This window comes from Sceloporus occidentalis, unplaced genomic scaffold, assembly GCF_023333645.1.
Source record: "Sceloporus occidentalis isolate IW3139 unplaced genomic scaffold, rSceOcc1.0.p SCAF_8, whole genome shotgun sequence".
NCBI classification, from domain to species: Eukaryota; Metazoa; Chordata; class Lepidosauria; order Squamata; family Phrynosomatidae; genus Sceloporus; species Sceloporus occidentalis.
Genome location: NW_028316988.1, coordinates 41,598,322 through 41,720,217, shown reverse-complemented (window position 1 = coordinate 41,720,217; position 121,896 = coordinate 41,598,322). Strand labels below are relative to the sequence as shown.

The window sequence follows — 121,896 nt, the reverse complement described above, 5'->3', positions numbered from 1 at the left end:
AACTGGATATCTGTGGGACTTTGGGTGTTGCAGTCCAAAGAAAAGAGAGTAATATTTGGGAGCTTTCCCAATTAGCGGTTGAATTTGTGGGTCGATTTAGAGGATTATCTTGCTTTCCCTTCAATATCCATAAAAGGATGTCCATACCAAGATTCCAGTACGATGCAGATTTATTTTTGATGCAACAAACGTGTCGCTCAGTGAAAGAGATGACTAAGTATCTAGAAATTCCTTCAGCAGCTAGGATTAATCCTTGGATAAATCATGTGGGAGCATGATGTGCAAAGAGGGAAAGCAACAGTGATAATAAAAGTTTGAGCAGCCCTTGAGGACTCTGTAGATATTTAGGAACTTTGAGGTTTGCGGTGGGAAAATGCCACCGAAGCAACTCCGTGTGTCTTGCAGGGGATCGAGAAATGTTTTTTGGGGGGAACCCCACAGATACAGTAAAAAGGTTTCATCATCCCCTGCACATATACATTGGTCCCAATGCGGGTTGAAACTAGCATGCCCATTTTGTGAATAGCAATAAAAAGAGACCCTAAGCAGCATACAGTATGAAAAGCGGAAAGGAAAGGAGGGGAATGTAGGTAAAAATAAGGAGGTATTTAATGCATGGAGCCAGTGTGGCATACTGTTTTGAGTGTTGGACTATGACTTTAGAGACCAGGGTTCGATTCCCAGCTTGACCATGAAACCCATTGGTCACCTTTGGCAGGTCACACTCTCTCAGCCTCAGAAAGCAGCAATGGCAAAGCTGCTCTGAACAAATCTTGCTAAGAAAGCCCCAGGAGAGAGTTGCTGGAAGTCAGAAACAACTTGAACAACACACATTTAATGCATTGCTCCCAGTTGCCGCCTTTAAAATTGCATTTAAGAGTCAAGAGCGCCCTCTGCTGGTAAAAGGTGGTCTGGCCATATTGACACACTTCATTTAGACCAGTGGTTCCCAACCTTCCTAATGCCGTGACCCCTTAATACAGTTCCTCATGTTGTGGTGACCCAAACCCATGAAATTATTTTCATTGCTACTTCATAACTGTAATTAAATAGGTGCTTTCCAATGGTCTTAGGTGATCCCCATGAAAGGGTCATTCGACCCCCCCAAGGGGTCCTGACCCACAGGTTGGGAACCACTGTTTTAGGAGAAGTAAGGGAAAGCCAATTATGTGGTTTATAAATCAGAGTATAGAATCAAATAGAGTTGGAAGGGACCCCAAAGGCCATCCAATCCAACCCATTTCTGCCATTCAAGAACCCACAATTCCTGAGGAAATCCCATGGCCCTCCAGAGTAACAATGTGCAGTTAATGCCTAGTTTGATGTATGGTTAGTCAAAAGAGAGGCAGGTGTAGTCTCCACTTTTGTGTGGCAGAAGGACAACAGAGCTATAGGTCTTGCAGAAGGATAACAAAATGACCAAAGCTTGGAAAAGCAACATTTTCAAGCTCTAAAACTAACAACTATTTAATTTGCTATTGTTATGTTTTTTTTCTACAGAGTTTATCGAACCATTTCCTGTATTGCTATGTACTGTATATGCATTATCCTACTTGAGAGTATGTATTTTCCCTGGATGAAGATTAACCTTCCATTTTGAAGCCAAGCCCTCCCTCCAGTCCATCTGCCTTGGTCCAGGCCTCAGAGGTAGAGAGGAATTGCTGGACCTCTTACCCTTTCCCGCCACCACTCTCTTCTCCTTCTGTGTCATGTCTTTTTAGATTGTAAGCCCGAGGGCAGGGAACCCTCTAACTAAAAAGATTGCATGTACAGCGCTGTGTAAATTTACAGCGCTTCATAAATAAAGGTTAATAATAATAATAATAATAATAATAATGCCGCTTGCAGGATTTTCTGCTTTGTGATAGCTTGGCCGATATGGGGACAGAGTGCACCTTCCCAAGGGTATGTGTTAATATTTATTGTCTTATGTCAGTTAGCAAAAAGACTACTGGGAGGAGGTGGCATACATAGTTGCATAAGGGGCGCAGCACAGAAAGGGCTTTATGGATTCCCTTTGGTTTCAAGCAAGAAGGGATCAGTTGCAAGAGCAAAGGGAATAACCAAAGGTCTCTTTCCCCCAATATGAGCCCATGAGGGATTTTTCCAGGACTGGGCCATGAGCAAAAGGTGTCTGTGCTGGAGGCAGGAGATGGGAGTCAAGAAACCAGGAGCCAGAAGCCAGATATTGGAGAAGCCACCTGGTGTAGACAGATTTAATCTGGATTCAGTCCAGGGTTCCAGTTGGTTCCACGAGGCTTCCTTTAAGGATGTCCCTTCCAAAGAACAACCCATGGTTCACCAGGTCTGCATTTTGAAGCCACCCATGATCCTCTGGATCTTTTGGTTTTTCTGATCCTGCAGCAAAGAAAAGCGAAATGTGTTTTGGTTCGGTAGCGCATTGTTGTTACACACTGACAACATGATGCTCAATTCAAGGAAAGGGCGGCAGGACAGAGGCGCCCATTGCTCAGAGTGGGAAGAGAGCATCTCCCTCCATCATGCTGTCCAAAGAAGCTTCTGCAAAGGGGAGTCCAAACCTTTTGGAAGTGTCCTTCCACTCCCCGGTGACCCCAAAGAAGCACACATGTGCTCAGGCTGCCTGTCTCTTCATGCTTTTCCTCTTCTCCTTGGCCATGGCAGCTTCGTAAAAGCCCTTGAACTTGACTAGCAAGATGGCGGTCAGGATGATGACAGTGAGCACACCAGTGATGGCTGCACAGGCTCCAACCACTTGGCCGAACTTGGTGACGGGGTACATGTCTCCGTAGCCCACTGTGGTCAGTGTGATTGTTGCCCACCAAAGGCCAGAGGTAACGTCATCCATGTGCGTGTCGGCTTCCTTTATCTCTGCGTAGTAACAGAGGGAGCCGAAGAAGAGGACTTCGAAGACGAAAACCACCACGAAGAGGAAGATCTCCTTCAAGATGGCCTTGGCCATGTAGGGCAGGACCCTCAGCATCAGAGGCGTCTCCACCAGACGGAAGACCCTCAGGAGTTTGAGGACGTAGACGGCGCGGAAGAGGCCCAGCCACAAGACGATGGCCTGGTCTTTGGACGGATGTCCGGCTGAGAAAAGTTCAATGAAAATTGGAAAGAGGGAGAGGAAGTCGATGGCGTTCAGAGGTCTCCAGAGGAATTTGTTCTTGTTGGGGCAGATGGCGAGTCGGAGGAAGAATTCACACGCGAACAAGAGGATGAAGAAAAGCTCCAGGTAGAGGAGGTGAGGAACCCTCTTGTGCAGAAAGGCCCAGCGGTGTCCGTAATGGTGAAAGCCGTCCTCGACGGTGTCGTTGGAAACCAAAAAGTGGGTCGTAGAGTTCACATTAGTCAGGATGACAAGGCCGATGTTGAGCAGCAGAGAAAGGATGGCCAGAGCCTATATACACAGAGAGGGAAAGCAATTGTAAGGAGTGGTGAACATCAAGACATATCCCAAGACCCTGGCTCTTTGCCATCTAGGCATGTGGTCCATTAACCAAGCCTCTGATATCCACCCACCATCCTTTTTCTCTTTGCTTTTTGTCTAGCTGGAAGTTTTTTTAGCAGCATCAGCATTGGGAGGATTGTGGAAGAAGGCTGGAGAAACACAGGGAAATGAGCAAAGTTTGAGAGCCAGCGTGGTGCCATAGTTTGAGCATTTGCTTCTAAAACCTGTCATCCATTGAATTCCTCACCTCTGTATTTTGGACCGGATCCAAGGACAGAAGTCACCGAAAGAGCAAATCCTACAATTGCACTGAGCTGGTTGGTCATTTCCAAGGCTATGCAGCCCTATTCGGCCATATTGGTATGTTTTGGAAAAGGACATTGGAAATTAAAAGGGAGATACAGCATTTCCAAACATTCCTAAAAGGCCGCTCTTAAAGTAACATGAAATACTAACACAGGGCTTTTTAAACTTTGTGGGGAGAGTTACAGCGTTATAGCACAAGAGTGCCATTTATCTGACGCATTATAGTACTATAATTCTAAAAAGAAAGAAGAAAGTAAGTAAGTAAGTAGAAGATTAGACAATATATAGTTCTGATAGTCCCCCGATTTAAGAAGAAACCCACTTGAAAGTAGGAATCAAGTGTTTTAGCTGGGACCAGGAATAGCCAGAATATACTGAAATAACAGAAATATTGTCTGTCTGTCTGTCTGTCTGTCTGTCTGTCTGTCTGTCTATCTTTACATCCCAAGAACTACAGCAACAAATTCCACAAATGCCCCATACAACTGCTCCACGTGGAGGAGTCCTTACTCCATCCTGGGCTCTGGCCATCCCTTCCCCACCTCCATCCCCTTTGGAGACATTTTGGGAGATGGAAGAGGCATGTTCCTTACCGTCGCCCATAGAGAAGAGTAGGGCTTTTCCAAGAGGGTCCATACTCGGAGCTTCCAATGCATCCAGCGATGGCCGTTCCTTCTCTCCTCTTGGCTCAGGAGACCCTGGTTGTCGTCTGACTCCTCGGTGTTCCCAAAGGCATCGCATTCTTCTGCCTGGTCCTCCATCTTGCTAAGCTTTGTCCAGCAACAGGGGGGCAGTTGGGAGACCCTAATCTCCCAGAAGGCCAGTTCCTCCTCCAAGGCAGACCTGCAGACGTCTGCAGGGCAATGGAGATGTCTGGTCCGGAAGTAGCTCAGCACTTGCTGGAAGAGCCGGGGGCTTCGGTCAAAGAAGAACTCTTTGGCATCGGGGTCATAGTCAAAGGCCATGGAGGCCTCGGGTTCGGTGAGGCTGTGCAGCTTGGTTCCTGGGAAAGCCCTGAGCGTGCTGCAATAGGTTTCATAGTGCATCCCTCCGACGTTCAGGACAATCTTTTCTGTAGACTCCACCATTTTGCCGTGGGACTGGCGTCCTCAAATCACCCAGAAATGCCACAACAGAGACAACCTGTCAAGCGATTCAATCACTGTCAATGCCATATTGAACACAATAAGTGTGCATGGAGTGGAGAAAGCACCATCTGTGGGTCATGTTGTTGTTGCTGTGTGCCTTCAAGTTGTTTCTGACTTTAAGGTGTCCCTAAGGTGAAGCTATCATGGGGTTTTCTCTGCAGGATTTGTTCACTGGGGGTTTGCCATGGCCTTTCCCTCAGGCTGAGAGTAGTGACTTGCCTAGGGTCACCCAGTGGGGTTTTATGGCCCAGTGGGGATTTTAACTCTGGTTTCCCAGATTCCTAGTCTAGCACTCAAACCATTGCACCACAATCGCAACCAGCCAAAACCTTAATGGGTTACAAAAACCAATGGTCTGTAAAATCTCTATGCCTCTGAAAGAAGTTCTAGAGGATTCAGTTTACTCTCCGAATACTGTTGCTTTCAATGGGATTTGAGCCGTTCAGTCAGTGGGAACAATGCACCAATTGAGTTGGGCTGCTCTAGTTCTTCAGGTAGGGTTTCTGATTCTATGGTTTGCCATGGCTTTCCTCTGAGAATGAGAGAGTGTGACTTTCCCAGTGTCACCCAGTGGGTTTCCATGGGTGAGCAGGGATTCGGTCAAAGTCCTAACCCAATGCTCCCACCATTCAGGCTCTCTCTACTGCATATATATATGTACATGCAGTGGGGGAAACTCCCAATATGCCATACTGATGCAAAACAGTTGCCCCCATCCTTCTGAAGCAGTCTCCAGGAAAGGCAGTCTCTGCAAAGGTGGTTTCTGTACCTCAAGCTCTCTCTGTGTCTGCCCTTCCTTCCCTCTCTCTGACCCTCTTCCAAACCATCTCCCCTGTCTTTGCACCTCCTCTGCTCACCTTCCCAGGGCGGTTCAGTGCTCCATTGCTGGTGGGTGGGAAACCTCTGTGAAGAAGAAGCAGAGTCCCAGGGCTATGTTTCCCAGTCCTTACTTGTGAACTCCTCTGCAGCCAGTGAGGCAGCAGCTTTGGGTGGCCAGAGAGGGAGAAAGGGCAGAAGAAAGAGCAGACAAACAAGGGATGAAGCAAGTTACAGGAAAACAGGATGTTCGGTGGCCCAGCTCCAAGCTTGGAGTTGTGGGATGCCAGAAAACAAAGCCAGCCAACCCAAGAAGAAAGCCATTGAAGTCGCGCACACACACACTCCCTCCTAGCACTGACTTCCTCTTTCCCCCTTTCCTGAACTTTCCTATCAGCAGCCTCTTGCTCTTCTTCAGGGGAACATTTCTTTTCCTTTTCAAAAGCAAGTCGACCAACGCCTCTCTCCTCGATCCACAGCGGGGTCTCTTTGCCCCCCATGGCTCCTCCAAGAGACCCAATTGCTTTGGATGTGCAGCAGAGTCCAAACTCTCTTGGCTCCTTTTGGAAGAGAACTGTTGCATAACAAGGACTGGGGGGGGGGGCACATAAAACCAAGAACAAATTCTTTCTTTCTTTCTTTCTTCCTTCCTTTCTTCCTTTCTTTCTTTTTGCTCTATTCTGCTCAAGCCAAAGCATTTCTCTGATTTCCCTCCCTCTTCTGGTAAAAATGATTAATTCCACCCACCTCAGCGCTTGCTTTCTATCTAAAGAGGACAGGCAAATGGGACCAAATCCTGTTGATTAGCCCCAGTTGGGGTAGATTGACAACAGTTGATTGAATGGATCTACATCAGCTGGGAGTTACAATCCTATTACTAGCCCCAACAAGAGTTGATTCCATTGAATCAATGGGATTTGGCACCATGTTGACTGACCAGTCAGCAGTTGATTCAGTGAGTCTACATCAGCTGGGAATTACAGTCCTATTACTAACCCCAGCTAGAGTTGATCCCATTGAGTCAATGGGATTTGCACCCGTGTCAGCAGTTGACTGAATGGGTCTACTTTAGCTGAGAACTGCAAACCCCATGTAAGCTCCAAATAGACTAGATGCATTGAATCCATGGGGTATTAACCCAGTGAACAACGGATTGAATGGGTCTACTCTGGGTCTTTCTGGAGGGGTTTCTGCTGGGAAAGGTAGAAGGAGAGGCAGTAGAAAGAGAGGGAGGCCACATGCCAAATGGATGGACTCAGTTGAGGAGGTCATGGTCCTGAATTTGCAGGACCTAAGCGGAGCAGTGGAGGACAGTCAACCGTGGATTGAATGAGTCTTGGAGGCGTTTCATCCACAGGGCCACCATGAATCGAGGATGACTCAAGGGCAGCTAAGAACACCAACAATTCATGTAGTCGAAACTTGGACAACAGTTGCATTTGCACAACTGACTGTGACATCTGGGTTGGCCCTGAGAGACAGTGATGCAAAGCAGACAGCAATTGTAGACATTTGCAAGGGACAATAAAATTTATTTATTTCAAGAAAGTGCAACCCAGGAGTACAGGCATAGAATGTGCAATAAAGTGCGGCATGACAGCAAAATATGACACGTATGATATAATTTAATTGCATTATAAAACCGCAATCCACATCCCTCCTGCTCCAACTTCCAAACGCCTTTTCTCGGAAATGGTAAAACTTTGCAAGCGGAGACCCCTGCTCTTTTCAGAAGTGTCTAAGTGTTCATTGTGTTCTTTTTCTGGTGTTGCATGGCTCTGAGGTTGGACTGCCTGTAAAGCAGTCCCTCCCAGTTGCTTCTGCCTCCTCACTTGCTGCCCTCATCCTGGCCAATGCGTTCCTAATGACACATGGCCAATTCACGTGTCCAATTTATTGCTGCATGAATCAGGAGAGAAGAATTCAAACAAGCAAGATGGTGCAAGGCAAAATGAAGACGTGTGTATGTGTACCAGAGGTTAGAAAACACTTTGTTGGGCTTTCAAATCCAAGGATACCCCAGGTGTCATGGTCCAAAAAGTGACTTCCCAGCTGGGACATTCTAAACACAACTGAAAAAAGTGGGACAATGGAAGATTGACTGGGACTGTCATTGTCAAACTGAGGTTGTTGGAGGATATGGGTTTGCAATCTCTATCTCAGAAGACTATGGATTTTTCACTGCTTCTTTCTTTCCTCCCAGTTTCATGTCACCGAAAGAAAGTTCTGGAGAACGGGAAAACTTACCACATGTGTGACATTTTAGGTTTCTTTACATAGTGATTGCAGCACCCTGGATGGTGTTTTGATGCATGAGCTATCCAGCTATTTTGGGGTATCATTGCTACGTAAAGCCAGGGAAGCTATGTTGGCCCACTGGTAGAAACCCATAATCCACAGCAAGGCAATATCTTATTAGGACCCACTCAAACATCTCATATATGTGTGTGATAAGATGTTTCCATAGTCAGAGTGCCCAAAGCGGCAAGTAAAGCTCAGAGACTATGGGTGTTAATGGGGGCAGTGATGTTACAGGCTTCTATGATGAGAGCCATCAGTTCATGGTCTCATGCAGATCCTAAAGTGTTGCTCTACAAAAACAAGCACAGGAGCATGAATTGGCATGATAATAACAACTTGCACAATGGAGTAAGTGGAAGCGTCTAAAATGGGAGCATGTTATCTCCACTGAAACAGATGGACCTGGAGGTGCTCTGGAGCTTTCAGGAGGACAGCAACGCCGGTGTTTTCTTCATCCGTTTCATCCTCTCCTTGACCAAGGCAGCATCATAATAGCCCTTGAACTTGATGTAAAAGAGAGGGATGGGGACAACGATGGTGAGGATGCCGCTGAGAGCTACACAGGCCCCGATCGCTTGGCTGTAAGTTGAGAGAGGGACCACATCTCCGTAGCCCACAGTGGTCAAGGTGATCGCGGCCCACCAGAAAGAAGACACAAGGCTGCCAAAGTGCGTTTCGTGCTCCTTGTGCAGCAAGTCCGCGTAGTAAACGAGGACCCCGAAGAAAACAATTTCGAAGGTGAAAATGAGCAAGAGGATGAGGGCTTCCCTCAGGAGGCTGCTGGAAGTGTGTGACAGGACCCTGAAGACCAAGGTGGGCTCCACAACCTTCACTACCTTGAGTAGTTTGAGGAAATAGGCCAAGCGGAAGAAGCCCAGCCAATACACTGGATGGTTGCCTGCTCCGGCTAAGAAGAGTTCGACGTAAACTGGGAACAAGGAGAGGAAATCAGCCAGGTTTAGAGTGCTCCTCAGGAATTTCTTCTTGTCTGGGCAGAAGGTAAGTCTCGCAATGAACTCAAATGTGAACCAGAGGACAAAGAAAAGCTCCAGATGGAGGAAGAGAGGCAACTTTTCCTGAGATGAATATTCATCTGGAGGGAATTCCCCGGATCTATTGCCATAGTGATGAAGGATGCCACGCGTGGCATACTGATGAAGGATGCCACGCATGTCATAGGTCTTCCACAGAAAAAGGATGCAAATGCCAATGTTGAAGAGCATGGAAAAAGCAGCCAGGCACTGTAGGGAGAGAGGAAGCACAGCCATTAGCATCAGTTTACTCTTGTACCAATGCGTTGGGGTGGAATCCCATTGCTACACTGGCCATACACTAGTTCCCTCCTCCCATAAGCAATTGCCCCAGCTGTCATCCTTGTGTGCTTCATCCACAGAAGGCTCTGGAGATAACTGGTCTTAAGGATTGGGACTCTGTGGATGCGCTGTGCAAGTATGTGGTTTGGTTTTTAGAATGGGACTTAAAAATCATGAAAGTCCAAGGATGCTGGTTGGTGAACCATCTTGAACCCAGTTTGTGGAAGAGGAATGGAAGAACATCCAGTAGTGGATGAAGTGTTGGGGTGTGGGAGATGAGTGTCATCATCATCACCACCATCACCACTGTCGTCATCATCACCACTGCCACCACTACTGTTGTCGTCATCATCATCATTCTACCCTGCCTTTCCTTCCAAATGAGGACTATCTGGCTGGAATCTTGTTGGATAGTCCCAGCAACTAAACCCATCGAATCTGTTGTTGAATGGTGTGCCAATGCATAGGTAAATCCCATTGAATCAATGGTTCTCATAGAGTCGGGACTCACAATAACAATATTTGTGTTCTAAAGAGTTTCTCTTCTTTGCTTCTCTGATACAACAGAATCAGAGGAAACTATGCAGAAGAGGCCAGGGCCTGAGGAAGAGCGGCTGTTTGATGCCCACTTCATTACCATCATCATCACCAATGTATACAGCTCAAAAAACAGATAGAAACCCAGCAGCAAAGAATGCCAAGTCTCTAGCAACTGTGGACTCTTTCCCATTACACAGATATAACACTTTAATACCACTCTACCTGCTATGGAATCCTAGTTTGGTGAGGCACCAGAGGTCTCTGCCGGAGAATTATGAATCCCTCCCCAAACTACAAATCCCAGGATTCTATAGGACGGAACCATGACCAACTCAATGTCACAACCATTCATGTGACATCGATTTCTTATAACTGTCTAGACTAGTGAAAGAGGCCCGAGAATCCCATTGCACTTGAAAAACACCCAGCACAGCAATGCAATGACCTTCCTGACTATCGACACAACACTTGTGGAAGTAATATCTTGTGTGCCTTCTTCAAGCTCCCTGGCCCTCCTTTGCCTGATTTAAAGAAATTCTTGGAGTGCGTTACCTTGGCGCTTAGACTGGAATGGGGTTTTTCAAAGAGAGCCCAGACCTTGGGTTGCCACCGGACCCTCCAGCTGCTCCTGCGCCCTTCTGCTTGGTCCAAGAGTGCCTGGGTGTCCTCCTCATCCCAGACCTTGCACTCTTCCTCTTGCATCTCTGCCTTCCTCACTTTCTGCCAACAGCAGGGAGCCAGGAGGGCCTCTTGGATCCCCCAAAAGGCTAACTCTTCCTCCAGGACCGATTTGCAGACCTCTTTGGGGCAATGGAGACGTTTGGTCCGGTAATAGTTCAAGACCTCGTCAAAGAGGTTGGCGTTTCGGTCAAAGAAGAACTCTTTGAGGCGCGGGTTGTAGTCCAAGGAGGCACAAGCCTGGGGCTCCGTCAAGCAGCAGAGTCTGGTGCCAGGAAAGGCCTGGAGGGTCCTGGGGTAGGTCTCAAAGCGGACGCCCCCGATGTTCAGGGTGATCTTCTCCTCCATGGGCTTCATCTCCCAGGTCTCTTGCAGGAGGCTGGAAAGAGAAAAAGGCATGCAAAATTAGGACCTCACATATTCTGCAGACGTTTATGGCACAGCACAGTAAAATAAGTGATTCAAGCTAGCTGACAATTCCCCACTTTGCAACAACAATCCTAACTTTAGAAGCAGCCCAGAAAACATGCTGTGAAAACATTATTGCTTGAGTTGTGGCATATGTGAAACAAACAAACCAGTCCTGCCAGGAGCCACAATGCCAAGCTCCTTACCTGAATTCTTCTTGGTGAGCAAACAACCTGGTTTCCCAGACCTGCAAAAAACAGAAATGGCATTCAGAGCGAGACCATCTTTTAAACTCCTGAGCCCATAAAGCAGCTCAGCATTGGCTTGAACGTTGGCACGCCTCTGCTCTGGCAATCTGGGACCATTTTCTGCCTCTCTCCCTTTTGCTATCCCGTTCCCAAACATCGTCTCTTTGAATCCTCATGCCTGCCTGACTCTTCTAGATGCTGTGTCCAGTCCAAACAACCCATCATCCACTTGGGAAGCCAAGGGTTGGATCCTTACCTTGGGTTTTGCAAGGCTGTTTGGTCAGCTCTGCTAGACTAGAAGGAGAAGCCACTGCTGGCAAGAGAGAAGGGGAGAAAGAGAGAGAGAGGAGAAACAGGATGTTCAGTGGCCAAAATCCAAGCCCATTGCTTGCGGATGCCAGAAAACAAAGCTAGCCTCTCAAACAGAAACGCCACAGGAATGCTGGATCTGGATCCTTCCTTCCCTGGACTGTCAGATCAACAACATCTATTTGGAGGGGAATTACATCTGGGCAGGACGGGGGGCATTGAACCAAAGCAAGGTCTGAACAGCATATTCTGTCCTTCTCTTTGTCCTGCTAACACCCTCAAAGGCCCGGTATGCTCTGGAAATGCATAGGATTCACATGTTCTTGGCAGAACGGAGCATTTTGGATTGCACAAAGAGATGGGGGGAAAACAAAGAAAGAAAGAAAGAATTGAGCTTGCTTCATCTTTGGCACGCAGAAACAAACAAACAAACAAACCCCAAAATACTACCCTTTGCTCTTCTTCTTCTTTCTTGTCCATTGCAAGAATCCTCTCTGGGAACATTTCTGTTGCAATCGCAACATTTTCTACATTGGGAATCCAATGAAAAGAAGCCTTGTTCACCGGAGTTGTGAAATATGTTGACGTGGGTGGCTTTGTGTTTTGTGGGGGGTCATGTAACACAACTCTGGACCTGTCACCCTTCCCAGAAAGAGCCAGCGTTGGCTGTCAGCAGTCAACAGGCTTTATTCTAATATGTGGCTGGACCTGTTTTTATCAGGCAGGGAAATACAATGCGTTGTAAAGGGTTTTTTTTTTTGGCACGATGGGCCATAATCAGAACAAGACGGGACCCAAGATTAACCCTCAACATGGACACATGTGAAAGGCTTTAGTTCACAAGTGACTCTGCTAGATGGCAGTTTGTCTCGGTTGCAGTTGCTGTCAATGGTGCCATTGCTGTTGTTGGTTTAATGGAAGCCGATTGTCTGGATAATGTGGGACATAATGGAAAGGAAACTGGGGTAGGAAGGGAAGGAAGCTAGGAATGTCTTTCAGAAAATTTAAAGAGGGGGAAAATTCACCTCCAGAAAGCGGTTCCAAACTTTGGGAAGGGTGCAAATCCAGAAAAAGCTACAAGCTGCCCCACAAAAGAGTGAAACAAGTGGACGCAGAGGCAACAACAACCAGCAAAACCCTGAAACCCAAGGGCTCTTTTGGGAGAAATCCTGCTTCTTTGGACCACTTTGGAAGAGTCCTGGCTCATTTATTTCTATAGGGGTTTTTGTGGGGTTTGGGGGCTCTGTGGCCATGTTCTAGAAGAGTTTATTCCCAATGTTTTGCCAGCATCTGTGGATGGCATCTTCAGAGAAGGCTGGCATGGGGGATATATATATATAATTTTTGCATGAGCTTTAGTAGTTAATCATCTTCTACTTGAAATGCTGTGATGGAGTCCAATATTGTATTGTTCTTTTTGACTCAGCAGAGGGCACTCTCCTAAAGGATTTGGGGGCTGGGAATATTTCTGGACTTTGGACATCATACCAGTCACTGATGGCTACTTAAACATTGTGTTTGGAAAGAATTACGCAGCACTCACAAATGGAAAAGCAGTCTAATCTGGGGATGAAGACGCTAGAGATGAGAAGTAGGGGTGCAACGCTTTGTTCTGTAATCTGTAAACCAACCTTCCAACGTTTCAGATGAAAACTCCTACAATCCTAAATTGTCCCAACATAAAATCCATGTGTGTTTCATATACATCTTAGATGCAGAGCCTAAAACATCCGCACAATAGTTTCAAAGTAATTTTGTGCATGAAACAAAGTTGGTCTGCAATGAACCATCAGGAAGCAAAAGGTGTCTCTATCTCAGCCGGCCGTGAAAAGCGTCTTGGATTTTGGGAATATTTCAGATTTTGGAATTCCAGGTAAAGGAGACTCAACCTGCAATTCTATAAATTGTTTATTTATTTATTTAGGTATTTCTATCCCGCCCTTCAGCCCTAATGGCTCTCAGGGCGGCTTTCAATATTATTTTTAATCAGACAGTTCCCTGCCCTCAGGCTTACAATCTAAAATTGTTGAACGGCTTTAAAAAACAAAACACCATTTTAAAAACCTGACATTTTTGTGTTGTTGTTTTTTTGTCCTGGTGTCAATAAGCTGTACTGTCAATATACTATACACAATATAAGTTGGAAATGACCTGAAGGCACACAACAACAGCAGCAACGACAATCTACTTGCAAGGCATCTTGAGTCCCAATGCTGAGGAAAAGGCTGGATAGGAATGAATGGTGAGAGCAATAAAGATGCTTCTTGGAACTTGGAAACAATTAGCCGCCTTGAACTTTAAACAGATCCGTTTCTTGACATTGCAAAGGCCCATAAGACTCCTCTTTCCCTTTCCTTTTTCTCCACTTGTGGAAAGAGGAAGCGAAAGGGCCGACATGACTCTCCTCTTGAAGGGTGTTTGGGTTGACAGCCCTGGACCTCCGCCAAACAGGATGCCGGCCAGACCTTTGCGCATGGCACAAAAGCATGGCCATCCGAGCAGAAGGGGCCTCGGCCGGGATCTTCCTTGCGCCAGTCCAGGGCCAGTCTGCGCCAACAGGGAAAGGGGTGAAGCCCAGAGGTGGCACAGTTTTGTTGTGGGTTTGGGGGGCTCTGTGGCCTTGTTCTGGAAGGGTTTGTTCCTGACGTTTCACCAGAGCCACCTTCAGAGAATGCATTCCACAGAGAAACGTCAGGAAGAAACTCTTCTAGAGCATGGCCACAGAGGCCCCCAAACCCACAAAAACGATGGCTGCTAGCCGTGAAAGCCTTTGACTTCTGAGGTGGCAGCTCTTGGGAGACCTTGGTACAGGAATTCAAGACTGGTGCATTGGAAAGGGAGAGCGAGATCCTGCAAAGCATACAATCCTATAGAGTTGGAAGAGACCCCCAGAAGGGCCCTGATTCAGTCCAAGGCCCTTTGTCTTCTGCCATGCAGGAACTCCCTGTGAGAGATGGCTATCCAGCCTCCGCTGAAAGACCTCCAAGGAAGGAGACGCCATGATTCCCCAAGGAGCATCTTCCACTGTCAAACAGCCCTTGCTCTCAGGAAGGTCCTCCGAATGTTTTTAGGTGGAACCTCTTTTCCTGGAGCTTGCCTCCATTGCTCCATTGTCTCCTATTCTCTGGGGCAGCAGAAAACAAGCTTTCTCCCTCCTCTCTCTGTGTGGCAGCCCTTCAACTACTTCCTCAGATGCATTTGGGCTTCTGTCTTTTGCAATGGGAAAGGTCAGGAAGGCCTGCTTTTGGTGATCCCATCATCATCCCCTGCTGGCTGCAAGCCCTGGCAGCCAAGGCCCTCCCACTTCTGGGGCAGCCTGACTCCAGCCCCAACTCCAACTCCCAGCCTGCCTTGCGCGCCAGAGGTGGAGGGAGGGAGGGAGGGAAGGGGCGTGTCCTTCCCGAGCAGCTGTTTGCAGCCTCGCCTCTGGAATGGTTTTCGGGAGGCGGCGTCGTCGTCACTCGCGGCGGCCCTCTGGCTGGGCTTTAACCCTTCCTTGGCCGAGGGAGGAGGGGAGGGGGCCCAAGCCCCTGGCAGCAAGAGAGGCTGCTTTCCCATCTCGACGTCTGGAGGCCCAGACCCTCCGCGTCTGGAGGGAGGGCGCCGGGGCTTAGCACTTGAGGAAGGGGGCTCCAAACTAAGTGCCCGCCTGCTCTTGGGCCTCGGGGGCAGCAGTCTAACGGAAGGGCCCCGTCTGCCGGGCGGCCTCCCTGCCTGCCTTGGTCCCGCTCGGAGCCCGCTTTGGGGAGAGCCCTCCCGGGGAGGGAGGCCCAGCCGCAGCCCCTTCTCTGGCCCCGGAGGGAGCAGGGCAGCTCCTCCGCTGGGCCTCGGCCTCTTTCCTGCTCCGGCGACCCCAAAGCCCAGCCGAGAGCGAGAGGGAGGCGGCTCTGGCCCTGCCCCGAAGGCCCCGGCGGCAGCCCCCAGGAGGAGGAGGAGGAGGGTCTTCCCGGCGGCCCCGACTCCAAAGCCGGCGCAGGAGGAGCCTTGAAGGCGGCAGGCGGCGGCGGAGGGGCAGGGGCAGGGTCAGGAGTCCGTCCTGTCTGCCGGGCCATGGGGCCCCCTGCGCTGGAGTTCAGCGACTGCTACCTGGACAGCCCCGGCTTCCGCGAGCGGCTGAAGGGCTACGAAGTGGAGCTGGAGCGGACGGCCAAGTTCCTCAAGGAGGTCATCCGCGACGGCAACGGCCTGATCGCCGCCCTCCGAGGTCAGAGCCCCTTCCTTCGGCCCTGGGCCCCCTCCCTCTTGGGAAGCCGCCTGGCCGGGAAAGAGCCTCTCAGCCTCCGCTGGGCTGGGAAGGCCATGGCAGGGCCCCCGGCCCCGGCGGAGAAGCCCCGGGAAGCTGGGACAGGGAGGGCATCACTACACTTAGCAGCAGGAGTAGTCTTACTCGGCGCTGCCGCCTCCTTGGGCGGCTTCCTCCCTTGTCTTTGGGCCCTGCTCCCTGGCCTCCTTGGCTTCCCTTTCCCGGGGCATCCCTCGGGGCTCTCCAGGGAGACTTCAGGCCTGGCTTCTTCCCAGATCCATGCCTGCTCGGCCTTTGGGGACTCCTGTCCCTGGGGCCCTGAAACCTGGCTCCTTAGACCTTCCAGCAGATTCCTTCAGCGGCTGCTTTCCATTCATCTCGAGGGTTTCCCAGAGGAGCCTTCGGTTCCAGGACCCTCTTGAAAGGCCCAAAGCCAGGGATGCTCAAGGCCCATGAAATACAAGGCAAGAGTCAAAGGGAGTCCCGGAAAGGAAAGGGCAAAATCCAGGATTGCCATTTGGGAATGGTGGAAGCCATGGAGCAAAAAGAGCCCTCAATATGGAGGGCCGACTATACCTAGTTTGATAGTATCTTCAGACTGCTTGAAGGCCTCTGAGCCAAATGCATCTCAGGAAGTAGACCTAAGTCTCCAAAAGCTCATGCCGCCAACTGCTTCCTCTCAGTTATACTCAGAGGTGCTACAAGATCTGTGTCCTTTTGTCCTGCAGTTATGCACCCCAGATCGATTTGCAATGTGAGCTGCCTCCATGAACATTTCCGCAGCCAATGGGTGCATTGCTTCTCACATGGGCAGGTGCTGCGGGTCAGTGGCAGAGGCTACACTTGGTTGCAGAAGATGCTAGATTTGACCCCTGGCACCTTCAAGAAAGAGCCATCTGGAACCCTTATGCTTTTTAAATCTGAGGAAAACAATGTGTAAAGTCTCAATGCGTAGGAGATATGGCTTTGCTAGAATTGTGTCTCTTGCTAAACAGTGATGAAAGGCAACACAGAGTTCCAAGAACACCATGTCCTTCTGTTGCCATCAAAGCTGCGCATGCCTTCTCAAGCTTTTGGAGGTGTCAGAGGGGAGCTTTTTTGGAATCCCTTTGCAAGAAAGGAGCCCAAATCTGTGTGCATTTGGGGGCATGCGAGAGTAATGCTATTACCAGGAGTGACGTTCCATCTGTTTACCATTTCAGACCCATAGGTTTATGCGCAAGGCGTCTCTGCGCCATCTGTCCAGACACATGGAAAGAGCTGCAAAGTTATAGTGTATTGTATAGTACATTGTCATTTGCAGCAGGCCTTTAAAAGACATTAGTGTAGGGTTTTTAAAATTTAAAACACAATTGTTTGGGAAGAACCTGTGATGGAATAGGTTCAGGGCACAGAGTTTGTCCATTTCGGCGGCGTCTTTTGAATAGGTTCAGTTGCTATGGCCCTCCAGCAAGGAGCCTTTTGGGGAATGCAGTGACAAGAGGCAAACCCAGATGGCAAAGCAGTCGGGTCCCTGGAACGGGTCCCAAACTCAACTTTTGTGGGGCTGGCTATGCACTGCGGTGGATCAGGCCGAGAGCAACCCTATTTAGGGCCACAACCACTTCTTTCAATCTGGTGGAAGGAGAAAGCCGTGTCCAAGATGGTGTGACCAAACTAAGGGTCTGAGCAGACAGGCCAAAATAAAGCTGCTTTGGGTCACTTTGGAGGTATGCTGTTTAAATGTCATGCACATCTTAAGAGGCCGGAAGCTGCGCCAAAGCTGTGCTCCAGTCCTTAGGATTGGAGCATGGCTTTGGTGCAGCTTCCAGCCTCTTAGGACACAAGCATCCTTTAAACTGCATACCTCCAAAGTGACCAGAAGCAGCTTTATTTTGGCCTGTCTGTTGGGGCCCTAAGTCTGCTGCCCAAATGTCTCCCCTCCTCCTTCCCTCATTCTGCAGCTGCTAACTGGGACCCAGTTAGACAATAAATGTTACCCATCTTTGGGGAAGGCAAGCGCAAGATGTCTATGACCCACAACTGGGCTTAATACACTGTGGGACGATGCAGGAGAGGGTCCTACTTCTCTTGTGGCACTCTGGTTGTGGAGCGCATTTTTGTTTTGGCTCTGTCTAGCACTAAGTAAAAGCATGGTGCTTTGGCCATGTCATGAGAAGATGCGACTCGCTAGAAAGAGGCAATGATGCTTGGAAAGGTGGAGGGCAATAGGAAGAGAGAAAGACCCCATTCCACACGGATGGACTAAACTACCTATCCCCAGATTCCATGGGTTGCACTTATGGCAATGGAAATGGGCTCATAGTGCTGTAATTCTGTCGTTTGAAAGGATCCAGGATGAAGCCAGAGAATGGGAACAAGGCCGTGGGAAGGAATGGGCGAGGCTGAGCCACATCTCCTGACGGCTATCTATCGCCTCCGTCTCCTCCATAACATTTCAGAGTCTTTTTGGCAGAATCTTCCCTTGTTGAAACAAGCCCAGTTTTTATCTGCCATTTCACTTGTTTGCTTTGGGAAATCACAGGAAAAGCCCCCCTCTCTCTCTCTCTCTTTCTGTGTTTACTTGACACTAAATCCCACTGAATTAAATGCTTTACAATCCCAGTTGCTTCACTTGATTCTGTCTTTAATTTCTTTTGGTTTGTAAAGAATAACTCTGGTTGGTTGCAATAGGTTTTGTCCTAAGGACTGGAGGAGAGCAGTGTGTTCTTCAAGGATGAGTTGTAGCAATTCATGACAATTTCATTTCCCTCCCAAATCTAGAAGTCCCCTACTTTGTTTCTGCAAAGAGTGCAAAGCATCTGCAGTGTCTGCAAAGTATCTGCATGACCAAAGTATCTCTGAAAACAGATTGTGTCACGTTTTGTCTGTTGATTAACAATTAATTAGGAAAGGGAGGCAACGATGCCTAGCAAGGTGAAAAGAACGAATTGTTGCACTGTGTACAGTATTACTTTGAGAGTATTGTTTTTCTTCCCTACAGAAAGAAAAGGAAGGGATTGATGTGTTGAATTTTCCTGGAAGGTCAAATGAGTTATTGGAACTCATTGATCGATTGTATGAAAACGTTGTTCGGTGCCAAGTTACGAATGGTTGCCACATTGTGTAAAACCAGTCTTATTTTATTTGGTGTTTAAGAGTAGTGTTTATCTGGTGTGTTTTCCAGGAGCGATAGGGTCTAAACATGTCTCTGCCATTTTGTTGTTTTGTCAGCTTAGCTTAAAGCCTGCATTTCTTCCCCTCCATTTGCATTTCTATTTCTAAAATTCTTTTTTTAAAGGGTATCTCTTTGCAAGATCCATCCGTTTCTGGGGGGAAAAACCCACATCCAGATCAGAAGAGACTCTCTTTTTGCTCCAGAGGAAAACTGCAGCTTGCTCCCACAAGATATGAAACGGAGAGGCATATTTAAAGCAAGCGCAGGAAAGAGTGGCAACCACAGGCCTGTGGTCAGCTTAAGATGAGGAGAAATGGCTCCTTGTCCTTGCCCCCCCCCCCACCATTCCCAAATTCTACATCAGAATGACTCAGATAGTGTGGGTTTTTTGTTTTTGGGTCCTTCCTGTGTGCTCTTTGCATGGTCTGTTGGCCATGATGTTTGCTGGGGATGCATTCATGCCACTTGAGCACAGGGCCAGACTACAGTGGTCCCTCCACATTTGCTGGGGTTGCAAATACAAAAACATTATGCTTTTTACCCCTCTAGGAATCTCCAGGTCCTCCAGGGCAACTCTGTGGTCAACATCTGCCAGACGTTGATCGCAGAATCATGCTGGAGGACCTACAAAGGCCCAGAACAATGTTTTCTCTAGGAACTTCTAAGTTCTCTAGCACAACTCTATGGTCAACTCCTGGCAGAGTTGCGCTGGAGGACCTAGAGATTCCTAGAGAGAACGCATTCATCAAAACCCCAAAATAATCAACTCCGGAAAAGTCAAATTCGCAAAGATGGCGGGACGATGGTTAACGGAGTAAGGGCCTGACAGTAGGTTTCTATTTTCTAACAAATGTTTGACCAGGGCTTATAAAATGACATTTGCCAACTTCTGTTGAATGGCTATAGGAACACTAATATTCGTAATAAGAAACCTGTGACAGCTAGTGTGTCATGGCGGTTGAGCGCTGGATTAGGAGGCCAGGGTTTGAATCCCAGCTTGGCCCTTTAAGCCCACTGGCTGACTTTAGGAAAGGCACACCCTCTCAGCCTCAGAGGATGGCAATGGCAAACTCCCTCTGGAGAAACTTGCCAAGGAAACTCCATGATAGGTTTGCCTTAGGTTAGCCATAAGTCAGAAACAACTTGAAGGTGCGCAACAACAGCATGAAAACTATTGTGTTCAGTTGTCAGAATACTTGGCCAAGGGTGTGTGTGTGTCTGAGGCTGAACCCAGTATATCCTATTTTGCTCCCTGTCCTACTGTCTTCATGAAGGTTAAGAGATGGTAAGACGCCTGTTCAGTAGATCGCAGTCTCCGTCTTCATTGGGGAAGTGATGTGAGCCTTTCCTTTCCTGGCTGATGGAAAATCCCAGGTTCTGGTTCTCTGCAAAAGGGAGAAAAGAGTATCAATGAGGCTTAATTCAGAGGGCCTTGGTATCCTCTGGGTTTTGGTGCCAGGACCCTCGGTGGATACCAAAACCCACAGATGCTCAAGTCCCATTAAATACAATGGTACTGTAAAATGGCGTCCCTTATACAAAATCATGGAACTCATTGCTGCCAGTGATTTAATGTTAGTGGGGGGCCGTGGGGGGTCTGGGTGTATGTGTCCATTTTCTACTCCCCAAATTCCTTTGCAGTTTTCCTAAGGTTTCTCAGTCTTTCCAGGTTCCACTTGTTTTGTGGTTTAGAGGCAGCACAACTGTTCTCAGCTGCGCAAGGAAATTAGTGCTGCCGGGTCTTGGATGTCGACAATCATCTTGGAAGACAGTGTCTTAAAATAACACAAAGACACCCTTTCCAGTAAACATCCTGACTCAGGAATAAGTGTTGTGGCATTTTGAGGGCAGCCTGAATCTCTCGCTTTCCATAAAAAGAAGGAAAGGAAGAGAGAGAAAGAGAGAGAGAGAGAAATGTGGCAGTACTTTTAAGACCAGCTATCACTTTACTTTAGCATCATCTTTCGTGGATATAAATCTACTTCTTCGGATGCAATACTGCGTAGCATCAAGGCCTCAGGTCTTAATGGGAGTGGGATATTATATGCTTATTTTTGGTTAAAATAGGGTATTTTATGTCCTGCTTTGCTCATGAATGGGTCCCATCAATACGGTTTCTTGTTTCTAGGGTCCATTTCTTCAGTTAGAATCTGAGCATCCAAAAACCAATAACTCAATATCTATAGTTATTACTATTATTATTATTTATATCTCACCTTCCTCCTGGTATAGGGACTTAAGTCGGCTCATAAAATGTAGCAAAACCTAGATTTTTGATCTAACACAGACGCAAAATAATAACATGATCAACCCTCTTTGGAACCTGAAAGCTCATTTTCCTTTGCGCTGCGCCATTTGAAACAAAAATAATCATCCATTTCCTTCCCGGTTGTTTATGAAACAGATCTGGGCTGGGCTTTCCTACTTCTCCTGTGCAAATTAGTAGTCTTATCTATTTCCCAGGATCTAAACAAGCTTTGAAAGCAGCTTATGAACAGATGCAATAAAACCACTTGGAAGTGCAGTGAACCAGCAATGGTCATCATCATCATCTCAGAAACTGCTGATCCGGAAAGGTCTCCAGTCTGCTGTCCGTGTCAAGGTGGAATAACTGGGTGCAGACCGGGTTTCTGTATCCACCCTCTTTGAGACACTGGGTGCGAATTGTGCAGCCCTGCAGAAGTGCTTGGGCTACATCTCCCAGCATGCCTTAGTATTGCTCTTACTGGCTTGGGCTGCTGGGAGCTGCAGTCCAAAAGCGTATGGAAGGCCACAGAGTTTTTGTGCTCCGTTCATCTTATTTTGTGGCCTCTCTGGATTGATGCGATCAAGTTTGTGAGAGCTATGAGAGCTGCCCCACCTCTGGCACCAACTAGGAAGAGCTCATCCTCTCCCAGAGCTATGGGCCCAAATGTGAGGACATTATGGATGTCTGCATGGGACCATTTCTTCCTCCAATCCCACCACTGAACATCACCAAGGGAAGGCAATGGCAAATCTCCCTTGAACAAATCTTGCCAAGAAAACCCCATGAAAGGTTTGCCTTAGGGTTGCCAAATGTCGGAAAATAACTTGAAGGCATGCAACAACAATAAGTGGCTCTGCTGGTTGGTGGATTCTGGGAAGTGTAGTCCAAGCAAGCAACTTTCCCTACACTCCATGTACCATATATGAACCTGATGTGTCCATTAGATGGTCAGCAACCGAAAGGCAATCAAATAGAAGGCTGTTGCTGTTGTGTGTCTACAAGTTGTTTCTGATTTATGGTGCCTCAGACTAAGGCCACCTTATCATGGGGGTTTCTTGGCAAGTGTCTTCAGAAGGGGTTTGCCGTTGCTTTCCCCTGAGGCTGAGAGAGTGTGACTTGCCAAAGGTCACCCATTGGGTTATACAGTGGACCCTTGTTATACGCTGGGGTTTGGTTCCAAGATCCCCCGTGTATAACAAAATCCGTGTATGCTCAAGTCCCATTAAATATAATGACAGAGCAAAATGGTGTCCCTAATAAAAAATGGAACATCAAGGTAAATTTATACGTTTTTGGAACATTTTCAAACCGTGTATGCTTGAATCCGTGTATAAAAAAATCCGTGTATAAGAAGGGCCAACTGTATGACCGAGTTGGGGATCGTGCCCTGGTCTCCAGAGTCATAACCCATCCCTCAAAACCACTGCAAAATGCTGGCTTTCAGTACGTAATAGTTTAATTCTATTTTAATGCTCACTTTGTTGTATGTTTTTAATTGTATTTTTCTTTTAAATTGGAGACAAATGGGATGATGATGATGACGATGACGATGATTTTACTGACTTCCTTCCTTCCCTCCCTCCCTCCCTCCCTCCCTCCCTCCCTCCCTCCCTCTCTTTGTATTGTTTGCTCTTTTCTGCATTTTACAACATGGAAACAAGAGAGCCGAGCCTTTGACACACTCATTCCAGCCACCTCCGAGTTACACCAGAGTTATGCCTTTTGCACATTGGTAGCATTTAGGACAGAGGATAGTAGAGGTTGTGGGTCTCTGTTTGGTCCCCCAGTTGTGTTGGGAAGATGTGCCTTCCTCTGCAGAGCTGATTTTTTCCTCCTTTCTTTCCCTTGCAAGGAGGGAGGGAAGGCTTTACTCAGGGGAAGGCTGCTCCGATTCTTCTTGGAGCTCGGCTCTGGTTTCCCCATTTGGCCCTTTGCAAGTGACTCATCTGGCTGCCTTCCTGGGTCACACTCTTCGGGGGAAATTCTGAAATCGCAGGCTTTCCAGAGTCTCAGAGAAAAGGAGTTGCTTTGCTCCAGAAAAAAAGGGCCTTGTACTTGACGTTTTCCAAACATCGCCTCTGCTTTGCAGGGGGAGATCTTCTTGGTTGTTGTGGGAAGAGTTTTGGTTTGGACCCTTCTGGTTGGAAAGTCACTTGCGGGGTGTGTAGTTTGCATTACTTGCCCCATGTTGCTTTAAAGCTCTGGGTCAAAATGTGAGCCAAATATCTTCCTCTTAGAGGAAGAGTGTCCAAAGTTCTCCAAGAGACATAGAATGCATTTACATTGTAGAAATGATGCAGTTTGACATTACTTTTCACTGATGCCTAAACTTTGGTCTTCTAGATGTTTTGGACTCCAGCTCCCAGGATTCCTGACAGTTGGCCAACCCAGCTGGGGCTTCTGGGAGCTGAAGTCCAAAACACCTGGAGGACCAAAGTTTGGGAACCACTGCATAACTTTTATGGCTCCATCCTACAGAATCCTGGGATTTGTAGTTTAGTGGGGCACCAGCAGTCTTTGGCAGAGAAGGCTAAAGACCTTGTAAAACTACAACTCCTAGGATCCCGTAGGATGGAGCAGCAGCACTTAAAGCGGTGTCAAAATGCATTATTTCTGCAGTGTAGTTGCACCCTAAATTTGAGGCCTGGGTTCACATTTTATCACTGGAGCAAGGAGGGTTAATCCAAGCTCAGTCGAAGCCTTTCCAGTTTCTTTACCGAAGAAATTTTGCACTTGTAGTCCCTGAATGCTTCTTTGCAAAGAAGCAGGTTTAGGAATGTCCCCGAAATATTCTGACATCCTCGAAGGGCAGAGTTCAGGAAACCTAAGGCATTTCGGTAGCCAAAAACGGCCTCTGCTTTGCTCTGCTGATTCTTTTTCCAGCTGGGAGAGATTACGTTGGATGGCATTCTTTTATCTTCATGCTGGCAGGGAACAAAAAATGGTCCAGTTGTGTTCGGAGGCATGTGTACGTTCCCATCAGCTATGCCTGGAATTTAGGGAGTTGTGAGGCTGTCTTTCTTTGCATGGAAACATGACTGTGTGTCTACTTTGTGCAGTTTTGCAACAGCTTCTGGGACTCATAGATGGCTGCGTACTATAGCATTAATAGTGCTTCCATTGACTGTCGGGTGCAATCTGGTTTGCAGATCTTGCCTTGCTGTATGTACAAAAGATTGGTTTATGACTACCGTAAACAAATGTGACAACTTGTCAGCATCAAGCAATGCAAAACCATTTCCTCATCCCAACGGGGCATTCGAGACGGAAGGTTGAAAAACAATCTACCAGGAACGTTTGGCAGTGATTGCTTTGCTCCAATGTAATCCTTAGGAGTAGATGAAGAGAAATAGAAGAGATGGAGAGCAGATGAAACCAAGAGTTATTGTTATCCTTTATAGGTTCATCAGTGGCGCTGCTTTTCAGATGTTGTGTTGAAGGCATAGTCTAAGGATCTCCCATGAATTTGAGTCCACAGCTGAGTCTCTTGCTTCAAGTCAGCACTTGAGAGCATGGCTTGGCCTCTTTTCTCTCTTTACTGTGTTGCGGTCTGTTCCGAAAGAGTCATGTGGAGAATGGGAAATACAGTTTCTGTCCCAGATGAAGGGAAGAAGAATGGGCCTTTTGTGAGAGCTTCCTACTACTCCAGCACTATCATAAGGAGAGCCTTTGTGAAGGAGGTTGACTGGCAGATGTTGCCGTCGTTGAGAGGCTGGCCTACTTTCGGCCATCCCTATTGGTTGGGGTCCAGATGGACGCCACGTCCGTCGCTGGATGGAAAGGCTCAGGCCCCTTGTCAGCAGGGCATGGCTTTGCCATGTGGCTTGTCTTGGGCATTTCCTTGTTTGGAGGACAATAGTCTGGTTGTCAGAAGATGGAAGATGGTCTTACTGCGGTGGTGCAGGGCAAGCTTATTCGCCATTGGGGTCATAGCTTGATAGTTGTCAGTGCTCTTGGAAATGGCTAGGGATGGATGGCATTCCTGAAAAGCCATCATCATCATCGTCATCATCATCCCTATCCCTGGGGAGAAACTCCTAGCTAGGCCTGGAATAAATGTAATACAGCCAGCCCTCCACATTTGTGGCTTTGGCTTTTGCAGATTTGATGGGAAGAATTCTGCGCAGATGAGTAGATTCTTCACCATTTGCGCAATTTTGTGCAAAATTTGCAGGTGGTTGTTTTGCAGAGAAAACAGCCTTTTTGTGCAAAACCTTGATATTTCTGTGCAGAAGATGCTGTGATGGAAGACTTATTCTACACAAAATTCACACTTTTTTTGCATGGAGGACTTTTTTGTTTTCTTTTTGCACCGGGAGCAGCATTTTCTGCACCGAACACCGTATTTGTGTGCACAAACCTTATTTTATGTACAGAAAATACCTTTTCCAGTGTGGCGATGATGATGGTGATGATGATTTTCTTGATGGTGCTCAACTCTCAGTAAAAAAAGACAAGGCCAAGTTGTAAGCTTGGAGCCCGGGCAGACTAGCACTTACTTGATGGCTGGCTGGCTTTCCGGTGTACAACCGGTGTAACAAGTTTTGTGACTCTGAGGTGGAGCGCTTGTGCTGGAAAAGTAGCTTTGTTGAGGCGGTGAAAACAGGTTGATGTAAGTGTACACCACGGAGAAGTAGCTCAGGACCTTCAGGACATACACCTGTTCTTCTCCGCCTTGTTTGGTGTAAGCTCTGTCCTAAAGCCTGGAAGATTCCTTGGTAGCTAAAGTCCTTTTGGATGTCTTCCTCCTCTTCCTTCATTGCCTGGTGTCTTCTTTTCCTTACTGAGAGATATATAGGATGTCTGCGAGTGAGAAGAGTCTGGTTCTGGGACCTCATTTGCAACTCTTGACCCATCCGGACTATGTACATGCTATGCTAAGTTATGGTTGGGGGTCACCACAACACGAGGAACTGGATTAAAGGGTCGCAGCATTAGGAAGGTTGAGAACCACTGTACAGTGCGCCCTTTTTTAATGCGGGGGATCCGTTCCAGACCCCCTCGCATAAAAAAAAGTGTATGCTCGAGCTCCATTGAAAATAATGGGGCTCATGCATGGTATGGTGGTGCAGCGGCGCACATGTGCCATGGACGCGGGCCCCATTACTCTTAATGGGACACGCCACCCCTTGTGCCCCATGCACTCCTGCAGGCTCCCTGCCAGCTTTACATGTTTGCAGAAAGCCATGTATGGTGCATCTGCGTATGACACAGGCGCACTGTACCGTAATAGCGAATACACTGGCTTTGACGATTCTAGCTTTTGTGCTCAGGTGACCTTGTTTTAATTCTGTGTATAGTGTGATTCTTTTTTTTAACGCTTCTCTTTAGTTGTTTTTAGCTTCACCGTTCTTGTTTTAACTTGTAAGCCACCAGGAGTGATGGTGGTGATGACAGCGAAGGAGGAGGTATCATGCAAAAGGCAGAAGAAGTGGGAAAGGCAGGTAAGGTGGGATGTAAGGCGGTGCTCAGTTTGGCACTGGATGTGCTTTAAGTATGATAAGGGTGCTAGGTTTCTGAGGAATCCTCTGAACAAGCTGCATGCAACATAGGCGCTTCATGCAACTATGGGTTGTTGGTAATAATAATAATAACCTCTGGTTGGGCCCTTGGCATTTGGTCAGGCTGCAAAGTGTGCCTGAATATGTAGGCAGTCAAAGAAAGTTGGAGACGCAGAGGCATTTTTTCCCGTGGAAAGAAGAGAAGGCAACTTAGTGTCAATTGAAGAAAAAGATAAGTTTGGAATGTGGCTTCCCAGAGGATGGCTTTCTCTTCCTACTGGTTGTAACCTCCTCTTGGTCCTGGCTTGCTTTTAGTACTGCTTGACCCCATGAATTTCCAGCCATGTACTCCAAGATTAGCGTCTTGTTTCTGACTTCTCCCCCTTCCGCTTGTCCTTGTTGTTGTGTGCCTTCAAATCATTTCTAATGAGACCCACCGTGGTGTTTTCTTGGCCATTGCTTTCCTTTCAGGCTGAGAGAGTGGCATGCCCAAAGTCACCCAATGGGTTTCTATGGCTGGACGGGGATTTGAACCTGGGCCCTAGTCCGACACTCAAAGCACAACACCAAACTCTGGATGCAGTGTGGCCAGTTCTTGTTGCTGTGTGCTTTCAAGTCATTAATTTCCATAAGGAAAGTTGCCATTCTGGCTGTGGCCTGCATCCCATCCCATCATTTTAAAATGGCGGTGATATAAGTTTGCACCTGGTTTGGTTCTCACTTTGTTGTAAGTGAGATGGAGAAAGACAAAGACTACAAGTTTCGCAGCTGGCTTCTCTTCTTCCAGAGCAAGACTGGAGTTTAGCTATTGGGCCTCTCCCAGAAAGGATTAACAATAAGCCAACAAGGTTTGTAACTGAGATGCCAAGCTTTGCATGGAATACTCATCATGGATATATTGCCATCGTTGCTGGAAATCCTTTGAAGTAAAATAGCCTTTTGGAACAGATGCGGCCATTATCGTCTCTTGATCCCAGTCCCTGGCATATTTCACTTTTGTGTTACACCAGATTGTCATATTATCTTGTACCTGGAAATGCTAAAATGTTTCCCCTCCCACATTGCCATTTGTCTGTTCAGAAGATAATTCTTTAAGATGCTATAGCAGCCAGCAGAAGAGAAGTGATAAATCCTTTCCTGGGCAGAGACTCAAAGTGATACGTTTGGTATCTAGCGAAGGAACAAAAGTGCTTTAAAAATGGGAAAGGCAGATGGAAACTAGAAGGTGAGGGGATCACCGGGCAAATCCACTTAATGGATAACTGGGCAAGACGCACCCTCTCAGATAAGGATATACAGAAAGAGATTTGATGCTTCGCATGACACTAATTCAAATAGTGGTAAGGGAAGCAAGCTCTGCAAAACAAAATTAATTGAACTTTTAGTTGTATTGGGATTTAGGATGATCGGTCGGGAACGTGGTGTTCCTTCACCTCTGAAAAATAAAGCCACGGAAAAATAAAGCCAGATGAAGCTGAGATGTCGGTGTTAACTCCATCGTGGCTGAGAAGAGTTTTCTAGGAGATAGCCGTTTTTTAGTCTGTTTGGGATAGAATGGAAAAGGGAATGGAGGAATCCAGAAGTAGCGTTGAGACTGATTTATTTTAGCATGTTATTTTGTGGATATCAATCCACCTCTTTGGATGCGCAGATGGATCTGGAAGTATAGCCACAGGTGTATTTGAGTGGCAAGGTTGTGGTGATTAGTGTAAGAATGTAATAGGGTACAGAAGCGTTGTCTGAGATGATGCAGATCAGTCAAGCCGCTGGTCTTACAAAGGTTTTGTGTGGTTTAAGTGATTGATCTTAACTGAGAATTAAGGATCTCATGCTAAAGATAGTTTTATCTTTTTCTCCAAGGTTGCTTGAGAGGTTCATGGCTCTTGAGTAACTTTCTCTCCCTGGGCTTGTTTGGAACTGACTTGGAAACTGTGTGTGTTTTGCCTCATCCTTAGCGGGAATTTTGGCACACATCCAGGCATCGTGGCGGTCGCACCCTCTTGGCTTTCGAAGGGCGAGGACTTTTCGTGCCGAAAGGCTTTCTCCTCCCGTTTCAGCGGAACTCTCTCTTTTGCAAAACAGTCTTTAATGTACAATTTGCATTATTTCAAAAGGGAGTCTTGGTTTGTTTATTTTCACACTGCCTGGATGGAGAGGTTAGGCCCAGAGGTGAGGATTTCCCTGGAGGCCACAGGAAACGTTCAACCAGGGCTGAGCAGAGGGCACAGATTCCTCTTGGCACGCTTGGCTGGTGTAACTGCAAGGAGTTGTAAGTAAGGCATCAACAACAGGGATGCCAAAGAGAGATGGCAGAGAACTAACAGATTTTACCTGTCTTCCTTCACTGCTACTACTAATGCTACTACTACTATAGCAGTAGCAGTAACATGTACATTTCTGTGGCGCTCATCAATGAACATAACACTCTCTTAGTGGTTGACTGTCTGTAAGCAAATTGCCCCCCAAAAGCTGGGTATTCATTGTACCAACTTATGGAAGACTGAGCCAACCTGGAGACCTCTGGGGCTGAACTCACAATGTTATGGCTGTAGTACTGGCATTTAACCACTGTGCCACCAGGGCTCCCTACTACTACTACTACTACTACTACCACTGAGGTGGAATTCACAATGGCAGTTGCAAATGTGTAACCTAGAATTAATGCATCTGTGACTGATTTGTATTCACAAGCCTTGATTAATAGCAATATGATTCCACTTTAACTGCCACAGAAACATCCTGTGGAATCCTGGGATTTGCAGTTGAGGGATTCTCTGCCACAGAGCTCTAGTTTCTCGTTGTTGTTGTTGTTGTTGTTGTTGTTGTTGTGTGCCTTTCTGACTTACGGTGACTTTTTCAAGGGTTTTCTTGGCACATTCCTTTAGAGATAGTTTGCCATTGCCATCCTCTGAGGCTGAGAGTGTGTGACTTGCCCATGGGTTTCCATGGCCGAGCTGGGATTCGAATCTTGGTCTTCAGAGTCATAGTCCAATGCTCAAACTATTACTGGCTGCTCACCAAATAAGTGAATGCACACACTAATAAAATAAATACACACACTAGTTCAGGACTGTGTAGGATGCAGCCATGAACCATAAGGACCCAGTGGCTCCTTTACTCACCATGATCCCCCCTACTTTCTGGTGTAGTGAAACCACTCTGTTGGAAGTGTTTCCAGGGTACAAGAGGGGCATCTGTTGAAGTCTGGGCCGTCTCTCCTCTCTCCCTTTTCTTAATCAGATTAACAGTCTGCTTATAAATCCCCAAACGGCTGGGCAGATGGATGCTGGACAATTCCTCTCTTTTTGGGGATGGGTGGGTGGGTGGGGGGTTTCTTTTCCATTGGTATTGCCAGGGACTCCATTCTCTTTCCCTTCCCTTCCCAGCCCCCACAATTCTGCAAACACAGATGGAAAGCAGGCAAGGCTCCTGCGAGTGGAAATTGGCAAAGGGGCCTTGGATCTGGGCGGGTGTGATGGATCGGAGTAATGATGCAACTGTGCAAGAAACCAAGTGGGAACAACATGCGGTCGGGCTATGCGCCCTCCCTCGACCGCCCCCAAACTGGTGTGTGTGTGTGTCTATGCGTAATGCATTTCCAACCCCGTGATTTCATATTGGATTAAAGCAGAAGTTTGTCAGTCAGACTTTCCTCTCTGTGTTGTGGGGAGACCAAAGCTCTCTCCTCTCCAACCGCTAGCAATTCCTGCAATTTACTTTGCTTTTATTTCACTTGGAAATCTCACATGTTTCGACGTGAAACGAACAGTCGAACACAATGTTAACCTTGCGTGGTTACATTGGTTCACTGAGACTTTATGGTGAAGATGGATGGGAATGTTGCCATGTTGCCATGTGTGCACGTGAGAAACACACACAACACAAGGTCTTGGGATAGTTCATTTCTGCTCTGTTCCAATGGAGAAACAAGAAATGAAATATTCGGAGGCTGCATGGGAGTATTGGCGAACTAGATCCTGTGCAATGCAGGCATACCTCACCTAACAAAGTCTCTGACAAAGAAGGTCCCTTCTATGTCTTTTTGCACCCCTGACCCATCTTTTCTTCCTTGTCCATTGGAAATTTTTAAGCAGCATCAACGTTGGGAGGACTGGAGAAACAGACTTTGGGTGTCAGATTGTAGCGGCGTGTCTATAGTAAACATTGGAAGAAAAGATCAAGAGAAAAGGATTCTGCTTTAGCAGGGCCTACTGTCAGTGGCATCACTGAAGGGGGTGCGAAGGGGTCCATTATTAACAATGGTTTGAAGCTGGCTTGCATCAACTAACAATGGACAGAGCCTTGTTGAGGTTGTACACAGGCATAGTATCACATTATGTCTTCATACATCTTTTAATAGGTGTGGAGGAGGGTTTCAGTGCTGGGCTGGGACCTGGGTTCAAATGTCCACTCAGCGATGGAAGCCTGCTAGGTAATCTTGACGAAGTCGCACCTACTCAGCCTCAGAGGAAGGCAGTCATGGGAAACCTCTTTTGAATAGATCTGGCCAAGAAACCCCATGATATGTTCACCTTTGGGCCACCATAAACTGAACATGACTTGAATAATGTCCATTGTGGATCGAGGTGTTCCAGATTGAGTCCCAAAGTTGAGGGGCAGCCACTGAGAAGCATTATGAGCCCACCAGCCATAGCTGTGAAGGTGATGGAGCTGAAGGAAAGGCCTCTCTTGAAAATGTCAGGGTCCAGGTGGGCTCATGCGGGGAGACAAGGTCCATCCCATAGCCTGGACCTGAGATGTATATGAGCTTATGGGATATGGGCTACAGATATGTTTGATAAGGACCAGGATTGACCCACTCCTCTCCTAAAGACAGAGAGAACTGGGTTGGAGTGCAGTTGGTCCTAATTGGTTCCATGCATGCCTTCGTCTTTTCGGAAACATCCTTCCTGAAGGGAAATGTGTTTCATAGCTCTTAACTCTCTCTCTCTAAATTGCTGGAAATTTTGGGAGCCTCTAATTTGCTTTCTTCTTTTCTTCAATCCCATCTTTTGCTCTGGAGCCAATGGGGAGAAGTACTTTGATCAGAGTTGAAGCTTGTCATGAGGCTCCAAACGCATGTCTTTGGTGATAAAGGGCCCGGTTTATCCAGACAGACTCATTCTGACCCCTTTCTTCCTTTGTTTGTCTGCCATGTTAATGAGAGACCAGACAACGGCAGCTGCTCTTCTTAGGTCTACACGTCATAAAAACCAACTTAGCAAGTGAATAATTGTTGCAGTTTGGCTTCTCAGAGGCTGCGTTGCGTAATGCTTTTGGGTGGGACTGACTTGATTTCAACCAGTTTGATTTAACTTGTGATTTCAGTTGCATATTCGAAGGACTCTGTTTTATTGATCTTAGATCACAGTCCAAGACAGTTGTGAGGAAGATTCTGGCTAGTAATATTTTTTCAAGGAAGAAGGTTATTGCTTAAGAGACCTTTAGTACATATTGAGAGATGGTAGGCTTCATGAGAAGCTGGGCAGACACTAAGCAATGACTGCTTTTCAGATTAATTTTCAGTTCATCAGAAAATGGGTTCCCTATCTAGACCTCTCCATTTTCACATTTACTCCATTCTCTCTTTATTGGTCTTCTCAGTCTTTTCATTTAGAAAGAGGAGAAGCCTAGAGAATCTTCAGTGCTGAGTTCTCCTTTGTTTTTAGGGGAAAGAAAGTTAAAATCTCCAAAGCATCATCTTCATTGAGAACTAATATAGAGCTTAAGTGGCCATTCTTGAGTTGCCATTGTTGAATATTTCTATCTCTTTGTGCCTTTCATAGGTTATTCCTCAGCCGTGCAGAAATTCGCTCAGACCCTTCAGTCCTTTCAGTTTGATTTTATCGGCGACACTCTGACCGACGATGAGATTAACATTGGTAAGTGCTTGTCAGGCTCCCATTTGCCACTCCCTAACAACAAGAGGCTGTGCTTGTAAAAAGTAACAGCTTTATTGAAAGGTAAAGGTATAGGCAACAGAAGTGACTTCTTTGTCAGGAATGAAGATACATAGTTACAGATGGGTTATATAGTCCCACGAGCAGACCCACCCCCATAAAGCAATAAAGTTAATTAATTGGATCAGTCTTTCCCACGCAGTGAGGAATCTCCACCCCGATGACGTAGTGTCCTCTCGTCCGGGCTCTCTGGCCTGTTCCCAAAACAATTAAGTTCTCACCAAGCGTTATCTCCTCCTCACACCTGTGGCCTTGAAACCCAAACATCCTTCACCACTAGACTAAGTAATATAAAACCTTAACAACCTATGAGTATATGTAAGAATGGTTATATATCCCATCATCCCACAACCCAACATACATGGCAGCATATAAAACATAACAACAACATATATTAACATCATGAACATATTACTATAACAGCCTATAAGTAGTAGCATTAACTCTTAAGGTTTAACTCCCCCTCCCAACACAAGAGCAGTCTCTGCCTGGCTGGGTAACTCCCTAACTTTGTAACATTCCAATCCTAATAAGCAAGCACAGAAGCTAGCCATCTATCTATCACCTTCTAGTACATTCTAACTAACCAATATATATCAAACCCATTATGTCCTTATTCAAATAATATCTAAACAAAACCCTAAACTAATAATCCCTCTGACAGAAACCCCAAATGAATATATAAATGACAAATGAATATATGAATGCAGGGGAGTCCTGACAGTGCTATCTTTGCCGTTGGTGGCTTGGGCTGCCATTGCTTGGAAAGGTTGCACCTTCTATGGATTTTTGTTTGTTTGTTCGTTCTTTGGCATCAAGTGGGCTTTGACTTGCGGTGGTCCTATGAGTGAGAGACCTCCAAGCCACCCTCTTATTAATGGCCAGGCTCAGGTCTTGCAGATTCAGGGCCATGGCTTCCTTGATTGACTCGATCCACCTTTCCCTAAATTTGCCTTTTTTGGGGGAAAATACATTGCAGCCATTCATCTACCTCTTGAGTTCACTGCCGCTGCTGTCCAAACCATGCATGGTTTGAAAAGTTGGAAACAGCTCTTGCGGTGACATTGGAGGCCCTTTGGTCCTGATGAAATGAGCTGGAAATTTTTAGCACCTTTGGAAATCTTGAGAGATGGGCAGAAGAGCCGGCTGACGTGAATCAGAGGGAAAGTGAATCAGATCACAGGCATGGTCCCAAAACAGCCCTGGTTTTCTGCTTCTTTTCGTTGCTTCAGCCTTGGAGATGCAAGTTGAGCCAGTAGAACCAGATGCTTCCTCCCTTCCTTCTAGCCATCTCAGCCTCAGAAGAGGGAAGACTAGCCATGGGTTTCGCAGTTTGTGTGGCCAATACTCTTTATTTCAACTGTTGATATGTCTTCATTTTCTTTCCTCTCCTTCGTAGCTGAATCCTTTAAGGAATTCGCAGAGCTGCTCCAGGAGGTGGAACTGGAGAGATCCATGATGGTAAGCCCCCTTCCCTCCCTTGATGGTCCCAGGGCTGTCAAGGGCTTCGTTTGGAGGACGTATTGTCAGCTGGGACATTCAAGACGTGGAGGATAACCTGGTCGGAGAGATGGAGCCATGGCAGGCCTCTGGAATGCTGGGTCTCCCTCCCGCCTTGCCAATCTCTGAGGATGATGATGATGATTTTATTCATTTATGTCCTGCCCCTTTCCCCAATAATGGGACTCAAGGTGGCTTCCAACATATTGAAAGCAATACAAGTTAAAACTACACAAAAACTTGAGTAGACATATAAACATAGACACTATTTAAAAGACAACTAAAAATGTGCACCTATTATAAAATAGCACAGCATGCTATTAAAAGCCAATTTCAATGAGTTTCCAAAAGCCTAACAGCATAAGACTTGTTGATGGAAGGAGAGCAAGGAAGGAGCCATCCTGTCCTCCCTGGGAAAAGGGTTAAAAGGCCTGGGAGAAGCCACCAAGGACTCCACCAAGAAGGTCCTTGTTCTCACCAAAGGAGCCTAGGAAGGTTTTCGGACAGAGAGAAGGGCCTCTTCAGAAGACCTGACAACTCCATTGGGCTCATAAAGATGTTGCTACATGCAGCATTTCCAAAGCTTCTGGCTGTGAACCAGTTGCCTGCTGTATGGTCCAAGTTAGTATGCTCACCCGAGATAAAGTCCTGGATGGTTACTACACCCAGCAGACTGAATACCCCCAATCCTGCCTTGCTTCAAAGCTAGCCAGCATGGACCTGGCTTGTACTTGGGTAGAAGACCATCATGGGTTAGGGCTAGGAAAGAAATTTGTCCAAAACCTGTCCAGAGAGCCATGGCTACTGGTCAGGAGTGGCACTGCTGGTCTAGCTGGAGCTTCAAGGGCCTGACACAGTATAAGGTCCCAAGTTCATTTCCTCTTGTGGAGGAGAAGCCCTGGACATCCACTCCTGCCAGTCAGAGATGGCCATACTGGGCTAGGTGGACCCTTCAAGGGTCTGCCTCAGCATGAAGCATTGAGTATTTACTTACGGTGGATGTTCCCCCCTTTGCAGACCTAGCACCATATGTCCAGATCATCAGGCTTGTTGCCAAGTCTCCTTCAACGCTCTCAGTTGGGTGGTTTAGTGGAGCAAGCCAGGGTTGTTCATCATGGTTTGAAGCACTAACCACAGTCTTGTCCTTGTGGTTGTGCTGGAGGAACAGAGGGCAAGGAATTCACATATACATACAAGTAGCACAAAAGTTGTGGTTGTCAACCAGGCCATTTCTCCCTCCTGAGCACAGCTTGGCCAGTAATTGAGGGAACTCCTCTTGTCCTAACAGCAAATGCCACCCTTTGGATGGACGGTTGGTCCAAAAATTGGGGACGGAGATGTTACCTTAAATGTCTTCAGACCGGCTCCATTGTGTGGTCTCCCGTTTTCATTCTGGAAGCCCTAATCCTGTTGACTCTTCCAACTTCATGCATTCCCAGTCTGAAAAACATGAGTTGATTAAAAGTGATTTTGGTGCGCCACTGGAGAGTTCACTGTTTGGATCTGAAAAGCTGCATCCAAGTTTATTAATATATTATTCCAGAACTGAATTATTCCTTACTAAATGGTTTTTTTGCAACTTTTCCCCTTAGGTGCAAAATGCGAGCGACCTATTGATCAAGCCACTGGAAAACTTCCGCAAGGAGCAAATTGGATTCACCAAAGTAAGTTTCCCCCCTTTATGTGCACTTACAAAAAGAAAGTTTCTGTTATACGTTGTTCTCATTGCGTGTCTTTCAGGTTGTTTCCAACATATTGTATTGTGTCACACTGTCCCCTTCTCTTATATGTTGAGGGTTTTGGAAAGTCAAGGCATAGCATTTCTGCTGGTCTTTATAGTGAAAATAACTAAAGGATCGCAGTGGCTTGTTCCAGCATGTGGGACAAACCACTATTAAATCACAGTTAGATCACTAAACCATGGTTTGTGTCATCTCTAGATGGAGCCCACATGATATGCAGCCGGTGCAGATGGCACCTTTCACAATAAATGGAAAGTTAATTTAAATGAACCATTCAAAGGTTTGCAATAAATACAAATAGTATATTTTTGCAAGCTGAGAAGCACTCCTTCGGACAAGCGGGGAAGTTTTGTTCTCTCCCTCGGCTGGTATCAAAAAGTCAAGGTTCTGCATGAGTCATGAGGCATTTCCAAAGCTCCTGGCTGTGAACCAGTTTTGAAATGGAGACCTCTTGGAGAAGGAAGGCTTGGGCTTGGATCCATCCCAGCGCATCTGGAGCCCTTGACATTTAAGCAAGACCGCAAGGCAGATGCCCACCCTCCGGCCCTCCTCTCCTGCGACACCCGAGCCATTCCCGTTTTCAAAATGCAGGCCATGATGCAAAACAAAACGGGAAAGGTAGAAAGCAAATGTTGTGCTCTGGCCTATTTGTTCCTCCGCCTGGGTTTGGAGATGCTCTTGGCTCTTTTTAAAGGCAGAAAACAAGCCTCCAGGCTCCACCTTGCGTGCAAATGTTTTCCTTTGCAGGGTTGCTTTTGCCTTTCTCATTAATCTGCAAAATGCATATCATTTAAGCAGCAGGGAGGGCAGACTCCATGTAATTCAGGGCCTCCCGTGGAGTGGAAAGGAAGGGGGTCTGGGCTTGTTACAGAGGAGGACTAACTAACAGGGACTTAGTTCTCTCTCTTCTCCTCCATCTCCTCCTCCTACTACACTTACTTTCCTTTTTCCTCCTTCTCCTCCTTTTCTTATTCCTCCTCCTCCTCCTCTTCCTCTTCTTCACTACCTTTCTTCCTCCTTTTCCTTTTTCTCTTCTCATTCTAGTCCTCCTCTTCCAATTACTTTCACTGTTTCAATTACTTTTGGATCAGTGAAAGGAGGCCTCCTCTGCATCTATCCCAGCCTCCCTCCCCTTTTCCAGATTGACTTTCCAGTCTTTCAGACCCAGCCTTGGATCGGTGCCACTTTCTAGGGAGGCACACTTTCCAGTGCCAACTTCCTCCAAAGCAGAGGATGCGCCAGGAAATGCTGGAGGGGAAGGGCTTTATCTGAGTTTTGGTTGCCAATGGGACTCCTAAACCAAACTGCTCCTCTTGTCTTCTCAGGCTTGCCTTGGGGTTTTGATTAAGACAAGATCAGGGCGGCTTTTCGGGGAGCATTCAAAGAGCTAACCCTCTTGTTTGGTGGCTTGTTCTCTTCATCCTTGCAATTTAAGCTCTAGTAAGTGGGTCTCTTTGGGAGGCGAGCAAGTGAAAGGGCATCTGCTGGTTACTGCAGGCAAACTGGTCAATGCTTCTGGGCATCGTTATGCAAAGGTATTTTGCAGCACCTTTGAGTCTGATGGAAAGATAGACGTTGGTAGCATGAGCTTGAGCCATAAAGGGCTTTATAGGTTGGACTCTAATTCCTCCCAGCCCCTGTTAGCATGGCCAATGGCCAGGAATGATGGAAGTCAGAGTGCAACAAGATCTGGAGGATTATATGAATCCCTGATGGTTGAATTCAGAGATATAGTTGTGTTAGCCTGGAAAACCAGTCTGCAAAGAGATCTTGCAGCACCTTTGAGAGAGAAATTGGTAGCATGAGCTTTGGTAGACTTGAGCCTACTTCATAGGCTTTGTAGCCTTAAGCCTGCTTCATAGGCTTACATCTACCAAAGCTCATGCTACCAACTTCTCTATTTTAGTTAGTCTCAAAGGTGCTGTAAGACTGACTTTCCAGACTAACATGGCTATGTCTCTGAATTCTACCATCGGGGATTCATATTGTCCCCCAGATCTTGTTGCACTCTAACACCCATCATTCCTGGCCATTGGCCATGCTAGCAGAGGCTGGGAGAAGTCCAACCTAAAGATCTCTGTGATCCAGGTCCATTTGGCAGACCGTATCTCCCTGTATGATCCGTCCCAAGCTCCGAAATCATCAGGAGAGGCCCTTCTTTAACCTTTTAATGTCTTCTTATGAATTGTTTTAACTGAAGTTTATCTTTTTAATTGCATTTTATTCTTTTCACTTGAGGCATGGACTGCTTTAATGCTGCAGATAGTTTTCATTCTATGTCGACATTCACTTTTTGTATGTTTCTGATCATATTGTTCTTTGAAATTGTGAGCCGCTTTGAGTCACAATCTTGGAAGGTAACGTAGGAAGCAAATAAATATAACAACAGCAACAACATCTGGAAGACAAGGTTGCAGAATGACATGTTTGTATATGTGCAGCCAGGCAATGCCTTTATTAGGGCCAAGCCAAAACAACGCAGAAGCCGAGATCCCGTTGGCGCATACTTTCTCCCTCCGTTTCTCCTCTGTTTTTCGGATTTGCTCAGCCCCATGCGCTGATCCCAGCCCTGTCAAAATGAAACAAATACCAGATGACGGCAGCATAAAGTTGGCTTTGGCGTTAATACATGTTGGCACATGTCTTTGGGACGGAATACTTTACATTTACTCCTCAGCGCCCAAAGTCAGTATACAAACCACTTAAAAAGGAGACTTTTTTTGCGGGGCAGATGGGTTCTTTCCCACTGGTTTCCAGTGGCTCTCAGGTGGCTCCAGTCCAAAACCTTGCGCTGTGTTTGGTTTGTGGATTAAGCCTGAATAAAATCCATTTGGCATGTTCTGGGTTGCCAATGCGCTGCAGCCACAGCTGCTCCAAAAGCCTTTTCAAGCCCTGAACAGGAGACAGCTTCCTTCTCTTGCCTCTCCCTTCCACCCTTTTTTTTCCCTAGTAAGCTCTTTAATTTCTTAGAAAGAGGCCCACCAGCGCATGGCAATTTAGCAGAGCAGATGGCATCCCATGCTTTGTATCCCCCCTTTTCCCTCCCTGTTGCAGTTATATGTTTGCTGGAGGCTCTTGGCCACCAAAGCAATTAATGCTCCAGTCAGCACAGATGCCTGCTTTGCAACAGCCAAGGAAGATGTCAACCATCCCAGGGCTGCTTCACAATGTAGTGTTGTGTGTGGGTGTGTTGTGGGTTTAAATGCTTCACCAATGAGAGAGAGAACACTCTGCAGATACAGAACATAAAATATCAGGGTGGAGTCTGCTAAGTGAGAGCCAGGCAGCTTTCAAGCACATATTATTATTGTTGTTGTTGTTGTGGTGGTTGTCTGGCTAGAATCCTCTGTTTATGTTATTTAACTTTATGTATACTTAGCTGTAGTGGTTTGAGTGTTAGATACTAGGAGTCCAGGGTTCGAATCCTGGATCTGCCATGTAAACCCACTGGGTGATACTGGGCAAGTTGCATCCACTCAGCCTCAAAAGGAGGCAATTGCAAACCTTCTTTGAAGAAACTTGCTAAGAAAACCCCATGATAGGTATCAGGGTCTCCATAAATTGGAAATGACTTGAAGGCATACAACAACACAACAAGAAAGCTAGGTAGTGGGGGCATTAAGAAGGACTGTTAGTGGATTGCAAATATTTATAATGTTGGCAAGTGTGTCCCATGGTGCATTGGGTTTTAATGATGTGCATTGGCACTTCCAAGCCTGTATCTTGATGCACAACAGGATCAATGCACCTCAGGGCCATTGTGCATCAGTGCCTTGGTCACTTTGCCAGTCCCCTTATGGACCCTTGCAAATCAGTCAATAAGTAATCAATGAATTTTCTGGGTCCCATGCTGGCTTACAACAAGCTAAAAAAAGGTACACTTGTTCCATTGACCATTTTCATTGCTACCTTCTGAATCTGGTCCAGCTTGCCTACACCCTTCTTTAAACACTACACCCAGAACTGGATATAGTTGTCCCAATGAGGAATAATGACGAATATAAGTCATTCCTTCCCATGACTTTAGAACCATAGGTGGTTCTATACATTTTCTATCAAATGCTTTGATTGTGAGTTCCTGCATGGCAAGGGGTTGGACTGGATGGTGGCCCTTGAGTCTCTTCCAACACTATGATTCTATGAAATACAGGCAAAAAATGGCATCAACCGTTTTTGCTGCAGCATCACACTGCTGACTTGCATTTCTGGTTAGGGCACACACGTCTGTATGTAAATATAAATACACCCACAGCGATGTAGTCTTTCCTGCATGTGTGCCCTCCTTCCCTTTTGTGGTTTCCGATTGTGGTTTGGCACCAGGCTCCGTTTCTAAGGCTTTGTTTTGCTTAGGATGGTTCTTCGGTGCCAGCGCTTCAGTTTTCTCGTTGCTGAGGGAAGCTAGTTCCACTTCAGCTCCACTTTATTTGGGAAACAACTTACTTCCTGTTTTTTGTCTGGCTGGTGCTTGCTGGGCATGCTTGGCGTTTTGTGTTTGCAAGGACGGTGTGGCTGTTGCTTTGCAGTGTGCAGATGGCTAATTTATAAACCTTTCCATTGTATGGCTCTGCATTTACATGCACTTCTACCTAAACCTTCAATTTTGTCTGTCTCCAGCATAAATTCCCCATTATCAAGTACTTCAATAAAATTTGGAGGGGAGGAGGGCAATGCATTGCATAGAGCAGGGATGGGAATCATGTGGCGCTCCGTTTGTTGCTGGACTCTACCACTTATCATCCTTCACCAAGGATGCTAGGACTTGCAGTCCAACAACATTTTGAAGGCAGCATGATTTCTAACCCTGGTATTGAGCTTTGGGTTGCGGTCTGGAGAACTTGGAGGTTGACCCAGGACTTGAGATTTTCAGGACCTTGGGATGGCATCTTGTGGTGTCACAGGCCTTGGTAATGCCACCAAAGGATGCTTTTGGTTGAGTCATTAAGCGCAAGACCTTAAGCATCAGCCACAGTGGCAGAGATTATGCTGATCAAAGGAATAACAAAAACCGAAGGCCTAACAAAGAGCCAGTGTGGTGCAGTAGTTAGAGCACTGGACTAGGGTTTGAATCCCTGTTCAGCCCCAGAAGCTTCCTGGGTGATCTACTCTCTGCAAAACCTCCTCTGAATAATAAATCTTGCCTAGATAGTCCTGTGATAAGTTCACCTTGGAGTCTGCCACAAGTCAGAAACCACTTGAAGGCAGACAACAGCAACTAACAAATGAGGATGTGTTTGTGTGTGTATAGATACTTTTCAAGGTGATGCTCTTGTCCTGAGATTCCTCCCCACGCGCTGTAGACCAGAGAAAAGGGTCAGACCCTGAGATTTGGCAAACCTTGCACTGAAGCTGGGCACCAATTTGGCGAAGGATCTTGGTCACCCAAAGAGAGACTAAAATATGACGTTTCTGATTTCTGTGGAGGATGAATAAGTGCAAAAAGAAGTGGGGAAATCCCTGAAGAAGAGCTTGGCTTTGGGCTTTATTTTTTGCATAGAGTGATGTGAGTCCCTTGAGCAAAGAGCGCCTGGCCTTCTTCTTGGCTTGGCTTTGCATCTTTGTGCTCTTGTTCCTTTCTGGGCAGCTCTCCTTTTGAAAACGGTAACAGCCACAGAATTAATTACCACACAAATTCTCCCTTTCTAGGAACGCAAGAAGAAGTTCGAGAAGGACGGAGAGAGGTTTTACTCCATGTTGGACCGCCATCTGAATTTATCCTCCAAGAAAAAAGAATCCCAGTTGCAAGAGGTAGGTCCTGAGGTCCTCCATCGGTAAAGACTGAGAAGCCCAGCGTCCTCTCGGTGGTACAGAGAGGACGCTCATGTCGAATTGGATTATGGCTTCCATAACTGTGGCATGAGCGTGTCCCGTGACATCTTTCATTTTAAACCTTTTCTCCCAGGCTGACTTGCAGGTGGACAAAGAGCAGCACAATTTCTTTGAATCCTCCCTGGAATATGTGTATCAGATCCAAGAAGTGCAGGAAAGCAAGAAGTTCAGTATCGTGGAGCCGGTAAGCATGGCCATTCCTTCCTCTGCCGTTCCTCTTCTCCCCCATAATCCCATTGCATTTGGATCTGGAGGTGTTGGTAGGAAAACACTACAGAAAATTGAGAGATGTGTAAGAAAGGTAGGGTTTGCAGGTCGACTCAAGTGCTGAGTTTTGAGGGCTAAAACCTGGGACTGAGTGATGGCTCCTTGCAATGGAGCAATCCCTGATGATATAATGAAGCCTGAGAAACAAAACACCATAAACCCATAACACCATAAAAAAGGACATAGTTACACCAAGTAACTATGTTACACCATTCAAATTGAAAGAAAAAACCAAGTCTAGGTAATGAGGAAACGACATGATTTCTCCCATCCTGACGGCACAAATCAACCTGACAAATTAACATTGCTTATGCTGCATTTGTATGTGAGAATGGCAGCATCTCCTGCATCTTTTGCTTGAAACGGTTAACTAACTAATGACTCGTCTTCCAACCATTAATTGCACGGATCATCTTCACGCTTTGTAAAACGTTCCATTCCACACCTTTTCTGCACTAAAAAGAAAAGTCCCCAGTGTTTTGCATGAGTCTTCCAAGATTAATCTGGTCAACATCAGTAATATTATGATAACCTTTTGTCGCTTTCTTAGCAACTCTGCGTGTCCATTTTGACCATAAAGTACAAAATGACAAATGCTAGCATGTGAGCCATTTCACAACCAGACCTAGAAATCAGAATACATAATCTTGACTTTAGCATTCAATGAGATACCTTTACATTTGAGGATCTTATCTGGTTCCCTCATAGTCACCCTTCCAAGTCGTCTCCATTTTGATTAATGTGACTGAGCCCAAGTATGGAAAGTCTTGGAACTATTGCATTGTCTCCTTCCTCCATTTTAAAGTGATGTAAATCAGTCATGGATATTATTTTTGTTTTCTTCTTATTCAGCTGCAACCCTTTCAACCGTATTTGGCAGTTCTCCGATTGCATTTCTTGCTCTTGGATTTGGCACAGGTTTGGCAAGGTGCTCTATGCTTGCAGTAGCTCTCCAAGTCACCTGTCCTCCGTTTCCTCCGCAGGTGTTGGCTTTTCTTCACAGCCTCTTCACCTACAACAACTTGACAGTCGAGTTGACGCAGGACTTTCTTCCATATAAGCAACAGCTTCAGCTCAGTTTGCAAAATGTGAGTTAGCTTGAACCTTTTCACTTCCTCTCTAGAAGTGCTTCTGAAATGGGTCTGTTGTTGCTGCAATTGATTTATACTCCATACACAGACGAGTCTGTGTAAAAAGAGAGTGGAAGGAAGGAAGGAAGGAAGGAAGGAAGGAAGGAAGGAGAAAGTAGATAGGAGGATAGTTTTGGGCTTCTTTCATAATACAAGAACCCAGGGTCATCGCTGAAGATGAGTGAATCAGTTCAAAAAGAAGAAGTCCTTCTTCACATTAACCATAGTTAAATTGTAGGATTCACTAACACAAGAGATGTTAGTTGCCAGTTTGTAAGGCTTTAAAAATTGATTGCATAATTTCCTGTAGGAAGATGGAGCCATAATATAATAATAATAATAATAATAATAATAATAATAATAATAATAATAATTGTGGCTTCTAGTCAAGATAGCCAAGCATTATCTCCAGTATCAAAGGACTGGGTCCCAGTTTTTGGGGACTGAGGTGGGAGATGCACTGGATTCATAGGCTACCCACAAAGGCACCTGGTGGTCCACTTGAGAGCAGAACACCAGACTAGATAACCTTTCCATCTGATCCAGCCTTAGGATTTTTCTAATGCCCCATGGACCTCCTTCTTCATCAGGAGCAGTCTGTCTCTTGGATGCTACTGTCATCTCCTTTCCAAGCTTCCCAGCGGAGAAGAACGCAAGACGGACATCTTGCTCTGGTCCAGCCAGGTGGCTCTTGAGTTGAAGAGTATATAACAGCTGATCCGTTGACTCCAGAGCTTTTTGTTCCACAAGATGTTTATGTTCAGATACAAACTCAGTCTTTCTCCCATTCAACAGACAAGGAACCATTTCATCAGTACGCGGGAAGAGTTGGAAGACCTCAAGAAACGGATGAAAGAAGCACCCCTCACCTGCAAGCTTCCTGGGAGGCCGACCATAGAGGGATATCTGTATTCCCAAGAGAAATGTAAGTGTCTGCCAAGCAGTGTGTTGCGTTGTGTTTTAATGGGATACTTCCACAACAGATCCTATTGTATGCTTTTTTTTTTTTTTACACCAAATGTCCTGAACAAGTATAGCTGGGTGAACATGCATGCAACCTCTGTTAAACATGTCCAATTCTTCGCTTGCTACAGGGGCCCTGGGCATCTCATGGGTCAAGTACTATTGCCAGTATGAGAAGGAGGCAAAGATGCTAAGGATGACCCCTATGGAGCAGAAACCGGGGGCCAAGCAAGTAAGTGGGATTTCTTTGGGAGCATGTCATGTACAGGCTAACTCCACCTGAGGAACATAACTAAGCCTCCATTAGATTCAGAAAAGGACTTTTCAGCAAGCTGAGTAAATCTTGGTACAGCGTTGTTGTTGGGACTGAGGAATTTTCCTGGCACCAGTATACTTAGAGTACAAACAATTCACCTGATAAAAAAAGCCTTTGCCACATTTGTCAGCAATTCAAAACATATTCTTTCCTAAGTTCTGGCCCCTCCGTATTTTCTCCCCATACCAAGCTATGGGTTCCCACAAGAGCAACCTTGGCCATTGGCAATTGGTACTCCTTCCCCACACATCTGCCCATTATCCCAGGCCATGCCAGATGCCCAGTCTCACCATTAAGGATAACATAACCTATCATCCCACATTTAGACACACATGTTCAAACACAGCAATAAACTTGGCAACAGTTAAGCATGACAGGAGCATGACTGGAGCGTGGGCCAGGTGAAACACATGCAATGGCTGGAATCCTCTTAGTGATGTATGTAGATGTAAGCATGTGTCTTTCTATGGTTGTTGCTAAGGGAGGCATTTGCTACTTCCCCCAAGCAACATCCCTCACCCCCAAGGCTCATTGTCCTCCCAAAAAACCTATTTAGTGGCTTCTTCCCAAGCAAGAGGCTCAAGGGACCTCCTTGTATCTTCATCTGAGTTTGTAAGGCTGCTGCTGAGATCAAACGTCCCCAGCATTTCCGCACTTCTGCTGACGGATGGGTTTGGTTTGATCCCAACTGCTTTACAAATGTCACATTGAGTGTGCTTTGCCTGCTTGTGTTTTCAAATGTTGTTGCTCTTCTTAGGGGACCTTACATTTCATGCTCAAGTCCTGTGTGAGGAGGAAGACCGACTCTATAGACAAAAGGTTTTGTTTCGACATCGAGACATTTGAAAGGTGAGCAGCAGCACTGGGCCACTTTAGTAGCGATTGCAATAGCGAGTACACTTCTATACCACTTATCAGTGCACTTAAGCACCCCCTAAGCAGTTTACAATGTGTAAACTAATTTCCCCCAACAAGCTAGGTACTTATTTTAATGAACTCTGAAGGATGCAAGCCTGAGTTGAGCTTGAGCCCTTGGCTGGTATTGAACCCGCAGCTTGCAGTTTAGTAGGTATTGAATCCATGAAAATAACATGGTGGCTTCATTGGCTCTTGGATTGACCGGCCTGGATTTGGTCTAGGAAGTCTGAGTAGGATACTGGGGGCTCTAAAAAGTACCTTATGGTCCATGTGTGTCCCCAATTGCTACACCAGTTGCAGTGTAGTAAAATGTGAAAATTCACTTGGTGGTCTGCCATCCCACACAATTGGTGCATTTTGCTTATCTTCAGTTTCTGCAAGTTTCCCCTATTAATGAAACTACATTAGAAGCAGCAGAGGTAATATTCCCAATGGGAGATGCTAAGAGTGTTGCCATTCGGATGTTTTATTTTTAGTATTGGAAGAAACATTATTCTAGATTCAGTTTCCCTTTGTTGCAACCAAGTTTCCTCTGTTTTTGCTCTCATGGGATTTCTTGCAGGCCTGGGCCCATCACTTTGCAGGCTCCGTCCGAAGCAAACCGGCGGCTCTGGATGGAGGCCATGGATGGGAAAGAGCCGGTATGTATTCCTAAAATGCAGGTTTCAAGGACCTGTAGGCCTGGGTTCACAATTGTCAGAGGCTGGAGGGGTGCATCAGTTGTGTGTGATATTGTGTGCCTTCGAGTCATTTCTGACCCTCAGGTGAACTTGTCATGGGTTTTCTTGGCAGGTTTCTTCAGAGGAGGGTTTGCTATTGCCATCCTCTGAGTCTGAGAGAGTGTGACTTGCGCTAGGTCACCCAATGAGTTTTATGGCAAGGCACTGTTGTGGGCCTACATCTCCCCAAATCCCACATCTATGCTAGATCTCAGATTCTTGGACCTCCTCTGAACAAATCTTGCCAAGAAAACCCCATGATCATTTCGACTTAGGGTCACCTAAGTTGGAAACAACTTGAAGGCACACAACACATACAGTCCCACAACAACAACAGAGTCCCAACTCCCCAGTCTTTGCACCCCCTCTTTCCCTTCCATTGTATCTCCTCTTTCTCCAGCCACTCTGTTCCTGTTTACGCGCATCACCTCTGATTTCGCTCCGCAGCCATCCTTGCCTAATTGATTTCCTTCCTTGAGGTCCGATCCCAGCGCTTCTTTCCCAGAATGTATCATGCGCAAGATAAGCGCAAAAGTCCAGGAGAGATTTATTACGGCTCTCAAAGTACAATTAAAGCCTTGGTGGAAAAAAATATATTTGCTTGGGCTTAAGCCCAGAGCTTCGCATGCTAGAATAACATCGGAAAGGAAGGGCGTAGTAGCATCTGAAGCCTCTGGGAAGGAGAGCAAAGGAAGAGTTTGTAGAGGAATAGTAAACAAGATGGAAGGGGACAAGAAAGCTGCTTGGTCTTAAAGAAAGGGATTTTGCTTTAGTTGGAGTTACTCTGCATAGACATCTAATTTTATGCTAGTGAGGAAGACTGGCAATGTGGCTGATGCTTGAATACTACTACTACTACTACTACTACTACTATTTATTTATATCTCACTTTCCTCTCAGTATAGGGACTCAAGGCAACTTGAAGATAGGATCTCATTTGGTGTTCTTCTGCCTTAAGCTTAAAAGAGCCAGCCTGGAGTAATGGTTTGAGCATTGGACTACAACTCTGGAGACCAGGGTTCAAATCCCTGCTCTTCCATGAAAACCCATTGGATGGCCATGAGCAAGTCACATTCTCTCAGCCTCGGAGGAAGGCAAACCTCCTCTGAACAAATCTTGCCAAGAAAACCCCATGATAGAGTCCGCTTTAGGGTCGCCATAAGTTGGAAACGACATGAAGGCACACAGCAACAAAGCCTTATGCTTCCTCAATTGCAGAATGCTGAACATTTACTTCTTTGCTTATGCATTAATGGAACACTTCTAGTCTTAGTGGCTTCAACTGATTTGCAGCATGTTGTGGTGGCCTTTGAAGGATGTGTTACTCCTACGGGGCAAAGAACTGGTTCTGTGCAAGTTTTGTATCCTAAATCCCACATGTAAGAAATGCTGTTAACTGGCAATTATTCCTAGGTTTGTTTCATATTGCCCAACACCACTTGCTGTGTGATCAGACGCCAAAGCTTAAGGCTATCCATTTGTTGCTGTGATGTGCTTTCAACGTCGACTTATGGTGACCCTCTCCTAAGATTTTCTTGGTGAGATTTCAGCCGAGGAATTATGGCTGAGCAGGGATTTGAACCTTGGTCTCCAGAGTCATAGTCCAACAGTCTAGTCTTTGTACATTGGTTCTGTACTACAGCCCAAAATACTGAGGGAGAGAGGAACCTGCAAGTTTAGTTTGTCTTGATTTTCTTTTAAATCCTTTTGAGTTATTTGGGTTCCTAAGTTACACATGACTTACAAGGCTGGTGGAAAATATCTTGGACTAGAATCAATATCCTCATTTCAGAGATAGTTTAATGGCTTCTGAGTATGAGGAAACTGGGGTCAAAGCAGTCCAATCCCAAGGCTTCCCTGCCTTGAAGCGATGGGTAGTTTTGTTCAAAAAAGATACTTTTGGGGCGTATGTGTGAGAAGCTTTGGCGAGTTTATGTTCTCCTGTGATAGATATTTGGGTCTTTAAAAAAGTCTTTTCCACCTGTCGTATTTTTATAACTGACCATTTGTTCTGCCCTTTCTATTTTTTCTCTAGATCTACCACAGTCCCATCACAAAGCAAGAAGAAAGTAAGTCACATTTTCTGTCTGTTGTAATTTATCCCTCTTGCGTGTTGTGATAAAGAGTGGTCCGCTCCTGCTCTCTCTTGGCCATAGCAGATATTGCAACGGTTCACAATTTTCCTTTCCTTTCAGTTAGTCAGCAGGAACATCATTCATTGCACACGCACATTCCCCACCTGTGTATTTATGTATTTACTATCCCAGCTGTCTTCCAATATGGGCCCCAAGGCACTCCACAATATTCATTGGTAGCTTTCGGTCCAAACACATCCACAAAAGGGTGACCAAGATGGCCAAAGTTCTGGAGACCAGGCATTACGAAGAATGACTTAGGGAGCTGGTTATGTTTACTTGGAGAAGAGAAGATGGAGTGGTGACACAAACTACCTTAGTCCCCAAAGAGTTTAATACAAAGCCATGTTTTGACCTGGCGCTAGAAAGAAAGCAAGGTTGGGGCCAGTCAGCCTCCCCAAAGGAAGAGCATGCTGCCACTGCAGTGCCACATCTGAGATTGGGGTGCCATCTCTTCCGCATCCCCCAATTTCATATTATCCTCACTGGAGGGACTTAGCAGAAGATGGATGTGACATCTACCTTTATAGTTATGCCAAAATTCACTAGGCAACTGTTGTAGGTTCAGTGTGCAAGGAGGTGGAAAACCCCCTTAACCATTCCTCTTCTGATCTTTCCTTGTCCTTGGAGCTGCATGTGGTTAATTTTTCCTTTCCATTTCTGCCTCCCAACAGTGGAGCTGAATGAAATTGGCTTCAGATTCGTCAGGAAATGCATTAACGCAGTGGAGACAAAAGGTAAGTCCTTTCTCACGGCATTTGCTGGAAACTGAAGGGGGGTTATTTAAATGTTCATGAATGGGGTCTGATAGCAGAGGTGTCATTAGAGGTGTGCAAGGAGAGTGGACCGCATTGGGTCAATGTCCAGAGGGGGTATGACCACTCTATGGGGCAGTTGCTTGCTGTCCATCTTAAACCTTGCCACCAGCCAAGGAACACATAAAGGGATGAAGGGGTGGACGAAGCAAAGTCTCTGCTACTGATTTTGGTGTCAGGGGTTGCTGTTCTCTGGTTGTGCAGCTGTTGTGCAGATGTGGAGTTTCATTGCACAGGTGTAACCAATAAATCTTTGCATGCAAGTAAAGTCCTCTTGGGGTTTGCACTTAATATAGACATGAATTGGTTTCAAGAAACCGAAACTGTGCCAGTTCCAGAGCCAAATTATTTATGGGTTGTACTGGACACCTGTGGCCTTCTCATCAGTGGTTTAAATCATACTGTAGTCTCTGGACTTAGATTCCCTTTTATCACACACTTTACTCTCATTGAGCTCCCATGGTTGGTATCATTTGAGAAGTATATTTCCCCTTCTGTTTTGAAAGGATGGCACCAGATGGCACTGTGGAACTTCCTGACCACGCAACACAAGGCTTTTTGGTTTGCTAGGAATAATCATTTTTTCTTCATTTGCTTCCTTTACCATTCAGGGATCGCAACCGAAGGCATGTATCGAACTGTTGGTAGCAACATCCAGGTCCAGAAGCTGTTGAATGCCTTCTTTGGTAAGGAAAACTAATTCCTTGTCATTTGCTTCTCGGTTCTGTGGAATATCCTGGAAAGGAAGGCAAAATGCATTGGGCACAGCAGCCTTCCATTCCTTCCTGGATTCCATGTCTATATTTCAAGGCCCTCCTTAGCAGTATATAACTGGTTATATACTACTCCCCTTTTCTGGTCGCCTTGAAGTGCTCCCAAATGTGCTCAGATGCCTGTTCCCAAGACATTTATGCTGCAACTGGGGGGACAAGTCAGGGCAGGAGAACGATGCCCCCCAGGTCAGTAGGGCAAGCAGTCCAGACCAGGTGTTAATCTGACATTTAAAGGAGCTATGCAAGATGCTGAGTTCATTTGGGGAGGCCAGTTAACATGGAATCCACTGGCTGCCAGTCGCTGGAGGTCAAGCAATGTGTAGATGGGGTCTTTTAAAATATAAGACCCAGAGACTCCAGATATGTCCAAAGTGGTCCTATTTTTTTGTGGGCTTTTCGGGCTAAGTGGATATGTTCCAGAAGAGTTTATTCCTGACGTTTTGCCAGCATCTGTGGCTGGCATCTTCAGAGAATGCTGGCATGGAAGAGAGTGGGGTATATATACTATCTATACCTCTATCTATCTATCTATCTATCATCTATCTATCTATCTATCTATCTTTTGATAGATATAGATATAGATGTGCTGTGTGACTCTAGGTTGGGAGGAGTGATTTCCATGTCAATCTGTGTCTTGTTCTGTTGTTGAATGGCAAGGCCTCCAGGTGGGAGGATATGCAAAAAGGGATTACGTCTATTTAATTAGTGGTCCATTGTCTGCTGGGAAACCCCTGACCCTGGCTGGTTTTCATTAGCTTCATTAATCCGTTCATTAGTTTCATTAACGTCAAGAATAAACTCTTCTAGAACTTGGCCACATAGCCCTAAACCCCACAAAAAACCATGGATGCCAGCCGTGAAAGCCTTCGACTTCACATTTCCACCTCTGTCTCGCAAAGCCAGTTCAAGCAACTGAGAATCCCTTTCCGTTTGGCCGAGGTCCCCATTGATAGTCTGCGCAAATTAGGTTGTGGCTGGCTAATATAATTAGCGAGGAAGAAAAGGAGAGATAACATTGGAGCGCGCATGTCTAAGTTTTCAGTCTCAATATGCCCAGAGGGGTAGGATTAAATTTTACAGTCTTGGGAACCAGGTGCGGAAATGTGAGCATAAAGGCTGAAAGGAGTGGAAAGAGGGAAATGTTGGTGGGGTTTAGAGCGCTGGAAGAAGGGGACGCCGGTTTGACAAGTGCATAAAATTGGAAAACGGCAGCTGATCCTTCAGGACTTTTGCTGAGAGCTTTGAGGGGGAAATGATGGTTACAGACGGTTTCAGAGTCAGGTTTCGGAGGCCTAAGGGAGCAATGAAATTAGTAGGATGATGTCAGGCTCTAGACCGCTGGGAAGCCAGCAAAAGCCATCGAAATTGAAAAGGTGAGTGTGTGAAACGGAGGAAGTTGGCAACGTTTCGCCTCCGGAAGGGAGAAAAGAGTAGGCATTGGCCATTAGCATAGCCATAGATGAAGGGTATCTCAGCCCAGAGTTGCTTCCTTTTCAAGTTGGAGAATAATGAATTGTCCTCGGAGGAAAGGTTTGCATGGGAATTCAGATGTAAAACCCACCGAAGGGTGCGATATCTAGACAGCTGGGTCTTCATTGCTGAGGGGTCAAATGGAGGCTTCTGCTTTCTCCGTCCGTCATGGAAACACTGGAGACTATGTGCCATAAAGTCTTGGATTCCATACGATGCAGCCATGGAAGTTAAAGAAGTATCATATGGCTGTAATACACACACACATTCCCAAAAGCAAACCTTGGTTTTGCCATTTTGCTATCCGTTGTATTTAAGGGGACTTGAACATCCATGGATTTTGGTGTCCATGGTGTCCAAAGCCTAACAGATACGAAGAGTCCATTGCACCCGGAAACAGACTCGTGTCCTTTGAAGCTTTTGCAAAACAGGAGTTAATATGTAAGAAATCCTGGAGGCAGTTCTGAAAACCTTCTCCTTGGTTTTGTTCCAGCGATGATCTGCTTGGATGCTTGAGCTTTCCATCTTCCAAATCCATCCGCTTTCCTCCAGTGGAAACTGGATGGTGCCACTCAGATCTCTCCTATCCCTTAAGTCTTGTGTCACCACAAAAATGTTGCGGTTGCCTGGGGATTGACGAAGAACATGGGTTGTGTGTGTGTGTGTGTGTGTGTCCTTTTCTCCCTTGGCCTGCTTTCAGGAGCGACCAAGCAAAGAAAAAGAGGAATCCTTCAGGGGGTAGTTGGGGATCATGAGATAAAAATAGGAAGAGGAAACGGGAACATCATGGAAAGAGGTTGCTCTAAGATGGAGGTGTTCTTGGAAGGTTGAGTCTTGCAGGGCTTTTAGTCACAAGAGTTTTCTCGTTTCTCTGCAGAGATCAGATCCAAAAGTTTAAGCAAAGTATAATGCATGGACAATTGTTTCTCTTCAGAGATTAATTCCAAATGTTTAAGCAAAGTATAATGCACACAACAATTTCACCTTCTCTGTCAGAGAGCTCTGGTGCCACAACAAACTACAGCTCCCAGGATTCCACAGTACTAAGCCATGAATGTTAATGTGGTGTCAAACTGGATTAATTCCTCTCCTTCCATAGTCAACCAGTCCTGGTTTCTCCACTCCCTGGACCAAACCAGCCCTGATTAACATGTAGCATAGTTTGTGTTCCTTGTATGTTGTAGAATCTAGGTTGGTGGAAGCCTTAAAGAACTCTATTCTGCTTGAGTTGCTTTGGGCTAATAGGTCCTATAATACTTTAAACTGTCAATTATTTCAAAGAATAACAATGTGCCCCTTTTCTCTCCTCGGTGTCTCTTCCTTCTCAAGATCCCAAATGCCCTGGAGATGTGGATTTCCAAAACAGCGACTGGGACATCAAGACAATTACTAGCTCCTTGAAGTTCTACCTCAGGTGAAGTCAGTTGATTGTCATTTTTAATTGCATGAAAGCAGCTAAAGCTAAGTTGAACTGATTTTATTGGGAGGGCAAATTAATACATTAATCTCTTAGGCTTGCGCTGCCATAAAGGGTGAGGTAGAAATGTTTTAATACTAAACCTATGAAATTACACTGTATCTTCCTTCCGCCTTTTGTCTGCTGCAGTCCCTCAATGTGGCCATTACTTGGCCAATACTGAATAAGGGGATGGTGGAGAGGTATCTCTCTGTATTCCTATAGCTGAACGCACACCAACAGGCATGCGCCTGGACACCCCAGGGGTCCTCCCGAGGTCCCCAAGGATGATGTCACTGCTGAGGATGATGTCATTGTTGCAGATGATGCCATTGCTGAGGATGATGTCATTACATCTCCGCTGCTCCCTTGGATCATGACTCACCAGGAAAGAGCTGCAGCAAATATATAGATTTTGGGAAGAGGCCATTATGCAAAGCCAATAGAGAATGCCAACTTCTGCAACAGCCACCAAAGTGGATTACGGTTGCTTAAGTTGGATGTACACAATGGTAACTCACCAACAAGATCCCAACAACAACAAGAGAACTAAATCCCCCTTCTCTCTCTTAAATGGATGGAGAATCGTCACCCAGCTGTCCTTCATAGAAACATAGGGTTGGAAGGGACCCCAAGGGACCATCCAGAAGCCCTGTTCTGCCCAATAAAAGCACTCCCTTTGACAGAAGCCCATCCAACCTCCAAAGAAGAACACTCCACCATCCTCTGAGGCATCAGCGGCTTCCATTGTCCATAATCTCTGACCATCAGGAAGCTTTTCCTCATGTTGAGATGGACTCTCTTTCCCTGTAGTTTGCATCCATCGGAGCATGACATCCTTCCAAATGCTTAAACATGGCCATCGGGTCACTGTTTCCTTGTCTCCTTCCTTTGCAGGAACCTCTCTGAACCTGTCATGACATACAAGCTTCACAAAGAATTGGTCTCGGCCGCCAGTAAGTCTTAACTGTCGCTTAGTTTTTGTCCTTTTTCCAAAGGACTCTTGATCTGGAAGTGTTTGGTTTTTAAAAGTATTTTGCATGCTGCCCTGAGATCCTTTGATAAAGGATGAATAGGAATGGATCCATTTGTGAAAGATGAATGGATCCATCATTTTGGGATCAGAACTGGGGGCGGTTCTGCTGGGTATTTATTTTTAATTGACATTTGTATAAGAGAACACTAACATTTGACTTATCTAGTTTAATATTTTCTCCCCCAAAACTGCAATTTTGGGAGGCAGGTTAGCTCCCTATATATTGATAGCCTCTTGTTTCGCCACAGCCTTTGCAGCATCGTTCAGACACATCCTTGTCGGATTTTATATAGTTTTAAGTGGGTCATGGTAATGTGATAGGATTAAAAGTCCTTTGAAAGCATGGCCAATAAAAAAGAGCAATGGCAAATATAAACTATAGAGCACATCATCAAAGGCCCTTTAATGCGGCACATTATTAAAGGCCCTTTTGGCTTGGGTTTTTAAATGAGTTAAAAACACATAAAAATGAATGATGGAGTTGTCGATGTGCAACCAGAGAACTTGGCTCCTGGCAAAGAGGAAAGCAGTTGTTTCCTTCAGAGGGAAATAATGGCATTTGTATGTAAAATAGACCAAAATTAGCTATAATCAGTTTAAAATAATTCTGTATTTAATATTATTGTGCGTGTGCATTTGCGCCTGTGGACTTATGGCAACCCAATGAATTTCATAGGTTTTACATAGGCAAGGAATACTTACAGTTGGTTTTTCTAGTTCCTTCCTCTGTAATAGAGCCTACAGCATCTGGTCTTCTTTGGTGGTCTCCCATCCAAGGACTGACCAGGGCTGACCCTGCTTAGCTCCCAACATCAGGTGGGATTTTCAGGATATTTAAGGCAGCATTCATTAAAATGAACCCACTTAAGCATTATTAACAAAATCCTTTCCTTTCTTGACCGCGCTCCTAAATGCCTTTCTTCTTGGATCCTTTTCCCCCTTTCTCCAGAGTCTGAAAACTTGGATTATAGGCTGGGAGCCATCCATTCCTTGGTTTATAAACTCCCAGAGAAGAACCGGGAAATGCTGGAGCTTCTCATCAGGCACCTTGTCCAGTAAGTTAAATGGGATGCTATGGAAGACGGATGCCATAAACTAAACCCAAAGCAGGGACTGAGTGGCTGAGATGTGTATGCATTGTGTAGCAATTGTGGCTTGAGTAGTGGATGTGACCAACAGGAGCCAGGCAAAAATGAAGGTATTGTGGCCATGCTTTTATTAGACCAGCCGAAAAGCCACATAATTTGCTGTGCAAGGTTTTGAAACACATGTTTCTTCACCAAGCATATGATATTATATTCGTTGGGAAGGGGCACAGGATTCTCTATGCAAGCTTTTGAAACACACACGTTTCTCCATCAAGCAAATATGCGGTGACCCCCTCCTCAGTGTTTTCGTGGGTGGCTGAGATAGTGACACCTTTGCTTTCTGATGGTTTGCTGTGTGCAAATTTTGTTTCATGCACAAGATTATTAAAAATGCTGTATAAAATTACCTTCAGGTTATGTCTATAAGGTGCATATGAAACATAAATGAGTTTTGGCTTTAGACTTGGGTCCCATCTCCAAGATCGCAGCTATTTCATAATCAGAAATAAATAAATGAATCTGAAATCCAAACAGTTCGGCTCCCAAGCATTTTGGATAAGAGAGACTCAACTTATAATAGATGCCAGGAGCCCTGTCCCACATTCAGATTCACGGCCCTGACCTCAGTCTTTCTTTGTGTCTTGCATGGTTGGTTTCTCCGGACCACGATCTCTCCAACCCGATGCCTGTTTCCTTTTGGCAGTGTGTGTGAACACAGCAAGGAGAACCTGATGTCTCCGTCGAACATGGGGGTGATATTTGGCCCCACTCTCATGCGAGCCCAGGAGGACACCGTGGCGGCCATGATGAACATCAAGTTCCAGAACATTGTGGTGGAGATCCTCATTGAGCACTTCGACAAGGTAGGGCCGTCCCTGAGATAACAGGGACCCTTTTCTGAGTCCTCAGGGCTGTGGGTTCCTGTAGCCAAGCAAGGAATCAAACTCTGGTCTCCAGGGTTGTAGCCCAACGCTCAAACCACTACACCACACTGCCTCAGATAGAAATATACATATACCCATTCCCATCTTTGCCCAACATTGGGTAAGCCCGTTCATTCATTTAAAAGCATTCTGGCCACCTTAGCCTCAAGGGTGCTACAAGATCATTTTGCACACTGATGTTCCAGGGTGAGAAGTATTTGGAAGGCAATTCCAGTTGGACTGACAAAACATCTGCATGAAATTGCCAACGATGGGATCCCAAGAGCACAACTACACAAAGATGTCTAGATGTCTTCCAGAAGAGATCCTGCATTGAGCGAAGGGTGGAATTAGATGGACCATAGAATCCTTTCCAACTCTATGGTCCTATGAAAATGGAGCAGCAGTTGAGACCATTCCTGAAATCTGTGTTTCTTGCATCCCTTGGCCATCTGTGCTTGGCATAGTTGCAATCCCTTGTTGCAGATGAAGGAGGAGAAAGCCCTCTTTCAAAAGTGACCTTGCTTGGTTTTCTGCTTTTTCCTCTGAAACAAGGGTTTGCAACTGTGCCAAGCACAGATGGCCAAGGGATGCAAGAAACACAGATTTCAGGAATGGCCTCAGCGGTCTGCTCCATTTTCATAGGGACATAGAGTTGGAAGATGGTCTATAGACCATCTAATTCAACCCTTCGCTCCATGCAGGATCTCTATCTAGAACATCTCCAGTAAGGAGTATCCAGCCTCTTTTGGGAGACATCTAGACCTCTAAAGAAAGAGACCCCATTGCCTCTCCAGGCAGTTGGTCAACTACTCTTAGCCTCAAGACGCTCCTCATATTAGTCCATCAAAATCTACCCCCAGTAATTTAAAAACAGTGGTGTCCTCTCTTCAAGGGTTTCCCCATTACTTCCCATTTCCACGTTCTCCTTGACTCGAGGGATTCTGGTCGGCCGAGGGAGGTTGGGAGAGAAGATGAAAAGCTATTTCCCATCTCCAGAATGAGCTCATTTAATTAAAAGTGAGTCTACAGCACTTCTTCCTGGTCTTTAATTTCTGCTGCGATAAGGTTAAGCTAGTAACGTTTTATTAGGTTTGGCGCTGGTAAGTGTGGTCTCAGTCTGGAAAATGTTTCGGCTCCCAACGTAAGCAAACACTTCAAATGAGATTCGGGTTGGCATGATATATTATTTATGCCGTGAATTATGAAGACTCAAAGGACAGGCAAGTTGTTGAGTCAGTCGGGGCGGGTGATTATTCTTCCTGCGGCTTTAAACCTGAGCGCTTTACCGCTAAATTAAAAAGTTGATCCCCCTGGAAACAGGTTTTTGATGGTGTTACACAACCCCCTGCTCTGCATTCTTAGGACTGGGACAATATCACACTGCTTCTGAATAATTTAAAATTGGGCTTTTATTGCGCCAATAACGTGGTGCAAACCTACTGGGAGTACAGGACCGTGCAAGCATTTTGGATAGGCTTAGATGGTGATGTCTTTTCAGCCTGTTTTAAAAGAGATTAAAAAGTGCTCAGGCTGCATCTGCACCACAGAAATAATCCAGTTTGACACCTCTTTATCTGCCATGGCTCCATCCTATGGAATCCTGGGAATTGTAGTTTGTTGCGGCACTGGAGCTCTCTGACCGAGAAAGCGAAATGTATCACAAAACTACGAAATTTAGATGCCATTGTTGAAATGCTCTCCATGCCCAGCTCCTCTGGAACAAGCCCCTGGCCATGTTCAGTTGCATGGAAGATATTTTATGTGGCTGGAGGGAGAGGGGTGGAAACTGCCCAGCCCCAGAGAGATCCCTGTTGACAGCTTATGCCTTTGCTTTGCAGCCTCGGAAGGTAATAAATGGCCGTTTAAAAAAGAGTGACGCTCTTATCACTCACTTAATTGATGCCACTGGGGCCACCGCGTCTTTACAGCTCATGTGCCAGTCTCTAAAATGAGCTCCCCTGGGAGTAAAAGGGCAGCGATGCTCCCAGTCTGTTGCTGCATCTAAATATTCTGGCAGGCCTCCATGATCTGTGGAGAATATGGATGGTATTATGGTGGCACGGCACGGTTCTCTGATCTTGTCTGGTTTCCATTCCCTAAAATCTTTAAATCGCTTAAATAATAAAAGAAAAGTGGGTTTAGGGTGAGGAAGGAACAACTTGCTTGGGTTTTAACACACACACATCAGCCTGATGCATTGAAAACATGGCTGGAAACAGGACAGGCAGTTCTCTTTTCATCTGCCATTCTCATACTCTCTTGTTGGCACAAACAGCCCAGTTGTAAATTACAGCATAAAAATGGAGAGGAAGATCCCCAGCTGTGATGGCTCAAGCTGTTCCAAAAAGCCTACCTGTCAAATGGCAGGAATGAAGATTTATGGGCACTAAGTTCAGGGGAACAGAGACCAGAAGACTAAAAGTAACCGGGAGCGATGGCGCAGTCCTCTTGCCAAAGGGTCAGCCTTCTCCAGATCCCATTACTCCCTTCCCAAACTTCCCAGTTTACAACGGTGGAAGGTTTGGACCATCTTCCATACAGTGGAAAGGAAGAATGGAGATGTATCTGGCCTTCTGTTGTTCTTGTGTGCCTTCAAGTTGTTTCCAGCTTACGGTGACCTTATCATAGAGTTTTCTTGGCACGTTTCTTCAGAGGGGGTTTGCCATTGCCTTCCCCTGAGGCCAAGAGAGAGTGTGCCTTGTCCAAGGTCAACCATTGGTTTTTCATGGCTGAGCTGGGATTCGAACCTTGGCCTTCAAGGTCTTAGTCCAACACCCAAACCACAACACCACACTGATGGTCAAATTGGGATTGTTGTGTGCCTCCAAGTCTATGGCAACCCTCTGGTGACCCTATCATGGACTTTTCTTGGCACATTTCTTCAGAGGGGGTTTGCCATTGCCATTCTCTGTGGCTGAGAGTGCATGACTTGCCCAAGGTCACCCAGTGGGTTTCCGTGGCCGAGTGAGGATTCGAACCCTGGTCTCCTGAGTCATAGCCCAGTGCTCAAACCACTACACCACGCTGGCTCTCCAGTGACATATGGAAGTGTAATCCCACCCTACATTTCCATAGGTATGTTTTTGGTTATGGTGGAGGTTCATATTTGTTTTCTTCCTCTGCAACAAGCAAAGACCTTTGGACTCATTGTATCGCTGCCCCAGCAGCCATTTTGTTGCTGATGGAGAGACGGGGCAATCGGAGAAGCATCTGGCTATGTCTCTGAAGTTATGCACAAACCAATGGCATCATCTGCTGAGATCTCCAAAGGACCCTGGCAGGTCTTGACAGAAGATACCTGTGGTCTATATCTGGCTATGCAGATTTAGCCATAAACGTATCCAATCCCACCCACCCACCATTCTCTACCAAACACCAAATGGTTATCATGCCATTGTGAAAACAGCGGTTCATGAAACACACTGTTTCTCAACTCTGGATGAAACATTTCTGGATGTCTATCTGGCTGTATTCAGATGTCATACCAAACCAGGATCAAATCAGGATAGCTTGTTCTCTTGGGTTCTGAAAAATACTGTTTCTTATAGCTGGAGGAAACATTAAACTATGCTTCATGACAACCATGACAAAGAAGGTCTTGATTCCTTCTCCTCATGATAGATGAAGAGGAGGAAGAAATGCAAGGCTACTCAAACTTACAATGCCAAGTTTTGGCCTTAATGCAATATAAATTTTGAAAACCAACACAATAACTCCCCTTTAAACCACATCAAGAGCCGGTGTGGTGTAGGGGTTTGCATGCTGGACTATGACCCACATGGCCATCTCAGCCCCAGAAAATCCCATGATAGGTTCACCTTGGGTTAAGATGAAAACAACTTGAAGGCATGCAACAACAGCAAGCTGCATCAAATGGTCTCCGCCAAAGCTGCTCCCCGCCTCCTGAAACGTCGTCATTTATCAAAGAGAGACATTTTTCTTCATTTTGTAATCTGCCTGGAAACATCATCTGAGTTGATAGATCGTTCAAATTGCAATTAACAGATAATTGGAAGCTTTGATTGGCACTGACAACCGTATCAGCCGTGAAGCTCCAGGTTCTGATCCCGGTTCCAAACAATACGGGCATTTGTTTGTCTAATTTAGCAGAAAACAGCATTTCTCTGTGTCAACTGTGTGGAAAACCATCTGCTTTCTTGTGAATCCGCAAGTCAGTAAAAACAGTGCTGCATTCAGGCTCATTTCATTTTAATTTGTATCAGCTTCTTCTAGCTAACGAAGTGGGAGTGGTTTGCAAAGAGATTTAAGGGAGAAGTCTGGGAAGGGGCCCAGCCTCAAAATTACACTGAAGAAAGGAATGAAGAAGAGTTTGTGCCTCGTTAATTATAGGATCGTCAAGACAAGTGGGACCCCCAGGATGGTTTTGAAGTCTGACTGCGGATGGTTTCCGTCCTTGGGTTAGATCCCCACATTTGCCTTTAGTTGGTTGTTGTGTTCCTTCAACTCTTTTGTGAGCTATAGGGTTTTCTTGGCAAGATTTGCCCTTTGAGTGTATGACTTGCCAAGATAGTGGCTTTTCATGGCTGAGCAGAGATTTGAACACTGGTCTCCTTTTTGTACTCTCTAATCGTAATAAAATCTCCTTTGGTGAACTAAACCTGCATATAATCCAGAAGTCAGTCTTTTCGCCATCATCAGGGAAACCTTGGTGTGGAAGGCTTGATGGATGGTGCAGGAGGTCAATGCAGAAGAGACTCTGTGGAGTCATGTTCTTCTTATTTCTTCCCCCAGATATATTCTGGCCCCCCTGAAGACAACGCCGCACCCCCGGTGCCTCCTCCGCGGGTGGCCACCCGGCGCCACAAACCCATCACCATCTCCAAGCGGCCCCTGAGGGCAAGACCGGTCTTCTTCGGAGGGTCTGTGGAAGAAAGCGGAGGTTAGTGGAGCTCCTCTCTCTGGTGCCTCACCGGCCTCCAGTGACCAACATTTGTCTCCGAGGGGAAGTTCATGGCTTGAGAGAGGAGCAGGGCAGCTGCGGCTTCACAGGGCCAAAAACATGGGTTTGTTTTTCACAAAAAGATGTATATATAAACCAGGAATTGCTGTCCTTGGCCATATGTGGCCATTGTGGTGCTCCCATCTGGCTCTTGGGGTGTCACTCTTCCCCAAAACACAATCATTTGGTAGTTTTCTCATTTTTTGTATGTTGTTTCTCCCCGTTTTGCAAGGTTGAACTATTGTTCCTAGGGCTAAGTTACTGGCAATGAAGAAGTTTAAACTGAAATGTTGTGGTACTTTGGTCCCATCTACTACAGTAGGGTTGGGCAACTGGACCAGGACCAGGACCAGTGCCCCCCAAGGACCCCCACAGCAAGGACCTATCCTCTTAAACTTTGGAAGAGCCCCATAGATTGGCATGCATAGATAGCAATATCTATCGCCTTATCTCTCTATCTCTCTCTATTATCTGTTATCTGTTCTCTGAAACTAGGCAAAGTGAGCCCTCCATATCCATGGATTCCTTATCCATGGAATCAACCATTCACAGCATGAATATATATATATACTATACACACACACACACACACACACACACACACACACACACACACATTTCAAACAGTAAACCTACTTTTACCATTGTATATAAGGGACACCCTTTTACTACGTCATTGTATTTTTATACAATAATATATTGTATATTAGATATACATTAGGACTTGAGCAACAACAGAGTTTGATATCCATGGGGGCTTCTGGAACCAAGCCCCGGCAGTTACCAAAGGCTCATTGTATTTGTCCAAGTGTGTCTTGGGGCTTTTTGTCCATTGTTGCTTACTGTTTGGGTTCTCTTTGGCAGAGTTTGGCCAAGGCCTCACTCCCAATGGCATGGTCATGCCCAACTACGGCGAAGCTCCAAAGCCGCTCCAACGGAGCCGACTGCCTTCACACCGGATTGGAGAACCTGACTCTGCAAAGCCCAGCTTCGAAAGCAAGCCAGAACCGTGCTCAGAGGTAGATGTGGGGAAACTGGTGTCCAGGCTCCAAGACGGCGGGGCAAAGTTCGCCAACAAAGCCGCCAATGGGGTTGTGCCTGTGTCTGGCTGCCTGAAGGCCTCCAATCTCCATGTGAAGAGGCCAGCCCCAAGGCCTGGGATGAGCGCCAAAGAAGGTGAGCCTTCCCCTTGCATGCTTCTGCTTGTGGGTCTTGCAAAATATTTAGCATGAAGATAGAATTAATTTGCAAGAGCCAAACTCACCTTGGTCCCAAAGGTGTCAATTGTGGTGTTGCTGTTTTTATGGCATTTATTTATATCCTGCCTTTGGGACTCAAGGCAGCGTCCAACAGTATGGAAACTTCATTCTGGGAGTTGCAGTTCAAAAAACCCTTGACTTTGTTGTGGCCGGTGCTGCTCCCAAACCCTTGACATTTGACCATCCCAGTCGAGAAGGAGGTTCTGCTAATTGGGGTTGCAACTCCCTATGAAGGGGACCAGGTTGTCATTCTGTGTATTGTTGTTATCTTTTACGATGAATGGTTGTTTGTCACTTTGCAAACACAGGCGAATACGAAGGCTTCGTCAAAGCACGATCGCCTGGAGAGAAGCCAGTGATAATGCGTCCTCCAGTGAGACCCCCAGACCCTCCGTGCAAAGTCCCCACGCCCCAAAAACCAGAGCCAAAGCCCGATTTGCTCATTGGTGGAACTGGAGAGGCTTCTTCCTCTGTGTGAGTAGCAAAGTGGAGTAATAAGTTGAAACAGACTGCAATTGGATAGGATGAGCAACAACCGCAGGGAGACTAGAAACTGCATTTCCCTTCAGTCCCCAAATTCTTAGCCTCGCAGGGACTTAAAACGCCAGTCGCCTGTTTAGAAATTTAGGTGCCAAGTAAAAAAAAAAAGCCCTGTTTGTTTATTAAGCCCTTTGGGCCTCCCTGATTTATTTTAGCTGCTCTGCTCAGGGTTTTTGAACCTTTTGACTGTTCCGGACCTGTTTTAACTTGTTAATTGGTTTAAGATTGTTTTAGTCTTTCATGCTTTAAATTATTAGCCCTGATGTTACCTGCATGCAGCCCTTAATAGCTTTAGATGTGGGGCAGGATAGAAACGTTTGGATGAATAAATATAAGCTCTTTCAAGGAAAGGCGGAAGATCAGACAAAGAGATGCTCAGTGGCTTTTTCTGCCAGGGATTTCCTCTTCACAGAAGACGCCGCTGGCGCTTGGCCACAAGCGGTTACATGTATTTCAAGAGCTTATTCGTCTTCCCATGAGCCGGTCCTCAAGAGAGAGGTCAAGTAACACAGCTAGGACTGTCTGCCTCATTTCTCCACCAACATTTCCTTCCCTTGCATCCAAGGGATTGCCTTTCAACATCATGCTCTGTAGCAAGGGATCCCAACCTTTGCTCCTTCATTTGTTTTCGACTTCAGATCCCAGACATCCTACCCAACTTGACCAACAGTTGGGCATTATAGGAGATGATGTCCAGAACATCTGTAGGACCAAAAGTTGGGCCTTTCAACAGCATGGTCTCTAGCACCGGTTCCCAACTTTGGGTCCTCCATTTGTTTTGGACCTCAGATCCCAGGCATCCTAGTCACCTTGACCAACAGTCATGCATTATGGGAGCTGAAGTCCAGAACATCTGGAGGACCAAAAGTTGGGCTTTCAACATCAGGCTCTGTAGCAGTGGTTTCCCACCTTTGGTCCTCCATTTGTTCTGGACTTCAGATCCCAGACATTTTAACCAACTTGACCAACAGTCAAGCATTACAGGAACTGAAGTCCAGAACATCTGGAGGACCAAAAAGCTGGCCTTTCAACAGCATTCTCTGTAACAGTGGTTTCCAACCATTGGTCCTCCATTTGTTTTGGACTTCAACTCCCAGAAGCCCCAGCCAGCTTGGCCAAGAGTCAGGAATTATGGAAGCTGAAGTCCAAAAACAACGGAGGACCAAAGGTTGGGGACTACTGCTCTATAGCACAGGTATCATCTGCCAAATGAGCCAGAAATGATGGTATGTGTTAAGCCAGATGGACAAAGAAAGCATCCAGAAGTGTGGTCAAAAATATGTGCATAGGGTAGTCTATGCCTCACAAAAATGAAATCATTGCATGGAAAGTGAATGCTTTGTGTTGGTTATTCTTTTTCAGAGTTGCTTCTAGAACAAAATTCTTCGAAACGGCTTCTTTCAGAAGAGGCAGGTAAGGCTTGGCTGGGACCATTCAGAGGTAAAATTGACACCGCAAGACATAAAAGTGGTCAGAATGGAAAGTCTGGAGAAATTCCTCTTTCTCAAAGCAGAAACCAGAATGCAGCAATGTTAAGGAAAACGCTGATGCATTAATCCTCCAACAAGAAAAAAATGCATTTCTTAACCTTAAGCCATGAAACCTATGAAATTTGTAAAAATGGCTAAAATGTAAAGTTACTGGAAGTGGCCAAATTACCTCCAACAAAGTAACCCTATCATGGCCGGATTTCTTGAAGAGTGGAGATTTCTCGAACTGACACAACTGCATTCTGTCAGAACCTGGGATCTGTAATTCTGCAAAGCATGAGAGCTCTTTTTCTGAGAACTGTAAATGCTCCTTCCTAGACGACAAACCTCAGGATTTCATAGGATGGGACCATGGCAGTCAAAGTGGAACAATTTCCAAAAACACTTTGGGATGTGTAAATACTGCACCAAATTCTCACCACTTTATTACTCTTCATGACTCGGTTTCTCAAGTGCCATGAAACCCATTTCCTTTGGCCAGGAGATAAGAGTGCACACTCCTTCCATCCCAAGTTAGGCGTTCTTGTGTTGCAAACCTTTTCTGCTCCTGCCTGGCAGAATTCAAGGGCAGGGTTGCCTTGCAAACCTTTCTGCATCTTTTAAAAAGTATTATTGTTTGTCTTCTTCCTTTCTTTTCCAGCTCTTCGTCACCTCAAGGCAGGCTCCCAAGCGATGAAGGCTGAGAGCCAAAAGGTATGCTTAAGTGTCACAAAAAGCCAGCAGTTCTTCCAAGAGAATGTGATTTCTGGTGGTATTTTGGGTGCGCAGGGAGAGATGAGAGTGGAAGGATCCCAACCTGGGGTTTACCTTTAATCTTCTTCTGAAATGGGGCACAGATCCTACCAGACTGGGTCAGAAATTATTTCAGGAGTCCATCCTTCTGAGCTATGAGATATTCCATGTCTTCTTTCCCAGGCTTTTCCTTGTCGGATCCTGGAAAATTGGTCCCGGTTCCCCGCGCGGATTGTCCTGCCTCCCAGATCTCCAGCTGTTTTAAGACCAGCTATTCTGCAGGATTGTGTCCTTGGAGACTACTGTTGTGAACAGCTTCTGTTGCTGCAAGAGACAGGAATATTCTCAGGGAAGGATATTTCCGTCTTGGAGTTGAGCAAAGGCGCCCTTGGCAGCACTCATTGGTTCCACCGTTTCTCCGTTTCTTGTGTCCAAAGAGCATGGCTTGGCTTTTCCATGAAGCGCTGCGCAGAGGCTGATGTTTGCATGGTGCAGCTTGACCATTGACCATTAAAACCGGCCTCTTCCACAATCCTCTTCTTGACAATGATCTCCTAGGATTTTATGTACTGGGTGATCCTATTCCAGAAGGGTCTGCTTTGGGACTATATCCTGATGTTAATGCACTGGCTGTGTTGAGTTGTTTTACGGTCTCTGCCTACCCACCCTTTTTCTATTTTAATTTCTTTTACAGACCAGGGCTTTGTGTGTTGTGTGTTGTGTGTCTGTCCAGACTTGCAGCAGCAAGTCTCCCGTTGATAAAATGCTGAAAACTATCCTGCCAAGATAGATCAATGTGCTTTCCATCCAAGTTTCTCTCTTTGGCTTTGTACGAAATGCAGATATTCAGGGGCAAGGGTGGGACTGTAGATACCTTGCTCTACTCTTCATATGAATGTGAAATCCTTTAAAGCTGCGACTCTTACCTTCCATCGGGAACGGCGTCAGTACGTTGAAGGAGCCCCTTGCACATTCCGTCTGGTGGCATTTTTGGTAACCTCCAAAGCAGCTGTCGGTAATGGATATAGCTTTGTGACTTATGTTGGCCTCCATTCCACCCTTCCTTAGGCTGCTTTCCACATGAGGAACAGCTTCCAGTTTGAAGTGGAATGAGGCAAGATGACTGTCCAGTGCCATTTTGTAAAAATAACTGTTATTATCTTGCTAACAGTCCTGCAGCTGATGCAAAAGAGAGACTGTGTTGAAAGCCTAGGCTCTCTTACAAACACGCCTAGAAGTCTCTGGACCATGAGGGAAATGGCACAGGAGTGTTGAGATGTTTCGTTGCAGATGCTCCTTCTCCTGGGTCCAACATGAGTCCTTGTGGACAAGGATAACCACCTGTAAGCCACATAGGGCTGTTTTTGGGACCACGGTCCAATTTGTAAATGCCCCCAAATGTCCCCTTGGCAATTTTGATATGTATTCCGTGCCACTGTTTTAGACCTGGGAGAAGCCTTTTTTCCCCCAGCAGGAACTGACCCAGAATCCAACTTTCTGTTAGGAAAAGAAAGGAATGGAACATCTCAGAGGGCCAAAAATGTAATGAAATGTCAAGGATGTTGGCGGCATTTGTGATTGAAGGGACCTGTGTCATCCTTAGCTTACAAATGCTCTGAAAATCTCCATCCCACCCACCAACAGCATTCTGTTTACAAATTCAGTTGCTTTGAAGAACATGGTCCAGGTGAAACCACGGTTTCAGGGACCAAAGCAGACGTTGTCCAGATGTTGCATTCTAGTAGTCCTTCCCAGGCAGTGCTTTGCCAAAAGGGCTGCCCATCTTTGGAGGGCAGCCCTATGCCACCTGCTTCCTTCATAGGCACAAAGTTGGCTTTTTGCAGCATCCTGTCCCAGGAGACCTCCAGAATTTGCTCCCTGTCAGTCCTATGTGTGCGTTGTATCGGTGCTCACAGATTCATTGTGGTTGCCGAAGGAAAGAAAAAGATGCACTGCATACCCAAGTGGCTATGGTCTCTCAGTGTTTCTACTTGCTTGTTGTGGATCTCCCAGGAATGATTTAGTTGTGTTTTCTTGCATGGCAGAAGGTTGGAGTAAATGGCCCTTGGAGCCTCCTCCAGCCCTATATTTCTGTGATTCCATGGACCCTAAAATGGGGGGAAAGGGATATTGGAGCCCCCCAAAACCAGGCTGTGGGTCCCCCCTCAATGATCTGACAAAATTGGACCATCCTGACTCCCATGTAGTTGAGCCTCCTTAGGATTCACCAGTCCGAAGTGTAATGAAATGGTCAAGCATTAAGAAATGTCAGTACCCAATAGAGTATCCAACACTCCTATGAATATTGTCCATGAATGAGTCTTCATATTTGAGGATATTAATGGGAAGTGATTCTGCACAGAAGTACAAATGTTTTTTTCTGCAGAAAACTCACATTTTGTGCACAGAAAAACCTGTTTTCTCCATCGGAAACGGTGTTTTTCTCAGAAAAACACACACACATGTTTAATTCTGCATGGAATAATTCCACATTTTGGGATGTGTGACACTGAGGAGAACGAAACCCAGAAATCATTTGTTTTCTTCGGCAGCCCTGAGATCATTCATTGTTGTGTGTGAGGATGACCTTGGCAAATGTTTACATTACTGCTGAGGACTGCAGATCCCATTGCTCCACATCAGCATAACTAATGATGAGGGTTGGTGGGAACTACAGTCAAATAACATCCAGTGGACCAGATATTGCTCTTATCAAAGCTTCGTTGTTATTGCGTTGGCGTTGTTGTGGACCAAACAAAGAAGTAAAGGTCTCAAGCTAAATTCATTGTGGTCTGTCCATAATTCCAAGGAATCAGATCATTAATTACACAAATACTTCTGGTCAGTGGATGAAGAGTGGCCAGAGGAACGGATTAAAAGATGTGATGGAGACTAGAGAAGGTGAAGGTGATTCTGCATTGTGGCATTTGGAATCTAATTCTTGGGGTTATTTCCTGTCTGTTGATTTGGGGAGCAAGGCACATGGTGGGCATCATGTTGACTTCCAAGCATTCGCATGTGCGTAGTTGGTCCATCATTCCTCATAAGCTAAAGGCGTCCAGCAATTCAACTCAGTACTCTGTGAATTTCAAAGCACTTGAGCAAATTTTCCATCGGATGTTTTGTGTTTGTTAAAACGAGTAGATTAGTTGTAATTATGTTTATCGAGTTTCCACGGATTAAAAGAAATCCACTTAGCAACCCTCGTCTGTGGTCTTTTAAATTAGGTGAATGTTGTTTTCGAAGTATTTGCAAACATTATACAGCGCATGTCTAGGGATGTCTAGATGCACAGAACGGTACAGTCAGAAGTCTCCGGACATTTCTGTTATGCGCAGTTGTAGCACTTTGAGACCAGTTTAACTTATCTTGGCCTGAGATTTGTCATTCGGGGAGGATACTTGGAATCCTCGGCTATATTTTGGTGGGGTGCCCTAGGGCTAAATGGCCTGAAGATTGGCCAGAAACAGTTTTTCAACCAATCCTTTGTTTTTGAGTTAATTGTTGCAAATGACATGGCGGCTGGAATCCTCCTGGTGCATAACTTGTAAGTAAGTCCCGGTTACTCAAGATCAGTGGTCCCCAAACTGTGCTCTTTAAGAGATTTTGGACTCCAGCTTCCAGAATCCCAGACTATTGGCCAACATGGCTGGGGCTTCTGGGAACTGAAGTCCAAAATCTCTTAAAGGGCACAGTTTGGGGACCGCTGTAGCTGTTGTACTCTTTGGACACTCGCCGAAGGAGATGCCCCTTTTCGAGGGGGGAATAGGCTGCCTCAGAGGTTGGTGGGCTCTCCGTTTTTGGAGGTTGTTTGGAGCAAAGGTTGGAGGGTTACCTCTCAGGGAATGGTTTACCTGTCTATTCCTGCATGGCAAGGGCTTGGAATAGAAGGCCCTTGGGGGAAAGGGAAAGATGGAAATGTAGAGAGGGGGAAAGACATGGGAATCTGAATGCACCAATAACATGGCAGAATACAGAGCTACAAAGGCATGCATTGAAGAGCTAAGCACCCAAAGGGCTGCAGCTTCCCAGCCCCTCCAGACCTCCACTTTTCATGCTTTTTCTCTGGCCATAGAAGAAAGAAAAAGAAAGAAAGAAAGGATTTCACTTACAGAGATACATAACTCCCTAGAATAGCTGGTGAACTCTTCTCGCTCCTGGGCCCCTTTTTGGGGAGAGTTTCACATTGCAAAGCCACTTTTGTTATCCATAAATCACCAGCCGTTTGGAGAAAACGGAGGAGCCAAGGAAAGTGGAAGGGCTCTTAAACCCCATCCCTTCATCCAGATAGTGCTTGATTTTTTATCTGAGGAACCCATAAATAATTCCCTCTCCTCTCCTCCTTCCTTTGTCTTCCCCCTTTTCTCTTTCATCTCCATTTACACAAAAGCGCACAAGCGCAAAGATTTCAAACATTGCCACCAGCAGAAAAAGAGACAGACAGACATTGCCTTAGGGATGTGCAGTTTCCCAAAGGATCAGCTTTGTCAGAACAACTCTTTGAAAGGGAAGATTACTGGGTGATTTGCATTGCATTTTTTGAAAACAAAGATCGCATGGCACCTGTTGTTGCGTAAACATCTCCAAGTGACGCATGGAGGGAGAGGTGCACATTTTTGCTCTGGGAGGTTTTCAAACAGCCAATGCCTGGATCTGGGCCGATCAAAATAGCATTGTCCTATGGGAAAATATGGTCCTTTGTGTGGCCTGGGTCGTTACAGAAAATGCTGTTACTACTGGCCCCACATTTCCAACCCTTTGCCCTTTCATTCTGGAGCTATCCCTCTCTAGAAGTCCGAACCAGGTCTCAAGGTGACCTCTTTCTAAACTGGCCAAGTGTCTGCGCTTTTCAATAGGTCCAGAGTGGTAAAGCGTGACTTGTTCTTCCTTGTTAATCCAGGACCTTATCACACACACAAATTTAAACGTTATGGGGACTGGAGGAGGACGCTCGAGTGTGTGCACAGCCGCCCAAAAATGGATTTTATCGCACACAATTCAGTCCTCCAAGAGGCCCCGTTCCGTCCCCCGGTGCGCACCCGTTCGCGTCCAGTCCTGACGGGTGCCATTTTTTGCCGACGGAAGGTACTCTGTCAGGCAAAAATCACGCCCGTCAGGACTGGACGCGAACGGGTGCGCGCCGGGGGACGGAACGGGGCCTCTTGGAGGACTGAATTGTGTGCGATAAAATCCATTTTTGGGCGGCCGTGCACGCACTCGAGCGTCCTCCTCCAGTCCCCATAACATTTAAATTTGTGTGTGCGATAAGGTCCCCAGACACAATTGTAAAACCAAATACATTTAAAACCAGTAAAGGTTTATTATACAACAGTTAAGTTCAGATCATCTCACTTCCTCTTAGCTCTGTTTCTGCCTGGTCCTATTTAAATGCATTGCAGACAAGCCTCTCTTGGTTGCAACCCTTTCCCCTTCGCAGCGTCTTTTGCAGCGGCAATTGGTTGGTCCTAACCAGGTTTGCCCGGATTCCCCTTTCACAGCTATCTTTAATATGTTTTTTCCTTGTTCCAGATTATTTACGTTTTTAATCTGGAACGGTTTTAAACTGTTTATGTTGTACACTGTCCTGAGGATCCCGTGATAAAAGGGTGGGATAGTAATGCTTCAATGAAAGATATGGATATATAAACAGCCACTTAGCATGGCTCAAGCTAACCTTCTCCCCTTCAGGGTGTCCTACTTCCCACATTGCTTTCTAGGAACTGGAGGAGGCAGGTTTGTCACACCTGATTTGGCCTTGTTCAGAATTGGTCATTGATCAGAATGGAGACAACTGTGATCTGTAGTCTATGTTGCGCAGCTTTACGCATACTTAGCTACATAGCAGAGGTGATGCAGATGTTCTGTATTTGGTTGTTGTTAACTGCCTTTGAGGTCGACTCAAAGGCACTAAACAACCAAAGACAGAGCATCTGCATCACCTCTGCTATGCAGCTAAGTATGCTCAAAGCTGTGCAACATAGAGCATGGATTGGCCTAAGTCCCCAGATGCAGCAGCTTGGCCTTTATCATCAGGACACAATTAGCCTTGCAAGTTATCTTATCTTAAATGCTGGGCTGATATATGCTAAAATTGGTATATATCCGTGTATATGCACATGCACACTGTTCTGAGTCTCTTAGAGACTCATGGGAGGGAAACCAGAATAATGGCCATTCTGGAGCACTGAACGGGTAACTTTTCCATCTCTCTTGAAACAAGTCCAAAGGTAAAATTGTGTTTTAACATGAGACAGATATTCTAAGCATGCTTACCTCTAGGTACAAGTTTATTACCTCTGGCCCAAGGACTTTGCACACATACAAGACCTATAAAAGAACAAGCCCAGTCTGTTGGACATAAATACAAAGGTAGAAGCTAATGCAGCCATAAAAACCTTGACACAAGTTGCCATACAAGCGAGGGAAATCAAATAAGGGCATCTGCAGAGCCACATTTCTGAAAGCATAACTGCGGTGTTTTAGCAGCTGCAGCAAACAAGGTCTGCCTGCAAGTATTTTATTTAATGGTTGTTTGTGGAATATTGTAATACACTCTCCTGTGGTACTTTTTGGGGGACAGAACAGATCACAAAACTCTCTCCCTTTGCAGTCAAATTAATAATGAATTAATGAGTATATTTTGGATGGAGCTGCATCCCAAAAAACACAGGTTTGCCTCTGTTGCAGAATACTGTTTTTTTCCTTTGAGATACACAGATGGCAGGGCTTGAAACCTTAGCTATCCAACCTCTTCAGCTGTTCCTCCCAGGCCTTTGGCTTTCGAAACCATTGATCATCTCGGTTGCCCTTCTCTGGACACTTTCCAGCTTCTCAATCTCCTCCTTGAACAATGATGCCCAAGGTCTGTTTCTCATATCTTCCTCCCTGCATCCAAAAGATGTTCCTCCCGCAAACCCCATCTTTGACATCTTCCCATTTGGTGCTGCCAAGGATGAACATTAAAGGCAGGCAAGAAGTCTTCCTTGGGGCTGCAAATCCGGAACTTCTTGGAGCATGAAGTGCAGAAATGAGACTAATTGAAAAGGAAACGAGGAATCAATCCTAATTGGAAAAGCTGGGGGCTGGAAACAACCTGTCGTTCAGCAGAAAAGAAGGAGTTTACGCATTCTGTCGCAGCCCATTTAGTGCCACATTTTGCTTTTTTGACCCAAATCCAGATGTCCAATTTTTCATGGCAGCCGCAGGCATATGGCCTGAGCATCAGAATTGTAACGAACTTGAAGCGTTGTTTTGTCATTTTGTCACTTTCAAAGTTGCAGCTGTCCTCTGAACATTTCCCACTCTTAATGAATCCCTAGAGCCCTCCAAAAACTCGTGAGGTTCCTATTCAGCCAGGTCTCTAAACCTTTTGCTCTGTGATTGCATTTAGGTGGAGGTCCCCATGGCAAGCTTCGCTCAAGGGTCTGGGCACCATGCCCACCTGCCATCATGTCGCTGTTGGCGTGAGGAACAGAGGAGATGATAAAGTCTCCCCTCCTTCGATTAGGAAAGAAATATCCCTCCAGCAGCAAAGCAAGCAAAGAAAAAGGGATGGAGATGAGGAAGAGGTTGGACCTCTTGTGAGATGGATCCAGGCGGACATTCACCTTTTGCACCCAAGGCTTTTTACTTACTCTTTCCACTGTGGCTCATTGCTAGAGTTATTCTATCCACCATCTCTCCCTTTTTCTCTCTGTTTTGTTGTTGTGTGCCTTCAAGTCATTCCCAACTTATGGCGACGTTATGGTTTTCTTGGCAAGCTTTGTCCAGAGGAGGTTTCCCATTGCCTTCCCCTGAGGCTGAGAGCATGTGCTTTGCGCAAGGTCACCCATTGGGTTTCATGGCTGTGATAGAGATCGAACCCTGGTCTCCAGAGCTATAGTCCAATGCTTAAACCACTGTGGAGTTTATCACACCGGGACTAATTTTGGCACTAAAGAGAGATTAAAGAGCATTTAAAGCATCCTGCAAATGAAGCATAAATGGCGAGGAATTGCACAAATGGTTATCACACGCAAAGTGATATCGGAAATGCATTGTCACAGAAATCCCCAAAGTGAAAAAGATGCACATTAATGCTTCTTTGTGACCACTTTAATAGCGAGTTTTGTGTGACATCATGTAATTATGCATTTATTCTGGGATATTTATCTCCTTCGTGTGATAAACTTGATAAACCACTATGCCATGCTGGTTCTCTCTATCTATTTATCTAAGCATTTATAGCCTACAGTCAAAGAGCACAGGATGAGAATACAATAAATATAGTCATCACAAATAATGAAAATGCTTATTTTAAAAGACTATGAAAATATTAAATAATTCATCGCTTAAATCTGGATGACCGAAACACAGGCGGCCAACTATTTGTAATCAATTAGGCCAATTTGATTTTTAAAAACGATGTCCCAAGTCTGTGCTGTGTAACTTTACGATGTTGCAAAGGCAAAACAAAACCCTGGCTGCATCCACACTGGGAAAGTAACCTGGTTTGGCACTGCTTTGACTGCCCTGGCTCAAGGCTATGGAATTCTGGGAGTTGGAGTTCGTTGTGGGGCCCGGAATGGAGCGGAGACTGAAATTAGCCCTGGTGTGATAAACTCCTTAGTTGGAAGTGACTTGAAGGCACACAACAACAATGACAACAAAGGTGCATCTTGAGGAGGAGAAGGAAAGCGAGAAGGAGGAAGTGGAAAGAGGAGAGGGAGGAAGAAGAAGAGGAGGAGGAGGAGGAAGAAAAAGGAGAAGAGGAAATGGTTAGCCTAAAACCACAACAGAATTCTGACCTGAACACCTTTGTTGTGCAGCTTTTAGTCCATCAAATGAATAGATAGCAGAAATATGGGAAGAGTCAAGGTGAACTCAGCCAGGGCACCATGCCATCCTCCTTGTTGATGGATGCCAGCATGCAGTCTTCCTTCCTCCCCACCCCTTTCATCTTTGTCTGGTGTCCCATCCTTCCTGCACAACAGTGTTACCAAGGAACACAACAACAATGGAAGCTGGATCTCATCTTGTTTGGAGAAGATAAACTCCCCCACCCAGCCGAAGGGTCAACATGATGGAAGCACCAGCCACCCACTGGACGGCCCAGCGAGGACCTTGCATAGACTCCTGGGGAAGTAAAAGTTGGTGACGCTAGAAAGACTCCAAATATAAGTATCTGGACTCTGGGAGCTTTGTGGCGAGAGAGAATGTGCTTCTTTTTCTCATCTCAAAACCAGCAAATGGCAAGACGGAGGCATCTGCCTGGTGCCAGCTTTGCTCTCATGCAAATGAAGGACGAGTCCCTGCCTGGGAAGCCTTTCCTTAATGCTGTGCCCAGGTCAGACAAATTGCTGCAAGGCAATCTTCTTCTTCTTTTTTGTGAAAAAAACATAACACAAACTCTTGTTTTCCTGTTTGTGTTGAGCAACAGAGATGCGTTTACTAAATGAGAAATGCCTGCCGGCAAACGGAGGAACCAAAAGAGCAGACAGCAGACAGAAACATAACTAAATCAGGAACCAGACAGTCCAGCCTCAAGAGGAAAAGTGGAGGTTTGCTGCAATTGGGGTCTCTCTGAGTTCCAAGGGGCTTCCTTTCCCAACATGGACAAAGCTAAATGTGACTAATAGGGTATTGCATAACTTTACTTTCTTCTGTTGGATCAATTAATCCTGGGCTTCAGGATGGAGTGCAATTATTATCTCCCCCTCTCTCCCTTGTAAATCTTATGGAGTTTTTGCTTGGAGGTATTTTTATGAGGCAATTTCATTTTGGAAGCATCAAAGCCCAACGTCGGACTCATCGGCCTTTACCATTTTGAGGTTTTATACACAGAAGAATGACTAACAAACCAGAAATATCCGATTATGATGGCAACAAGTTTTGGCTTCCATCTTCTTTGGAGGAAGGTAAACTCTACCAAGAAGGCAGCCATGAAACAGAGAGGATTGTAAGATGGATGGAGAAGGCCAGATGTGTCCTCTAGGCTCCGGCTGCGAGCGCCAAGTCTATAAATCCAGAAATTCCCTCTCTTTCTATTTCTTACACACACAGAGAGAGACATTTTTAAAGCATCAAACAGTGCTCCAAGCAAATTTGTTCTGGAACCAGAAGCATGGAATGAATCAGTTCATATAATTTATTCTAGTGAAGAGCGTTATTGTGGCTAAAGTCCTCCTGTGCCAAACCAAGTCTGACCGGAGCGGGGCCAGATTTCCTATACAGAGGAATGCTTTCTTCCCCATCTTCTGTACAATTACACAGGAGTGCAAATCGAATAAGGGCTGGCGATCTGGAGGTATGTGAGTTGGAAAAAAGACATTTGATGGGTTGAGCAACTGGAATGGCAAACAGGCAGGGAGCTTTGGTAGACCTCAGTGCAGGAGTTATGCACGAGCCTTTGACATGGAGAGACCAACAAACAACACATTTAAAGATGGAAGAAGAGTCACGAGGAGCCTCCAAGCTCCTTCCATGCGGGGGAAGATCCCAGGAGGAACAGCTGCATCTGTTGCAATGGTTTCAGACGCACCATCTTTGGAGTGGTTGCATGGAGTGGACTGGTGCCCTGGAAGGATCTTCCTAATCAGATTGTATGACCAGCCATAGAAATGCAAAACCTCTGGCTCCGGTGATGGCAAGCGCACTGGCCTCAGACAACGTCTTTCCTTGTCCCTCGATGGCCATTATTCAAACTGGACTATTCTCCTCATCGCCAGACCCACAGGTTTGGCATTTCTATGGCTATCCACACAGTCTGATTATAAAGGTCCTTCCTGGGCATCACTTCACTCCATGAACCTTGAGGAAGCAGATCACGTCTACGGACTTTATCACATGGAGGCAAATTGGTTAAATCCTGTGCAGAAACAGGATTTTAAAATCCGCAAAACACCCGCTTTTTGCAGGTTGTTGGCGTCAAAGGGAAATAATGCGACATTAATCCAAACGCAAAGTCGACAAACGTTCCCAAAAGTAAAAGGAACAGGTTTTGTCGACTTTGTGTTCAGATGAATGTCCCGTTATTTCCAATTGACGCAAACGTCGTCTAAAAAACTACCCGCTTTTGTGAGTTATTTCTACTTTCTGTTCAGGTTAAACCCTGAGCATCATGCAAAAAACATCAAGTTTCTGCATGGGATCCGTCCCGTATGATAGACTCCTATGAAAGCTTATGCGACAACTTTGCACATAGTTAATCTCAAAGGAGCTACAAGATCCCTTTGCATACTGATATTGTAGGCGAACATAGCTATGCTTCTGAATTCTGCCCTCCTTAGTAAGTATATTAAGAGGCATTGTGGCATAGTAGATTCACCTTAGGGTCACCGTAAGTCAAACAGCTTGAAGGCACACAACAACAACAACAACAAAGTACCTACACTAAGTAATCTTTTCTGGCCTGAATCCCTTCCCCAAAACCTGATGGACATGTCTTCATCTGTGTGCAAATCACCCGCAAATTGGACTTCTTTCTCCTCTGCAGCGGAGGCCTAGTAAAGTAGGCTGGCGGGGAGTTACAATCAAGGTAATAGCGGCACAGTTAGGACTATGAAACATGTACTTAGAGTTACTCATCCATAAAGTATTCCATATGTACGATTGCTACTTAGTCATGCTTGGGGTACTATTGCCATGATTGCAACTCCCTCTGCAAATTCATTTGACCAGAATTTAGGAAGAAGGAGGTCCATTCTGCCAGCAATTGAATGGCGGATGAATGAGGGGCTTTTTGGGGGTGGATGGTTTTTTGGGTGGATCAGCCTGGGAGACTTATTTACTTAAGTATAGCATAGTATTGCATAGTATGAAATACTTAACTCAGGTTCCATTCAGTCTGATTAAAAAGACCAGAAAGTCCCAGGTTTTTGTTCCTGTTCTTTCCTGTTTTATTTTGGAGATGCATCTATGTTTTATTTATTTATCCCAGAATATTTACTGCAAGCTCCTGGTATGATCAGAGATCACACACACACACACACACACACACACACACACCAGCTCCCCATGTTGGTTTATATTAACCCTGTATAAAATCAGAAGGAACAGGAACAAAATCTACAACTTTGCAATCAGCTTGGATTAACCCTATGTTAAGGATACACAACCAAGTAGATGATGCAGAGGACTGACCCTTGTTTTGGGATCCAGGCTGTGACCAAGAGAATAGCAAACATGGCGAATAGGATTTCTAGTTGCAATGCTAGGAATTTGGGGATTGAAGGAAAATTTTGTTCTATTCTTAATTTTGGGGACAAAGCCCTTGTTTTGTTCTCTCAGTAGTTATGCCCTTGATGCTCTGTGTCTACTCAAAGGCAAAGAGAGCAAAAGGGGGTCTCCTTTGTGCAAGCTGTTGTTGGTCCATGGAGGTCTTAGTTGGCACTGCCTGGTAATAGTGCTTTATTTGAGTTATTAATGGTGGGGTTGGGAAAGAGGTTGCTAATGTATTGCCGAAGAGTAAATTGCAGCCCTGCGTTGTCCTACACAGCAATTTCACTTTTCCGGAGTAGAGCGCCACGTACCGCATTATTTCCATGAAACAAACTCAGGCTCTTTCAGACTCCAGGGAATATATATATATTGTTCTCTACTGAAAGCTGCCCCTTCTCCTACTCCAGGGACCCAGTTGCCATGAAAAATTCAAGGAGCGTTGATTGATCGATGCATGAAGGCATGCGTTCAACATTGCAGAAAATGCGGACAAGCTTTGACCAAACTTTTGTTACCTCTTACTCACACACAAAAAGCAACATCCGTACACAAGGGACCTGATTTTGTAGTGCAAATGCAGAGTGAACCCCTTTGGCTGCATATGCACTGCAGAAATACTCCCATTTGACACTGCTTTAACTGCCATGATTCAATGCTACAGAATCATGGGATTTGTAGTTTGTTGGGACACCGGAGCTCTCTGACAGAGAAGGCTAAATACCTTACCAAATTACAAACCCCAGAATTCCATAGCATTGAGCCATGGCAGTTAACGCAGTCTCAAACTGGATTATTTTTGCAGTGTGGATGCAGCTATTGTGGCCAAAATCCTACCTTATCTCAGCATAAAGCAAATGTTATGTTATCCACTCTCTATGAATACCAATGTAGTGCAATTTATGTGACAACAGTGGTCAATGCAAACATCTGGCAATGCACTGTGTTATTGCAGTGTGCAAAGGCAACGCATAGAGGCCGTGTGCATTTATACTTTCTTATGTGTGCCTTAATGTGCTCCCACATGGTCAGTGGTTCTAAATGTGCAAGTTGGGTTATGTCACCCTCAACTGGATATGACCTTTATGCATTGTACAACCTAGGTTTGGGTATGTCACTAATAGGATGCCAACCCAAATGAGAAGTGGACCTTTGGAGGTTGGACTGGATGGTCCTTGGGGGTCTCTTCCAACTCTATTGACCCTATGACTGTGTCTTCCTGCATGGCAGAAAGGGGCTGAACTGGATGAACCTTGGGGTACCTTCCAACTCTATGATTCTAGGACTGCTGCCAGGAAGAAGAGATGCACAGAGGAGGAGGATCAAGTCCATACAAGATCAGGGAAATGGGCCCCTGAGCCTTTTACAGCTTTATAGGTTGTGACTGGCCCCAAAATGGAATGACAGCCAGAATAACTGTGGGAATTTAGGATCTGCATATTCCCAATTGGCCCCAGTCAAAACTGCCAAGGTTTCCAAGCATGTTTTTAAATAAAGGCAGCCACACACAGAGTGAGCACATTGCAGCAATCCAAACAAAATGGAACTAAAGTGGGATTCAGGCTCCTTTTTAGAAGCAGAGAGTTGGAAATGTGTTCACAACCAGAAGTGTGAATCCCCAGCTGTAAATCCAATTCATGATATTGCAATTGCTGGGCAGGATGGCAGCCAATGTTTCAACTGGATGATTTTGTTTAACATTTCAAATTTTGCACCATGCATTGTCTGAACATTTCCCCTTTTAATGGCTACTTTGGGCCCCACTCTTGTGAGAAAGGCAGAAGATAAATACAAGAAGTAGAACAATAGACCATGCATTGTGCGCACTCTCCTTCCTCCCACTTCTTTCTACCTCCTTCTTCCAAATCCTTTTCAATAAGCAAAGGAGGTCTTGTGTCCAATATGTATATGTTTTAGCCTTCATGAAATGCAACCTGGGCGGACAGAGGCTTTGGGGAGATGGAGGATGAACTGGAGACCGTCACAGACACATCCATCTCCATGGAAAGGTTACACTGTACTCTGAAAGGTGCACTTTTGATTAAGTCGGCTCTTTTGCAAGTACATTCTGCGGAAGGACATTTGCGATGCTGGTGGGGAGATCAAGGCTGGTGGGGGATTAAAGGGAATGCATGGCAGGAAAAGGGGAAGAAACAAAGGAATAAAACCTGCCGTGTTTGTGCATGGAGCAGAGCCAATGTGGTGCAATGGGATGAGCATTGGATTCTGGAGAACTGGGAAGGCTGGACTCTCTCCTGGTTCAGATGTTAATCTTTCCACTCTTTGAATGGTCTTTGTTTCATATTCTGTGAAACACCTGTTTTGCTCTCCAGATTTGGTGACTTTTTTTTAGTTTATGGTGGAAACATCAGGAAACCTCTTTAGAGGTCTCTGAAGATGCAACTATGCTGTCGAAACAATGCAGCCTGACACCACTTTAACTGCAGTGGCTCCATCTGACAGAATGGTGGGATTTGCAGTGCGGCAAAGAAGGGTCAATCGCCCACAATACTACCAATCCCAGGATCCCATAGCCTTGAGCCAGGGCAGTTGAAGCAGTGTCAAAAGTGCATTAATTCTGCAGTGCAGATGCAGCCTTTTCCTCCCACCAGTGTCCTCCAAGACGTTACCAAGCTGCTTGGCTTTGTTTAATAATAATAATAATAATAATAGTATTTATTATAGTTTAGTCCTGGAGTACTTTCACAGCACACATTTATAGCACCATGTTACACCAAAACTGTCCATTTGCACCCTGGGATTTGCAATTTAGGGAGGTTTATGTAGAGTTTTCAGCCGGGGAACTCTAGTGCCTCCCCAAACTACAAATCCCAGGATGCACCTATGACAGTTAAGTGAAACGATAGCGCTATATATAATTCAGTAGTTTGGAAAGGACCCTGGAGCAAACTGGGTTCCCAGTGGCCCATACCCAGCAGTATAGCTCCATAAGAAAGTAGGTCTGAAAAGCCAAAACCTACCCTTAATGTCGGTGGAAGTACTCTGGCTTTTCCACCAGAATCGGGTTTCCTTAATTTAAGGCCGAACATTTCTGAATCTGCCTTAAAAACAAAAACCCTGCAAGCCAAGCCAAGCTCCGTCTCGGGTTTCGAGCGAAGCATTTGCCTGATAAAGCACAGTCTCCTTTATTACTTGGAGATCAGAGGTCAGTCTTATAATGAAGCCAAGCAGAAATACATCCATAAAGGCCATAGAAAAAAGGGAAAGGAAGGGGAAAATGTTTGCAAGGGGGAAAAAGACACTGTTTTGCAGAAAAGCCCATCAGCTTTAAGGGTTTTCAGGGTGATGCTGGAGGTGAAGCCTTAGTGGAGGCAGAAGAGGGGAAACAGCCTCCATTTAGAACTATATTCAGCAAATGCGCAAACAAAAATCCATTTGCAGAAAAACATGTAAAAGCTTATCTGCACCAATTACTCGTTTTTTCCCTTTCCGAATAGATTAGCGATTAAGAGAAGCTTGGTTTTGTAAACCCGCTCCTGACTAATAATTATAATCATAAAAATGAAAATAAAAGCAACGATAATGAAACGGCCGACCCTAGTCTTTCGACCGGGGAGGAGCTGGCCTGAGTTTCCGTTCTGCTCAAACGTTTTCTCCCATCCCAGAGAAGAGTTATGGGCTCCCAACAAGAGAAAACACCAGACAAACAAATGCACACAAGCGTTTCCCAACAACCAAAGTTTTCCGTTTTTATTGTATTTTGAGCAACAACAGGATCCAAGATCAACCCCCCAAAAAACAGAGAAAGAGAGAAAAATGAGCAAGCTGAAATACAGCATGAAGTTTGTTTGCCCCGCTCTCCAGGAAGGGCTAGACCCGAACTAACATAGACTAAAACAGTTCAATAGGGATTCATTTGATTTTTAAAACCTTTAATCTTTCCTCGCATTAAGCTTGGCTTAAGTACCCCGGCACACGTTTCAATGTACCAGGAAAAAACCAACAACCCTATTCTCTGAGAGTTAGGTGGTCTCCAGACCCCAACGGCAGTCTTTGCAAACTCTCCTTTGAGGATGAAGTGCTTGTGTATTTCTCGATGTACGTTTTTGCAAGGTACAATTCGCCAAGCGGAAAAATAACCCTGTCCAAATCTGATCTGTTTCAATGAAAACTGCACAGTCCATGTTCCTGACGCCAGGCGCCATCGGTTCCGGTGAAGTCGATGCCCAAATATCTTTCAAGCGATTGACTTTAACACGGGACGCCTTTTGCTTTGACTCCTTAAAGGCAAAGAAAAACCACCGTTCCTTCGGTGCGGACGCTTGTGACCCAAGGGAGCTGGTGTGCGTTTGGCCCGGACTGGCTTCGGACAGAGCAAAACGGGCTGCTTTTGTCAAAATGTATTTGTGAGCTTTTTCTCAATGCCGAGGACGATACCCTCCGTTCGTCTACAACTTACTCCACTGTTACACATTTCAGCTTTTCCTGATGGCTTTAGATACTCTGCTAGCTTCCCAAAGCTTATCTGGCTGCATTTAAGACAACTGCAAACTCTACAATCCCATAAACCTTCTGCCACAAAGAAGGCTTCGCTTTTAAGTGCAAACAAAGACTGTTGGCTAACAGCCCAGAAACCCTATCTGATGCATATATCTGTAGCATCTATCTATCTATCTATCTATCTATCTATCTATCTATCTATCTATCTATCTATCTATTTATCTTCTATCTATTTTTTAAAAACTACATATATGTAGGCCTTAACTTTTGGCTTTTTTTTAAAAAAGTGCACAAACAAGATTTACAAATAAAAACATTTCTTTCAAATCTTTTTTTTGGCAAGTGCCATAGTCATTACAGAATATCCCACAAACCACCTTAAACAGTTCTAAATGCTTAGCAGGGACGGTGTCATTACAACCCCAGGACAATGGAGAATAACGCAATGCGCACAACGCCAACACCTTTCTCCAAAGCCCCCTCTGCTCCCTACACAATAAGTGCAAAGGGTCGGAGATGAAACTGCAAAGTGCAGGAGTGAGGGAGGATTTGCATTTGTCTTCTCATGCGTCTGCTGAAAAACAAAAACCAATGCACCTAAAGTGGTCCACAACCGCCTTGTGGCAATGTTATGTTTCGCAGCGCCACTTTCAAGCTGCAACCCCAGCTTGAACCTGGCTCCTTTTTCGCTCTGAGAGACACCATTAGAAGCATCTCTCTTTTGCTTCTGAATGCAGTGGCGCAGCTATACCAAAATGAATGCCTTGTCTGCTCCCCTCCATTATAATTCAGCCTCTGCAGGAAATCCTCCTTCATTCCCCGATTTCTAGTGAGCTTTTGAACACCATTCACACCTAGGACCCTTCCACTCGCTATGTTCGCCTCTCCTGGGTCACTTGGCCCTCTCCTTCTCTTTGCACGCATACATACTATTGCAAAATGTTCAACCGAAGCCTTTACTGACTGCAGTGCTAAAAATTTGGGAAGCAAAGGGGAATTTGATGAGGGGACTTTGGGCTTGAACAGACAGGCCAAAATAAAGCTGCTTTGGGTCACTTTGGAGAAATGCATGTTTAAATGACACATGCATCTTAAGAGGTCAGAAGCTGTGCCAAAGCTGCGTTCCAGTCCTTAGGACTGGAGCATAGCTTTGGTGCAACTTCCAGCCTCTTAGGATGCATGCATCATTTAAACAGCACATTTCCAAAGTGGTCCAAAGCAGTTTTATTTTGGCCTGTCTGTTCTGGTCCAAAATTTTGATTTGGGTGGTATTTCTCTCCTATCCTTTTCTCCCTCCCATAGCTACACTTTGATGGATGCAAAGGTTGCAACTTGAAAGGTGGTGATGGCAACATAAACAACCTTTACAGAGCTTGGTCTTGCCCACCCATCTTTTGCATGTTTTCCAAAATTGGTGTGCCCTTTAAAAAGTAGTGGCAGACTACTTTCCCACCCGTCCCGACTCTCTGAGCACAGAGTACCTTCAGTGCCCCCAAATGGAGAGTAAATATGGGGGTGCTTTTCTCCACTTCCCTCCTCCCTTAGTGCAAACCATGTCCCCCAAAATGATTGTGCCTCTTCCTTCCACAACAGAGATTGTCTGCGGATCAGGATCAGTCAGAAATCTGGCAAAACAAATTCGGCGTGCAAGGAAATACATTTGTACAATTACCTGCCAGGAACAAGAGGACAAAGGAGCTCCTAACCCCATATATTGTTGGGCGGCGTGCCCACTTCTCCCCAGTGCCCCATGGAAAGCTTGGTGCCAAGGCAAAGAAGGCTCCCTTGCCACCCCTGGCTGATTTGTGTGATCTGTGAAACAAACTTGAAATCTCTTCCCGTTTTTATATACACGTTCTTTGGTAAATGCAACTTGCAACACATTCTTTGGGTAAAAACCGCTGCAAGCAAAGTGTAGAAATGGCTCAAGCTTTTACACAAGGTGCATTTGTACAAAAAGGCAGCTTTCAGAAGCGCCTGCCCGTGACAGGACACCTCTTCCGAAAAGGAGAACGGCACAATGCCAACAAGGAGAGAGAGCAAAAAATCAGGCAACAATGTCAATAACATCGAAGGCATCTCAAAGTGCTGAAAGCCCAGAAAATTTTAAATACACGCGCAGCCTCCCCTCCGCCCGCCATCTTGGAAAGATGATGACAAGAGCTCTGCGATGGAGGGATGTTGTCACCAAAGTTGGATGCCCAACTGCAGCCAAATACTCCAGACTTGCAATAGCCTTCAGGGGATGGCTTCATTCTCATTTCCACAGTTGCCGAAGGGTATTTTGGCCAAAGACCAGAGAAGGACTGGTGTTGAGAGAGAATTGCACATCTGGTGTGCACCAATTTGGTACATCCTCCAGTCAACCAAAGTGTAAAGGAGGTGTGTGCCATGTCTTTCTGGAGGATGGGGAGGAACCTAAGAGAAGAGGCACCCCAAAACAGAAGCCTTACCCCAATGAGAACAGAGACTGAATTGGATTTACCAGTGGGTTGGCCATCCAACAGTTGCCTTTAGTTGGGGCTAACCAAGAGGACTCCAGCCAGACTACTTGGCTGATACAGATGCGACTTTGCCATAGTCTCAAGGCTACCTTCTGATACAGCATCCAAAATGCTGGGCATGCATGCATTCCCCCACTTCGCTTTATTTTCTTTCCCACCCAGCAGAAAAGGACTTCAGGTTCTGTACATTTTAGAAAAGTAAGAAACAGATCTGACAAATGAAAGGGCTAAACTACCCGGGCTGTCGGTCGAAGGGCACTATCGACATGGCACAATAGAACGTCCCCAAAGTGTAGGTACACATTTTGCATAATAACATTATTATTATTATTATTATTATTAACAACTATAACAAAAATAAAAATGCATAAAAGGAATAATTAAAAAAAGAATTGATGACTGGGACATTGACCGCGCTTTGGGTATTTGTCAAACTCTTAAAGCTGCTGCAGCAGAAATCCACTGTAAAGAACCCAAGGAAGCTAAATACAGGCCGAGTCTCCCTTGTCCAAAATGCTTGGGGTACAGAGGGGTTTGGGATTTTTATTTGGATTTTGGAGCACCTGTATTTGCATATATGTACACAATGAGATCTTGTGGTGATGGGACCCCAGCCTAAACATTAAATCCATTTATGTTTCATATACACTTTATACACATAATAGACCAAAGGCAATTTTTATACAATTATTTTAACGATTTTGTGCATGGAACGAAATTTGCGTACGTCGAACCATCAGAAAGCAAAGGTGCCAACTATCCATGACAAATGTTTTGGGTTTCTGGAATATTTTGGAATTCCGGATAAAGGAGACTCAACCTGTGGTCAGTTCTATCCCACCACCGCCCCCCTCTCCCCATATCCAATATTTACATGATACTCATGATAGGCATTCTGGATGGACCTTTCGAAAACTCTTAAAAGCACAGCCATGACTCAAGCAATGGATTGCAATGCAAGGCAGGGGCTGTGCAAAAGCTGAGGTTTTCTCCTTGCCAGCCTTCTTGCCCATCCCAAATTTTCATGGAAGGATATTATTATTATTATTATTATTATTATTATTATTATTATTATTATGTTTTCTGTCTGGTTTAGGGGAAAAAAAATTCCCCCAAATCGTGCCAAGTTTTAGAAAATGTTGGGGATGGGGAATGGGTTGGAGGCTCCAAGGACCACAAAAGTACAGTCTGTTAGCCACACTTTACCCTCCTAAAAGCAACGAGGGAAGCCTTGTTGAAAGCAACACCTTTTTGCTGGTACTGGTGGAACTAAGAGGCAACCATAATTTTAACATTGAACTTAACATTTAGAAAAACCCTTGCTGCTTCTCCTGATCCATCAAAGCAGAGGAAATGACCAGATTTTGATCCAACAGAAAAGGCTGACAATGGGGGGGCTACTCAACTTGTATCCAAACACTACTGAAAGGCTGAAGTGTAAGTTAGGTTACCGCTAGCCTAGTCCTTCATCCCAGCAATCGAGTGGACCAGACAACTTTGTGCACCTCACTATGACCTGGAAAATGGCAGAATGAAACCAGAAGAAAGAACAGGTTGGATTGGGGGACTGGAGAATAGGAGGACATTATCATCTTCATTATGAGAAGTAATGACACTTTCATGCATTTGGTAGAGCTGTCGAAGGGGACGACCCAAAACCCAAGCGTCTTTCCTCTCCTTCAAAAGAACTATCCACACAGATTTCGTTTTTGGAAACAGCCCCGACCGTTCAAAGAGAAGAGCTGAAAGTCCATTTGGTGAGATTTTGCAGTCACTGGCTGCACTCATCCAAGGTTAGCTTGATAGGAAAAAGGGATTCATTTGTACAAACCAGGGTTGTTTCAAGTCCTGGGAACGCTGGTTCTGTTATGGTTTTTGGCACAAAATGTCGGTTTCTCCTATTTGAAGGAGAAAAGAAATGGCTCTTGTATTTGCTCTCTTTTCCCCAAGCGGAGCGGGCGAAGGACCCAAAGTTATGTGCAGTTTCAAATGAGGGACCCCCTCCTCCATAAAGTCTACAGAGTTCATGTTTGGCTTTGCTTCAGGGACCATCACTTGGGGAAAAATAAAAAAGGAGGAGGTCTCTAGATGTTTCTTCCAAGCTACATAAAGTGTGAGCTGGAGATAAAACGAGGTTTCAGAGGTTCATGGTCCACAGAAGGAGAGGTTCTCTGTAGCCTTCAGGGCACTGGAAAGGTCAGCCTCCAAGACCTTCTCTTCTTTAAGGTGTTGGGTCTTCTTTTTATGAGCATTAAGAGCCGGCGTAAGAGTCGATCGGGCACTTTGTGTGGAGTTAGCACTCTTACCTCCCTCATGGACACCTCCAAAAGTAGCAGAGAGGTGGCCATTTTGCAAGGAGGATACACAGCACTATGGGCTACGTCTGAGAGACAGTGTCTTCGGAGAAGGGCTGGGTCAGCGGTCGCTGCGGCCAAAGAAGATGGCTGCCCATGCATAGTCAGAGCAAAAACGTCCCGCGTCTGGTTCGGCACGCAGGAGCACCACAACCTTTGCTCAGGTACAGTTTTGTGGAAAGGGAGTCTGTGTGATGCCCACAGCTACGGCAGGACACTCGTTGCGTTGTCTTCTCTTTCTGGTTTCGTTTTTGCAAGTGAGTCCTATTACTATTACATTCCCTCTGTCTGCTTTTTTAAATAGTCCCCCTTCCAGGATTTCTATCTGTCCTTTCCTTGGCTCAGAGACAAGCAAAAACAGACTTTTCTCTTGCAATCCTGGAAAGAAAGAGAACGGAAACCCAGTTCAGAAAAAGAGGGGAGCGCAAAAAAGAAAAGAGGGGAAAGAAAACCCATACAGACAAAACCGCTCAAAAAGTTGTTTCTTTAAAAAAGAAAGAAAATTACCCGATCCCAATATGAACCTTAGTATTTAATTATGAATAACCTTTTTTTTCTTCCCCATTTTGGGTTATTATTATTATTATTTTAATTTTTTTTGTGTGGTTTTTTTTGTTTTGCTTTTTTTTTAAGAAAAGAAATGAAACAGTGGCAACCAGGACAACCCAAAGCTGATGCGCATTGGATGCGCACTTGGGTGAGTGTGTGTCTTTTGGAAAGCGAATGCACCCCACAATGCTGCGCAACACACAGGGCCGCTGAAGACACTGAGGGGAACCCAGAGGTGCATGAATGTAAACAAGGGTGGCTGGGCCCCATGCCACAACACCACACACGCGCGCGCACACACGGGTCAGGGAAACAGGTAGGGATCGCTGGGGCTCTGAGTGCATGATGAGCCATTCCAAAGAGAGAAAGGTCTACTTCCACTGCTCAGGAGGAAAATAGCAGAAAGGACCAGAAAGGTAGTTTTGTTTTTGTCGTCGTCATCATCGTAGTTGTGGCTGTATGTCTCTGGGAACACACAGCATTCCAAGGCACTGCAGTTGCGGTAGTGCAGAGATTTAAGAGGCAGGCAATGGCTGGACGGGGCCGCGACGGGTGATGGGCCTCGGAGTCACCCTTCCCTCTCACTGGCTGTGGAAGTAGATGGGCTTCACTTTTCCCGAGAGGATCTTGGGGACTTGCACCGAGATGATCTCCGCCATCATTTCTGGGTAGTCCACACTGACCATGTGCGACTTGACTAAGAGGTCGAAGGTGAACTGGTGCAGCTCTCGGGCGATCTGCGGGAGAGAAGGAGAAGGGTTGGCGAGGGGTGGCGGACCACGGTGACCAGTTTTCCCCAGGGCTGGTACCCAGTGTGGGGATCTGCGGAACAGCAAGGCAAACTGGGAACAACTGGGACCCATCCACACTACAGAATTATACAGTGGACCCTCCACATTCACAGGACCCCCATGAAAGAGGGGAGGAAACCTCTGAGAGAACACCCTAGAGATTCCTAGAGAGGACAAATTAATCAAACCTGTGAATCATCAAGGCTACAAAGGTCAAAGCTGCAAATGTGGAGAGTTGACTGTAATATTATCGTTCCCCTTTAACTGCCTCGGCAACATCCTAGGGAATCCTGGGTTTTCCTGACATCTCCAGCATTTTGACCTTGCATCTTTTGAAATTTGAATTAACTGCACTGGGATAGGATACTGTCTGTGAATTACTCCGAACCCCATATTTGGCTGAGCGGGGGGATTGGGGAAGGAAAGATGACGGTTGGCTTGTTATCCATATCGTCTTCTTTGCCTCCCACAGATCCCTTGCTCCAGACAGTTGGGAACGTTCCACTACATTTGCTCACTGCGTAAGTAGACACCTCTGGTGTGTTGAACTTTACTTCCTCATGCCTTTTCTTTAAAAAATGTGCTTACAGCAGACCAGAAGCACTTAAATGGCAGGAACTAATCTGTCAGTAACTTTGGAGGATGGAGTTTATCATCCATGGATGCAGCTGCTACCCAAAAGCGTGCAGATTTCCTACTAGGCCCGCCCCATCTCAGCGGCCACAACTGTCTCCTGCCCTCCTTACAAGTTCATTGGTCTTTGGGCTTCCCCCTTCCCTGTGCCCCAAACGGAGGAGAAAGCGTAGCCTAAGCAGATTCTGCAAGATATCGCCCGAGGTTATGAACTGTCTTTCCGTGTGTGTGGCCATGCTTTCGCTCCACTTACAGGCTGCACTGAGTCCAGGAGCTTCGTGAGCTGGTAGAAACGCCGGGAGCAGGATGTGGGATTCTTCCTCTTGCAAGCGATGATACGATCAAGTTCTTTGATGTAGTTCATCCGAAGTTCATCGAAGAACTTCTGATTCTTCAGGCCATCCACTGGAACTGAGGCACAGGAGGAGAACAGCAATAGGTAGAAGCAAAGAAGAAAAGCAACCCAGGAGCAAACAGCACTTTGGCTTCAGTCCGACATCCTCTCTATGTAGCATAAATATGCCCATGCTGACTTATGCTACACTGAACCACATGACAACCCCCCATTAGTCTTCCCACAAGACTTGACTTAATGGCAACCCCCATTAGTCTTCCCACAAGGCCATTCCACACTTCATGGTGGCCAAACAGCCTTGAAGAAGCATCTGGTCACCTCTCCATAGTCAGGCATTTCTATGATGCAGTCTGTTTGCTGTGATGCATGGAATAGCCAACATGTAAACGAAACCCACTGAGTGAATGGGTCTACTGTAGTTGAGACAACAGCCTGAATCCTCTTGGTTAGGCCCATCTAGTGTAGACCCACTGAATCAATTACTGAACGTGGGTCAACTCATGAACAAATCCCATGGCAGGGGGTTGGACTGGATGGCCCTTGTGGTCTCTTCTAATCTATGAATGGGCCTACTCTAGTTGGGGCTGACAACAGCATTAACTTCTGTTGGCTTCTCCCAACTAGAGTAGCCCCATTGAATCAACTGTTGAACAGTGAGTCAACATGCATACATATTTCTCTTAGCCAAGGGGCTCCTTGTCCATCATCATCATCATCATCACCACCAACACCATCAAAATAACAACACCAATGAGAACTTTAGCAACAGAAAGAAGGTAATATGGAAATAGGTTTGCTTACTAATACTGAAGAGGAGCAGAGCTTTCATGCAGAGGAATTCCTGGGGAGTGATCTGTAGCCATCCGAATTCTTGAGACAAATGCCGCATCCTGACGCACTGGCTGTACATCCTGGATTTGTGCATCCGGTACCTAGGAAGGAGAGGAGAGACAAGCCGATGCCAGCATATAAGATGAAAGTGAAACCAAAGAATCATGCCAAAGAACTCTTCCTTTTCCATCTCTCTCTTTAAAGGATGATTCGACAGGCATATAGCCTTTTCCCACCTGTTAATGATAATGGCATAGGTCCTTCCCATGCCTTCAAAGATCCCAGGCAATGGGAGGTTTTTGGACAGAGGACAAGGGCCAGAGAATAGTCCTCTGCACCCCATCCCAAAATTAACTGAATTAAACTATAAATGGTATCAAAAGTGCTGTAAAAACATACCCCATTAAAAAAAACAACAACAGCAGTAACAAATGCAGACAATACAGCTCATTATTAAAAGCCTTTCTCCCATGACCAATTATACTTTTCTGGGTCACGTCTTGTTACAAAAGGGCCTCCCCTGGGCCCAAAACAGCCCACAACCCCCCTCCTAAAACCATGGAGAAGTTACCCATCCAAGTCACACAGAAGGCACATAAGGGCATTTTGCATGAGGGTCATGGGATGCATTTTCCCATCCTATGTTTGGTGCTTTCCATGACCTGCCTCATCTTTTGAAAAAAGAACAGTGATGCACTCCAATAAAAAGGGAGCAAGACAACATCCATGGTTGGGGAAACTCACCAGAAGGGGACAAGTGGGGATCGGGCTTGTCACCATCTCTTTCTTGGGGCAGACCTTTGACTCCTCTGATCAGCACTCGGAGCCTGACCCCTATCCAACCCTATCCAATAACCCCCCATGACCCAGAACCTCTCCTGACCCGCAGATCCTCCTCTGGCTCTTGTAATGAGACGCATAATTACAAGGAAGTGTGGGTGTTCCTCTGTCGCTATTCCACATCAGTAAATTACTATCAGAACAGCACTTCTATTGTGCTGCCTGCCGCTGGCATCACAGCCTCCTCTTGTTCCGGCTGCAGTTCATCCCGCCTTGTTTTCTTGTTCACTGAGCTGTGTGAATATCTCTCTGCATAATTTATTCTCCAGGTTAAGCGCAAGCAGGGAAAGCCACAAAGCAGTGGATGTTTGCAACAGCAACAGAATTTCAGAATTTCCTTTTGCAAACAGGTGCCTGCCATATTTTTGGCCTTTGGTTCCCATGAGCCACAGCTAGTCTGGCAAATGGCTTTGAACGAGGAGGGGTGGGTTGCAGTCCAAAATGTTTGGAGGGTTGAGGAAAGCTGATTTAGAGGGCTGGGTGTAAATAAGGAGGTGGTAGGGACAGGTTGATTTTGCAAATTTTCTCCCAGGGAAACAGGAGAAAATGCGGGAGAGTGTCATGGAAAACTTTGTTCTCAGGGCCATGGGCACATGGGTGCAAAATGTCACCTGGAGTGATGATGATGGGACAGAGGTATAGTGGTTTGGGCATTGGTCTATGACTGGGGATCAGGGTTCAAATCCCCGCTTGGCCATGGAAACCCCCTGCTCAACCCTATCCTGATGACTTGGTTGTATCTTTGGTTGTGCATCACTGATGTGATGAGAAGTGGCCTTATCTATGTCAACAGAGAACATCTCAGTGCTTAAAAGCCTGGAGGAATCAGTGGGGAGAATGGAGGGCTTGGCGTTTCACAACACGAAGCAAAAGGGGACGGCACCTGCAGCCGTCAGTGCTTGGTGGAGTTTGATTTATAGCTTGGCAAATTAACCTCCCCAGGATTACGAGGCCATTGCTCATCTAGGACCGGTGCCATCCTCCTCCTCAGCATGCTCTCTGCAAAGTGCTTCCCTCGCTTTTACGAGGGGCGATGCATACATCCTGTTCTCTCGCTATGGGCTCTGGAGGGGCTTGCTGTACCATCCCAGGGCTGCTCAGGACAAGAGAGATGCCTGCCATTTTATGCCTGCAAAGCTGCAAGGAGATTTTAAGAATACATCTTAGATGGGTGGATTTCAAGAGTTTGCACGAAAGGGGCCGGGAAAAGCAAGAAAAAGGAAAGTGGAAGGAGCAAGTAAATGCGAGATGTCGCACCATCAGAAATAACATCCTGTTTTGGAGCATTTCTCTTTCATGGCCCCTTGGAGCTGCCCCTTCCTCCCCCCAAATATGTGTCATAAAAATGCTATTCTTAGTCCAGCCCATTATCACCTAAACGAAATGAGTGGAAAGTTGGCAGCGGGGAGACGCATGTGCGAGGCCTCTTGTCCTGTTTCACTACCAAAGAAGGATCACGGGACAGAGGCAGGATGAAACTGAAATCCTTACACAAGGAGACCTAGGAATGGAAGATAGAGGCTGGACTCCATAATCTGAGAGCCGGAAGGGACCCCAAGCGCAATCTCATCCCAGCCCCTGCCATGCAGAAAGACACAACCAAACACTCCAGACAAATGGCCATCCAAGCTCTGTTTGAAGACCTCTGAAAAAGGAGCGTCCACCACCTTCCAAGGCAATCTGTTCCACTGCCAAACTGCTCTTACCACTAGGAAACTCTTCCTAATGTTGAGATGGAATCTCTTCTCTTTAGGACTTTTATCACACCAGCCTGCTTTTGTTGTTATTGCTGCTGCAACAACTGAGTTAGTGAAGCAACTGGAACATGTTGTTATTGAGTGTCTTCAAGTTGTTTCCAACTTACAGTGACTCTAAGGCAGGTCTATCATGGGGCTTTCTTGGCAAGATTTGTTAGGAACTAAAACAACTTTGGCTTGCTTGAGAATAGCAAGGGAGAGGGTAGGACTAGGTTTAATGGCTTTAAGTTTCAGGAGAGTAAATTTCAACTGAACATTAGAAGGAACTTCTTGATAACAAGAGAGGTTGGCCAATGGAGCCCATTCTCTGGAGAAGGTCTCCTTCTCTGGATGTCTTCAAAAAGAGGCCAGGTAGCTATCTACTGGGGAAGCTGTTAGTGGTTCCCAGACTTTGGTCCTCCAGGTGTTTAGACTTCAACAGCCCCAAACCCTAGCCAGCCTAGCCAATAGTTAGGCCTCTTCGGAGCTGAAGTCCAAAATGTCTGAAGGACTAAAGTTTGGGAACCAATGCTTTAGCTGGAGATCCTACATTGAGCAAGGGGTTGGACTCCATGGCCCATGAGGCCCCTTCCAGCTCAAAGACACTGCGTCCAACGTCCAAGAGTCAAGAGCTACACACTGCAAAGAGAACCAGGACTTACTCATTGAAGACCAAGTCCGGCGCGAAGTAAAGCATCCGTGAATTCACGTTGGTGAAGGATCGCCATCCCATGGCAAAAATCATCAGGCCCATCCAGGAATACTGAATGATCGCCATTTGGTCATCCACATGCAGGTTACGGAAACCTAGGGAAAAGTGACACGAGAAAAGGTGACGTTTGTCATAATGTCAGCCCTCCGTATCCATGGATTGTTTATCCATGGATTCAACCATCTACAATGTGAAAATAATGGGGGGGGGGGAGTATGAATTTATTTATAGTTTTTAGTGGGGTTTTGGGGCTATAGGGCTGTGTTCTGGATGAGTTTATTTCTGATGTTTCATCATAGCCCAAAAACCCCACAAAAAACTATGGATTCTGGCCATGAAAGCCTTCAACTCCACATATAAATTTATTTATTTCGTTTCATTTCTATGATGCCTTTCTCCCCAAAAGGGACCCGAGGCGGCTCCCAAGAGAAAACTCCAAAAAGCCAACCTTGATCCTGCCATTTTATACAAGGGACACCATTTTACTGTACCAAATCTGTGACCATATACTATAATGAATGGCTAGGTTCCTGGTAATATGGTTCAATGATGGCAGAAGGATATATCTTTGTAAATTCCCCAGATCAAGTGTTTCCTCTTGCCATGGAACTAAAAGGGAGAAGGGATGGAAATCGTTGACTTGTTTTATCCTTGCATGCCAGGCTGAATCATTTCCATAGACTGGTGGCATCACTGCTAGGGTTGGCATCACCTGGTGCGGCAACTCCTGGGGTCACTCCCCCATTGACTTCCTCCCATACCTTTAAATTACACCCTAAATGTATTTACATGAACATAGTTCCATGTGGTTAAAGAGAACATTTGGTAAGGCGTGATGTTTCTAAAGAAAATTATAGAGGAGTAAAATTAATGGTGTCACTCCGATGTCGGGTGTTACCCGGTGTGCTCTGCATCCCCAAATGCCCCTAGGGATGCCCCTGCCATAGTCTATCCCCATAGTCTTTCTATGTAATTCTTGTCTCATATTCACAAATCTCAAAGTGGTTCAAGAAATTATTTTGTGAAACAATATATACTTTTTTCTGAGAGGGGGACACAATAATTGTGGTTGCGACATATTCCAAAAAGTAAATCTTGACTTGGTCATTTTATATAAGGGACACCATTTTATTATGCCAATGTACAGTTGCCCCTCTGTTTTAACAGGGGATCTGTTCCGGACCCCTCTGCGGAAATGGAAATTTGCCAATATTCAAGCCCCATTGGCTTGAATGGCGGCGCGTCCCCCATTTTGTCCCCCTCTGTTTGCCGCCTGCGAACTGGCGAGGGACGCGAAGTCCAAGTCTGCGAAAATGGTGGTGCGACTGTATATTATGGGTCTTGAGCATCCACAGATTGTGGTATCAATTGGATTTGGGTTCCTGGACTCCCCAGGGATACCAAAATCTGTGGATGCTCAAGTCCCATAATATAGAGTCGTCCCTCCATTTTCACAGACTTGGAGTTCACTTACTCCAAGGGCCCACTGTTTTTCTTTTTGTGGGGCCTGTAAACAAAAGGGGGTTTTGTTGACTGTTTTGAGGACCTCTGCACTGAATTTCAAGCAGCCTTGCGCGAAGAGACTTGAAACCAGTCAAGCAACGGATAGGAACTCAAGCTGTGCTTCTTTGCATCTTACAAGCCTGGGAGCAAACAACATTTTTGTTGCCTGCCATTTTATAACGCATGCATGCAAGCCAGCAGGACTACCAAGTTGTTCCCTCAACCCAACGGCCGTAAATCTCGATGCGCAGACTAAATCTGCCTTCTGATTTTCCGGGTTTGATATCCTGATCTTTGCTGTATGGAATGCTAAGGGTTTAAGCAACTCCTGACGCCATCCAGGGACATCCCTTTCTGGAATCGCTTCTTCGGCAACCAAGGGGTCCACACCTGAGGCAAAGCATGCTGAGAAAATGGTGACACCGCTCCTGTTGGGTCAAAGTCAGCGTTCCTCTGTCAGGCTAGCTGTCAATCAATTCTCCTGAAGATATAATAATACTTGGCCCCATATTTAGAATTGATAAGACAGCTTTGGAACATCCAAACCAATTCACTTATCATGTTACAGTGCCATCCTTACAACAATACTGCATTATTCCCATAATGCAGATGAGACGCTTCGAGAGGTGGCCTGCTCTGGACCACACCGAAGAGCTTTATGCAGAGGCAAGATTTGCACCCAGGACTTCCAGGATGGCCTCCTATCTCTTTGCATCGCACCAGTTGGATATGTCAAGCAGAGGACTTTGCCCAAACATCTCACCAGACACCATGTTAACTCAGACTTTATTCATTGAAGGTTTTTTATTTTAACAACCCTGCTTCCCATTCTTATATAATCAAAACCCCAAAGCAGATTGTGACAATGAAAACCCAACGAAGTACATGAAAACCAAGAATCCTTTTGGAAAAACTATGTGCATTTCCACCATCGCTCCAACACTATGAAAGGTAAGGCTGCTTTGGAAGGTGATGGATTCTCCTTCCTTGGAGACCTTTAAACGGAGGTTGGATGACTATCTCTTGGGGGTTCTGCGATGGTGCATCTCGCATGGCAAGGGTTGGAGTGGATGGTCCTTGTGGTCCCTTTCTAACACTGTGAATCATCTTTAATGGTATCATCCTTGTGGCGTCACACGTGTCCCCTGTGACATCACAAGTCTTGTCTCAGGGCTTGGGATAGTCTTGACCTGGCAACTCAAGGCCTACATTTCCATTGAATTTAATACTATCCAATATGAATGGGTTACATTCCCATGAAATTAATATTAATATTTTTAATGAGTAAGTATTTTGAATAGAATATGACTGTCATTATCTCCTCCATGACCAGCAAATCAAGGGCCAGCGTGGTGCAGTGGTTTGAGCACTGGATCACGACTCTGGAGACTAGGGTTCGACTCGGGCTCAGCCATATAAACCCACCTTGGCCAAGTCACACTCTCTCAGCCTCAGGGGCATGGCAATAGTAAACCTCTGAAGAAACTTGCCAAGAAAACCCCACGAAGTTCGATTTAAGGTCGTCATAAGTCTGAAACGACTTGAAGGCACACAACGCACATGCGCAAACAATATGAATAGATAGGGGTTTTTAGGGCTAAAAAATGATAGATGCCAGCCATGAAAGCCTTCGAATGGCATTTGCCTGTCTGGGTTTATGGTTCTTGGATTGTCCAGATTGAAAGGTCAGATCTCCCCAGCTTTGTTATTCAGCTACTTTCCCCCCATTAATTTCCAAAGGTGAAAGATGCTCCAAATGTCAATTCTATTTGGCGCATGTCAAGTGGGGGAAGAAAAAAAGCAAACCCATTGCATCCCTACTCAGCATTTAACCCATATCTGCCCTGGCTCCTTTCCAAAAATGAGACTCAAAGCCAAGTCAAGGTGGGAACTCAACATTCCCCATTAGTACCCCAAGACTTGTAATTAAGTATTTCACCTGCTCCTGAATACGAAGCGCTCTGCAGATGATATCCTTCTTCAGCCGCTATTAAATAAGGCTCATTAGCAATTACCTGGTTTCTGCTGAGCACTTAATAATCTCAATGATTAGTGTTTTCAGCGCAGTCTTAAAGTCACGGACATCCACGGTTTAAAAGGCTCCCAAGTACCATTTTTAATGAGTAAGTATTTTTAATTGAACATGACTGTCATTATCTCCTCCCTGCCCTAGAAAATCAGAATATTGTGGCTTTGCAAGCCTGTTATTAGTTAGCAAGCTCTTAATGAAAACCGGAGGGGTGGTCCATAAGGAAAGCCATATAAACTGTAAGTGTCGATACCACAACAGCTTTGGAGAAATCCTTTATACCTTTATACAAAGTGGTCACACTTGGGATAATGACCGTTTACCTTTAATACCTTTAATGCGCTGTAGTGTCCAGATTTGTAGGGGTTCCCCCACTTTAATGGATTCACCACCGAAAGATACACCACTGTTACATGAAATGGTTATACTGGCGAAATGCCACTTACGTAATGGTGAACATACCCAGTTTTGAAATGTGCCCCATATCAAAACTTCTTTCCTAGAAATATCTGAATAAGCCAGAGGGAAAAAAATGAAGAGGTTTAGCTTTCTTTTTGATATCCCTTTCTCTCTCTCAGCGTATTGTGTTTTGCAAATCTGGAAAAGCTTACTCTGGGACATTTAGTGGAACATTCCTAGGAAGGCTGTACCTTGTGAAATCACAATCTAAGGGTACGTCCACACAACGCATTTATAATGTGCTTTGAACCACAACTTTGAGTGAAGTTGAACCACCAGTGTGAATATAGCAATGGTGAAAGGGTTTCCAGAAGGAGCACCATCATCATCTTAGAGCAAGCCTGTGTTTACAAGCCAGCTGCACAGATCAAAATTCAGGCTGGCTACCTTCAGGCTAAACATTGTGTACTTCTTGATGGTGGAGATGATGATTATTATTATAACACCACAACCACAAGGAAAAGGCACAGGTGCGCCATACCTGTTCAGTAAGTCTAGGGCCAACAGGGATGAGTTGTCCCAGTGCAATCCTATGTCCTGGGGTGAGGGAGATCCAGAGGGATCGGGTTTTGACTGCTTCACTGCCTTGGTCCATCTAGTGCACTATGGCCAACTCTGATTCCTCAAGGTTCAGGAAAGAGTCTGTCCTAGCTAGACCTGGAGCTAGCTTCTGAAAACCAGGCCCAGCTTCTGAAACCAGAAGACATGGGGTATGTTCAGGATAGGAGTGAGAAAATGGTGGCGCTCCATGGAGTCACCAGGGTACGAATGTGGGAGAGGTGTGTCATTTCTCTCCTTCCCACTCTGTCATCTCCAACAGAAGCATATTTTCTGTTGGAAGCAACAAAGGCATCAACGCTTGTACAGTGGAGCCTCTGGATCGATGGGCTAGCAATCCATGGATCTGACTGCCCATGGATCACCATTATTCAATAGTGCTGCTGCATGCAGACATGCTGAGGCAAGGATTCTAATCAGCCTATTTCTCATCAAAGTTGGGAAGAGGGAGATCTGACCACTATGGATGGACCATTGTGAACAGACCAATGGAAAGGGAGATCTGACCACCATGGATGGACCATTGTGAACAGACCAATGGAAAGGGAGATCTGACCACCATGGACGGACCATTGTGAACAGACCAATGGAAAGGGAGATCTGACCACCATGGACGGACCATTGTGAACAGACCAATGGAAAGGGAGATCTGACCACCATGGATGGACCATCATGAACAGATCAATGGAAAGGGAGATCGGACCACCATGGATGGACCATCGTGAACAGACCAATGGAAAGGGAGATCGGACCACCATGGATGGACCATCGTGAACAGACCAATGGAAAGGGAGATCTGGCCACCGTGGATGGACCATCGTGAACAGACCAATGGAAAGGGAGATCTGACCACCATGGATGGACCACCTTGAACAGACCAATGGAAAGGGAGATCTGACCACCATGGACGGACCATCGTGAACAGACCAATGGAAAGGGAGATCTGACCACCATGGATGGACCATCGTGAACAGACCAATGGAAAGGGAGATCTGACCACCATGGATGGACCATCGTGAACAGACCAATGGAGAGGGAAATATGACCACCATGGATGGACCATCGTGAACAGACCAATGGAAAGGGTATACCTGCCTGTATTCAATGGCCTATAAACTAGGCTTTCATGGAGCCAAAAAGGGGGTTGTTCTTTGAAGGAACTGAGGATTAGCATTTTCCAGAACATGCTCAGAGCAATGTATGACTTATTCAAAAATACAAAACCGCACATTAAGAATACATCACATGACTTAAAAAAATTATAGGTAATAAAAATGCTTGGCGTTAAAAACCAAAACAAATTTAAAGAGAGGAATGGCCTGGTAGAGGAACCAATGCCGATGGTGCCACGTATGCCATCTACTCTTTTTTTGCCAACCTATCGTCGGCGGTCGGACTGGTTCTGCAGGATTTTGAAGTCCAAATATTGCTCTTAAAACCTTGGCAGAGAAGTGGAACCTGGGCCCTGGCAGCTACTTAAAAGATTTCAGGCATAGATTAAAGATGCAGATCTTTGCTTAGCTCAAAGGTTTTCCTCTCTGATCAGTTAGATCATGAGATCCTACCTAGAGAAGAGGAAGCAGCAGCAGCAGCAGCAGAACAAGGGCAAGTTTCCATACTTTGGTACTGGTTTTGCAACTATTTTTGCCAAATAGGGGTTTGGGGTTTTTTTTTTTTTTGCACCGTTACCTAAATCCTATAGTTAATCTTCATTAGGCGAGGCTCATTGTATCAACTGGATTTCCCTATATGTTGAATCACCAATTGGTTTGCTCAAGCTGCAATTAATCAAAAATTTAACCATCATCCATCCATCTATCATTATTGATGCTAAAAAAGTGCCTTGTCTTTTGGCTTGTTTTGTGAAAAACCATGCAGTGGAGGACAATTTTTTTCAATGGAGGCTCTTATGGCACCCTGTTAATGACACACATAAGTGTAAGTTGTGCGACATCTGTGGGGTAAGTTGTTCACCATAGTGTGACAACTGCAGTCTGCTGACTGCGGTGAAAGTAGAGTTGCACAGACAGCAATACTGTGCACTGTAGTTGCACACTGCGCACTGGCAACCAGTCAATGATCTGTGTTGCAAAATGCTGCTGTCCTTCATGAGGATTGTGTAGTGCTAGTGTAACATATCCGCATTTTTGGGAGTTTTATGCTATGCAGAAAGGATGTTGGACTGCAGCCTCTGACTCGCTTTCTGAATGTCGGTGACACCATTTCCAAGTCCTCCTTATCTCTAGGGTGGATCCATAGGCCTGTCTGTAATATTGGCACTTAGCGATATCAACATTTTGCTACTTTCCCCTGCTCCAAGCACATTTTAAAAAGCATTGAACAGTGGTTCCCAACCTTAGGGCCTCCCAGAAGCCCCAGCCAACTTGACCAACAGTTGAGAATGATGGGAGCTGAAGTCCAAATCATCTGGAGGACCAAAGGTTGGGAACCAATGATAGAAGTTTGGCAATCAAAATGGAAACTGTAAGAGAAGTAGAAGGGGAAAAAATAATCTCTGGATGCCTTTTGGAAAAAGCTTTCAGGGGGCTTCAGACGTTCAAAACCTTTCTGTTTACTTATGTAAGGTTTACTTGACATGTGCATGAAGTTAGTTCTGAATAAAACGTTTGCCCCAATACATCGAACTGCTCTGTTTTCGTGTCTGTAGCGTAGGAACCTATTCCTATTCTTTCCACTACACTTCTGCCTCAGTAAAAAAAGTCATGCCCAGGAACACATCAACTTTGTGAACGGAGGTCTACCTTCATGCCAAGAGTGGTTACACTTGGTGTTTCAGCTGGGCAGCTAAACCTCCAACGTGTCCTGGGCCTTAAGTTCCTCCACTGCAAAATGGTCATTAAATTTACTCACCCCCCAGAAGTGTATATATGTAGGAGAAGGCTGCGGATGTCTCCAATTGCAACCCTAGGAACCCCACTTAACACAACCCCTGTGGAAGTGCAACCCTTGAGGTGACTATTTGGACCTGGCCAAATTTACCAATCCATTTTCCCCTCCAAGAGAGATGCCTACATTGAACCGAAAATTTATCCCATGTGTTTAGCCTCAGTGAAATGTTTTATTTACTTGTTCGTTTTTGCAGTGAGGATGTGTTCCTCAAAGCAAAGCTAGCTGCAAGTCTTGCCAAATGGCCACAAAACTTGAATTGCATTTTCCAAAGGGCCCAAAGTAGGACTTGACAGACAACAAGAGCTGACTTTGTGTGGTCCTCTCCTTCTTTCCTCTCTGAAAACTGTCCTACTCAGACAGCGCAAGAAGCGAGAGGCATGTCTCAAGATGCTCCAAAGACGGTGGTTTCATTAGAAAATTAATAACCGTGGTGCTTTTAAAACTGGTCGTCTTTGGAGCATCTGGAAACGTGTCTCTGGTTTCTTCTGTGGATTCCATCAAGTGCTTCTGAGTTTCTGCTTCTTCTCGTCACACAAGGCTTTAATCTGGACACCAGAATGAACTTGTTTCACAAACGCTTTCCAAAAACAGACATGCAGAGATGCAATATCAATTTGGTAATGGAAACTCCTTTGACATTTGTACGCAGACGGGTCTGAATCCTACGCTCCCTCAGCATTGCATAAATACCCACATGAGCATGGAATGAATTTTTGAAAATATTCAAAAAATGGCCCAAAACATGTTTTTCAAGTGCTGAGAAAAGCTGACGAGAAAAATCCCGGACTGACGGAAATCTCCACAGTTCGGAACTTACTCTGGACAAAATTCACGCATGGTTGTTTTGCATAGAAAGCAACATTTTCTGCACAGGATAGTTCAACACAGAAATATCAATTTCGGCACAGAAAATGCTACAGTTGGGAGTTTATTCTGCATAAAATCTGCACGTGGTTGATTTGCATAGGAAATAGCAGAGACAGTGTGACTTATCTAAAGTCAGCCAGAGGGTTTCCATAGACGAGTTGGGACTTAACGCTGGTCTCCCATTGGGTTTCCATGGCTGAACAGGCATTTGAATCCATGTATTTCACAGTCCCTAATCCAGCAGTAAAACCACTACACCACACTGCTGCCATGTTCAGTGCCTTAAAGTTGGCTCTGAATTAGAGATGAGCCTGACTTCTCCTAGGGTTTTCTTGGCAAGATTCAGACGAAGGAGGTTCGCCATGGGCTTCCCTGAGGTTGGGACCGAGTGACCAATTTCCGCCATTCATCTCAATATAAAACTGTATTTAAGTACTTAAAAAAACCGTACAACCCGCACTATATGTAACATTACAGTAAAAGCATACCAGCAGCCTAACGGTTACAAGCAATTCAAGACAGTCTCGGCAAATTAAAACCTCATGCTAGTCCCCAAGACCCTTTCGGTGAACCTCTTTCCCATATTTGTGTGGATAGGTTTGCAAGTTAGCAATCTGGACTGGCAAACATGTCAAAAGAGCTGTAAATTGCACCTCTAGTACTGCTACAGTGGCCCCACAATATCCACAGGCATTTGGTTCCAGAATCCCACAGAGATAGGAAAAAATGTGGATATTCACGTCCTTATTATACAATGCAGCAGTGGAAGTGGTGGCATGTCCTGGGCACCAGGTGCACACTTTTCAGCCTCCTTCACCCCTGGAAAGGATGCCAACCAACCACTTCCACCTTCAAACCAAAGACATGGCAGCAACAGTCCTCCGGAGGTGGAGGAGGCTGAAAAACTTGGGTCTTGTGGCCAGGACTTGCCACCGCCTTCACTTTTGGGGGGGGGGGGGGGGAATTCACGATTCTTTGCAAGGATAAGAGCATGTAGAAAGGGTTAACACACACCCGTGGCCCCATGATACTGACATGATACTGCTCCCTATGGTTATTAGAAGTTAAAATTTCACAGACATATATAGTGCTGTTGAACCCTGTAGAAAGCATAGCTGAAAGTTATTTCTTCCTGTTTCCTTATCAGAACAGCGGGCATCACTCATCGGGCAGAAGCACTTAAGGACTTTGGGCAACACAGAAAGTCTTGGCGCAAGATGTCATGATGGTCCTCTGGCTTCAATGGCTTTGGGGGTAAAGGGGGCAGGGAAGAGATAAATTCATGGAGGAAGAGGAAGAGATCTTAAGGGTCATCCATTACAATGGAACCAGGTTGAGAGGTGCCATTTGTTCCTCAGAATACCCGTTCTTCGGGAAAGGAGTGTCACAGAGACATCTTGCTGTCTAGTATTGGAGAAACGTGGGATTAAAGGGGATCCCAGTCTGACCCAGAGAACTCTTCTTAAGTTCTGAGCAGCTCGGGAAGTCTCCGGCAGAAGGGAGATCCACAGGTGGAAGGCAGCCACCCAGAGCTCCTTGATGTCTGGATGCGGAGAGCCGAGGGTACTCTGGCCAGTCATGATGGGGCGCAACGTGCGGCGCTTTCCCTGGAATGCGGCAGCCAACCTGATAAGGGCCTGGGTGGGCAGAACCTGTAACTCAAAAGACAAAATCATGTGCATCACGGAAAGCTACAGTGTGGGAGATGTGAAGGCATGCAGCACTGAGCTGGTCACTTTGGACGGCTCGCTGCAGCGTCCTCACTTGTCTGCTAATATGCAATAGAAACAGACAACACTCCTTGGGAAATGGGCTTGGCTGAGAAGACAGCACTGCGTAAGGGACTGTAGTGGCTCCTGGAAAGAACTAGCTGTTGCTGTCACTGAGAGGCTTTCCAACTGATGGCATCTTGGTTCCAGGCTCAATAAAGCCAAAATGTGCCACGTTCCAGGCTTCCAGGTCAGTCAGTCAGTGAATCCACCTTGGATTTTAGTGTCAAACGTCATTGAACCTGTTTTAAGAGCCTGCGCAGAGATGTCTGCCCATCTCTGGGGACCTGTCTGGGCCATCTCCTGATGTAGGGCTGCAGGTGACAGGGCACTCGATCTGTTATTTTGGGATTTTTAGGGTCTCAGAATGCCTGATAGCCTTGCTGGCACTGGGATTCCTAGATCCCCAGCCTCTGGGAACAAGACAGGGATGTCATTCCTGGGGTGGAACAGGTCTGGTTTCCTTGGGGGGCCTTGACTAGAAAGCTCTATTCAGGTGTTTGATCTTCTGGAGTAAATGGAGGGGCTTTCCTGCCAAAGCTGTCTCTTTGGTGGGGTGAAAGAGTGGCAGAAAGCAGGAAAGGAGGAGTTGTGGGTTTGGTAACACAACCTCCCTCCAGCGGCCTGACCTCCCCAGGAGAGGAGTAAGGGAGGGATGGGAGAGAGGGAAAAAGAGGGTCAGATGTAGGCTATGTAGGTGAACCACAGCAAGAATGGAAATGGAACCTACACTCTGAGTGTAAGGCCTGACTCTCTCCTGAAGGGTCCCAGAAATCTCTGCCAGCCAGCACTAGGGATGCAAGGGCTAGCTCCCTCCAACGGGGTCCCTGGCTCTGGCTCTGGGGAACCTGTGTGCTTTGATGAGGAAGTTTAAGAGTCTGCCTGGATGCCTCCTTCCACCTTCTGCCTCACTCCCTACCCTACCCTGCCCTACCCTACTTCTCCTACCTTCCATCCCTTACTGTACCTTACCCCTCTTTCCTAGGCTATCCTCCCTCCTTCCCTCTCTCCGTACTCTAACCCACCTCTATCCTTCCTTCCATCCCTCCCCTACTTCTCCTTCCTTCCATCCCCTACTGTACCCTACCTTGCCAGTCATTCCTAACCTCCCTCCCGCTCCTACTATACTCTAGCCCACATCATCTTCTTCCCTTTCTCCTACCGTCATCCGTCCTTCCATCTTTCCCCTACTTCTCCTTCCTTCCATCCCCTACTGTACCCTACCTTACCAGACCTTCCTATCCATCCTCCCTCCCCTATTATACTCTACCCTACATCTTCTTCCTCCCTTCCTCCCACTTCTTTTCTCTTCCTTCCTACTCCTATCTGACCCTACCTTTCCTTTCTCCCATCCCCTACTGTCTCCTACCCTACCGCTCTTGCCTATCCACCTTCTACCCTACTTCTCCTTTCTGAGTTCCTGCCTGCCTGCTTTCTCTGGAAGTGAGACCCTTTGGGGAGTGTACTGAAAGGAGGGGTTCTATTAGGCTCGACTGGTGGGCAGCAGGCGGGTTAGTGGGAGAAAAGGAGGGAGAATTCAGAAATGGGAAATGCGTAAGGCGATAGGAAACAGTGAGAATGCCAGCAGTGAAGGTCCAGGTCTCATCAACCAAGTCTAGTGGAGTGAGGGTCAATCAGATATCCTTGCAGAGTTGACCCACTCAAGGTGGGTAGCAAAGAGTTGGATATGCTTGTCCTCCAAGCAAACTTTAGATTCTGGACTAAACCCCAGAATGGCTCCACTGTCCCAGTGATGCAGAAGCCGTAAAGCATCACTGCTGCATTCTATTGTGAATCTAGGAGAGCTGAAACCTCCTGTAACCTTGCAAGCACATAACTGTAGTTGAGACTGCAAATGAATTGGGTGAAGTTCACCCAATGCATAGGATAGGGGTAAAAAAAAATACCAATCAAACATGCAGACAATTCCCCCCTATATAGTAGGCTATGGACTTAGACTATAGGATGTCTTGTTATTCTGTAATTTCTGTGCATTTTGTGGTCAAGCATGCATTTTAAGAAGAGAAAATGGGATTGGTTTGTAATGCCAAGGCATAATTCAAATGTCTTGGACATGCAGCCCACATGCCTTTGGTATGGCAGCATTATGTCTGCTTAGAGTCAAGGCAAAGACACAAACAAGGATATGAATCAGGTGTGTCAAGTAATCCATCACTTACTTGAACACTCAGGCTCTTGTTTGGATGGAAGGCCCCGCAGTGCAACACCGAAACTGTCTTCCAAGTAAATTAGAACTTGGAAGAAACTAGTTACAAATGCCAGGTTACTTGTAAATAGTTCCTTTTCCCCAATAAGAAAGGCATGGTTAAGTGACATGCTGCTTATAACTTAACCACTTCACTTATGTTATAATGTTAACATTTGAGTTGCTTTTACAGATTTGGGGTACACCCATGATGACCCCTATGCCTCTTTTAAAATGTCCTCCTGTGCACCATGCGGATTACGGCTGGAACAGGAGACTGCTTCCAAACAAGAGGTTTTGTGTCTGCCCCATTTTGTACAGATCTTAAGATGCTCTTTCCTCCCGTGAATGTAAGGAACGAAGAGGAGAGGGTTGGTGCAACAACGGAGACTTTTGCATTGCTGTAAGGAATATTGCCCCGATTGCTGCTACTTAGGGATATAACGGATGTCCACAAGTTTTCTATTCCTCAGTGAGCAACAGGGTCTCAATACAAGTGAAGATCTCCTTGAGAAAACGATCAGCCACCTTGTTTCTTTGAGTGCCAAAAATCACTGAAAATGCAACACGCTTCGTTTTTTCTCTCGTAATCACAGTCACTGAAAATCTATGGGATTATTTGTTCTCGCCTAGAAGAAGGAAACATGGGAAAATTTAAGCCACTACAGACTAAGAGATGGAGTCTGAATGCTCCCCTTTACAAATTGCACTGGGCTGGAAAACAAGCTTTTGCTTCCTTTGAGTCAGAAAGGAGTTATTGAAAAGTGTATGTTTTCAGCCTTTGAAAGTATGTCTGTGCATTGTTCATGGATACCTTTGTCAGAGGTGCAAGCCTGATCTACACTGAAAACTATACCACTGTTTTATTAATCCCAGGTTTGTCTTTAAATAATGATGATGATGATGATGTAAGCAAGGATCACCCTCCAAAGTGAACTCCATTCAAAATATTAGGCTAACATGGATCTCATTGGCTGTTTGACGTTGGTATGTTTGGGCAGAACCCAATATAAATTTAATGAGACAGGGGTTTCCTTGCAGGAAAGCAGAACCATAATGGGAAGGCTGGACTCAGACAAGTGAGATGACCCATTTAAAGGCATAAAGGGGATCAGTGCCCATTGGCAGATGTACTTCGTTCAAGATTTCTTCTTTGCATCACACCCAAAGGAGCCAAAGGTCTGCCCTCCCATGGGATACTGCTTCTCATCTCTCTGGAGGGAAGACAAACCAAGGCAGGGAATTCAAAGCTATAGCTGTGTTAGTCTGTAGGATCAGTATGTAGAGAGATCTTGTAGCACCTTTGAGACTTGTTGAAAGAAAGAAGTTGGCAGCAGGATCTTTTGCAGACTTGAGTCTACTTCCTCAGATGCTTTTGGTGGACGGAGATATATATATATATATATATATATATATATGCCATAGGCATGTGAGGATGTCAATTCAAACTGGGGAGGGAATGAAACAGAACCCCCCTCGAAACAGAGACACTGGCGCAATCCCAGGTTATCCAAATGTCTGTCGCCAACAGGATTCCTAATTTCTGTCTGGCTGATCACTGAATTCTCCTCCAATTCTTGTCGGTGTGTTGAGTTTGCAGTCAGAGTTCAACAGCACTTTGTGTTTGTGTGTCATTTTCATAGTTGCTGATGCCATCTCCTCCCCATCTTTGTCATCAATCGTTGTCATCATCTTCCTCCTCCTCTTCTTCTTCTGATTCCTCCTCTTCCTCCTTGTTAGTTCATTTCATTTTATTCATTCCTCCTCTTCATCCTCCCAGTGCAAAACCATTCCCTGAAGTCCTCCTAGCCACGCTTGAACTGAATGCATGCAGGTGCCCAAATGGTGTTAGCGGAGCGATGATAATCCAACACTGTGGAATGCCAGCCGCCTTTGTTAGCTCCATTATGCCAAACCATCCGAACTCGGTCAGAAGCACCAGCTTGGGATCTAAGCGCTCAAGTGTGCTTCTCCGGCCTTCATGCTCCAGGAGGAGAGAGGGCTGTTTCCACTTAACACATTTTGATGAGCTCTGTGAAGCTGGCACTGATGTGCTAACAAGGAAACACAAGCCAGGCAGGTCAGCCACATGAAACACGTGCGCTCTCAACCCTTGGCTGGCTCCAGGCTTTAATTTTCTTCATCCACCTCCATCTTCTTTAGTTCTTGATATGAAAAATATCAAGGGTGAGTTCCTCCCTGATGCCTCAAAGTCCCTTAATCCTCCTTTCCAAATTCACTGAAATCTCCCCGAAGGATGTCGAGGGAGCTTTGCAAACGGTTGGAAAGAAGGAGTGTAATAAATACTCACTTCTCTTATTTTTGCACCCTTGACACACTAGGGTTGCCCATTGGGGAAATAATGGATAGGATGTGTATCTTTAATGGCTGTGCAGAAGAAGACAATATTTCAGCAGCACTCTTGGTGGGAAATAAAACTGCAAGAACTAGTTTGCTGAGTACGGATCAATGCGTTTACCTGTATTTTCAGACTCTGCTTGGGAACCTGGCTGCCATCATAGCCAACTGGACTTCAAGACTGACCGCTAAACAGCTACACAGGGCTAGCGTCAGCAAATATTGCAAGTCTCCTCCTCTTCCCAAAGGGAGACAAACCTATGTACCACTGCTCTTGAAATACCGCAACAAGCAGAGATGAGGGGAGTTCATCACACAATACATATAGTATTATTGCAGAAACGTCTGTCCCGGAGCTCAATAGCTCCTTCTGGAGCATAGGCTTGGTAGCAAAGCCATGGCTGCCTCCGTGCAAAACTTGAAATGGCCCTTTTAAGTCCATCCTCCTTAACGCTGTCTGACCACATCATGGCTGTCTATCAATCTAACCCTGCGAATGAGACGCAGGGGACCTCAGCTGCCACTTGATGGTCTCCATCCTTATAGAATAAACGAAGAAGAGCTTGAGAGGGAAAGGCAAAATAAGAACATGGCCCCTTGTTTGCAAATTCTGCCCCCTTTGCATTGAAAAGCTTTTGCAAGACTTTTTTTTCTGTAGCAGCCTTTTCCAGCCAAGACAACTCAAAATTTGCCAGAGAGATGTTACACACACAAACACACAATGCACTCGTGGTGACTATTTCCTATCTGCGGCCTCCTCATATGGTGAAACAAGCACATGTCGGGTGCTGCGACATTAATTTTTTCCCTTTGAGAATACAACATATCATTTATTTTCTTTTAAAAAGGCAATCAATCATGCAGACCCAGCAAAAATGTTGACAAGGGCGGATAAACAAACTCCAGAAAGCCTCCTTCTGCGTGACTCAGACAGAAAACGGCCCGCCGGATTCAGCAACGTTTTATAAGCAGGACGGCATGTATTCTGCAGCAAGTGCTTTCTGAAAAGAAGTGTTTCTGAGAGCAAACATATACAGATATATTTGGAGCCGACGGAGATATTTCAGTTCATGTGGTTTGTGAATCATTAGCATTTATATCCTGCTCTTTCTCCAAACTCCTCAAAGCAACGTACAACCTTTCCTTCCAGTTGACCGCATTAGCTTTATGACAACCCTGTGAGGTAGACTGGGAGAGTGACCGGCCCAAGTTAATGGCCGAGTACAAAATGGAACCTTTTACACAAGCTCTCTAGACCAGTGACCCCCTTGCGGCCATAAATCCCGCCCCTTTTCTAGCTGGCGGCCTCCTTGATTGGTTGGGAGGCCAGAACGGGGCAGGACTTCTGTCTGCCTACAAGCCCCAGCGGCCTTTGCAGCCAGAAGTTCTGCCCCTTCCCAACCTTCCAACCAATTAGGGAGGCCACTGGCCAGAAGAAGGGATGGGGCTTCTGGCCACAAAGGCTGCTGGAAGCCCCGCATGATCATGGTGGTGGTAGCGGCGGCGGTGGCAGCTCCGCGCGATCATGGCAGCGGCTGGCCAGAGGAGACTTGGCTGCCCTGGAGGAGGAGGGTTGGACCCCAACCTGGTGACCCCCGAGAAAGGGTCATTTGACCCCCAAAGTGGTCGCGACCCCCAGTTTGGGAACCACTGCTCTAGACGCCCTAGACTCCACCAGCTCTCTAGACTTTCAACAATGTTACCTATGGATGAGTATTAAGGGGGGGGGGGGGAATAGCTTGCTACACTGAATTAAGAGGTTTATATCAAGGGTCGGCAAGTTCTTTGAGGGCCACATTCATTGTGACAGATGTCCCCAGGGGCCACATTCTAGTGGTGGATCCAAAAATGCCAGCCATATTTGCTATTAATTAATCCTCAAGAGAGGCATTTCAACTCACAGAATGGGGGGGGGGGGGGGGAATGTTACCGAAGCTGGAAAACCCACAAAACCAGGGTGTCACGGGGGACACACTTATCTGGGGAAGCCCCTAGAAGAATGGACTGTGGCTCCAGCATATGATTTACACCACACGCAGGAATCTTTATTGCGAGGACCATAAAAGATAAGGAGGTTGTCACGCACAGAGCTCACCGAGTTCAAACGTCTCTCAGGTTCAAACATGGGTAACCCTTGGCAAGTCCCTCTTTTGCAACCCAAACTCCTTGTCAGGATGGTTGGATGCAGGAAAGATAAGGGAAAGGATGGAAATATGCTCAAACTGTTCTTGATGGGGCAAAAGAAACTACGCTGGGGATGCAATTCTTGAAAGAAGCAACCATCAATTTAAGCCATTTTCTTCCCAGTACAAGAAAAGTCTTCATAAACTATTGAAGTCTATCTGCAATTCGAGACTAGCTCTGCTCAACATTTGTATGTGGTTATTTCACACAGACAAAGCATTTTCTATTCAAATCATCTACAGGCGATTTGCACAATTCGTCCCCAATCGCAGCCTTTCCTGCAAAACGTTTTGCACAGAAAATGCTGTTTTCTGTGCAAAAATACTAAGTGTGAATTTTGTGTGGAATAAGTCCAAAAGTGTGAAAAATGTCACCAGTCCAGGATTCTTCTCAAGGAGGTTTCTCAGTGCTTGAAAAAACATGTATTATGATGGCATGCATTTCGGCTTATAAAAGAAACAGAAACTGGGCACATCCAAAGGAATTCACAGAAGGAACTGGAAACGCATCTCAAGATGTCCAAAGGGTTGATATTTTATTAATTTAAACCCCCCCCCCTGCGTTTCAGCCTCTGAATATAAGCCCTTCCTTGAGCTACTCAGATCCAAAGTTCGGTAATTTCAAACCATTTGCAGAACTACTAAAACCAATAAATAGTTTGAGAATTCCCGGTTCTAACATTTCTGAACTTGGATTGTAAGTTGCCACTGAGAAAGGCCTTGGAAGTATTTGTAGGATGAAACATGCCCAGCTAACTTAGAAAATAACTAATAACTAACTAAATAATCATTTTGAGCATCTTGAGACTTGTCTACAGTTTCCTAAGTCAGACTCAGGGCATTGCAACCCACTTCTATGGACAGATGTTCTCTGCCAAATGCACAATGGAGAAACCTGCTCCATCCTACATTTCCTCAGTTGCAGTCTCCCTATCATTGAAGCCAGCCATTTTCTAGTTAGTGCAAAATAGAGGAGCAACAGAGATGTGTTTTCTTGTAACTTGACACACAGCAATGACATTATCTGCAAGGATGTCCGGAAGATCCGCGGATGACCATGGAGACACCCATCATTGTGTCCAGCTATAGGAAAATAGCTAGATGCTTCTCTGCTGCTCCTCCTCTCCAGTGTCCACCAGTAAGAAACTGGGATGAGTGGCTGCAATGTGGGGTGGTGGTTTGGAAAGTTTGGATGAGAGACTATCATTGCTATAGATTCCAGTACAAGATTGTGACTTTTGATGGTACCACACTTTTATAATTCTCATGCATTTATGCAAAAGCACCCGGTTACATTAAACCATTTGGGATGGATTAGTCCCCCCTCTGCTAAAATTGGGTTTTCACAAGACAGCTAATTGTAATTTATTAAGAAACCTCATCTTCTGGAGTTATATATTCTAAAACTCTTTCCTCTGAGTTATTATTGCTTTATGGGTGCAGTTCTTACGCCTGGTTTGTTTACTCCGCTCTCTTCTTGGCAATCATCTTAATTGCAAATGATGGGCGGGAATGTCACTTTAATAGCAAATAATGGAACACAAACAATTAAAAGAGGCATGGACTGAGTGTAACATGCAAATACGTGTCTTCAAATGGTTTTACATAATAATAAATAGCAGTAGATTTGTTATTTTTCCTGCTTGGCGCGGAAGGGCAGAGGAGAAGAACAAAACCAGTTCCGTTTATAAGCCTCAACCAAGACATCAGACGGAAGAACCCCAAACCAAAGATGGAAGAAAAACCCAAAACATCTCCAGACCAGAAAGAGAGAAGTAAAGAGAAAGGGGAATTCATGCTATTGCATTATAGTGCTATGATTCCACCTGAACTGCCATAGTTTCATCCAGTTGAATCCTGTAACTGGAAGTTTGGGGAGGAAGACCTAGAATTCTCAGCCAGAGAGCCCTAGTGCCTCACCAAACTACATATCCCAGTGATTGCAAAGGATGTTGCCATGACAATTGCTGTAATTGCGTAGCATGAATGCGCCCAGAGAGAAGCAGCACTTAAGCCGAAGGAACCAAGCCTCGAGTGCATGGAGCAAATATATGAACGGCCACCAGACGTCACCGCATGCTTGCGGGAATCCATCTTGAATTTCCAAGCACAGCTTGGGTAGAAGCGTCTTCACAATGTGATGTGAAGCCAGACAGATTTTGCAGATAACAACACGGGACGGAGAAGACGGACGGGTGCCTTACCTGGCAGAGCCTTTGCCCATTTCACCACGTGGACCAGCTGCCTCTCCCCAAGCTCATTCAGGCTGGTCAGAAGGGCGGCGAAGGAGTCCGGCTGGTTGTTGTCATGGCCTGCGCAAACCACGCCCGGCTCGATGGCTTCCAGGACGTTGAGGAAGATGGGCTGGCACTCCAGGCTGTCGATGCGCGACATGGACATCTTTGGCGTTTGCTCCTCCGTGGGACTCGAGGGGCCGGCTGCCTCGCCTTCTTCTTGCATCTTCAGGTTGCCCAGCTTCTTCAACTTGCGGGCTGAAGAGGAGAGAGAGGAAAAGGTGCTGATGGTTACTGAGCAGACTTTCCACCATGAAAGCCATTATGAAAGAAGTGGAAGAGAAAAGCAAGGTGAGAGAGGTGGTTAGATGATGAAATTAGAGGATGAAGCATTGGGGGGCTCTTGGACCCAGATCCCAGAAGATACCAATCCTTTTGTCTGTGCATGCAAGGAGGGATAAATGCCATAGATTTTGCACCACTGTGGAAGAAAATGAACATTTCTATCCATATTCGAATGACTCAAGAGGGGCTAGGAGGGGGAAGAAATGTGGGTGCACTTGCAAATGGAGTGCATTATCCGTTTTCTTCCCTTCAAAGCCCAGGCCAGCTGTGCCTTCATTGGCTGGACTGCTTTCTACCCTTAGTAAGCAATGGTGGGTGGAGTGGGCTGGAGAATAGTCCCCTTGCATCCCATCAATACACACACACACACACACACACACACTCTCTCTCTCTCTCTCTCACACACACACACACAGAGTCGCCCCTCCTAATGCATGGATCTGAGATCCGCACCCTTGAATATACGCAGAGAGGCGACCTCCGCTATTTGCAATAGCGCGCACATGGAGGTACGCTCCATTCAAGCCTATGGGGCTTGAATAAGCGCGACCCTCTGTTTTTGCGGGTGTCTGTGACCGGAACAGATCCCCCACAAAAATGAAGGGCCAACTCTCTCTCTCTCTCTCTCTCTGTGTGTGTGTCTGTCTGTGTGTGTGTATATTGACATACCCAAGTGTAAGCCACAATTATATGCAAACATGTCACTAACAAGATGCCACCCCAAGTGGCCTACAATGAAACATGAAAACGCAGCCCCCAAAAAACCCACCCATTTCTCCCTCATTTTACTTTATGGATAAAGATGATAGTAGGGTTGTGGTAGATGAGGACCAGTTTCAGACACTTCAGAAACAGTGTACGTTTCAGTTTATTGCTTTAACATATTTCACCGGGCTTTGCCTTGCTTTTACTTCTCAAATGGCCCAACACTGCTTTCACCTCCTACAATAATCTTTCTCACCGTTTTACACTATTGCTTTACTTTATGTTGCCTTCGAATCGTCAGAACTGAGGGTAGGATGTAAGTACTGCAAAGAGATGTATGGTTGATCCTTCCACTTGCCCTCTCCAAACCCTTTTGCCTCTGCATGCGAGGAGGATTTAATTGCTGTGGATTCTGCACTTCTGCAGAAGAAAATGAATATTGCTCTGCACCATTCTATCTGTATTCAAACGACCAAAATCCTTTGGCACAAAAAACATGTTTTCTGCACATAAAATGTGTTCCCCACAAAGGAAACAGTTTCTTCTGTAAAGGAAATCCAGTTTCTGTACTATATATATATATATATATATATATATATATATCCCCATTCTTTAATGCCATTAAAGTACATTGGGATGTTTGAATACTGGGGGAAACAGTGACAAAGTATTCAGAGTTTCTAGTTTTGTCCTAATTTCACCTAAACCTTTCCAGCTCCTTTAAAGTATAGAATAAAAATCCAGTTTGGATCCAGTGCCTACCGAAATAGGTGCCACCGACCGCCTCTGGGACCAAGGTTTTATGCGACTGGACATCTCCGTATTGGAAATCTCCAATATGGAACCAAACCCTCAAAGCCTTTATGTTCCTCTGTCTTTCTCTTGCCTGGAAACCCAAACAGGATCCAAGGCGGACAGAAATGCTGATCTTCCCCTTCGATGGGGATTTAAAGAGATCCTCTCAGCAGGCAGCAACCTTCACATCCAGACCTTGGCATCTTATTACACCAGCAGCCATGAACAAAGCACTAGGAAGTCTGTGGTTAAGGCTCTGTAATTCTCTCCAAAACACTCTGTTTGTTGCATTTATCTATTTATTCTTCACGGTGACTATGGTAATAATCGGCAGGCCCATTGCCACAAAGTCTGCAGAGCTAGGCTTTTCTTATTCACGGCAGCCAATGTACCCGACAGCATTTCACAGATGCGAAGTGGAACGCCTGCTGTGGCCATGCAACATAAGTCGAAGTTGCAAAGAGATATTAACGGGGAAGAGCAGACAAGCTTGGAAAGGCTGCGGTAGTTTGCTTTTGCTTGGATCTCATGGGTTAAAGGAGTGCAAAGCACTTTTTGAACTCAGTTTGCAGCGACTGGAGTAAGCTGAGGACAAAGTGGGAAAGTAGGAGGAGAGAGAAACCGGGACATTTTAAGAGCAGCTGAAAAAGTGGGAATGCAGAGGATTGATCAGGACTGTTTCTGCCAAATGAGGACAGTTGGTGGATATAATTAAAATAACTCCCCCTTTTAGTCCTGCTCCCTCTCCAACTCCACCGTTACTCCATGCCGTAACACCCCTTGGAGCAAGAAATAGGAAGACAATGAATTAAGAAAAGGGAGAGGGAGACAGAGAATAACCCTAACCGCTCGACTTCAGCGGGAGAAGCAGCATCCATGCAATCTGCTTTCCTTGGGGTTCTGGCTCCCGACGTTAAAATGATACTTATCTGGAACTTCCTTTGGCTGTAATTAGGGAAAAATAATAAGCCTCCAAACGTAAAAACATCAAATCAAAGAGCAGCCCCGTAAATCAAGGCAAAAGCTGATCTTTAAATAATATGTTTTGGATGATCTACAGTAAGAGCAATTAAGGGGAGGCTGCTCTGTAAAGAAGGAAATAAAATAAAAATGGGAACACGGCAATAAAAAGAAGAGTAAGCTTCAGGGGGAAAAAAGAAAAACAAGAGCAAAGTGCAGGGTGACATCTCCTGGTGTTGTTTGTGCAGGTCAGAAGCAAAGGAACGAGAGAAAGAGAGAGAAAGAGAGAGGGAAGGGAAGGGAGAGCAGCTGAATGAGATCTTCTCTTCTCAGGCTCCCATGAAGTTCTGACTTTGTGCCATGCTTTTAATGCTTCGCTTAATCTGATCCACGCTCAAGGTCCTTATGATGACATTTACAGCCCTAAATGGGACTTCAATATTTGAAGGAGAGTTATTCTATATTTACTGTTTAAATTAATTTGCATGCTGCTCTTATGAGAAAAGTTGGGACCTAAACACCGGAATAAGAACCAGATTGACACCTGTCTCACCGAACAGAAAGGCTTCCCTTGGAAGAACGCCCAGAGAAGGTGAACTGAGGAGAGAAGGAAGGGTTGGTCAAAAGGCAAACATGGGGCAAGTGCCAGTTTCAATCAGCTGTTTATTGCCCTTTTTAAAAGTCGACGTGTTTTGAGCAGAAAGTCCCTTTAGGCTAAGACTGGGAGCAAGAACTCTGTCTGAGAGTCGCTGGCAAATCCTTGAGATAAATACAGTCCACAGAGGAAAAGCTGGCATTTGCTGTAGCATTAAGTGCCTTCTTAAGGCTGTATGCCTCAGAGTTCCTACGTGCAGAATTCAATTTCTGGATTGCCTAGAGATTACGATTCAGTGGTAGACCATGGGCTTTTCAGGCAAAAGGCTGTAGGGCCAGTTCTTGACCTCTCCAGGTATCAGCTAAGCCTGGTTTGGTCACAGCCCGCCTGGACTCTTGGGTCCAGTTCTGGGCCCCCAGTTCATGGAGGATATGGACAAGCTGAAACGTGTCCAGAGGAAGGTGACCATCATGGTTAACGGTCTGGAAGCCTATGAAGAAAGGTTCTGGAAGTTGGGCATGTTTAAGACTGAGAGGTGATATGATAGAGCCCTCTCCAAATATCTGAAGGGATGCCACGCCGAAGATGGAGTGAACATGTGTTTTGCTGCTCCAGAGATTAGGACATGAACCAATGGGTATAAATTACAAGACATCCTACCTAAATATTAGGAAGGCTTTCTTGACTGTTAAGAGCTCTTTGAAAGTGAAACAGATGTCCTTGGGAAATGGTAGACCTGCCTTCTGTGGTGGCTATTAAACAGAGGTTCCACAGATATCCTTCAACAGTGCTGTCGTTGTGTCTTCTTGCAGAGCAGGGGGTTTGACCCTTGCGGACCCTTCCAACTCAATCATTTTATGATCTGGTGGAATCTACACTCTACATTCTATGATCCAGTGCTCTGAAAACCAGTGAGCAAGAGAATAGGGAAGCGAGATTTCCATTTCAGATGAAAAAGAAACCTACGGTGAAACTTTACAAAGTTGACAGTTGGAGCTACCACCCCAGGAAAAAATGACCCGCAGTTTATTTTAAGAGACCTTAAATGAAGAAACGCTTTCTCTAGAGATGGCAAGTATTTTCTGTGTTTTGAATGCTCTGCGCACGTGGCAACCTTGAGCAAAGAGTCACTTGCTTGGTAGGTCTTCAACTTTGTTTTGCAACAAGAGGTCATTTTGACAGGCTAGGCACTCCGACAAACATGGAACAACGGCCAGTTTCTGTCTTTGCTGCACAGCTGTTGCAAACACAGATATTCCGCTTGCTTCCCCTTGTCTCCCTTTAGTAAATATGTCCTGGATTCTTGCTGATAATAACTATAGTTCAATGGGCCTGGAAGGAGCAAAACTGCTCTCCGCAAATGGATAAAACCGATCTCCATGTAAGTCTGTGCGTGTGTCAGAGGAAAAAGGAGGAGAGATGGAGGGGAGATGTTTATTAAACGTTGTGTTTATCACTAGAATGAGGAGGAGTGGGGAGGGAAGATCCCCATAATAACCCACACACTGGCCTTTCATCTGCTCTCGCTAAAGTACAAAACCTGCCACAGGCTGGAAAACAACAGCGGTAGCTTGATCCATCCACTTCAGCGCAGCGTCTGGTGCATCGTCTCAAGCAACAGAGGAGGGAAGTGGCCAAAGCCTTGGGCTGGAGGTGGGTTGGTGGGTCTTTTGGGGTACGCCAGGTCAAGCATGAAATGCACTTAAGGGAAAAAAGGGGGCTGAAGTTGGCAACCTAGGAGCCAAGAGAAGAGCCTTCTGTAATACGAGATGGAGCTTCCCATCGACAGACGGACACAAGGCCATAAAGCTGGAATGTTCCCTTAAGGACGGCTACTTCTGCCAGAGGGAGGGAGAGCCATTACTCATTTTAAAGGCCCTTTTCCCCCATCAGAAAACACAATGTGCCCAATGCAAAGATGGGGAGGGGATGGAGGCACTGTTTCCACCGTGAAACTTTCCTCCAGTCTCCAAATTTCTAGCATTTGTAGGGGATAAGACAAGGGAAAACCACTCGCCCAAATGCGTCTGAGAAAGTAGACTCAAGTCTTCCAAAGCTCATGCTGTCAACTTGTTTCTTTCGGTTAGTCTCAATGGTGCTACAAGATCTCTTTACAGACCAATTTTACAGACTAGCATGGCTATATCTTTGAATTCACTCACCCTAGAACTCTTCCTTTTCTTGCACCTGCCGTCCTGCCCCTTTGCAAGGGATGCCTAAACTTGATTTCTAAAGGCTCAGCTGGAGTTTTAAGTTAGTGGAATGCTGGACCATTTGGGGAAATTTGAAGGGAAGTTTCAATTTTTGTGGGGGGGGGGGGGAATCATTCTTATTTGGAGAACGAATCCCTCTGTTTCATCTGCTCCTGGATGGACAGAATCCTCCAACACTGATTGCAAGCATTCCTTAATATGCTGCTGCCACAGTGCAGGATTGATGCATTTTGGCACCACTTCCCCTGCCATGGCATCCTGGGATTTGTGGTTTGTTGTGGCACTGGACACTCTGGGTGGATGATAGCCGAGGTCTACAGAATGCTAGCAGACATTTAGTTTCGAGCTATTTCTCAGATCATGGCCTCCATCTATCTTTTGGCACTGGTCCTTCTCCCCTTCTCCAGTGGGCCAGGTATTCCTTTATGCCCCGCTGGCCTGGAGACACCTGTTCAGCATTAAGCCTAGTGATACTTGAACCCGAACTTATGGTCTTTAGGAGTAGAGCCAAGGGTCCTAATGCCATGAATGCCTAGAGAAGTGAAAAGGTTGCCGGCCATTGGGGTCTTTTCCAGATCGGTGGCTTTCTGGGGAAGGGGCAAATTCATGGAGAAAATCCCAATACCAGTTTGCATGAAGAACACCTGAAAGGTTTGTGGAAGGGATGTTTATATATTTTATTTATTTATGGGATTTCTATCCCGCCTTTCTCTCGGATTCCAAAACGGGAGTTTAAGTACTGCCTGCCTCCAAGAAACCTTTTGAAACCCTAGTGACCAAAATGGGGAGGTCTGTGCTTTATTTGGGGGAAGAGAGACTAAGGGGCCATTCTGCATCCAGACACAGGAGTTTTGAGGCAATGAAGCACTCTCTCTCTTCCGCCACCCACTCACTCTAAGCAGCCCAATTTCTCCTGCTTTGCTGCTGGTTCCAGTCCTAAGTTGCTGGCTGATTATTAATAAACGGTTAATAGCAAACATCCTGCTTTGAAAAGACGCTTGGATGCCGTGGGAGAGAGAGAGAGAGAGAGAGCGAACCCAGAGCCCAGGGAGGGTTTTGGAAATGGGAGCATACGGCGCACTAATTCGCCATTGCTTTTCAGCTCCCATGAAAAACAAAGATCAAACAGACAAGGCAGAAAGGGTTAGAGTGACCTGCGAGGGAAGGAGAGACACAGATACACACAAACACAGAGAAAGCTCTCATTTTTTACCAGTTTGTCCCAAATAAGAACATGACCTTGCGAATGGATGACCTTTACTTGCAACATTCAATTAAGCAGGAGCAAGAAAGAGAGAGAGAGAAAGAGAGGGATAGGAGATAGATGCCGGTGTGCATTTATGTGGAGATGGATGGATGGATGGATGGATGGATGGATGGATGGATGGATGGAGAGACTCCATATCCTCCCAACATTTCACATCAGAGTCTGCTCAAGATGGCAAAAGTTACTAGACAGAAGAGGCTGCAGTTTGCTTTTGCCTGAATGTATATGAGAGGGCATTACTTTGCCTCCTTTTCTCCTCTTCAGCTACAGAGCTCAGTGCAAACTCCTTTTGCACTTTCAATTCAGTTTGCAGCTACTGAAGTAAGCTGCGGACAAAGGTGGAAACTGGGACATTTTAAAGGTATCTGGGGAAAAAAGTGGAACGGCAGAGGATTAATTGGGGCCATCCTCACCTAGTCGGAACAGTTGTATACAGATAAATAGATAAAAAAGAATGTGAAGGAGAAGGCTTTCACGGCCGGCATCCATAGACTTGTGCAGATGACCGCTTCTTGAACACGGCCGAAAAACCTACCAAAAAGCTATAGATAAAAAGAACATTCCTCGCATTCCCTTGGCTGACATTGACAATCTTATTTAAGATTTCAATGGAACAAAAGTTTGACCGGAAGTACCTACAGCCCTTGAAATTCCCGTTGCATCAAGTTCTATGTAAACGCACTAGATCTTTTAAAAGTTCAATGAAAGAGAGAATGGTGATGCACGCAAGAGACTTTGAACATGGGAGACCTATTTAACTACTGCGCTTAATAGCTGTTGACAGATCTACCACAGCTACCAATCATCACTACAACTTTGTGAAAGAGGATTCCATGGCCTCAGGCCAGTTTCTGGATGGCAAATCAACACTTGCGTAGCTACACCCCCTTCTGCCGAATACCAGCATCGTGCAACTGATGGTGGATCCATCAACATGCCGGTGGAGTTTCCCATTGTGCAATGGGGAACAATGCACAGGGACTCTTTCCGTAATCCCAGTGAATCAAATGCGACTCTGAAGGCATTGATGAAGTTGCGCACCATCCAAGAATGCACAACTGCATGGGTAGGATCCTCTTGACTAGTCCTATTTAGAGCAGACCCACTGAATCAATGATCAATACTGTCAACACATGGGTCAATCCATTTGACTCTATGGCTCTACTCTAGTCGGGGCTAACAATAGGATTCTGGGCCATGTGAAGTGGTTACATGTGTGGGACCTGGCTTACACAACCATGGATTCATTATGTACACTGTATGTTGGCGAAAAAAATGCAACTGTATGTGTAAGCAAACTTACCAAGGTATATGGAACCATCAAGATAACTAAGATGAGGCTGACATATCATGAGATGAAGTGACTTGTTGGACAAAGAGATTGCGCTTGGTAAGATTTATTATTATTATTATTATTATTATTATTATTATTATTATTATTAATAGCTTGTTTATATCCTGCCCCTTGAGGTCAATTTAAGACAGTAGGGAATGTGGAAGACCATGTTTAACAGATGGATCGATTCAATCTGCCCTGAATTTGCAAGGCCTGAACAATACAACTGAACAACTGGGGTCTTCTTGGAAGTCTCTCATTCATAGGGTTGCCATAGGTTGAGGCCAACTGGATGGCAACTAACAAGAAGAACAGGCTGCCTACCTATAATTGTGGTTCTTCAAGTGGTCATCTGTGCAATTGCTCCCATGTGATGTGAGTCACAGAGACCACAAAGAAGAAGAAGAGGAACATTGGCACCAAGAGGATGATCCGCCCTACAGAATGTGGAGTTGTGTTTGTTCGTCACAAACAACCAGCCACCAGGGATTTGTGAGCTGACCAAGGATGCTAAGCCTTTTCGCTGGGACACCCTTGACCCTGAACGAACAGGTCACGCCACAGGTCACCGATGTCTTGTCAACGGTGCCAATTTGATGAAGTGCCCGACAGAGACAAGAACGGCATAGTCCCTAAATGCCCATTCTGTGCTCACCTTGCCCGGCTATTTACTTGCAAATTTGAAACAGCTGATTGTCCTTAACAGCCCATTAATTGGAACACCTGATGATGTGTGCTTTCCACCTTAACACACTCGGCATGCGAGGTGGCTCAAGGGGGGACCAGCGGCTGAGCGGCCAAGACTCTGCTCTGCCAGGCTGGCTACCATCTGGCAGGTGCTGTAACTCTAGAGCATGGCAGACCTTGCAAGCTAATCCGGGAGTGGGTCGGAGGGAAGAAAATAACACCCGGATCCTTCCGTCGCTTCAGTTCTCCCCCTCCCTTACGGGTTTCTCAAAGGCACCCCATGAGCAAGAGAGTAACTCATTTACCGCTCTGCTCTCCACTGCTGGTCTGCAGTTACCCAAGCTTTGCAAAGTCATGACTGTCTGATAGTAAAGCCATGAGGCTGGAGCAGGGTGTGGGTTCCTCTTCCATGCCTGGGATGCAGCAATAGAAGGGGAGCAAAGATTTGTTTCCGGAGGCCAAGGGAAGGCACGCAGCTCCAAGAAACCAAACCGGGGCTCTTGGCTCAGAAGCCAAAACAACGGGACCTTTCCCCCCCAGTTTCCTTGAGAATATTCCAGAGAACCCTGCTATCCTATAATAGTCCGTCCAGCTCCACAACAAAGAACATGTTGAAATTATGGTGTGTTTGTACGTCTACCAGCTGCTACAACTCCTCTCGGCCCACATTTTGCCTCGGCTGCCAGCCTCTTTTGCTGCCATTGCACCGCAGTTAGTCGAACTGGCGACTCTCTTTCGCCAGCTGCTAAGAGGCCTTTTCATCGCAGGCCAGTTTGGCCATTTGGCCCTGGGATCTATCCAAATCCCCCCCATAGCAACGTCCAATGGAAACCCAGAGTTGCCATACATGATTCATCCAGAACGGCTTTGGAAAGAATGGTCTTTTAAATACAAAGACCTTCTGAGGCCGAAGTGAAGCTCAGAACAGATTATTTTCCATATGGACCTTTGTGGGGTTTTCACCCCTCCGACATGGAAACGCGGCCCATTAAGAAAGGAAATAAATAAAGTGGCTTCTTGGGGAAGGAAAACAAAAGCCCCAGAAGCAGCTTCCAAAGAAAGCTGACAATGTGTAAGATTAAAAAACAACAACAACAACAACAACAACACACAAATCTGTTAAACTTGGACGCCAAAAGAGGGAATGAGCTTAGAGGGCTGAGGTTTGAGTATAGAAATGTTTTCAAGACCTAATTGCATACAATGCGTACGCTTCTATTTGGCGAAGCACAGTTCCAAACTGAGTGTTGCCGGATTAACACAGGTTTACATAAAACTGAAAGACAAAC

The 121,896-nt window shown here is 45.7% G+C and overlaps 4 protein-coding genes across 7 annotated transcripts in view; 1 reads left to right on the top strand and 3 right to left on the bottom strand.

Moving 5' to 3' along the window:
* Nucleotides 1-202: 202 nt before the first annotated feature.
* Nucleotides 203-5,842, bottom strand: LOC149308741 (voltage-gated potassium channel KCNC1-like). Of its 2 annotated transcripts, XM_089536394.1 has the most exons (3): nucleotides 5,742-5,842; nucleotides 4,330-4,879; nucleotides 203-3,379 (listed from the first exon to the last, which is right to left on the bottom strand). In XM_089536394.1, exons 2-3 carry the CDS (start codon nucleotides 4,822-4,824, stop codon nucleotides 2,594-2,596), a joined length of 1,281 nt encoding a protein of 426 aa, XP_089392520.1. In that variant the 5' UTR covers nucleotides 4,825-4,879; nucleotides 5,742-5,842; the 3' UTR covers nucleotides 203-2,593. The 2 variants fall into 2 exon arrangements, with proteins under 2 accessions (XP_089392520.1, XP_089392519.1); XM_089536393.1 differs by having other exon boundaries at nucleotides 4,330-5,842.
* Nucleotides 5,843-7,211: 1,369 nt separating this feature from the next.
* On the bottom strand, nucleotides 7,212-13,147 carry LOC149308740 (voltage-gated potassium channel KCNC1-like). Of its 3 annotated transcripts, none has more exons than XM_089536389.1 (4): nucleotides 13,129-13,147; nucleotides 11,147-11,187; nucleotides 10,407-10,911; nucleotides 7,212-9,242 (listed from the first exon to the last, which is right to left on the bottom strand). In XM_089536389.1, exons 3-4 carry the CDS (start codon nucleotides 10,887-10,889, stop codon nucleotides 8,424-8,426), a joined length of 1,302 nt encoding a protein of 433 aa, XP_089392515.1. In that variant the 5' UTR covers nucleotides 10,890-10,911; nucleotides 11,147-11,187; nucleotides 13,129-13,147; the 3' UTR covers nucleotides 7,212-8,423. The 3 variants fall into 3 exon arrangements, with proteins under 3 accessions (XP_089392515.1, XP_089392512.1, XP_089392514.1); XM_089536386.1 differs by lacking the exon at nucleotides 13,129-13,147 and adding an exon at nucleotides 12,523-13,122; XM_089536388.1 differs by lacking the exon at nucleotides 13,129-13,147 and adding an exon at nucleotides 11,445-12,514.
* Nucleotides 13,148-15,511: 2,364 nt separating this feature from the next.
* On the top strand, nucleotides 15,512-67,868 carry OPHN1 (oligophrenin 1). The gene is made up of 24 exons (XM_089536385.1): nucleotides 15,512-15,701; nucleotides 32,433-32,528; nucleotides 34,006-34,067; nucleotides 35,699-35,770; nucleotides 41,492-41,593; nucleotides 41,748-41,858; nucleotides 42,925-43,029; nucleotides 43,867-43,996; nucleotides 44,166-44,266; nucleotides 45,108-45,199; nucleotides 45,831-45,909; nucleotides 48,023-48,056; nucleotides 48,797-48,859; nucleotides 49,549-49,623; nucleotides 52,510-52,594; nucleotides 53,534-53,592; nucleotides 54,622-54,727; nucleotides 55,464-55,623; nucleotides 60,439-60,586; nucleotides 61,511-61,822; nucleotides 62,214-62,379; nucleotides 63,808-63,858; nucleotides 64,576-64,628; nucleotides 64,851-67,868. The coding sequence occupies exons 1-23, from the start codon at nucleotides 15,548-15,550 to the stop codon at nucleotides 64,616-64,618; spliced, it is 2,406 nt and encodes an 801-aa protein (XP_089392511.1). The 5' UTR covers nucleotides 15,512-15,547; the 3' UTR covers nucleotides 64,619-64,628; nucleotides 64,851-67,868.
* Nucleotides 67,869-80,552: 12,684 nt separating this feature from the next.
* The window catches only part of AR (androgen receptor), a 127,175-nt gene continuing 85,831 nt past the window's right edge, over nucleotides 80,553-121,896 (bottom strand). The window contains exons 4-8 of the mRNA XM_089536384.1: nucleotides 111,675-111,962; nucleotides 92,579-92,723; nucleotides 89,311-89,441; nucleotides 88,408-88,565; nucleotides 80,553-87,467 (exon numbers count right to left, since the gene is read on the bottom strand). Of these exons, the coding sequence (XP_089392510.1) occupies nucleotides 87,312-87,467; nucleotides 88,408-88,565; nucleotides 89,311-89,441; nucleotides 92,579-92,723; nucleotides 111,675-111,962 (878 nt within the window). The 3' untranslated portion in view covers nucleotides 80,553-87,311. The remainder of the gene's footprint in view (nucleotides 87,468-88,407; nucleotides 88,566-89,310; nucleotides 89,442-92,578; nucleotides 92,724-111,674; nucleotides 111,963-121,896) is intronic.

What these genes read in the sequence shown, in the direction of transcription:
- LOC149308741 (XM_089536393.1), bottom strand. Translation starts at nt 4,824, where the DNA reads ATGGTGGAGTCTACAGAAAAGATTGTCCTGAACGTCGGAGGGATGCAC. An exon ending in ACTCTTCTCTATGGGCGACG is followed by an intron (nt 3,380 to 4,329) that starts GTAAGGAACATG and finishes CTGTGTATATAG; the next exon opens with GCTCTGGCCATCCTTTCTCT.
- LOC149308740 (XM_089536386.1), bottom strand. Translation starts at nt 12,750, where the DNA reads ATGGCCACAGAGCCCCCAAACCCCACAAAAACCCCTATAGAAATAAAT. An exon ending in TTTGGAACCGCTTTCTGGAG is followed by an intron (nt 11,188 to 12,522) that starts GTGAATTTTCCC and finishes TGTTTTTTGCAG; the next exon opens with GTCTGGGAAACCAGGTTGTT. An exon ending in GCTCACCAAGAAGAATTCAG is followed by an intron (nt 10,912 to 11,146) that starts GTAAGGAGCTTG and finishes TTCTCTTTCCAG; the next exon opens with CCTCCTGCAAGAGACCTGGG.
- OPHN1 (XM_089536385.1), top strand. Translation starts at nt 15,548, where the DNA reads ATGGGGCCCCCTGCGCTGGAGTTCAGCGACTGCTACCTGGACAGCCCC. An exon ending in CGACGATGAGATTAACATTG is followed by an intron (nt 32,529 to 34,005) that starts GTAAGTGCTTGT and finishes TCTCCTTCGTAG; the next exon opens with CTGAATCCTTTAAGGAATTC. An exon ending in GGAGAGGCTTCTTCCTCTGT is followed by an intron (nt 62,380 to 63,807) that starts GTGAGTAGCAAA and finishes ATTCTTTTTCAG; the next exon opens with AGTTGCTTCTAGAACAAAAT.